We start from the raw sequence: 144,179 nt of genomic DNA on the forward strand, positions 1-144,179 counted from the left end.
GATGCCCATTTGATGTATGGATTAGCACGGGGCAATAGCGGTACGTTTGTATCGAGACAGATTTCCAGAACGAAGGTGTCCCGACAGGAAGACGTTCGAAGCACTTGATCGGCGTCTTAGGGAGCACGGAACATTGCAACCTATGACTCGCGACTGGGGAAGACCTAGAACGACGAAGACACCTGCAATGGACGAGGCAATTCTTCGTGCAGTTGACGATAACCCTAATGTCAGCGTCAGAGAAGCTGCTGCTGTACAAGGTAGCGTTGACCACGTCACTGTATGGAGAGTGCTACGGGAGAACCAGTTATTTCCGTACCATGTACAGCGTGTGCAGCACTATCAGCAGCTGATTGGCCTCCACGGGTACACTTCTGCGAATGGTTCATCCAACAATGTGTCAATCCTCATTTCAGTACAAATGTTCTCTTTATCGATGAGGCTTCATTCCAACGTGATCAAATTGTAAATTTACACAATCAACATGTGTGGGCTGACGAGAATCCGCACGCAATTGTGCAATCACGTCATCAACGCAGACTTTCTGTGAACGTTTGGGCAGGCATTGTTGGTGATGCCTTGATTGGGCCCCATGTTCTTACACCTACGCTCAATGGAGCACGTTATCATGATTTCATACGGGATACTCTACCTGTGCTGCTAGAACATGTGCCTGTATAAGTACGACATAACATGTGGTTCATGCACGATGGAGCTCCTGCGCATTTCAGTCGAAGTATTCGTACGCTTCTCAAAAACAGATTCGGTGACCGATGGATTGGTAGAGGCGGACCAATTCCATGGCCTCCACGCTCTCCTGACCTCAACCCTCTTGACTTTCATTTATGGAGGCATTTGAAAGCTCTTGTCTACGCAACCCCGGTACCAATTGTAGAGACTCTTCGTGCTCGTGTTGTGGACGGCTGTGATACAATACGCCATTCTCCAGGGCTGCATCAGCACATCAGGGATTCCATGCGACGGAGGGTGGATGCATGTATCCTCGCTAACGGAAGACATTTTGAACATTTCCTGTAACAAAGTGTTTGAAGTCAAGCTGGTACGTTCTGTTGCTGTGTGTTTCCATTCCATGATTAATGTGATTTGAAGAGAAGTAATAAAATGAAGCTCTAACATGGAAAGTAAGCGTTTCCGGACACATGTCCACATAACATATTTTCTTTCTTTGTGTGTGAGGAATGTTTCCTGAAAGTTTTTCCGTACCTTTTTGTAACACCCTGTATTCGTACAAACCCAGTCCCGTTTCCTGTTTCTTATGCAGTCAATGACATAATTACTATGCAGTATGATCTTTTTCAGTGGGTGAGTCACATAACGTTACCGCTGGATGTATTTCAAAAAGCCACATCAAATACTGACGAATCGATTCCACAGACCGAACGTGAGTAGAGGGGCTAGTGTAATTGGTTAATACAAACCATAAAAAAATGCATGGAAGTATGTTTTTTAACACAAACCTACGTTTTTTGAAATGGAGCCCCGTTAGTTTTGTTAGCACATCTGAACATATAAACAAATACGTAATCAGTTCCGTTTGTTGCATTGTAAAACGTTAATTACATCAGGAGATATTGTAACCTAAAGTTAACTCTCGAGTACCACTCCTCCGCTGTTCGATCGTGTGTATCGGAGAACACCGAATTACGTAGGGATAAAAAGGGAACGGTGATGCACCTTAGGTACAGAAGAGACTGGGACAGCACATTACGTCCACATGCTAACACCTTTTTATTGGTCTTTTTCACTGACGCACATGCACATTACCATGAGGGGTGAGGTACACGTACACACGTGTTTTCCGTTTTCAATTACGGAGTAGAATAGAGTGTGTCCCGACATGTCAGGCCAATAGATGTTCAATGTGGTGGCCATCATTTGCTGCACACAATTGCAATCTCTGGCGTAATGAATGTCGTACACGCCGCAGTACATTTGGTGTAATGTCGCCGCAGGCTGCCACAATACGTTGTTTCATATCCTCTGGGGTTGTAGGCACATCACGGTACACATTCTCCTTTAACGTACCCCCACAGAAAGAAGTCCAGAGGTGTAAGATCAGGAGAACGGGCTAGCCAATTGATGCGTCCTCCACGTCCTATGAAACGCCCGTCGAACGTGTACCTCACCCCGCACGTTAATGTACATGTGCGTCAGTGAAAAATACCAATAAAACGGTGTTAGCATGTGGACGTAATGTGCTGTTCCAGTCTCTTCTGTACCTAAGGTGCATCACCGTTCCCTTTGGATCCCTACGTAATTCGGTGCTCTCCGATACACACGATCGAACAGCGGAGGAGTGGTACTCAAGCGTCAACTTTAGGTTACAATATCTCCTGATGTAATAAACACTTTACAATGCAACAAACGGCACTGATTACGTATTTGTTTATATGTTCAGATGTGCTAACAAAACAAACGGGGTTCAATTTAAAAAAAACGTAGGTTTGTGTTAAAAAACATACTTCCGTGCATTTTTTTATGGTTTTTATTAACCAATTACACTAGCCCCTCTCCTCACGTTCGGTCTGTGGAATTTATTCGTCAGTATTTGATGTGGCTTACGAAATATATCCAGCGGTAATGTTAGGTGTGTGTGTGTGTGTGTGTGTGTGTGTGTGTGTGTCCATGCATGTTCCATATCTCCTCCTAAATCACTGCACCAAATTCAACCAAATTTGGTACACTTGGTACACATATCCCTTACTATCAGGAACAGTCACTACCTATCATGTTTCAGGAGACGTCATAAACAATGTGTTGCATGAAAAACTGCATTATGCATGACTTCTAAATTTATTAGATCTTTGCTACTAACTCTATTCGCAACATATCCCGTAGCCAGTACTTACATATACCACCGAATGTACGTACTCAAAGATGTTACTGTACGGCACGCATCTGAAGAAATATGACGTCGACAACACTGAGATACGTGAAAAAATGCCGCACCATGCACGAAGTTCTAATACATTTATTTCATACTACTAAGACACTCCTCCCCCCCCATGAACCATGGACCTTGCCGTTGGTGGGGAGGCTTGCGTGCCTCAGCGATACAGATAGCCGTACCGTAGGTGCAACCACAACGGAGGGGTATCTTTTGAGAGGCCAGACAAACGTGTGGTTCCTGAAGAGGGGCAGCAGCCTTTTCAGTAGTTACAAGGGCAACAGTCTGGATGATTGACTGATCTGGCCTTGTAACAATAACCAAAACGGCCTTGCTGTGCTGGTACTGCGAACGGCTGAAAGCAAGGGGAAACTACAGCCGTAATATTTCCCGAGGGCATGCAGCTTTACTGTATGATTACATGATGATGGCGTCCTCTTGGGTAAAATATTCCGGAGGTAAAATAGTTCCCCATTCGGAACTCCGGGCGGGGACTACTCAAGAGGATGTCGTTATCAGGAGAAAGAAAACTGGCGTTCTACGGATCGGAGCGTGGAATGTCAGATCCCTTAATCGGGCAGGTAGGTTAGAAAATTTAAAAAGGGAAATGGATAGGTTGAAGTTAGATATAGTGGGAATTAGTGAAGTTCGGTGGCAGGAGGAACAAGACTTCTGGTCAGGTGACTACAGGGTTATAAACACAAAATCAAATAGGGGTAATGCAGGAGTAGGTTTAATAATGAATAGGAAAATAGGAATGCGGGTAAGCTACTACAAACAGCATAGTGAACGCATTATTGTGGCCAAGATAGATACGAAGCCCACGCCTACTACAGTAGTACAAGTTTATATGCCAACTAGCTCTGCAGATGACGAAGAAATTGAAGAAATGTATGATGAAATAAAAGAAATTATTCAGATTGTGAAGGGAGACGAAAATTTAATAGTCATGGGTGACTGGAATTCAAGAGTAGGAAAAGGGAGAGAAGGAAACATAGTAGGTGAATATGGATTGGGGGACAGAAATGAAAGAGGAAGACTCCTGGTCGAATTTTGCACAGAGCACAACATAATCATAACTAACACTTGGTTTAAGAATCATGAAAGAAGGTTGTATACGTGGAAGAACCCTGGAGATACTAAAAGGTTTCAGATAGATTATATAATGGTAAGACAGAGATTTAGGAACCAGGTTTTAAATTGTAAGACATTTCCAGGGGCAGATGTGGACTCTGACCACAATCTATTGGTTATGACCTGTAGATTAAAACTGAAGAAACTGCAAAAAGGTGGGAATTTAAGGAGATGGGACCTGGATAAACTAAAAGAACCAGAGGTTGTACAGAGATTCAGGGAGAGCATAAGGGAGCAATTGACAGGAATGGGGGAAATAAATACAGTAGAAGAAGAATGGGTAGCTTTGAGGGATGAAGTAGTGAAGGCAGCAGAGGATCAAGTAGGTAAAAAGACGAGGGCTAGTAGAAATCCTTGGGTAACAGAAGTAATATTGAATTTAATTGATGAAAGGAGAAAATATAAAAATGCAGTAAGTGAAACAGGCAAAAAGGAATACAAACGTCTCAAAAATGAGATCGACAGGAAGTGCAAAATGGCTAAGCAGGGATGGCTAGAGGACAAATGTAAGGATGTAGAGGCCTATCTCACTAGGGGTAAGATAGATACCGCCTACAGGAAAATTAAAGAGACCTTTGGAGATAAGAGAACAACTTGCATGAATATCAAGAGCTCAGATGGAAACCCAGTTCTAAGCAAAGAAGGGAAAGCAGAAAGGTGGAAGGAGTATATAGAGGGTCTATACAAGGGCGATGTACTTGAGGACAATATTATGGAAATGGAAGAGGATGTAGATGAAGATGAAATGGGAGATATGATACTGCGTGAAGAGTTTGACAGAGCACTGAAAGACCTGAGTCGAAACAAGGCCCCCGGAGTAGACAATATTCCATTGGAACTACTGACGGCCGTGGGAGAGCCAGTCCTGACAAAACTCTACCATCTGGTGAGCAAGATGTATGAAACAGGCGAAATACCCTCAGACTTCAAGAAGAATATTATAATTCCAGTCCCAAAGAAAGCAGGTGTTGACAGATGTGAAAATTACCGAACTATCAGCTTAATAAGTCACAGCTGCAAAATACTAAACGAATTCTTTACAGACGAATGGAAAAACTAGTAGAAGCCAACCTCGGGGTAGATCAGTTTGGATTCCGTAGAAACACTGGAACACGTGAGGCAATACTGACCTTACGACATATCTTAGAAGAAAGATAAAGGAAAGGCAAACCTACGTTTCTAGCATTTGTAGACTTAGAGAAAGCTTTTGACAATGTTGACTGGAATACTCTCTTTCACATTCTAAAGGTGGCAGGGGTAAAATACAGGGAATGAAAGGCTATTTACAATTTTTACAGAAACCAGATGACAGTTATAAGAGTCGAGGGACATGAAAGGGAAGCAGTGGTTGGGAAGGGAGTAAGACAGGGTTGTAGCCTCTCCCTGATGTTGTTCAATCTGTATATTGAGCAAGCAGTAAAGGAAACAAAAGAAAAATTCGGAGTAGGTATTAAAATTCATGGAGAAGAAATAAAAACTTTGAGGTTCGCCGATGACATTGTAATTATGTCAGAGACAGTAAAGGACTTGCAAGAGCAGTTGAATGGAATGGACAGTGTCTTGAAAGGAGGATATAAGATGAACATCAACAAAAGCAAAACAAGGATAATGGAATGTAGTCTAATTAAGTCGGGTGATGCTGAGGGAATTAGATTAGGAAATGAGGCACTTAAAGTAGTAAAGGAGTTTTGCTATTTGGGGAGCAAAATAACTGATGATGGTCGAAGTAGAGAGGATATAAAATGTAGGCTGGCAATGGCCAGGAAAGCGTTTCTGAAGAAGAGAAATTTGTTAACATCCAGTATTGATTTAAGTGTCAGGAAGTCATTTCTGAAAGTATTCGTATGGAGTGTAGCCATGTATGGAAGTGAAACATGGACGATAAATAGTTTGGACAAGAAGAGAATAGAAGCTTTCGAAATGTGGTGCTACAGAAGAATGCTGAAGATTAGATGGGTAGATCACATAACTAATGAGGAAGTATCGAATAGGATTGGGGAGAAGAGAAGTTTGTGGCACAACTTGACCAGAAGAAGGGATCGGTTGGTAGGACATGTTCTGAGGCATCAAGGGATCACCAATTTAGTATTGGAGGGCAGCGTGGAGGGTAAAAATCGTAGAGGGAGACCAAGAGATGAATACACTAAGCAGATTCAGAAGGATGTAGGTTGCAGTAGGTACTGGGAGATGAAAAAGCTTGCACAGGATAGAGTAGCATGGAGAGCTGCATCAAACCAGTCTCAGGACTGAAGACCACAACAACAACAACAAGACACTCCTTCGGACCAGTCAACTTGAGGAAATCCCCGACACAGATTTCAACTGTGAAACGCAAACGGCTTTAGGCAACTACACTAGACGTCTATAGAACTATGAAGAGGCGCTGCCATAGAGACGTTCACAAAATCGCGTTGTAGACACGCGAGGCAGTTGTACTTACTCATTTGTACATTATGCATATTTCTTTGTACAACTGTTTCACAATTTCAAATGTGTTTTCGCGAATACATACCCGGGCGATACCGGTCTTGCAGGTAGTACCTCCATATATAAAAGGAAATGTCATGACTGGCTGATCGATACATCATCGCTCAAGCCCAAACTGCTAAGACAGAAACTCGAAATTTGGAGAGGATGTTGATCTTAAACTGTAGGTGTCGTTTAAGAAGGCATTTTTAAAACTTCCGCCCCTAAACGAGTGTAATAGTGGAACTACGAAAATTGCTATTTGGTTTCTCGGTCAGAAATAAAGAAATACGTTTCAGAATTTTTGGGAATTTTAACCCCTATGGCGGTGAAATAGAGGGTGAACATTCATTTTCGAAATTAAATCATTACTAATGAACTATTTAGGCTTTGTAAAGCTACATCTACGACTTCTCAGTTACAAACAAAACCCCCTGAGGGAGTGAAATTAAGGATGAAAATTTTTATGAAGATATTCTGTTATGAAAGCATTTTTAAAGCTAAATCCAAGAAAATTCGTATTTGGATTTTTAGTTGGACATAAATATATCCTTTATCAGTGTTTCTTTAGAAATTCGACTCATAAAGGGATGAAACGGACGAAAATTTTTATGAATCTATTTCGTTGTAGTGAAACATATTTAATGCTAAATCTGTGAAAACTAATATTTGACTTCTAAAGAAATGTGTGTTAGGGGATGAAAGTTATTATGAAACTATCACCACTACAATTCAAAAGGCAGGACTAACAAAGACTTACGACTCCAACAATTTGGATCGCTTTTTGGTTAGAAGTACGTTGCTTTTATGTGCAAACGTGAAAAATTCAGAAGACGGTGAAATTTGTGAACAACATAAAGATCCGATTGACAAAATATCTTCAAAGATCATACGTTGTACGGGAGCGAAACAGCGGCGCTAAGCTAATTTAGAAATGAAGCAACTGCAGCTTCTTTCCTTATGTGAAGGGTATCAGGTACTGAACTGGTAAACATCTTCATCCAGTTGATGGCCAGCCTATCTGCTACACTACGGGCAAGATCCACGACGTGTTAGGCTCCACTGCAGACAAAGACAGACGATCTTAAAGATGCGATAGTCTTCAAGGCGGACTGTAGGTGTGAAGTCTACTGGACAGCAGCAACTCGCATCGAGGAGCTATATATCTGCAGTCCGAGCACCACAGAGGCTATGTCAAGAAAGTATATTTTAGAGAAAATATACGTACTTTCCAAGCAGTGAGAGATACTAAAGCACTAGATATGAGGCCACTGAAATACTAAAATCGCAAGAAATGTTAATGCAAAGATTGGCTTGAGGCTTGCACCGTGGTAACCTCCAGCCAGTCTTAACAGTTTGACGCCCGCACGAACAGCATGAAACGCGAGCATTTCCGGTGACAAACTGCACGCACGAAGAACACCCTATTCGCCGATAACAAGCAATGATTCTTGCTCGGTGGGGCAACCGACAATTACAGACCACCACTCCTCCCACCACAGAAAAATAATGGAAAAAATTTCCAAACCTTCTAGTCGCGATATACTAATACTGTGAACTATTTTTTAGAATAGTAACGTAACATCATGTTCTATAGATGAGTCACAACGACGCTGGACACAGAAGTACAGCATTAGGTGCAGGAGACAGCCACTGCAACAGTGGCCGATAGATTGATCTTATTGAGTTATGGTTACTTTACAATATGACAAGGTTGCGGCTGAATCTCCTCACGAAATTTCAATCAGCAGCTTCCTCCTCCGAATGCGAAAATATTTTGTTGACGCCGACCTCCATAGGGAGAAACGATCATAATAATAATATAAGGGTATCAGAGCTCGCACGGAAGATATAGGTGTTAGTTTTTTCCACGCTCTGTTCGAGATGGGAATAACGGAGATTCATTCTGAAGGTGGTTCGGTCAACACTATGCCAGGCATAGAAGCTATCATACCCCGAAAACCATTACGTTTGGGAGCAGGAAACTACTAAGTTTAGCGACAAATTTAATATAAAAAAGGGCTATCGATAAATTTAATATAAAGAAGAGGACCACGTAGAAGGAATTCTGCTATGAAGGAAGAAAAATAATGCACGATAGATTAAGCAAGAACGGTGTACAAACAGAGCAGCACAGGTAAAGACGTGATTCCCCACTGATGGAAGTCTACTATTGTGAAATATGTGGATGAACATGAGGAAGAAATCTTTGAGAAATTACCTACAAAGCCCAGCAGTGTATTTAAGTTGTAAGGTGACGGTATAATTTTGACCATTAACACACTATTTTAAATGCAGAAAAGTAATCTACTAATCAATCTGAGGAGTTTGATACCACGCATGCCCTGCTTCAAGTAAAGTGATACAAATTTGCATAGTACGAAGAGTAATCGTTCATACGGGGCCGACATGTACTCGATACTAACAAGCATTCCCTACTTTGTGTGTATCGCAATCAATTTGAACTGAAGTGGACGCAGTGAGTTCCCGGTCGTCGAGAGAAGTAGAAAATGGAACGCATTTCAAGAGTGACAGTAAAAGCCGACGATTTGCAGCGGGGAGGCAGGCACTATTAGCTAACAATAAGCCATTATGCGAACTTCTCTGACATACCTACGTAGAATGGAACGAAATATGTTATCATAGCAAGGACTCGTGTGGACGTTCTTAGAGGACCAATACACGGAATTCACATTCACGATAAATGTTGAGTCGCAAAAAATAAAGTTAACGGCGGGGTAGAGACGATGGGACAGAACACGCATAGAAAGACCACACCTGTCGTCTGGAAGAGCTTCTCGGAAAGAAATGCTTTCAAAATCAGAACGGGAGGTATTTGAAAAGCATGAAAAACATTGTCGCTATGTTTCTGTTTTACAAAAAAGAAAAGAGGCCACAGTGGAAAGCACCGCTTTATTTAACAATTACTCTCATATCACATAACGTAAAATGTCGAGTGACTAGGGCCTCCCGTCGTGTAGACCGTTCGCCAGGTGCAAGTGTTTCAATTTGATGCCACTTCGGCGACTGGTGCGTCGATGGGGATGAATAATTATGATAAGGGCAGCACAACACTCAGCCCTTGAACTGAGAAAACCTCCGACCCAGCCGGGAATTTAACCTGGGCTCTTAAGACTGATATTCTATCGCGCTGACCACTCAGCTACCTGAAGGCGTAAGGAACACGAGGGTGCAGGTGGACAGCTAGTGTATGGGCGGAGTCTGAGAGTATAGTGAATGCTATAGGCCAGAAGGAAAATACTTTCCACCCCAATACGCTTCTCAAGCTTCATCGGGCCAAGAAACGAAGCAAGTCGTACCACAATCAGCGTTGGCCGCAACGACTTGTGGTAGGGGCTGAACACCAGGCGCAGTGGGGAGGGGTGAGGGGGACAAAAATATATACAGACCGGGGCAGTGTGTAGACAGAACATTTGCTGTTCTGTCGACCTAGAAGAGCTTTATACTGAACACTTGCGTTCACAGGGATCGAAAATCTCGTAACATCTTCGGAATATACATTATGGATTTCGACCCGAGTTAGTTTTTTCTGTGGAACAATTACACAGGGAAGAGGCGTACACGTCGCTAAACCAGAGCGAGTGGACATTGCCAATAGTTTAGCTAGGGAAAAACACAGTTTTTCGGCTCACGAAAACTGAGGGCAGTTTCCAACTGCTGATACAGTCAAGGCCAGATTAGTGTTGAGGTTTACAGGTCCGCACAGCGTCGAATCTCCGCCGTTACCACATGCTACTGCCTACCACAGTAGCCGCCTACAAAGCGCGGTAAATATCGCGTTTGCTCAGGCGCTCGTAAGGGACTCACTACCTTCGGCGTGCACTTCAGTTCCATTGAGGATTGCAGTTGTGTTTAAGGTATCAGTAAATATACGTAATTGTCCAGCTGAAATAGCATAGACAATAGGGCATACTGAAATGTTCTGAGCGTAATATTTTGAAGGGTAAACTGTTTTGTGATCACTGTATTGCAAGTTACGCTAGGGGTTCTTTTGTAATGTAGGAACGCTTTTGGAAGGTTGTTACGTGTTCATGTTTATCTTGATTAATTTCATTTGGTTAGTAAATTCACTGTCGGGATCTTCCTAGTAATAGAAGATTTTCCAGTGTCACCAACTACGCACTTGAATGTCTATGGTGATTCTGTAATAAAAGAAATTTAGTACAGGTAACTGTTGTTTGTATGTTCTAGAGTAGAGGCTACCGCTTCCTCACTGAAATATTTTAGGGCATGTATGACGGCTGTTATTCTGATGTCTAATCGTGACTTCATCCGGGATCTCCTTACTTTTATTTACTTATTTACGCGTCAAATTCCGTAGGACCAAATTGAGGAGCAAACCAACCTCCAAGGTCATGGAACGCGACAGTACATGAAATTACAACATTGAAGGTTCAAATGGCTCTGAGCACTATGCGACCCAACTTCTGAGGTCATCAGTCGCCTAGAACTTAGAACTAATTAAACCTAACTAACCTAAGGACATCACACACATCCATGCCCGAGGCAGGATTCGAACCTGCGACCGTAGCGGTCGCTCGGTTCCACAGCATTGAAGGGACTGGGTTCACAGGCACTTTAGTTCTGTCAGATATCTCCATGCATGACAAGTGGTAAGGACGTGTCATAACATCTGGGGGAGTATGTTAGAAATTGTATCACGGTCTGTGGTAAAGCTGAAAAATATGAGAATCAAAGTGTATGAAATGTGGTACTACAGACGAATTCTGACTCTCAAGAGGACTGGTGGTGTAAGAAATGTAGCACTTAACAGGTTCTACAAGGAACAGTGTGAATGGAAAAGACTACAAGAAAGGACAAGTATTATAATGCGCTACTAAAGGGTTGCATAAAGAGAAAACACTCTAGAGAACGACAGAGATTGGCATCCATATTACTTTTGCTGATGACGTTGTAATTCTGTCAGAGATAGCAAAGGACTTGGAAGGACAGCTGAACGGAATGGGCAGTGTCTTGAAAGGTGGATATAAGACGAACATCAACAAAAACAAAACGAGGATAATGGAATGTAGTCGAATTAAATCAAGTTATGCTGAGAGAATTAGTTTCGGAAATGACACACCTAATGAGAATTACTATCTGGGCAGAAAAATAGAAAATAATGGTCGAAGTAGAGAGGATGTTAAATGTAGGTTGGCAATGGAAAGAAGAGCGATTCTGAAGAAGAGAAATTTTTTAACATTGGGTGTAGATTTAAGTGTCAAGAAGTCTATTCTGAAACGATTTGTATGGAGTTTAGTCATGTACAGAAGTGAAACATGGACGATAAACAGATTAGACAAGAAGAGAATAGAAGTTTTTGAAATGTCGTGCTACAGAAGAATGCTGAAGATTAGATGGATATATCACGTTGCTAATGAATAGTTATTTAATAGAAATGGGGAGAAGAGGAATTTGTGGCACAACTTGACTGGAAGAAGGGATCGGTTGATAGTACACGTTCTGAGGCATCAAGGGATCACCAATTTAGTATTTAAGGGAAGCGTGGAGGGTAAAAATCGTAGAGGCAGACCAAGAGATGTAGCTTGCAGTAGTTACTCGGCGATGATGTCGCTTGCACAGGATAGAGTAGCATGGAGAGCTGCATCAAAACAGCCTTTTGACTGAAGACCACAACAGCAACAGCTCATTTGTGTAGTAAAGAGACGTTTGAAGCTATTTGATACATGGGAGTTCGACTCTTTGAAGCAACAAGGGCATCACGGTTATTGGTGTATGCAAAAAACAATCCAAGACATTGCGTGTAATTGATAGGCTAAGCTGAAGGGACCGGCACAGGAAAAAGTCGTAGTGCACCGCATCAAACTAGTCAAAAGATCAATGGAGCCCGAACACACACACACACACACACACCCACACACACAAACACACACACACACACACACACACACACACACACACACACACATGATGGGTCAAGGTTCCCACCACGAACATCACTTCTGGACCATACATCGTCCGAGTGATTCCACTACAATTCTGTAAGAGGAAGTTGAGCCAGTAATACTTTGCCTGTCAGCCAGTCTTCCGGCAATCACTTGCAGAAGATAAAACGGGCATTGTGTTTGCCACATCAGTCCTACTAGTCCGGGGAATGATAGCAAACTTGCTCCGCAGGCCTGCGAATAGCAAGTAACGTATTCTCTCCATCGTTACATGAAATAGGATTAGGAATCGTCGGGATACGTGTAAACGAAGAAATCGATCCTGGGAGAAACGCTTGGAGAAATCTAGACTGTCTTTATGTTCTTTTCGCATTACAGGTAAGTTATTTAAAGCTGCAGATCAGGACAATATGGGCACAGGATTCAATAAATTCCTTGAGAAACCAACATTTTCTGCACTTTCCTGAATGCTGGTAAGAATGTCACATCCAGTTGTGTGCCTGTGATGTCGTCACTTTCATATGGTACTAACGATTATGCAACAAACTCTTCACAAAAATTTTGCATGCTGCTCCTGGTAATCTTCTGCGATAACTCATATAGGATGCACGGTTGACATGTCTGATAACGGCACCAGGCGAAACTGTTCTACCTGAAATGCACAAACGTGTTCAGTTGCAATTAAAAAGTATTCATGTGTGAAATGACCAAAAGGCACAACGGCTCTGCTAAAAATGTTGCTGTTTTGCAGCTCATTGGAACGGCACACGCACTTAATTTTTCTTCCTCTTCGTCTATATCCTAAGAGGGCTTCAAGTTTTAAAACCTCTCCTTCATGGTCAGGTCCTTGAAAATTTCTGTTTTCGTATGTGGTGCAATATCTTTGTAAACTGAAATTAGTGTTCGGCGTCATACGGCACAAAAAAAAAATTTTTTTAACCCATCTTTTTGTCTAAAGTGATAAGATTTCTCGCACTGCGAATTGAACTGCGAATACATTGTCGGCGTTGAACGGTGTCGACTGGCCACTGCCCTTATTGGACCCTTCCATATTTCACAGTTACTTCTCCCATCTTGCGCGCGCATTTCCCTCGGTCCTCGTCACTCCGCAGCTGCCGTACCCGCGATCGAGAGCGTGACCAGACGCCAGTGCTCACACCCAAAATCCAACGGGTTGAAATCATGTAGGGACTTCCGGTAAACTAGATATTACTTTCAGTGCTATGTTAATGTGTTCTTTTATTTTTGATCTTCAAATTGTGTTTTTCTGTGTTGTCGTGTGAAATACTGTGACAATAATGGCGTGTGAAAAACGTAACACTAGGCTCCAAACTAAACTGAGAAATAATAGTGATGACGAGCGTAGCTTATCAGCGCCGCCGAGTAATGAATTTACTAATGTTCAAAGTAGTAATTTGGTAACTGTGCACAGGGAAATGGAGCGGGCGTCAAACAATGGCGTGGACAGTGAAACAATTAGTGAAGAGAGAAGTATTATCGATCGACCGGTCGGCAATAGCTCGCCTCAGGAAGCCGAAATGACACGACACGATCTCGCAAATACTGTAGATTCAGGTTTTGGATCCTCACCGTTTTCTCAAATAAGTCAAGACACATTTTCTGCTTGTCAAAATGTGAATGTTTCCGGTGTAAATTCACTGCCGAAAAGCACTGAGGAACATGTTTCAGACACCAATGCATTGTTATTACAATTAATACAACAAATGGGACAGACACAGCAAAAGCTTCAAAAGTTAGACACAGTGGAACAAAATCTTAAAAAGTTAGACACAATGGAACAACACCAGAGACAAACACAGCAACAGTTAGACACAGTGGAACAAAATCTCAAAAAGTTAGACACAATGGAACAAAATCTTCAAAAGTTAGACACTACACTTGAACAAACACGTGAAGATTTAACCACTGAGTTACATAACATTGAATCGAAATGTCAAAAAGTCTGTAATGACGTAAAAACACAAATTTGTGAGCATTTTCAACCTATTTTTTCGCGGCATGAAAATGCATTACAGAATCACGAAGCAGCCATAAAAGAACTGCAAGTCATTGTTCATGAAAATCATGAGACCTTGTGGGCTAAAATTGACTCAGTTGCATCTACCGATTCGGTTACGCAACTTGCAAAAACTCAGGAAAACTTAAAGGACACAGTAGATACTCTGAAACTTGGTTCAGAAAAACACACTGAGGAAATGTGTTCACTATCGGATAAAGTAGCCGAACTTTCAGATCAGTTCACTAACTTATCTACAAAGGTAGATGATGATCTGAATGACACAACACCTGTAGCCTTCACTGACACAGAAGAGTATGAACAAATTAGAAAATTCAAACAAAATCAAAATCAAATCAATACACAGTACAAAAGAGAAATCCGGGAAGTACAAGATCAGCTGACACAGGTAATACAAGAATTACGTATTTCAGAGGACACTCGCGCTCCAACACGGGAAGAGGGACTTAGAAACACGGAAAAGCTGCAAAATAATAACACAGGGCATTTCGGAAGTTATGAAAGAAATTGGCAATGTGCACCGAATTTTGAGATGGAACGGCCGTCACGACCTAACAATGACCGATATGCGACTCGCCGACATGACGATTTTGACTATAAGCTGTTCATTACTACACGTAAATTCAAAACGTTTAAGAATTCTGCCAACGACATTCATCCACAAGCATGGCTCCATCAATTCTCTCATTGTTTTCCTCTCAACTGGTCGTTGGAACACAGATTAGAATTTATGTGTGGCTACTTAGAGAATGAACCAGCTGTAAGAATGCGATCGGTAATTCACGATTGCCACAGTGAAGGAGAGTTTTACCATGCCTTCCTCTCAGCATATTGGTCTCAAGCCACACAAGACCGTGTAAAACATAGCATCATAATGATGAAACGTTTCGAACAATCTGAATTTTCCAGTCTTATGAAATATTTTGAAGACATGTTGCATAAGAATCAGTATCTTTGAAACCCATACAGCCCCTCAGAACTCATCCGCATTTGCTTAATCAAACTGCCTGAACATTTACGACATATTATTTTGGCAGGACGTTGCAAAGACGACATTGAAGCATTTCAGGGACTCTTACACGAATTAGAAATTGACACTGACAATCGCGGAACGCGAAACCAGGAACACAGCAATTACAGGTCACATCCGTCGCAATTCCGCGATGAAAGAAGTAATAACTTTACACGACAAGGCTATTCTCACAACACAAATCGTGACCAAAACAGACACCACCCGTATGACAACCGTTGGCAGAGTAGTAATAACTACAGGGAAAGATCACCTCTCCGTGGTAATGACTATCACAGAGACAATAAGAGAAACAGACAATATGGGAACCAAAACAATTATTACCAGGGGAGACAGAATAACTTCAGACGCAACAGTTCAGCGCGGAGTTACGATTCAGGGAGAAATTCTCCACCACGTGACCGACAAGGAAGAAACTACGGATTCTACCGAAATGACGACAGACGATATGATCATAACGACAGACGTCAATTGCATCAGAACTGGCGGGATTCAAACAGAGCAGGGCCCTCTCGGCAAGGCGAATTTGTAGAAGTTAGGTCTCCTAATCCCAATAACGACGCGCGCCAACAAAGAAACAGACAATGACTCACACCGCAGGCAGCCGCGTGCGCCGGCTGGCTCAGAGAAAAATAACATTGACGCTAACCTTGAGCAAGATTCCAGTATTCTTTACGGGCGAATACCGCATGACAATTGCATTCAAGTTGAAATTCTGCGTACTAGGAAGAGTAAAGGTTTACACCATATTTCACATGTAAAACCGTTTATTGAAAGATAATCTGCTTTTTAACTTTGTCTTTGCCATAAAACGTTTCACTTCACATTTTTAGTATGCTTTGTCAGACTTAAGAAACTGTTAACATGCAACAATGTTTGAAGTTAAATATCCAGTCTAGAACCTAGGGAACATTTTTAAAACAGAAATTACGAATGCATTGTTATAGTGAACAGACGACACAGTGTTGTATTTGTACATTCTTGCTTGTTAGTTGTACGATTAGAACATTTACCAGTACTGCTAATGAGATTTTAATGCGACATTTTGGTTTACTTGAAAATACATTCCGGATTTAAAGTACTTTCTGAGAGATACCAGATGACACAGAGGTTAGTTTATGTGACAGCTACACGATTTTTATCACGACGCTACTAATGAGTGACAATTTACAATGTTGCTTTTGCAGTGTATCTGTTTTATATCTGCACAGTTTTCTGAATTCTTCTAGGAAGAAAAACATGTTTTAGTAGTAACTTTTGTGGTATAGCAACAATGAGACAGCCTTTTTCGTGGCATAACAATACGTTACTGTACAGTACTTTCCTCATCACGGCAATAAGCGTAATAAGTATGATATCTATACGCAAAGCATTTCACTTTTGTTTATCATGAGGTAAGTACATTGGCTTCTGCAGAACTTAGCTTTCGGAGGACGATAACTACGACACTTCCACACAGATTATGTTGCAACAAGGCGCACATTTAGCGCTACAGTACACGTATTTCAGTGATTAATTTTGTACTTGAAACATTTATTTTTAAAGATTTTTGAATTACAAAGAAAGTTTTCCGTGATATATTTCATTTCATTGCTGTAATCTGTAACACCTGAGGGTATAATTACATAAATCCTCAGGGGGTACACGCTTACTTTGTGTACCATGTGTGTGGCAACCACAAGGAACCCTAGCTAATATGGTATTTGCTTATACAACTTTACACATCGGTACCATATTTCTCTAACACACAAATTACACAGCTATCTGATCATTTAACTGAGACAGACAAACGTTTTTATTACATCAGTGACAGATGTTTAAGTAATTACACAGTTGGATAACTTCACACTTACGAAATTGTATTTTGTCTGTACTGTGTGAACTCTTCATATTTTTTCGGAATCATTGTGATACTATGAGAGCTTTGAATGATGTATTTGGTATGAGATCATGATTTTTAAAGTACGTTTGAGGCAGATGACACTTTTGACATGAGCAGAGAATTTTTTTTAATTATTGGAGGAAGCTACGACGATTTTGAGATTTGACTGAGGTGTTATGATGTTATTTTTATGACGACGATGTGTATTATGCTGCTGAGGTATGTTTACGATTAATAGGCTGAGGCTACTATATGAGTTATTTGATTATGCTTCATATTTATAATGACGAAATATTGACGAGTGTCGATGGATACGTATATGTGTAATAAGGTAAGGAGTAATGAATAGTGGGTAGGGACTCTTGACTTGTGAAAAAGGATGTTGGAAACCAAGAATCGTACTTTAAGAGTTATGAAATGTGTGTGTATATTCGTGAATGTATTACAATGCAGACGAAAATTTTTTTGGACACTGTTATATCAATAGCATTTTGTTTCTACAGATTTGCAACGCTAATTCTTGACCTGTGAAATATTTCTATGTGAGACGGTAGCAGAAACTGCTGTCGTAAATATTTCCGTACGAAAGTTAAGTGACCACCTGCACGTAATGCGTCGCGGGCACCCAGCTGTGTCAGACGCCTGGAGAACAAGCCATTAGTGTGAGTGCCTCGTCAGAAGCACAGGTAGAAAAAAAAAAGGAAAGGGAAGGCCATTGTCCGCGCTACTGACATCTCCTTGTTGAAAGCATACTGTGGAGCTCGTAATTTATGATATTTTACTGAAATGCCTAATGAAACGATGAGAAACATTTCACAGCTATTGTCTTGCTAGTTAAGAAAAATGCCATATGGCTTGCTTTATGTATTTATTTACACATTTTGTTTAATATCAAGTTTCTAGCTGCACTGCAGCATTGGTTAAAATAAAATTTAATATATGTACTAATATAGTTATTTTATGCCTACAGATCCAGTCAATAAGAAATTTATGATCTACTTACAAGAAAACGAGGGCACATAAATAGACATTTCCCTTCACAGGAATTGCATAAATAATTTCTTTACGATTTGGTAACTTATCTGCTAGTGTAAGTTCTCGTGATGCATCACTCTAGTGTTAAGATGTGACATAGGTTTTAGACATGGCCATTTTAGTGTAATATTTTTTCTGCTTGAGCTATGTCATGTCTAGGTATAAGTTGCTGCTGTTTGCCAGGCGTAGTGCTACTGAATTTTAATTTGTGTTACTCTGCTAAGCCAGGTTTAATGCTGCTTGCTTTGCAAATTTGAATTTTTTTCGTCATTGATGTTTGTGTTAATTGTTTTGTGCTGCTGCATTGCCTCGTCCCTTAGTTTAGCATCTGAGCTCAGTAGATTTAAGTTAGCTTAAGAGGGGGTAGACTATAGAAGAGAATGAGTTGCGATGAATTGGAAGAAATGCATTGAGAATCTATACGAAAAACGTACAGAAAGCAGGTATAGGTAGGATTTTCTAGGAAATAAATGATGAGGTAAGATAATGGAAAATAAAAATGAGGTAAGAAATGTGTGAACATATAAATACAGAAAGCATGCTTAGATAGAATTTTTTTTGGTGGAAACAAAGGATGAAATAAGAGGAAAGATATATGAAGTTTTGGGTTGGACTGCAGTACCAAATGTTACACTGAAAACGAACCCTGTCCTTTCCTATTGGTGTTATCCCACTATGTGTTTGTGTACCCTTGAGTATTTGTTTTCTTCCTGTCTCTGTGTACTGTTTCATAGAATTTTTTTCTCTTCTAATACTAAGCTATATTCACTATGAGGAGGAATACTGTTATCCTCAAATATAAGTTGCATTAATAATATGTTATTTTCTTTGTAAAGTTGTTTACAATTCTGTTCTGTTTCAATGTTCATGTGTGAAATTAATGTTTCGAAAACTATTCTCATTATTTTATGTATGTACTTATGTCACTATTTTTGTAACACTGATGTATATGTTATTTCGATTCTTTTGTAAAGCCCATATTACTACAAATGTTATCTGTATTATTATGTTTTTAATGATGTATTTTGTACCTTTGTAATTGTATTCTTATGTTATAAAATTGTAATTGTCACCAGTTCATGATATTATTAACTTGTAAGTTACATTTCACTGCACACGTTTCTGTTGGTCATAGTATATGGACAATATGTGAGAAGTAGGGACTGTCAGTGTTTGCAAGTGTATTAATAATTCAGCAAGGGACTGGATAACAGCATTGCTGGTTCTAAGGACAGTTCCAGAAACTTTGTGAGTGCACAAGTGGTGGTTTATGGACTTGCTACATTATCCGCAAGACTCTTCAGTGGTGATTGTGCACCTGCACAGTCACAACAGATGGCTGCTGGCCATCTCTACAAGGACTACAGTGGGTCTACATCTCTGATGATCCATCAGTACCATTATTTCTACAAGGACTGCAGTGGGTCTGCGCCTCTGGTGGCCCACCAATATCGTAATCTCTACCAGGACTCCAGTGGGTCTGCTCTGTGATGACCTACCTACCAATATTCTTCAAAACGTCGACTGACTCTGCTGTGGGTTTACTCTGTTGTGGCCCATTACCTGTCTGCATGTCGAGTCAGCACTGTCTTTCCGTTGGAAGGACAACACTACTTCTTCAAGACTGCATGGAAATCCACTACGTCTGTGTGCATTGTCTTTTACTGCTCAGACTTTGAGAAAAACACTGAAATTTTACAGTGATGAACAATCTGGACTGTCTTTATGGACTGTGAGACAATTTTAGCTTTTGACCAAGATTGTATCAATAAGTGTGTGCATTTGATTTCTTTGTTATTGTAATTATGAAAAGAAAAATTTTTGTCAAATCTGTATTGGCCAGTGCCCAACACCATTTGTAAAAATTTTTTGTGGGGAGCATGGGGGCTATGTAAGTAGGCTGTTTATGTTTTCTCAGGCTGTTTATGTTTTCTCTATGTAAGTAGGCTGTTTATGTTTTCTCAGGCTGTTTATGTTTTCTCTACGTAAGTAGGCTGTTTATGTTTTCTTATTGGCAACGTTACGTAGCGCTCAATATGAAAATGAAATCACTGGCTGTGCTGTGTGCAGTCTGTGGCTAGTTTGCATTGTTGTCTGCCATTGTAGTGTTGGGCAGCGGCAGCTGGCTGTGAACAGCGCGTAGCGTTGCGCAGTTGGAGGTGAGCCGCCAGCAGTGGTGGATGTGGGGAGAGAGATGGCGGAGGTTTGCAATTTGTCATGAACTGATATATATATTATGACTTGTGATGATATCAAGGTAAATACATTGTTCGTTCTCTATTAATATCTTTCATTTGCTAACTATCCCTATCAGTAGTTAGTGCCTTCCATAGTTTGAATCTTTTATTTAGCTGGCAGTAGTGGCGCTTGCTGTATTGCAGTAGCTTGAGCAGCGAAGATTTTTGTGAGGTAAGTGATTTGTGAAAGGTATAGTTTAATGTTAGTCAGGGCCATTGTTTTGTAGGGAATTTTGAAAGTCAGATTGCGTTGCGCTAACAAAGTATTGTGTGTCAGGTTAAGCACAGTCCTGTATAAATTGTTCAAAGGGGACGTTTCAAATTGCTTTGTAAATATATTACTCATACACTGATTGCGTCCTTCTCTTATCCGTAATACTAGGTGGGGTAAATGATTCCAAATTTGTTTTTGTTTCATAGAAAGCAGAGGCTGCTTTGATTGCATGATGTTCTGCGGACTTAGGTGTATCTGTTATCGCTTGCGAATTGCATGTAAACTGCTCGATTTAGAAATATTGTAATTAAATTGCTCGTATTCTATATTATTTTTCTTTGCATCCGTTTTACGTACTTTCTCGCTCTTAATGGTGAACTCCGTATTAGTAGGTTGTGACAGTATTGCTATTCATTAAATTATACTATTGATTGAGAATGTAACTCTGCTTTGAACAGTGTTTCCTCTTGCCACTGAGTGCATTTATTTCACAGTGTCTTGCAGAGTATGGTTGTAAATGTAGATGAGTATGCTGTATTCTTCGTAATGACTAGAGAATATTTTGCAAATGCTAAAAAAAACACCACTAATTACGTAAATATTTTCACACGTAATTAACAGTTACTACAGCCGGCAGTTGTGGCCGAGTGGTCCTAGGCGCTTCAGTCCGGAACCGTGCGCCTGCTACGGACGCAGGTTCGAACCCTGCCTCGGGCATGAGTATGTGTGGGGTCCTTAGGTTAGGTAGGTTTAAGTAGCTCTAAGTCTAGGGGACTGATGACCTCAGATATTAAGTCCCATAGTGCTTAGAGCCATTTGAACAGTTACTACATACAATATATTTTAGCAGAAGTACAACCAAATTTCGGTGGCCACCAATAAATATGAGAGCACTGAAACAAAAAGAAAGTAAAATACGAGCAGTATACTTACAGTGCATTTAAATACAGTAGTTCACATACGGGTTCTTAAGTAGTAACAGATAGACATGACCCCAGAGAATAAAATGTAATGAAACGAGTTCCTATTTCACATACAAGAGAAACAAAAATGTAATCATCTACCGCCACCCAGTATTACAAATGAGAGCATAAAAATTAAGCAGAATGCGAGCTACATATTTACATCTTAGTTCAAAGAGTTTACGATGCACAAGATGGTTGTGGTCAGGAGCATAATAACCTCTTGACAACAGCGTGCAGTCGAAATTGCAATATTGAGTTTTATAAATAAATACATTTTACCGCCAGACTACCACGCCCACCAATGAAGTACAAATGAAAATTACCGTTGTCTAGTAACAGCACTTGTAAAAGCAATAATACGGATTTCCGTGCCATATTTCTCGCCTTCAAAGTTCACTGCCATGCCACTTGCAGCGCTGCTGTCGTTATATGTTTCTATGTCGTAACACGGACATTACACTTGTGGTATTCCGTGTTCTGTGTCAAAATAGGCTTGTTGTTAAGCCCTATACTAAACAGAACACAAAAGAAACAGACATCTATCAGACGACTTTAAAAAATCATACTGTGTCTCAGGGGGAATTCGACTTGCAGCATATATACTACACTTAAAACAAGTGCATGTGATCCACAGTTTACTCCCTTCTTGCCCCCGTCCGTGTACTGCGGTTCACGTCTGTCTCTCGGTCGAGTACAGGCCAAGTGATTGCCTGTTAGGCTGAGTACCCGCTCGCCACACTGGAGGCGTGTGCCCTACCTACCGGTGTTTTGCGGCGCTCGCCACCCCCCTCGGGAGGGCGGTGGTATCCATTAGGCCGGTGGAGGCCCGCACCCTAATGAGGAGGTGGGTGGGGGTGGCCAGGCCGGTGCCGTCCCTACCTGCCGGCGCGTCGCTGGCGCTTCATTACGCCGCAGGCGCAGATCCCACCGCAGACCGCAGAGGCAGCCACGCCGGGCGCTCCTCCTCATTTATGCACAAATGCGCCGGAAATTGGGAACAACGTCCTACCGGAGGCGCCCCTGGGCCGCAGCCGCCTGCACTGCACTCTAGTGTAGTCTAGACCCGTGGCCAAGCCGGGACATCTGAGTGCGCAAAACACCTGCTGCGCATTGTTGACACTCTGACCTTTGCTGCTGGCGTTTTTTGCATGTTGCTCGTGACGTCCGCGTTAGCCGACACTGAGCTGGCTGCGCTTTCGTGTTTTCTGCTGTTGTAAAAAGCTTTGGTAGGTAAAGGGTCTTTGATTCCGGACGGCATCTAATGATGGCTATTAGAGAGGGGACTACTATAATACCCTTAAGAAGGGACGGTCATGAAGAACACACACTATTTAAAAAAAAGCACCAGATCAACAATTTTGAAGTTGCGGCAGGTAATTTTTACCATCTTTTGCATGAATTAACACATTTACTGTTAAATACGTTGGATTATATATCTATATATAAACTTTTTTATGGAACTTAAAAATGTTATTAAAAAAAGAATGTGCTATTACAGAGATTTCTACAAAATGTTGTCTGTTTAATCTCTTTTCATATCGTAAACATCTGTCATGAGGTGCTTTGAACATATCGATTGGGAGGGTTTTAATAATTTTTTGAATTGTGATTCTTTCTGAATAATATAAAATTCATGCAAAATTCCAAGCAATGTACTCCATATCTCAGCCTACACTCGTAATTTCAAAATTTACTTAGAAGTCACATTTACTGGGTTTATAGAAATGAGTGTACAAAATTTCTTAGTTCTAGCCTTCATAGATTCTGAAAAAATGTAGATAAACTTTGAAAACATAATTTTCAGGAAATGCAATTGGAAGTTCTTACGTGAGCTGTTCAAAAGGATCCAGATATGTACTCAGTTTCTCCATTCCCATCCATGTTTCTCTTTTGGTTCCTTGTTTTCTTTCTTCTTTCCTTCACCAGGTCTTAAAAAATGTTCAAATGTGTGTGAAATCTTATGGGACTTAACTGCTAAGGTCATCAGTTTCTAAGCTTACACACTACTTAACCTAAATTATCCTAAGGACAAACACACACACCCATGCCCGAGGGAGGAATCGAACCTCCACCGGGACCAGCGTCACACCAAGCGACTGCAGCGCCTAAGACCGCTCGGCTAATCCCGCGCGGCACCAGGTCTTCAACTGACATTTCAGCTACGTTGAGGCACTATAAACCTATTTTTCTCAAGATGTCTTTAGTGAAATTTCCTGTCGTAAAGCCCATTCTCTCTAATACCACCACCCTTCCTACGCTCCCACAGTAAAATATAAGAACTGCATTATAAGTTTGCAATTATGACAACTGTAGCAGATTAAAATGTGATTTTAGGTCATTGCTTTTTCATAAACGAAGGATCTGGCTCCTTACTGTTTCTAAGGTATGAAACACAGTCAGACAGATCTGTAAAACCAAAGAGTATATATCGCAGCCTGTTGGACGTATCCCGTTCATGTATGCTTGAGAGTAATGTACGGAGTCGCTCACCGAGCTAGTACGAAGTGTTGTTTCAAAAAGTGGGCGTGGCACGAAGATCTCGTCACACATCTAATTATTTTTCAGGGGCTTAGTATACGATTACGTTATTGAAACTCTGGAAATTAATTTTTCAGCCGTACTACTAATAAATAAGCAATGAATTAAAAGTGACATTTTCGCTCAATTTCATAGACGTCCCTCCTTAACTCATTCCGGATATTATGTGCGGATTCCTAAAACTCATTTTTTAAAAAGTTACTATTAGGGGCCGTCAAATGAAAACTAGGCAGTAGGAAAGAGGTAAAGTCTTTATTATTTCAAAAGTAATCACCTTAACTGTTAATACATACACTCCTGGAAATGGAAAAAAGAACACATTGACACCGGTGTGTCAGACCCACCATACTTGCTCCGGACACTGCGAGAGGGCTGTACAAGCAATGATCACACGCACGGCACAGCGGACACACCAGGAACCGCGGTGTTGGCCGTCGAATGGCGCTAGCTGCGCAGCATTTGTGCACCGCCGCCGTCAGTGTCAGCCAGTTTGCCGTGGCATACGGAGCTCCATCGCAGTCTTTAACACTGGTAGCATGCCGCGACAGCGTGGACGTGAACCGTATGTGCAGTTGACGGACTTTGAGCGAGGGCGTATAGTGGGCATGCGGGAGGCCGGGTGGACGTACCGCCGAATTGCTCAACACGTGGGGCGTGAGGTCTCCACAGTACATCGATGTTGTCGCCAGTGGTCGGCGGAAGGTGCACGTGCCCGTCGACCTGGGACCAGACCGCAGCGACGCACGGATGCACGCCAAGACCGTAGGATCCTACGCAGTGCCGTAGGGGACCGCACCGCCACTTCCCAGCAAATTAGGGACACTGTTGCTCCTGGGGTATCGGCGAGGACCATTCGCAACCGTCTCCATGAAGCTGGGCTACGGTCCCGCACACCGTTAGGCCGTCTTCCGCTCACGCCCCAACATCGTGCAGCCCGCCTCCAGTGGTGTCGCGACAGGCGTGAATGGAGGGACGAATGGAGACGTGTCGTCTTCAGCGATGAGAGTCGCTTCTGCCTCGGTGCCAATGATGGTCGTATGCGTGTTTGGCGCCGTGCAGGTGAGCGCCACAATCAGGACTGCATACGACCGAGGCACACAGGGCCAACACCCGGCATCATGGTGTGGGGAGCGATCTCCTACACTGGCCGTACACCACTGGTGATCGTCGAGGGGACACTGAATAGTGCACGGTACATCCAAACCGTCATCGAACCCATCGTTCTACCATTCCTAGACCGGCAAGGGAACTTGCTGTTCCAACAGGACAATGCACGTCCGCATGTATCCCGTGCCACCCAACGTGCTCTAGAAGATGTAAGTCAACTACCCTGGCCAGCAAGATCTCCGGATCTGTCCCCCATTGAGCATGTTTGGGACTGGATGAAGCGTCGTCTCACGCGGTCTGCACGTCCAGCACGAACGCTGGTCCAACTGAGGCGCCAGGTGGAAATGGCATGGCAAGCCGTTCCACAGGACTACATCCAGCATCTCTACGATGGTCTCCATGGGAGAATAGCAGCCTGCATTGCTGCGAAAGGTGGATATACACTGTACTAGTGCCGACATTGTGCATGCTCTGTTGCCTGTGTCTATGTGCCTGTGGTTCTGTCAGTGTGATCATGTGATGTATCTGACCCCAGGAATATGTCAATAAAGTTTCCCCTTCCTGGGACAATGAATTCACGGTGTTCTTATTTCAATTTCCAGGAGTGTATATCTCTCTGTTAGACAACACGATCAGTGCCTCCCCGGAAAAAAGATTGCGGCAATCTATGGAACCACGGCTGTGTCCAGGTGTACAACACTTCGTCCGAAGCAAATCGAGGGCCACAAATGTTTTCCTACTGCTCTCCAAAAATGTGGAATTCTCATGGGGAGAGATCACGACTGTATGGATGCCTTGTAAGGGCTTCCCAGCGAAATTTCGGTAGCGTATACAGAAAAAGCAAGTCAACTCGTAGGCTGGTATTGTTCTGCTTGAATAAAGCAGCAGCTACTCTCCAGCATTCATCTATTGACAATAACGGATAGAGGGATTGGCGACATGTCGACCACATGTCCCACAATCGCAGATCGCTCCTCGTACTGCCTTGCAGGCAGCTGCTGTCCAGTCGGCAAAGGTGTAACGTTCTTTTAGAAAAACTGTACGATTGCGTTGAATGAATGTCTGATCTTTGGAATGAGTACTGAACTCAAAAATGGTCATATGTGTGTGAAATCTGATGGAACTTAACTGCGAAGGTTATCAGTCCCTAGGTTTACACACTACTTAACCTGAATCATCCCAAAGACAAACACACACACCAATGCCCGAGGGAGGACTCGAACCTCTGCCGGGATCAGCCGCACAGTCCATGACTGCAGCGCCTTAGACCGCTCAGCTAATCCCATGCGGCTGTATTGAACTCGAATTATCGTGTAATGTGTTGTAACGGTAAGTGGTGTGCTTACTCTGTTATTTTTAGCAAAACTTACACCAACTGATTGTGCAATGCAACTCCCTTTACCAATAAAGAAACACAGTCACTGCAAAATACATTCAGCCCTCTAGGCACTGAATCATGTGGCCCTGTTCAAAACTGATAACTTTGGTCCCTCCGCACATAAACAAATAAATTAATTTGCATTGCCTCTAAAGCAGCGAAGGTGGAACGCGATATATTTTGGTCTCTCTTAAAAAAAAAAAATATGCTAGCTACAGGCTCAGCAGTGGGTAATGCTGGCCATAATACTTGAAATGCACATGAAATTCTTTTGGCTGATAAATGAGAACATTTAAGAAAATCCAGCTTCTTTGGGAAACATGACCTGGACCGGGAGGCGGTACTGATTAAGGTGAATTACTAACACTTATTTCTTTTTAGCAAAATTGTATTGCAAGTTGAGTTTCTCTTTTCAGAAACATCTGACAGTGGTCTGGCGGTTCTAGGCGCGGAGTCCGGAAGCGCACGACTGCTACGGTCGCAGGTTCGAATCCTGCCTCGGGCATGGATGTGTGTGATGTCCTTAGGTTAGTTAGGTTTAATTACTTCTAAGTTCTAGGCGACTGATGACCACAGAATTTTAGTCGCATAGTGCTCAGAGCCATACATTACTTACATTTGATTGACAAACAATGATATTTAAACAGCAAGTATAATCTAACCTCACTATCCAAACATAAATGCAAATCACCAAATTAAATATAGCTCTTAGACTTTTTTTATCAAAACTGTCTACGTACATTCTGGGGTTACTCACCAATTATCGGCCAACTCATCTACATTAACGCGCTGGCAAAAACAGAAAACATAATTATTTAACATCTTTACCTTGCTTGCATGAAGCCTTTTGCTTTCATGTTCAACAATACTGACATACCTAAATTAATCTAACACTTGGTGGCTTCACACAGCACACCACAAAACTGGCTACTCCATCGTCTTTCCCTCACAGACAGCTACCTACAAGTGTGCGCTAAGCGCTCTCCTACTCCAACACTATCTCAGACCAGAAGCAGTATCTCTGATCTTACACAGTCAGTGATATAAAGCCTATCAAAGACATACATCGTTTATAAAATCACAATAGGGTGTCACATACAAAAGTGCCCCAGTATACTCGTTTCAAAGGACATGATCTTTGAGTGGTGTTTATGTTTTACAATAAGTGATAGAGGAAAGCCAGGTAGAAACGGACACGTAAACTTTTTAGAAATCTCAGTATTTTCTTAATACTATAGTGGAATATTCTTTACAGTAAACAATATTATGATACGTTACATAATAGAATTATAAATCCCGATGTCATTCGAATACATGTTCGTTAAATTATTTTATATTTTTCACGGTCTTTGGATTTAGGTCGTTTAAAGTATTCTACGATTGTTCAAAAGGTTAAAAGGGTCTGCCTCGGCATACTTAGCTACAGGAGTTATTTGCGTTTCCTTTTCACGTTCAAACCACGATCAGTCGACATGGGCAGCTTTAGAACGATTGAAATGTCCATGATGGATTTGTTACGTAGGTGACATCCAATGACTAGTCTATGTTCGAAGCCAATGAGCTCTGCTGAGCTACGGATTCTGCTGTTATTTCTCTCTACTGAGTACGCTATACTCCCCGCCACCACTTATATCGGCGGGTCCACATCTCATGACGTCTTGTGGTCAATGCCGCACTGGGGGACCCGTAACGTTCGTCAAATAATCTGCTGAGACCTTTTACTCGCTAAAAATTTGTTGACTCTGCTGTCCACAAACTTAGGTCTTTGCGTATTTTCAAAAATCAGAACAGAGGTCTTCACCCTATTCAATTTTTCCGTCATTGAACTGATGCTTCATTTTCTGTTGCTCAGTAAAAAGCAGTTACGGGTTTTGCGTCCTCGGCTGAAGGCCTGCCTGATATGTGTCAGGTTTATGGATTGGTTCCATGAGGTGCGGAAATACTCACGCGCCGAGTTATTAATGTTCACCACTTTACTTCCATAAGAACAGTTATAATAAAGCGCACTTTGGGCCGACCCCTCGTAATTGTGTCTGACATCATATTACAAATAAATATCGTTCGGGGAGCCGGTGACACAATTCGACCACTGCATTCGTGGCGGTGCTCTGCGGCCGACGTGAGCTGAAGCCACAGTTCGTCAGTACTCCAAGATAGCACCAGCTCACACTTGTACTGCCACGGGACGACTGTGACCCTATCATCACCAAATATCGCCCAACAGCTACCAAATGGGGCTCAATACGACCACCTGGGCGTCATGAATCTGTTTCGCCAGTTGTGGCATCAGAAGGCACTGCTACGTTTGTTTCAATTGAAGACACAGTAACGACTGGTACCGACGAGCGGACTTTTAAAATTGCAACTTGGTACTTGGCATAGCCTGCAGACTCAAGGCAATAAGAAGAACACAATACTGACAGGTTTGGATTAATATTACTGAAAAATTTAAAATACTCGAAACATTGAACTCATTATTAGTAGCCATATTTTCTTGGATATCTATTAAAATCATTACTGTTGGGAAAACTGAACAGGGAACAGTTTGCGTATGTTAATAAGTATGATTTGTCATACTGAACTGGTAACATTCTTTTTAATGACAGCTCTTCAGCTTTATGAAAAGTAGTTGGCAATACAGAAGGCATATCAAACAGATGCCATGATGAATCGCGGTGGTGGAACTCAAAATTCATCCACAGCCATTTATTATGAGTGCGAAAGGTTGGTTAGGCGTATCAGCGGTCGCACATCTAAATGTCACATCGAGAGAATTGAAAGAGTTGACTATACCTTCCGAGCATTAGGCGAGAAGTGGCTGAAACGGGGCAATCATGTCTCAATGGATTATTCATAAACAATTCTTTTTCATAGCTGTACACTCTACCATCTAAGATTATTGCCGATTCTGGGCAAACTAACTTATGGCTGCGTTTACGTAGGTGCAGATCACGCTTATACAGACGTAAAAAATATCGTCGATCCTTACTGATCAGTAAATTATCCTTTAGCTGATATATGACATGATGGCCTGGTTGTTGTCACACGACAGGTTAAGATATTTTCTCCAAAATCAAACCAGACACGTTTCCGTTAAATAAAGAGTCTGTGTGGCAAATGGATTAAGGAATAGTTAATGTCTTGTTCACAGCAAATGTGAACTCCATATGCATTTTGATGGTGATCCAGTTGTTATACGAAAACGTTCCCCGTTCCAAAACTGCGCAATTATCTTTCACTGAACGAATTAAATCAATCTGCTTCTTAACAGAATTAAATGTCGCTCAGATTTTATTCAATTACAAGTTCAGGCTACGAATCTCTGATCATGGTTCAAACAACACACCGGTAGTCTGTGGTACTATCACTACAGCATTAATCGGGCACATTATCTTAGCAAAAATTCGAATTACTGTAAACTTTGTTAATTAGTTCTAGACAGTAGAGTCAATAGATCATACACGTCTATTCAGCCTGCTATAAAATAAGTTACCAGGATCTCCTCCGGCCTGTGCGATGAGCCCGCGACCTTCCCCCTCCCAGTGTCGCAGCGAAAAAAGGCTATACGCAGTCTACATCTCGGTCGTCGACTTTGTGCCATGAACTTTATCCTTTAAGATAGCTACAACATACAAATTTGATGTAATGATTCTGATTATACAGAAGTGTGGGTTCATGCATTCATGAATTTAATAAAAAACGAATTGCATGAAAATTGCCTATTTAACGAAGATGGTAAATAGTGAAACCATTCATGATGGCACACCCAACATCATCAAAGGGACAAACAAGCACCACTTTTATGGGCCTGAACCTACATATAACCAGTATCGTATTCTGTTATTAAAATACATGTAATGTGGCATAGCAACAAAAGTATATTGAGGCTATTACTGCCATTAGTACGGGCGTTAACATACATTAGGATTAACCCATATAACAATATGTGTGGTAAGTACAAAAATCAGACATAAGTCATGATTCCTCTCATCGTTATGGTTCGTTAGGGTGTACATACAGAAAGGTATATGGTTAATACATACATGTTTTATAGGGGTCAGGCTTAGATTCTGAATTTGAATATCTTACAAAACATTTTTAAAGAGTTTTTAAAAGACTGACTTAAGCAGAAGGCTAGCATTGGCGAAGACGGTATTACTGCCCAAGAAAAGTCAACACAGGCCTTAATATGAGGAAGAAATGTGGGAATGTACATGTGTAGCACAGCAATTGTATGGTAGTGAGTCATGGATTGAAGGAAAACCGTAAACGAAGATGAACAAAGCATTTTAGATCTGGTGCTAGAGAAGAATGCTGAAAATTAGGTGGACCGATATCGTAATAAATGATGAGGCGTTCCACAGATATCGGGGAATAACCTTTGAGGGTAGAAACTGTAGGGCGAGACGCAGATTACAACATATCCGACAAATAATTGGGGATGTAGGGATGTAGGAGCAAGTTCTACTGCACGACGATATACAACAGCAGTAGTTTAATGCAGAATGTATTAAAAATGTGTGAATTATTTACTAATTCCATCATAGCTGTCATACTGTCACCATGAAACAGTTCACTGTGTGATTGTCATATATATATATGTTGCTATAGTTTGGTACTTATTTTCTGATAGCGGCTATCAAGACAAATCCAGTGACGTGTCCACGAAGGTCTAAAACGTGGCATGAACGTCCATTTACAGAAGGTGTTCGAAGTGATGACCATGGATTGAGTGGTATTCCATATCACTTCGCCACTTATCGAAACACATGCGGTGGCAATTCTCTCTCGTATAATATGCAAATAGTAAATATTCGCCGAATACGGCGTATCTATCTAACGTGCCATTGACAGGTAAACATCATTCGACGGTTTCACAATACAACAGTAATAGGAACGGTAAGACGAGTATCGTCGAATCAAGCAAATTTGAATGATGTATTCCTTCGAAGAACAAGTCGATATGCTTCTCATTTACGGAGAAAGGCAATGAAATTCAGTGAGAGCTAGAGACTTGTATACTGAAAGATATCCTCAACCTACTCACCCTACACGTCGTACATTTAAATATGTGTGTGATAAATTGAGAACAACTGGATCTTTAACGCATCGGAAACATATCCGGCAAAGGAAAGTTACTAACGGGTAACCGGAAATTGGTACTCTGGCCACTGTGGTTCGAGATCCTTGTGTTAGTTCGCATCAAATCGCAAGGGAATCTGGCATGAGCCAGAGTGGTGTTGTTCATGTTCTGCATCGCCGTATCATCCTTACCATATCAGTCTCCACCAAGAATTAACTGGTACGGATTTTATGCGTCGCATTGATTTCTGCCGAGAGCTCATCTTCAGATTCAGAGGGATGACACATTTATTAATTTGATTTTATTTAATGACGCGGCTACATTCACGAACCATGAAAATGTTAATTTGCATAACATGTATTATCGGGCAACTGAAAATCCCTGTTGGCTGCGGCAAGCTGTACACCAATAACTGTGGTCGGTGAATGTATGGTGTGGAGTCTGAACTATAGGCCCCTATTTCATCGAAGGAAATCTTAATGGTAGGAAGTGCTCCACATTCCTGCAAGAAACGTTAGGTCTGTTATTGGACGAAATACTTTTAGGAACAAGGAACAGAATGTGGCTTCAACACGGTGGGTGCCCTGCACATTTTTCACTGATGGCTTGAAATGAGTTGCAGAGACATTTCCCAAATCGTTGGATTGGACGCGGAAGAGATGTGTCGTGGCTGGCTCGTTCGCCAGACTTGGTGCCTCTGGATTTTTTCTTGTGGGGATTCGTAAAAGACGTTGTTTACAAAGATGTTCCAACTACACCTGAAGATATGCGAGAGAGAACTGCCAGAGCATGTGCTTTGATAAGTGCCGATGTGATAAGGAATACCACTCAATCCATGATAAGAAGATTGCAGCACTGCATTGATACCAATGGTCATCACTTCTAACACCTTCCGCAAATGGACGTTCATGCCACCTTTGTGACTTTCGTTGACCTTCTAAGACCTTACTGTTACACATCATTGGATTCGTCTCGATCACAAAATAAGTACCAAACTATAGCATTCCATTTTAAAAAAACCAAGTTGATCTTCCTATCTCTGAAGCGACCCCCCCAGCCACAAAAAACGAACGTCATATTTTGGCCACCGTTGTCCCATGAAGCTTCTGTACTACAAACTTTTCAGCTCCTGTCATACTTTCGGAGTTATTCTTGGTGGCAATAGTTAGTGACTCTCTCTGTATATTGGATTGTTTTAAGCCAGGCTGTATCGTGTGTTTCTGTGATGTCTTCAGGTCTTTTGAGGTGTCGGCACTTTATCTCTGCTTCTCTGCTGACTGTTGACTGCTGTCTTCCATATGTGGGACGATTCTCAATGCAGACGGCGGCGGAGCGCTGACCTCTAGCGTGAGGGGAGGTGTCTCAAACTTCCGGTAGTTGCTGGCAGCCAGCGCGTGTCGAATTCTATGCCTGCAGATATACAGGCGTGGGCAGCGGAGCGCTTCCCCGGGCTTCCCACTGTGGCAAGGTAGTGATCACTCAAGACGCGACAACGTTTGCTCAGCCAGCTGAAAACTCGCACGGTGCAATGGCCGTCACTTGGGGGGGGGGGGGGGGGGACTGTACACTGTGGCAAGGTAGTGTTCACTCAAGGCGCGACAACGTTTGCTCAGCCAGCTGAAAACTCGCACGGTGCGATGGCCGTCACTTGGGGGGGGGGGGACTGTACACTGTGGCAAGGTAGTGTTCACTCAAGGCGCGACAACGTTTGCTCAGCCAGCTGAAAACTCGCACGGTGCAGTGGCCGTGACTTGGGGGGGGGGGGGGGGACTGTACACTGTGGCAAGGTAGTCTTCACTCAAGGCGCGACAACGTTTGCTCAGCCAGCTGAAAACTCGCACGGTGCAGTGGCCGTCACTTGGGGGGGGGGGGGGACTGTACACTGTGGCAAGGTAGTGTTCACTCAAGGCGCGACAACGTTTGCTCAGCCAGCTGAAAACTCGCACGGTGCAGTGGCCGTCACTTGGGGGGGGGGGGGGACTGTACACTGTGGCAAGGTAGTGTTCACTCAAGGCGCGACAACGTTTGCTCAGCCAGCTGAAAACTCGCACGGTGCAATGGCCGTCACTTGGGGGGGGGGGGACTGTACACTGTGGCAAGGTAGTGTTCACTCAAGGCGCGACAACGTTTGCTCAGCCAGCTGAAAACTCGCACGGTGCAATGGCCGTCACTTGGGGGGGGGGGGACTGTACACTGTGGCAAGGTAGTGTTCACTCAAGGCGCGACAACGTTTGCTCAGCCAGCTGAAAACTCGCACGGTGCAGTGGCCGTCACTTGGGGGGGGGGGGGACTGTACACTGTGGCAAGGTAGTGTTCACTCAAGGCGCGACAACGTTTGCTCAGCCAGCTGAAAACTCGCACGGTGCAATGGCCGTCACTTGGGGGGGGGGGACTGTACACTGTGGCAAGGTAGTGTTCACTCAAGGCGCGACAACATTTGCTCAGCCAGCTGAAAACTCGCACGGTGCAGTGGCCGTCACTTGGGGGGGGGGGGGGACTGTACACTGTGGCAAGGTAGTGTTCACTCAAGGCGCGACAACGTTTGCTCAGCCAGCTGAAAACTCGCACGGTGCAGTGGCCGTCACTTGGGGGGGGGGGGGGACTGTACACTGTGGCAAGGTAGTGTTCACTCAAGGCGCGACAACGTTTGCTCAGCCAGCTGAAAACTCGCACGGTGCAGTGGCCGTCACTTGGGGGGGGGGACTGTGCACTGTGGCAAGGTAGTGTTCACTCAAGGCGCGACAACGTTTGCTCAGCCAGCTGAAAACTCGCACGGTGCAGTGGCCGTCACTTGGGGGGAGGGGGGACTGTACACTGTGGCAAGGTAGTGTTCACTCAAGGCGCGACAACGTTTGCTCACCCAACTGAAAACTCGCACGGTGCAGTGGCCGTCACTTGGGGGGGGGGGGGGGGGGGACTGTACACTGTGGCAAGCTAGTGTTCACTCAAGGCACGACAACGTTTGCTCAGCCAGCTGAAAACTCGCACGGTGCAATGGCCGTCACTTGGGGGGGGGGGGGGGGACTGTACACTGTGGCAAGGTAGTGTTCACTCAAGGCGCGACAACGTTTGCTCAGCCAGCTGAAAACTCGCACGGTGCAATGGCCGTCACTTGGGGGGGGGGGGGGGGACTGTACACTGTGGCAAGGTAGTGTTCACTCAAGGCGCGACAACGTTTGCTCAGCCAGCTGAAAACTCGCACGGTGCAATGGCCGTCACTTGGGGGGGGGGGGGGACTGTACACTGTGGCAATGTAGTGTTCACTCAAGCGCGACAACGTTTGCTCAGCCAACTGAAAACTCGCACGGTGCAGTGGCCATCACTTTGGGGGGGGGGGGGGGACTGTACACTGTGGCAAGGTAGTGTTCACTCAAGGCGCGACAATGTTTGCTCAGCCAGCTGAAAACTCGCACGGTGCAGTGGCCGTCACTTGGGGGGAGGGGGGGACTGTACACTGTGGCAAGGTAGTGTCCACTCAAGGCGTGACAACGTTTGCTCAGCCAACTGAAAACTCGCACGGTGCAGTGGCCGTCACTTGGGGGGGGGGGGGGGGACTGTACACTGTGGCAAGGTAGTGTTCACTCAAGGCGCGACAACGTTTGCTCAGCCAGCTGAAAACTCGCACGGTGCAATGGCCGTCTCTTGGGTGGGGGGGGGGGGGACTGTACACTGTGGCAAGGTAGTGTTCACTCAAGACGCGACAACGTTTGCTCAGCCAGCTGAAAACTCGCACGGTGCAGTGGCCGTCACTTGGGGGGGGGGGGGGACTGTACACTGTGGCAAGGTAGTGTTCACTCAAGGCGCGACAACGTTTGCTCAGCCAGCTGAAAACTCGTACGGTGCAATGGCCGTCACTTGGGGGGGGGGGGGGGGGGACTGTACACTGTGGCAAGGTAGTGTTCACTCAAGGCACGACAACGTTTGCTCAGCCAGCTGAAAACTCGCACGGTGCAATGGCCGTCACTTGGGGGGGACTGTACACTGTGGCAAGGTAGTGTTCACTCAAGGCGCGACAACGTTTGCTCAGCCAGCTGAAAACTCGCATGGTGCAGTGGCCGTCACTTGGGGGGGGGGGGGGACTGTACACTGTGGCAAGGTAGTGTTCACTCAAGGCGCGACAACGTTTGCTCAGCCAGCTGAAAACTCGCACGGTGCAATGGCCGTCACTTGGGGGGGACTGTACACTGTGGCAAGGTAGTGTTCACTCAAGGCGCGACAACGTTTGCTCAGCCAGCTGAAAACTCGCACGGTGCAGTGGCCGTCACTTGGGGGGGGGGGGGACTGTACACTGTGGCAAGGTAGTGTTCACTCAAGGCGCGACAACGTTTGCTCAGCCAGCTGATAACTCGCACGGTGCAATGGCCGCCACTTGGGGGGGGGGGGGGGGACTGTACACTGTGGCAAGGTAGTGTTCACTCAAGGCGCGACAACGTTTGCTCAGCCAGCTGAAAACTCGCACGGTGCAGTGGCCGTCACTTGGGGGGAGGGGGGGGGGACTGTACACTGTGGCAAGGTAGTGTTCACTCAAGGCGCGACAACGTTTGCTCAGCCAACTGAAAACTCGCACCGTGCAGTGGCCGTCACTTGGGGGGGGCTGTACACTGGGCTTGTTATCTGTAGAGAGGTCCATGAACACTGGGATGATTACATTTAGGACTCCTCCAAGCGTTTTTCAATCAACTGAATTTCCTGTAGAATTCCTATCCTGTGATGGGGACAGTGCTTCAAATTTTGATTTATCGACGTGTTGTGAGTGGATAATTTTTGTCGCCAATAGGGAGACTACTAGGAACAGTGTTATAGTGAAATCACTCACTAATATTGCAGGGACAAGATTTATATTTGTTGCAGTATGTTACTGAACTCGGAATATAGCGGTATTTGTTAAAATACCACGCTGTGCTAATTGTTTAATATTTAAAATCACGTGCTTACATATATCTTAGAATGGAAGCTTAGGTATTTGGGAAAAAATTGGTACTGTAATAGAAAATAACAAAGGGAGGTGGGAATGCAGAAAATGTAGTGACGTCATTTATGATAATGCATACTGTAAAGTCAGACGTCTTGAGTCAGCAATTATTTCGACATTTTGCAGAACATGATGTGACATCATAGAATTGCAGTAACTCGGATGTACATAGTAATGTCAACCAAAGTGTACACAGCGCAAAAGACGACGGTAACTGCTCTAGAGAGAGAGAGAGAGAGAGAGAGAGAGAGAGAGAAGTGGAGTGATGTGTTCCCCATCTTTCTTAACACACGCAGTTGGATTTTATCATTATAAGGGCTATAACTCTCTGTCAGAATTTCTAAAATCATTGGGAGAAGTGGGAACAAAACGACTATTCTCTTTGGTATGTAGAAAGTATGAGTCTGGCGAAATACCATCTGACTTTCGGAAGAAATGTCATCCACAAAATTCCGGAGACTGCAAAAACTGACAAGAGTATCCAAGTTGCGGACAAGAGTAGTGTACAGAAGAATGGAAAAGAAAAGTGAGGATGTGTTAGATGACGATGAGTTTGGCATTAGAAAAGGTAATGGCACCAGAGCGGCAAATCTGACGCTTCGGTTAATAATGGAAGCAAGACTAAGGGAAAACGAAGACACGTTCATAGGATTTGTCGACCTGTAAAAAGCGTCTGACAATGTAAAATGGTGCAAGATTTCGGAAATGTTGAGGAAAATCGAAGTAAGCTATAGGGAGAGATGGGTGATATACAATATCTACAAGAGCCAAGAGGGGATAATAAGAGCGGACGACTAACAACGAAGCGCTCGGTAAGACAGGGACGTAGTCTTTCGCCCCTACTGTTCAATCCGCACAACGAAGAAGCAATGTTGGAAGTAGAGGAAAGGTTCAGGAACGGAATTAAAATTCAGGGTGAAAGGATATCAATGGAACGATTCGCTGACTACGTTGCTGTCCTGAGTGAAACTGAAGAAGAATTACATGATATGCTGAATGGAATGAATAATCTAATGAGTATAGAATATGGATTGAGAGTGAATCGAAGAAAGACGCAAGTAATGAGAATTACCAGAAATGAGAACAGCGAGACCCTTAATATCAGGATTAATAGTCACGATTCGATGAAGTTCTGGAATTTTGCTACCTGGGCAGCAATATAACCAGTAATGGACGGAGCAAGGAGGACATCAAAAGCAGACTAGCCCTGGAAAAAAGTGCATTCCTGGTCAAGAAAAGTGTATTAGTACCAAACATATGCCTTAATTTGCTGCAGTACAGCATTGTATGGTTGCCTGGTTCTTCAGCCTTGGAGGACAGACATATTGACTGCCGCGCACGGGACCAGGTTAAGACTTCAGTATCAATATATGGTTATTTGGTCATGTAGTTGAGAACAGTGCGACAGTAAGTAAGGAAATATGGAGTTCATTATTTTGTTGAAGAATGGTTATTATTTGTGACTCTAAAGTAGAATGTAATCATCCAGTTTCTCGTGTTCTGCTAATAAAAAGCGAGTGGCAACCCGTATAAACAAACTAAGTGGAAATTTAATTATTTCTAACATATCAGTTCCTCGCTAAGATTTTATTACAGCCTCAAGATAACGGATTCACGACCCACGTGCTGTTTTCGGCACATGTGACAACAACTTTAGAAGACTGCGGGTTGGTGAACATTAATTAGAACTTACGCGTTCCACTCTGGGCGATAGAAGCAAATAGGCACCTCACGTGTCCTGCAGTCTCAGTACAAATGAGATCAGCGACACGTCATCTGTGGTAACAGACAGGGGGTATAAAGGAGAGAAATATTCGAGAGAACGGGTTTATAACACGCACATATATATCACCCTCTATCTCTGCCTCTCACACTCTTTTTCAACTTGCTGCAATAACAGGAAAACATACATTCACAAATATTATAAATTCAAGTTACATTCAGGCCAGATAGATTGGAGGTCCCCGTATCACAGTAATAGTTTTGGCATTGTGGCTGTTTCAAAGAACGCAGTATTATCTGTGAAATGGACTTGGGTTAGTCAATATGTCCATCTGCCAGATTATACTGCACACTAGAAAACAGCTTTACGGCCGAAACAGCACGATAGTAAATACTACGAAATCAAAAGGTACTTCAATCCAAGTAACGACAGCCAAGGTAGCAGTTTATTGTCATTAAGAAGATTTGATTTAACTGTGGAACCTGATGCAACTAAATAACTGCAAGAAAAGTACTTCGAATGACTTCATAATAATCAAATTTCATTGGTAAAATATAGACCAAATTTCGTGGATTCAGTTTTACACAGCGAAATTTCAAAACTGTACTGTTCCATTATTTAATTCATTTCAACAGAATATGTTTTAGTATATGCTTAGATATCGAACCCGTTACTTGATCGTCGATAAACAAGAACGTCAAGACAAAATTATTATTATTTTACCTATCTGTAGAAGTCTTCTTTCCATTTTCGAATGGCGATGTCCAAATTTACAAAGAGCATCGTCGATTTTATTTACTTATTTCATTAGTGAAATAAATATTCAAATTTAAGTACTTAATGACTAATAACTTCTTGGTATTACATTTTAGCTTAGTTAGCCCCTCATGCTTGTTTATACATAATAATTAACTGATATCGCCACCCCACTTAAGGGAATATAGAAACAATAGAACAATAATTTGTAAACAAGTTATTATGTTTTGTGATTAATTAGCGTTTCATAGATGTGTTTCCCAAGTTTAGTTGTTAAATAACTTATTTAAGTTCAATAATTTTTTTCTTTACTCTCCCACTAAAGTCTTTTTCACAGGCAGCAGTGTGAAGTGAAGGAAGAATTCTGGCAAAGAATTTTCAGAAGAGTTCGAGCTTCATTACTGAAGGCTGTGTGATTGATTTACTGTAGCTATTACGCAAATGCAGTGTTGAGAACACATATTATAAAACATTGATCACACAACTACCAACCTAGTTTATATCAGACAATTTCATTTGACGTTTCATTTCAAAATTACAGGCATGAAGGTGCAATAATCATACCATGTGTGCTTGAAATACTTTGTTGCAGTATGATGTTGGGTCCGATTAGTCTACATTTAATGTTCGTTGCAAGGAATGTTGTTCATACCCCAAAACCCACCAGCCGCCTAACAGCGTTTATTAAGCAGCAAAGGAAGACAGGCGCTGTGGCAGCTGTCTGGAGTGTATGGGACTGATTAGAAGCAAGGATGCACTGGGGCTAAACTTTACGGGAGAGAAACTTGAGTCAACGCCAGTATTTGAAGATTTTATTATGGCAGTGTCCTTAAGCACTATGCATTGGGATCATTGAGGTAAAACAGGTACTCTAATCATAGGAGTTTGGGTTCAGAATTTTTGTTCAGGTTTCGGTGAAGCGTCTCTATACAGAATGCGGCAAAGTCACTGGGGAATTGGTTAAATGAAAATAAAAGTAACAGCAAGACGTAGTAGAGTAGGAAGTTTTAACCTGTTGAGTTGTTATTACCAATTGGTGACATTTACGCGTGGTCAAGTTGGTTTACAATGCAATGATAAACAAAAAAAATCATCAAATTAGTGAATTGTTGAAAGCGTGATTTGTGAGATTTGTTTACAGCTGTAGTTTCTCGAATTGTCACGATGTTAACGAAAGAAGAAAGGATTTTCGCGTTAAAAACATGCTACAAAAGTGGCGCTACTCCACTTGTCAATGAATGGGGAAAACACTATTTAAATGAAACTTCGTCAAATGGCAGATATTGACGTGCTTCCACATTCACAAGATACCATGCCCATGGAGTTTTATGTGAATTGTATTTCACATGTAAATCATTTTCCATATTAGCTACACACATATTAAGAGTTTACTTCTATAGAGAAAATCAAATCGTCACGTATTTACGTTTGTAACCTATGTTTTCCTTGTTCCATCCCTCTAGTTGTCTTGTTGTAGGCCTGTTTGTCTTCTGCTGGTGTGTCTATATGTATTTGGATTTACTATAAATTTCCCTGAATGTAGGGACAGCTTAGCCAACTTTTGTGTATGGAAAATAGGAATTCTTCTGGGTCCGAGATAAAACACCGGCGAGCGATGATCCGTAGCGTTTGTTAAAGTGACAGAGGTATAAAGGCGTCGGCTTCCAGTCCACGGAAATGACTGTAGATGAGGGGCGAGCTGCCACACTTCGATTGGAATCGTCAAACAGGTAACATCTAGTTTAAGTCTTTAGTACTGTAATTTTATGAATGTGTAAGTTTTAGTTTAACTGTGTCCTTAATTCATTTCTTAGTAGGTATCAGCTATTATAGAACAACTCGAAATACCTTGCATGTGCAGGAACTGAGAATAATTTCACGATCTTTGGAATTTATAGCAGTGTTTCCTTTCTGCTCTGTAACTTTGCGATTGTGGGGCATCAGGCTAGGTGGACCTATGAGGGTGACTAGATTCCTGAATTCATCATGTAACTGATTATGAGCAGTGCGTATTGTTTTATAATTCAGTAGTAGTAAGACTAAGGCCACTGTGTTTTGTGCAAATTTGAGTGAGTTTCTTTGTGCGTGATTGGTAGCCATTACGACGTGCTTTGTTCCTGAGATTGTGCTGTACTATTCTGATGTAGCAGTTGAGTCAGTGTCATTGCTTAAGTAAATTCTAGAGCTTTATTGTTTGATTTCATGTTCCTTCTTGTCGCGAATTTTTGTTATATATTATCGATTTTACTATATAGTGGGCATCCACGGAGCCTCCGCCCTTTACAGCATGTAGTTCCTATTCAATGCAATCTCGCACAATTTTTCTAAAAAAATTTCGAATAATTTTCTATTGAAGTATTCCACCTTCGAGGCTAGTCTCTCTCTAACTCAGTTCGGACCTTGATTCCCGTATTGAATTATTGAAGGAATTCTTTCTCTGTGATGAATGGTTACTCTGAATGTGTGTGTGTAATCCATCTTTTCCACGGTACTTCCTATTTAAAATGGTCATGTTATTCATGTTTGCATTGCCGACCGTTTTACCTATAGTATAACACACCATGGTGGGTTAAGATTTTTCTGATAAATATATGTTTGTTCATTTGCATCCCTTTTAAAGATTTAATCCTGAAATGGATAGCAAAATGCATTCCTGATGTTCAATAACTCGCCCGCTGTTTATCGAATCCCCTGACGAGGCTGTTACAGGCCAGCTTAGCTAACAAATGTATGATTTTTAGTATATTTAAGAGCATTTTGCATGCTGACTCTCCTACAGAATTAATCAAGAAGTATCAAAATTTCATTGATGTTTTCTGAAATGAGGTTCATCCACTGTTTTTCTTTTCCACGCAGATGTTCTGGGAAATTAAGTGGCACGTCAGTTCAGGTGGCGATCCGTGATATCTTCTGTAGCAAAGCCCCAATTTAAATTCACATAACAAGATACCGGTTGTAATTCCACTTACTCGGACGAGAAATAAAAATCAAAAATTAGCTCCCAGTACCCCAAAGATTTCCCCCCAAGTCCCAAATTCCCAGAAAAGTGAATAAGCGAACGAAGTTCCATTTATCACTTTATTAGGACAATAACAAGTAATTAAATCAGGAATCTAAGATTGGACAATTTAGCAATGTTCGAAAGAAAGATTAAATTTCAGTAAAATTGAAATCAAAATCATAATAAATCGCAAAATTAGCATAAATTAACATTCACAAAGTAGAAGCAACGATCCCAAAGAATACTCCGTGTGAGTACTCTTTGGGAATCGTGAGTAATGACTATCTATAATTCAATGCATTGTCACTATGTTACGAGAATTAGCCGAAGCAGGTCATATATTTGAATGCTCGTACACGTAGGCGCGCTTAGATTGCTTTTGAGATTGAATAATACCGATCTGTTATGACGCAGTAATACGATCTTCTGCCTTCAAATATCACGGCATTAGAATTCGAACGGAGGACTTTTACATACTAGAATACAGTGAACTTTTAACTAGATAATTGAACTAAACATTACTTAGACAGTGTTTTAGGCAACAAGCACTGATAGACAATTTTCATTCATATAATAGCCAGTGGTTTATGGAACTTCAGTGATAGGTCCGAAGCATATAATTTAAATCCCCCCAACACCTGGGAAAGTTTTCTTCTCAAGGCTCGGTTAGGAAGTGACTGATACTGTGCAATAAAACACCCTCTCGTGCCAAGTCGCGCATTTGTGATTTAAAATTCTATCAAATTATTGATATGAAACTCCCGAGTAATAATTACGCACAGCGATAATATTTGACTGTAGCGCTCGGCGCTTGTGTAGAATCATTGACTCAAGTAACAAGCCCACTGTTACTATTTCTTAGATACTTGAAATTACGACCAGCTTGTAGGGAATTTGTTGTGGATGTGACTGTATTGGTTTTATCATTAATATTTCATCATTAATCAGTTAAAAATTGATTACGAACGATTAATTACGATTGTTGGTGAAGTAAATATCTCACGCACGTTGACATTTCGGTTCAGCACTCTTATTTTGTGTAACGTCGTCTTCGTAACTTGATAACGATCTCAACACTCTAACGACTGTCGCTGAGTTTTAGCCGAGGCCAAGTAGAAATCACACTAAATCATCAAGAAGAAGAGCCGTTATACAGACTACGTAACAGAACATTTCTCCTTAGTCATGCTAACTATATAAGTAAACAGGTACGATGCAACTGAAATTGCGAAATGACGCATATATTGCAAAGATTTAGGTAATATCAGTGTTAACTGTAATGGTGTCCTCTGTTTATGATGAGATTACTGTTGGAAAGTCACTTGTACATATAAGCAGTGCTTAACAGTTAGCCGTCATCGCAAGCATTTACCTCGCTAATGTCCAACTGGCGGACCCTGAAATCCCACAAATGTAGTGGGTGGTGATATCTGCTACGAATAACGAATATAACAGTGTCTGTGTTATAACGCGGAAGCCAAATCTGCAGACCATGCAATATCACTGCAGGCTGAAGCCGCTGTGCGGGTGACCTAAGTAGCTACGCATACCCAGCTTAATGGTAGGCGTCTAGAGGGCGCGCGTGCCCGCGTAGAAACCGTAGGCGCGGAAGCCACCGGTCATTACAATAGCTGCCTCTCATGGGGCGAGCGTAGCTTTCTGCATTATTCATGGCGGGTTGCCCTCTGTTCCTCCGATATCCGAAGGGGCGGGATTTGTGGTGCCGAGGCAGCCGAAGCTAACCGGCCCGTTAGGGTTGGGCTTTGTCGCAGCCTGGAGATGGAGCTGGGAGACGCCGTCGCTGCCGTGGCGCCGATCCGTCACGCACTCTGCTGGGTCAATCGATGGTGGAGACCAGACGACAGGGTTGGGAGGGGGATGGGGGAGGAGGGGGTGAGCGGGGTGTTACTGTCGTTTGGCTGTAGCGGCGTCTTCTGAAGCGCTTCGCCCCACAGGAGGGCCAAACGAGCCTCTGGGGATTCGACTCCTGAGCTAGCCATTGCAGCCAGCGTCCCCAGATTGATCTCTCTAGGTCTGTCACCCCGTCCGCCTGTGATACCACTCCTTCAAGGGGGAATGCAAGCGAAATTACGCTGCTGTAATTGGATAACTTTGTCTCAGCTCCTTTTAGACACCCGGAAATGGAATTTGGCACCTGGAAAAACCTTGCAGAAGAAAATCTTCTCATATTTTTTCCATGTTTCTTTTTCTTTCCAGGTAACTACATAACATAATTTTTTGAAAATATTTGTTACCATCATGTATCATTTTCGAGAATGCCACTTACAACGTAATTCCAACATTTGATGCGTCTGAAATCAAAGGAAATCCAGCAGTTTATTTTAAGAAATTTTGTTTCTTGTGTAATTTGTTCAATATTATGCGCATTTTCGCTTGTATGTTCCCGAAGCACAGCTCCTGAACCAAACATTATTGACTGAACTACGAGTATTGCTCATTCTACAAATAATTCTTTACCGCAAACGTTACTGTCTCTCTTGGATCACATTTGTTCCATAGTGAAACCAACATCTCTGGCAGCTCATGGGAACATTGAAACTTCGTATTCATGTAAAAAAAATTAAATTAAATTATATTAAATTTTGACGTATCCATTGCATTTAACTTTTGTCCGTGAACGTCACTTGAACTCTCCACTTATAACACTATACCTCAACAGAACAAATAGGCCTGTCACAGAAAAAGCCACGTATTACACTATCATATGGGGAATTGTGCATCTAGTATACAAGTCACAAATGTGCCTGCTTTCCACAACTGTAGAGTGATATTTCACATTTTATAGGCCTTGACCGTGATGTATGACAAGTGGATATGGATATCAAGCAACGTTCCTTTTCCTAAGAGTTTTCTAGCTGTTATAAAGTATCTCAGTAAAAATGGAGTACTACTGAAGTAAGACATTTCTGTACCAGATGCATTAATGTCTAATGGATTTGCCTATTTAGGCAAAGAAATGGATGAGATGCAGAAAAGCAGAAGAAGTAAATTTGGCCTCCTTTCCTGCTGTTCCCTAACATAATTTCACAAATAAATATAGCTTTTAGAATGTGGTTCTGAGATAGATATAGAAATGCTTTAGCTATCACACCCATATACATATATGGTTTTGGTCTAGAAAGGCCACGAATTTTTAATCGTCATTATGTGCTAAATATAAATTGGCAATGGGGGGAATTCTGTGTTTGTATTTTGTAAAACCAACGAAATAAATACGTAAATATTCGAATAGCATAATATACAAATTTAAATTTATTAATACACTTTGTTTATACCTTTCTCTTAACAAATGATCTGTCAAAAGCCAAAATTACAGTGTGGTCATTCTGCATTGTCATTAAATATCTTTATGCAACCCTACTACATTGTTACTGAGAGACAAATTCAATTTTCGTTTCATACCTCTTTGTACTTCACTGAATTTTGTTTATAATCGAAAGTATTTTATATTTACCTTAGTCAAAACTTAAACTTGCAAAACCTCAATATTTATGCATGACAAGTTCATATTTTTAGCAAAACTTATTCACTAACTTTCACTTTAGTTATTGCCACAAAGAGAGTAAGAATATTAAAATCGTTAAATTTGTTGGAAGACATCTACTTTAGTACTTAGACAAATTTTCACCTCAGCGCTTCTACTACGTAAATCGTACGATACTTTTATCTGTACTTAAGTTATTCCACAACAATTATTTTCATACATTTATTCAAAGATGAAAATTAGTGCTGGTAGACGATGAATAAAGCACTTGAAATGTGTTTATAACAGGTTTATTCGGAACAATCAAACAGCAGGAAAGTATGTGAATGATTAGGAATAAAATACCAGCGTGAGAAAAATTTGGTGTTTAACACATCAATTATTCAAAAAAGTTGATTTTGGATTAATACTTCATACTTCTGCCATTCTAATTACGCAGTTGGCGCCCTGTTGGCTGTAGTCGTTGGTTGTGGCTATTAGTAATGGCGGCTAAACAACCCATGGTACGGCATACAAGTTTCTTGATGTATGGACTAATTAATTCTTCTTGGCGTCGTTTTAACGTCCATAACACAGCCCAACAACTTATACCAAAGCCGTAATAGTTCTGCAGTCGTCATCCGAGACTGTTGTGCAACAATTTCTAGGCAAGACATCGCCTGCTCCCTCCGAGTGTTGCCTCTTTCACTGCTGCCCACAGACTGTGGCACCGGAATCTCCATGTCCAAGTTATTTCATATATCGAACCATATGCTTGTCAACAGGGCGGATAAATATGGCCTTCAAATCTGTAGCTTCCAAACCACGAATTAAACCACTGTAGTCTTTACATTCTCCATTTCCGAATTATATTCATCAATTCTATCATTCCATCATTGTCTCACAGCATATATTTCACAGTCTTTGTTGACTACTTCAATGTCAGGCGTTTCACCTTTGTCCACATAAATGACTGTTATTACATCGTGGAGAGTCTGGTAGCCCTGTTTCATTCATGTTCCACCGCAATGTACACATAACCCTCTAGAAACAGTTCCTTCGTAATATTTCACTGCGTTTATGGCTGGCTGCTGCAACCATACTATCCTTACAGATAACACTGCGGATCTTCTGTAGTATGTTTTTAAATGCAAAAAATCTTTGTGTGGTGGTCACATGTACATAACACCATAGATATATTAGCACTCTCCACTCCAACAATTTTCATTCCAAGCAAAAACGTGGCATTCACGCTGTCACTTGGCAGATTATGAGATGCAAAATGGTTTGTTAAATTTTTTTTTTTTTTTTTTTTTTTTTTTGATCATCAGTCCTTTGACTGGTTTGATGCGGCCCGGCACGAGTTTCTCAACTGTGCTAACCTCTTCATCTCAGACTACCACTTGCAACCTACGCCCTCAATTATTTGCTGAATGTATTCAATACCCTGTCTTACTCTACGGTTTTTACGCTTTGTAGCTCCCTCTAGTACATGGAAGTAATTCCTTCATGTCTTAAAAGATGTCCTATCACCCTCTTGGTTCCTTACTTTATCAGTCCACCTAAATTTCAACATTCGCCTGTAACACCAAATCTCAGATGCTTCGACTCTCTTCTGTTTCAGTTTCCCAGTAGTCCATGTTTCATTACCGTACAAAGCTGTACTGCAGACGTACATTCCCAGAAATTGAGGATCTGTTAGATGATATTTTGGCATTTGGAAAGTTAAGGCACCAAAAGGACACTTCTGATAATTCGCCATATAATGTATTTGACTATAAAAGAATGGAAAGCACCTCCAAAGGATTTGACGACAGCATAAAATGGTTCAGGATGGTTGAAATTACAAAAGCAGTTATAATCTACAGGAAATACGATTAATATCTAGTACACATGTTTACTAAGGCTGCACAACAGGATTGAAAAACTATGAAGTAGAGGCTGTCAGGTCAAAAAAGGGCGTAAGGCAGTGATGTAGGCTTCTTCCCTTAACGTCCAACCAGTACAATGAAGAATCAATGACCGAATTAAAAAATGATTCATCAATTGGATCAAAGTACAGGAAAATTATAAGATTCGCTGTGGACACTGTTATTGCCCACCTAAAAAAAAAAATACAGGACCTGTTTAATGAATTAAGCGGTCTACTGAACAAGTAATACGAACGGTGAGTAAACCAAAGAAATACTAAAGTAACATGGAGTAGCAGAATTGGGATTTGCTATGAAATTTGGAACCACGTAATTGACAAAGTGTAGGGATTCAGCTATCTTTGAAGCAAAACAAGCCATTGAGAACGATGCACAGAGGATATAAGAAACATTCTATAAGAGGCAAAGAGAGAATCTTTCAAGAAAAATGGCTACTAATATTAATCACAGACCTTAATTTGAGGAAGAAATTACTTAAAAATGTGCCTCTCGAAGCACTGAATTGTATGGAAGTGAATGATGGACAGTGGAAAAACTAGATAAGATAAGTTGTCACAGACGGATGCTGCAAATTTATTGGATTCATGAGGTGGGAAATGAGGAAGCGAGGAAATCTGTCTGTAGAAAACGCTGACTTGAGTGAGATCATGGTCGGAATTGTTTAAGTCGCCAGGTGGTATCTTCCATGGCACAGTACTTGAAAGCGACTGCCGAGGATAAAAACAGTAGTGGAAGACAGGAGACAGGAATATATACAACATTCGGTGAAATAAGGGCGCATATTTCCCACTTCTTTAACAATATATATCACCTCGATTCTTGCAATGGAATGATCCTGCTGCTCTTAATTTGCTGTATCAAAATCACACTGAATCTTGAGGGAGGAAGGGAGCAATGAATTTTGTTTTAGTTTTCCTTAAATTCACCAATCTCTCTCCATGTAGCCGTAATAGTTTCCTTACCCCCCTTGACCGCTTAGTCTGAAAGCATGGGTGAGTGGTCTGAATGCTCTATAGAGGCGAAGCAGCAGTACGAAACTTAAGAATTTCACTTTTGGCGTATTTTCGTTGTCACTACGATGTCTCCTTGAGCAGGCTATCGAATCACAGACTTTTCTGCAGCATTCGGGTCGTCTGCTAAAACAGCAGTTATCTTCCTCTGCTTTTCTCCCCGTCCTCGCTGACTAGTGGAGTGTGCGCCACCAACCTCTCCTAAAAGTTACGGTCTCCATTCTGAACAAGGTACAGAGGTTCATTTTGTGGCGTGGAATTGTGTTCCAGCCCTTTATCGGTAAGCTTGTGTGATGCTGATGGACACAAAATTAGACTAAGTCGCGAGGCGTTGGAATCAGGAAATGCGTGATTTTTGCGCAGTACCACCCTTGGACAGTATACGACATTCTTCAATATACTGAATGAGCGTCACTATTTTTAGCCTACCTATAAAAATACTTTAAATCTTTGTAAGCATATGACTCCTCTATGCATCCTTAATTTCGATAACAATGCAACTATGCTGCAGCATGAGACATACAAAGTCTTTGAAACTCATTTGAGTTGAAACTTTCTCTTTTCCTGAGCTATAATCAGTGTGTAAAATTTGTGGTTACTGTTTTGTTTCATATGGATCCCAATCAGGTGTTTAAATTCTTATTCCTTATAGCATAGTGTCATCATCAGTTATAATATGAAACACAGACGATGTGTTATTCATCCTGTGAAAGTTAAGACAAGGTTTTAAATTTTAATATTGATGTCTTAATTTCTGCGTAGTAAATTTTTTTAAGCAAACTGTGTAATGTATTATCGGCCCAGCACCTTACCACTCCCTGCCCGCTCTTATCACTTCAAATATACTGAAGAATGCTCCAGACCTTAAAAACAGGCTAGGAGAGGATGAGAATGAACCAGTAATGAAAAGAAAAAACGTTCAAATGTGTGTGAATTCTTAAGGGACGAAACTGCTTAGGTCATCGGTCCCTAGACTTGCAAACTACTTTAACTTGTGCTAAGAACAACACAGACACCCATGCCCGAGGGAGGACTCGAACCTCCGACAGGAGGGACCGTGTAATCCGTGACATGGCACCTCTAACGGCGCGGTCACTCCGCGCCGCTGCTAACGAAAAAAGAAATCAGTACACATATACCTATGCAAAATTTGTGTCATGTTTCGTATTCGTGGGCCAGTGGCCTTGCCGCGGTTGTTAACACCGGTTACGGTCAAATGGTACAAATGGCTCTGAGCACTATGCGACTCAACTTCTGAGGTCATTAGTCGCCTAGAACTTAGAACTAATTAAACCTAACTAACCTAAGGACATCACACACATCCATGCCCGAGGCAGGATTCGAACCTGCGACCGTAGCGGTCGCTCGGCTCCAGACTGTAGCGCCCAGAACCGCACGGCCACTCCGGCCGGCTACGGTCAAATCACCGAAGTTATACGCTCACTGGCTTGGCTGGCACTTGGATCGGTCACCGTCCCGGTCTGGCGAGTGTTGTTGGCAACAGGGGTGCACTCGGCCTCGTGAGGCCAATTGATGATGATGATGATGATGATTGGTTTGTGGGGCGCTCAACTGCGCGGTTATCACCGCCCGTGCAAATTCCCAACTTTTTGTCAGTCCAGTCTCTCCACGTGCATGAATGATGATAACATGATAATGACAACACAAACACCCAGTCATCTCTAGGCGAGGCCAATTGAGCAGCTACTTGAATGAGAAGTAGCGACACCAGTGTTGAAAACTGACAACGACCGGGAGTGTGGTGTGCTGACCACATACCATTCCATATCCGCATCTGGTGTTGCCTATGGGCTGAGGATGACACGGCGGCGCAGTTGGGCCTGCCAAGCCTCTTCGGACAGTGTTTGTGTGTTTTTCTCTTATTCGTATTATAGACATGTGTGTAAATTTTAAATTTATGTTCGTATGCATTAACGAGTACTGTGACTCAAATAACAGGTGTTACATTTATCCAAGAAAACTATAAATGAGCATAAAAAAGTTTGTTAAAGGGTATGTTTAGGAAATGTGTTGAAGGTAGCCGTAATTATGACTGGTATTTAATAAGAATGTGGAAGATTCTTAATAGTCTGTGGAGATATAACTCTTAACAATTGAAGTTAGTGATCCGCATATGAATGTATTAAATTCATAAACGGCAAATACTAGTGTTAGCTATAAATACCATTTAGTGATTACTCTTAGTCAGGACAGTGAATTTTAAATCCTTGAGATAAAACTTAGACGTATTACGTGTGATACGCTTGTGTTTGCTAAGGAGCTGTCGCATCCAGTTCCCGAGGGCCTACTGCGCACTACGGAAAAGGTGAACTATTGTGATATTTAAAAACATACAAAAAACAACTGCGGCAGGCACTTACCTTTAAACAACCAGAACGGCAGAGGGCCGGAATAGCGGACCCCGATGTACGGGAAGATAAAAATATGTTCGGCGAGGTGTTCACAAGAAACAAATGGTAACGCCATGAAGGGAATAACACAGCAGCACAGCGCGTGCAAGTGACATTTTCGAGCTAAACAATGGAGCATTCCAGACTGTGTGTATCGCGGCATTATCAGCGGTGCTCGAGCATCAGTCTTCTGACTGATCTTATGCGGTCCGCTACCAATTCCTCTCGTGTGACAACCTTCCCATCTCAGAGTAGCACTTGCAACTTACATTCATAGAATGTTGAAAATATTCGTTTGCTGTTTAATGTTGAAATCTTGTGTGCTGCATATCATCTTTGTCATTGTCTTGAGAATAAGTGTGTTCTGTTATCGATATGTTATATTTTTTCCATGTTTGCCATCCTCATAAAATCATTTTACAAACAAAAATTTAAGTATTAGGGCCCCAGGTTCATGACTATATTTCTCTAATCTCACCCATATTAAAATTCAGTCAGCTGATTAACTTTTTGGAAATGAAACACTGTTGTTATTCACAACGAAAAGAGAATTATTGGCAATTTATATTTCAATTATATTTACAATAAATATTAACCACGAAAGGGATAAAAGCCCTTGCCAGTTGACCACAATTCGATATAGCCTCTTATCAGAAACAAGCGACTTAAAATCTACGTATTGCTTCTGTACTGGGACAACGACATTGCATGACGAAGCCAGGTTAGTGGAACTGCTAGAAATTTAGTGTTTTGTTCTGATGTGGCGAGATACAACTTGGTCCATCACACGCGTTGTTGTTTCAGTATAGATAGAGACAGTAACGCTCTGTCTATGGCACCGCAGGGAATGGACAGAGAACTGGTTCTTTAGCTACGCGCTATTTACTAGTCGCACACTTAATCTCTGTGGGGAAAGGTTGAGCTGTCTTATTTCGCCGCAGGATTATTTTTAAGCAGGTTATCCTTCAGTTTGTTTTCCTTTCTTTCGTTTTTGGGAGTGATTACTCTGACTAGTTTGATGCGGCCCGCCGCGAGTTCCTCTCCTGTGCCAACATATTCGTATCAATTATGACATCAGTTTGGCCACTGGCGCCTTTTACACTAGCCCAGTTGAGAGTCTGTATGCCGAAGCTGCTGAGCTACCACTGTCCTACCGCCGTGAGCAGGTAGGCATGCCGTTTGTCTGCCAAGCGTGGCCACCCATCCTACGCCTCCTTCTTCGATGACTCCTTTGTTCGCCGATATGGGGCGCGTCCTTTCCTCTGTTGCCTCCTGGCGTCCGCTATCGGCATTTGCTTCGGCGGCTTAACTTCACACTACCTGCAATTCTCCCCGAAGAGTGTGAACCCTTTACCTCCTTGGCTTCGTACGGTGGCCCGTGTTCAGCTCGGCCTTCTTCCGCAACACCAGCCTTCAGTTTCACGACCTCCGCACGGAACTTCTTGATGGTACCTTTGTGTACACTGATGGCTCTCGGTCTGACCGTGGTGTCGGGAGTGCCTTCGCCATTGGCGCCCACGTTTTTCGGTATCGTCTTCCGGCACACTGCTCGGTATTTACAGCCGAGCTCTTCGCCCTGTATCAGAGCACGGAGAACATCTGTCGACACAGACTTTCCAATTGTGTCCTAAGTCTATGTGCGCTGTACACCACCCATCCCTTAGTGCAACGAGTCAAGGGAAACTGTCATTTCCTCACTCTTGGTGGAGCCATTGTGATGTTTATGTGTGTTTCTGGTCATGTCGGTCTGCCAGGAAACGAGGCTGCTGACACTGCTGCCAAGGCTGCAGTGCTCGTACCTCAGCCCACTAGTCCTTATATTTCCTCCAATGATCTCTAGTTTGCCGTCTGTCAGGAGGGGGAGTCACTTCATCGCCATTGGTCCTCCCTTCGTGGAAATAAGCATCAGAGTAATAAGCCTCTCCCAGCAGCTTGGACGACCTCCTCTCGGCCCTCTCCCCGGGGGAGAGGGGGTCATTTTAACTAGGTTGCGTTTAGGGAACTGCCTTCTTAGCCGTCGCCATGTGTTAAGTTGCGCTCTCTCACCACTTTGTGCACATAGCGTCCATTTCCTGACGGAATGCCAGTTTTTTAACAATTCACGTTCCCGCTTGGGTTTGCAGTGTGAGTTATCGGCCGTTTTAGCGAACGACGAGCGAGCTGTCGACCGCCTTTTACTTTTTATCCGTCGTAGCAATAGGGCGAAGGCCATTTAATTTTTAGTTCTGTATCCCCGTTTCTCTATGGCGTATTTTATAATGTTTTCTCCACGTCCCTGTTTTTAACTGTCTTCTCTTACGTCAGTTGTGACTGACGTGTAGTCGTTTTTAAATCCTCTGTGTCTTCGTGTTCTATAGTTTTGACTTTGTCGCGTATGACACCAGCTGTTTTTGAGCCCTAAAATAAAATATCATTTGCAGCCTACCTCTTCAGTTATTTGGTGGGTGTACTTCAACCTATCCCTTCCTCTACACTTTCTACTCTCTTCAGTTCCCACTAGTACCATGGAAGTTATTCCTTGATGTCTTAACAAATATATTATTATCACGTCCTTTCTTCTTCTCAGTGATTTCCATAATTTCCTTTCCTAGCCGATTCTGTGAAGAACCTCCTCATTCCTTACCTTATAGGTCCATCTAGTTTTCAGAATTCTTCTGCAACATCACATCTCACACTCTTCGATTCTCTTCTGTTCCGGTTTCCCCACAATTCATGTTTCACTGCTATAAAATGCTGTATTCCAAATGTATATTCTCAGAAATTTCTTCCTCAAATTAAGGCATATATTTGACACTAGTGGTTTTCTCTTGTTCAGGAATCCCCTTTTTTCCAGCGCTAGTCTGCTTTTTATGTCCTCCTTACTGCATCCGTCATGGGTCATTTTTCTACGCACTTAGCAGTTTCACTTAATTCATCTACTTCGTGGTCCCAAATTCTGATGATAATTTCCTCGCTATTCCCATTTATGCTACTTCCCATTACTTTCGCCTTTCCTCTATTTACTGTCAATCTGTATTCTTTACTCATTAGACCGTTCATTCCATTCGAGAGATCCTGTTATTTTTCTTCTCCTTCACTGAGGATAGCAATGTCATCAACGAATCTGAATTCTGACATCCTTTCGCTATGAATTTCAGTCCCACTCCTGCAACTTTCTTTTATTTCTGTCATTGCTTCTTTGATGTATAGAGTGAATAGTAGGGCGAAAGACTACTTCTTGTCTTATCCCGACAACCTTCTACTTGGTCTTCCTCTCTCATTCTTCCCTCTTGTACATTACATCATCCATCTGTCTCTAGAGCTCATCCATATTTTTCTCAGAATATCGAAGATCTAGCGCCATGTTACATTCCCGCGCGCTTTTTCTAGGTCGACAAATCATATGAACTCATCGTGGTTTTTCTTCAGTCTTGCTTCCATCATCAAACATAACGTCAGAGCTGCCGGTCTTGTGCCTGTATCTTTCCTACAGCCAAACTGTTCGCCATCTAACAAATCCTCAGTTGTATTTTCCATTCCTCTGTACGTTATGCTTGTCAGCAACTTGGTTGCATGAACTGTTAAGCTGATTGTGCAGTAATACTCACACTTGTCGGCTCTTGCAATCTTTGGAATTATATGGATGATGTATCTCCAAACGTCTGTTGCTGTATACCACTCTCATACATTCTACACACCAACGTGAATAGTCGTTTTGTTGCCACTTCCACCAGTAATTTTAGAAATTCTGATAGAATGTTACCTATTCCTTCTGCCTTATTCAATCTTAAGTCTTACAAAGCTCTTTTAAATTCTGATTCTAGTACAGGATCCAACATCTCTGCTCTACCGACTTCGTCGGCCGGTGTGGCCGAGCGTTTCTAGTCGCTTCAGTCTGGAACCGCGCGACCGCTACGGTCGCAGGTTCGAATCCTGCCTCGGGCGTGGATGTGTGTGATAGCATTAGGTTAGTTCGGCTTGAGTAGTTCTAAGTTCTAGGGGACTGATGATCTCAGATGTTAAGTCCCATAGTGCTCAGGGCCATTTGAACCATTTTTTTCTACCGAATTATGTTTCTTCTCCTATCACCTCATCAGACGTTTTCGCCTTCACAGAGGCCTTAAATGTACTCTTTTCATTCACCCGGTCTCTCCTCTGCATCTCACAGTGAAATTATCATTCCACTCTTAATGCTACCGTCCTTGATATTATGGGTTGTTTTGACTTTTCTATATGCGTAGTGAGTGTTTTCGATAATCATTTCATTTTCGATTTCTTCACATTCTTCATGCAACTGTCTCGCCTCAACTTCCCTGCACTTCCTGTTTATTTCTTTCCTAAGTGGCCTGTAGTTCTGTATTCCTGAATTTCCCTGAACATTTTAATATTTCTTTCTTTCGTTGATCAACTGGAGTCTTTCTTCTGATACCCTTGATTTCCTCGCAGTTACCTACCTTGTACCTATTCTATTCTTTCCAACTTCTGTGATTGTTCTTTTTAGAGATAACCATTCCTCTTCATGCCACTTCATTCATTAGTGTTTCCGTATGCCATTCCTTTGCGTAATGACTCGTGCTGACTAGCTTCTTAAACTTCAGCCTCCTCTTTTTTATTACTAAATTGTGATCTGAGTTATATGTGCTCTTGAGTACGCCTTACAATCCAGTATCTGATATTGGAATTTGTGCCTAACCACTGTTCCATCTAACTGGAATCCTATCGCATCTCCTGCGCTTTTCCAAATGTACCTTCTTCTTAAGCAAATTATTCATTGTTACTAGCTGATATTTATTGCAGAACTTAATTAGTCTTTCTCTTCTCTCATTCCTACTACCAAGCCCATGTTCTAGTGCAACCCTTTCTTCTACTCCTTCCACTACGACCGCATTCCAATCCCCCATGACTCTTATATTTTCGTCTCCCTTTACTTGATTAATTACACGCTCAGTATTCTCATATACTGTCTTCATCTTATGCTTGCGATGTTGTAATGTATAAATGAACTACAGTTGTCGATGTTGGTTTGCTGTCAATCATGATAAGAACAACTCTGCCCTATCTTCCACTTCGTAATCAATCCTGCTCCCGTTATACCATTTTCTGCTGCTGTTAATATAACTCTATACTCGTCTGACCAGAAATCCTTTTCTGCTTCCCATTTCCCTTCTCTGACCCGCATTATTCCTAGACTTCGCTTTAGCATTTCTTTTTCAGATTTTCTAGCCTCTCTACCACATTCAAAATCCTGACAGTCCACGCCCCAAATCGTAGAACGTTATCCTATCTTTGGTTAATCAGTCTTTCTCTCATGGTCACCTCCCCCTTGGCAACCAACTCCAGGAGCTCCGAATGGGGGACTAGTCCATAATCTTTTACCAAAGTAGAGATCGTCACGGAACTCTATAAATTACAGGCCACAAGTCCTGTGGATACACACTATGAATCCTCTATTGAGTGGTTTCCATTGCTTTCTGCATCCTCATGTAGACGTTGCTGACGTATGGACCTTATAAATGGCCTAAATCGATGAACAAATGACTGAAGTAGTTAAGGTGTGCAAATACGATTCCCATTTTTCGTGTCAGATGGCGTGGGCGTCTGTTATGATATGGAAGTGTGTTTATTCTAAGTTTCTGACGTAATATGGTGTGCAAGCGTTAAATATGGTAGTAATTAACTATCTTACGGAGGAATAAATCGTATGGAACATTAGGAATCTAATTTTCGTAAAGATTTTATGTAATAACACGGGACTGAGAGTAAGAAAATATTTTTCCTACATAATATTTCATGAGAGAGAGTGAATGTGCTAGATTGTGTATTAATGACAGTGACAGTTGCCACTTACATGAAACAGTTTAACTTTGAATTCACGGAGAATATTCATAGATCTGTACAACTGCTGCATGTTCTCAACTCTAATGAGACGGACCCATGGTGAAATAACTGCCTGGAAGATGTCAACATCACTTCCAACACTCAGTTCATTAAAAATAAAAACGAAAGAACATTTAATTTTTTTAATTTTTCTGTCTTGATCTGTGCCATTATGCTCGGGGTTTTCCCGAGAGATCTTTCCCTTTGAGGTAGCCGTGGCGAATGCAACGCTGAAGATGGTGATGTACGTCTCCCATAAATAACTCACCATACACATGAGTATAGTAATTGTTCGACCGAGCAAGTTGTGTTTTAAGTTACGCTATGTAAATTTTTTTTAATGTGAAGCAGGAGAATTGCGATTGTATTCAAATACGTTAGTAATAGAGTTTTTTCCTTTAAGTTATGATAATTGTAAAGTTTCGTCAATCGAATTCAGTTTTCCTTGGTATTTAAAGCTTAAAATAATAGACAAATCAAATGTACATATACTAAGGAAGGGAGTCAAGTGGAAATCAACTACGGCAGTAATAAAATGAATAAACGATTTAACAATGCCGTATCTGGGGGTCGTGTAATATCTCACATCGCTGTGGCTGGCTCATTTCCATTTGTAGCCGTGGAATAGAGCGAACTCAAACAAAACCGCGCTCGTGACTTCGTACCATTATAGAGAAGTAAGTGGAGAGTTTTGAAATATAATGATCTAGAGTACACTACTAAAACATCCTGCTTAATCAATTTGCCTACATGTTTATGTAACTCAGCCAGCAGCAGCAGCAGCAGCAGAACCAACAAAGACGAAATAATTAAATTAATATTAGAGATAAAATATTCGATTGAAATTTAAAAGTCGTACAGTCGAGAAAATCTTTAGCATTTAATGGTCTATTTGTTATGTTAATACTCTACTACATACCATCAATTAGTAAATGAAATCAAATTAGTCAAGAGTGCTATCAAGGACCAGTTACACGTTAAATACATTTAGAAATAGAAAATGTTGGGAACTATCGCAAATCACCATTTTCAAGATAGTTAAAGTTGTTAAGACATTAAAGAGCCTCAGTTAATTTGCAACTATCACATGTTTTGTGGTCAAAGACCTTCCGATTCAAGGTACAAGATGGTGCATGACTGACGAAGTATGCTTAATTCTCCGAGTGTTACATAAATAGTTCTAAAATATATAGCATTTCACTCACCATAAAATTCTGTACCTGAAGAGATTCTAAATAGCTTTAATATACTATACAGAACTTAAATTTTGGCACGAAGTTTGTTATTCAACGGAAATCAGCAAGTATAAATATAAAACCCCTTGGGTACATTTAACTTTTGGTTTTAGAGAACTTAGTTTTGGTTTTAGAGAAAACATCAGTCGAACACCATGTTGATTGCTTACATAAGCAGATTCTTTTCTTAGCTCACCATCCCTCTCTAATGACCTCAACGTCGAGATTCCCCTTTTCCTGTTTTGCGACAGGTATCACTAGACATGCCTTCCGTATTATAAAATGTTTTGAACTATGGAGAATCGTGCCCTCGATACACGAAACCATACTCAGGTCTCCGATAACAAGTTTCGCTGTCAGCAGCGTTCGTGTCGAAATTAAGCAGTCCAGAAAGCCTGTCCCAGTTGCAGAATATCCATACAACCCCATTTCCATTATTCCGGCGTGTTCCACGTAAGAAATTAAGCCGGACAATTCAGTGCTATAACTCTCGTGCTTGTCGTAACCGCAGGCGGACGAAGTTCTCCTGCCAACTGTGCAGCGCAGCACATTACGGACTGCTTCATTAAATTACTGGTTCTATGAACATCAAGCGCGGTAATCCAATGTTCTATAACCGGCATACTGCTGAATCCTCTAACGGTGAAACTGCTAAACTATACGTACGTTTTTTCACTTACAGAAACTATTCAGTTTCAGAAATCAGAATAGCGGTAACAGCACGCACTACATGAACTGTTCGTTCCTTGCAGTTTATGTGTAAGAATCGATAACAGTCGTGGTGGCGAAAGAAGTCTCTGACAATTATTGCCAATGAATCATACTTGAGGTAGGACAGGATAATGGAAAATACTGCACATTTTGACGAAGCCAACTGTATTAATAATTATGTACTTCCGATTGCATCAGAAACAGCGTCTATGCAGGAGAGTTCTTGATGACTCTCAGCTGTTTCTTTCCTTGGTGGATACTTTTATATGGAGTAGTAGCGTATCGCTAAATATTGATGATGGCAGTTAGAGAATGCCAACATCCATTAGCCAAGAATCTGTCACGTCCTTCCCGTTAAAGCAAGCTGGAATAAGAGATTGTTTCCATATAACACAGCTCGTCTTGCTCCGAGGCCTTAGGGGTGTTTGACTTTTTCCTAATAAGCCTCCTACAGCTTCTTGTAGAAACCGGGGTGAATGCTGGTATTAATAGGTGTTAGATCTCATGTTACGGCACATGAAGTCTCTAATGGCATCCCTCTGGGATCTTCAGTCTTCTTGGCACAATATTTCTATTACTCAACTACACTACTGGCCATTAAAATTGCTACACGAAGGAACTGGACAAATATATTATACTAGATCTGACATGTGATTACATTTTCACGCAATTTGGGTGCATAGTGCCTGAGAAATCAGTACCCAGAACAACCACCTCAGGCCACAAAAACGGCCTTCATACGCCTGGGCATTGAGTCGAACAGAGCTTGAATGGCGTGTACATGTACAGCGGCCCATGCAGCTTCAACACGATATCACAGTTCATCAAAAGTAGTGACTGGCGTTTTGTGACGAGCCAGTTCCTCGGCCACCATTGACCAGACGTTTTCAGTTGGTGAGAGATCTGCAGAATGTGCTGGCCAGTGCAGCAGTCGAACATTTTCTGTATCCAGAAAGGCCCGTACAGGACCTGCAACATGCGGTCGTGCATTATCCTGCTGATTAGTAGGGTTTCGCAGGGATCGAATGAAGGGTGGAGCCACGGTACGTAACACATCTGAAATGAAACATCCACTGTTCAAAGTGCCTTCAATGCGAACAAGAGGTGACCGAGACGTGTAACCAATGGCATCCCATACCATCACGCCGTGTGATACGCCAGTATGGCGATGACGAATACACGCTTCCAATGTGCGTTCACCGCGACGTCGCCAAACACGGATGCGACCATGACGATGCTGTAAACAGAACCTGGATTCATCCGAAAAAATGACGTTTTGCCATTGGTGCACCCAGGTTCGTCGTTGAGTACACTATCGCACGCGCTCCTGGTTGAAAATGGTTCAAATGGCTCTGAGCACTATGGGACTTAACATCTGTGGTCATTAGTCCCCTAGAACTTAGAACTACTTAAACCTAACTAACCTAAGGACATCACACACATCCATGCCCGAGGTAGGATTCGAACCTGCGACCGTAGCGGTCACGCGGGTCCAGACTGAAGCGCCTAGAACCGCACGCGCTCCTGTCAGTGATGCAGCGTCAAGGGTAACCGCAGCCATGGTCTCCGAGCTGATAGTCCATGCTGCTGCAAACGTCGTTGAACTGTTCGTGCAGATGGTTGCTGTCTTGCAAACGTCTCCATCTGTTGATTCAGGGATCGAGACGTGGCTGCACGACCTGTTACAGCCATGCGGATAAGATGCCTGTCATCTCGACTGCCAGTGATACGAGGCCGTTGGGATCCAGCACGGCGTTCCGTATTACCCTCCTCAACCCACCGATTCCATATTCTGCTAACAGTCATTCGATCTCGACCAATGCGAGTAGCAATGTCGTGATACAGTAAACTGCAATCACGATAGGCTACAATCCGACCTTTATCAAAGTCGGAAACATGAAGGTACGCATTTCTCCTCCTTACATGAGACATCACAACAACGTTTCACCAGGCGACGCCGGTCAACTGCTGTTTGTGTATGAGAAATCTGTTGGAAGCTTTCCTCATGTCAGCACGTTGTAGGTGTCACATCCGGCGCGAACCTTGTGTGAATGCTCTGAAAAGCTAATCATTTGCATATCACAACATCTTCTTCCTGACGGTAAATTTCGCGTCTGTAGCAAGTCATTTTCGTGGTGTAGCAATTTTAATAGCCAGTAGTGTAGTAGTCATCATCATTTGCTCACTTATGTGTTGAATCACCCATTTTGAAATCTTCTTGGGAGGTATTCTTCGCTCCCGTACTTCTGTGAAAGCTCAGTCGTATGGATTGTTTCTCAAGACATTCGTGATGGTCCTTTCTGTTGTTAAAATAGGGAATAAGATTAGCCTCCCAATGTTTGTGGCGTTACAAATCTCTACCCTTGTGGCCAGGTTGCTCGTATGTATGTTCTGTGACTTTCTAGGTTTCTCGTAGAAGCAACCGGTTGGTCGCCTGCAGCTTTAAAAGAAGGAATGGTATTCTGGCTGCTTAGCGACTTTCCACCGTCAGGAAATAATTGGAGATGCAAAGGCAGTTTCAGCATAAGTCGCGATACCGCTGACTATTGCCACATACTCGAGAACGTGCTGATGCAGCTCATACAGTGCAGCTAGAAGGTCTGTAGCGACGTCAGGTGTAGCAACGTGTAGAGCCAGCGCCTCATGTCCATTTCTCTGGTGCTGTTCTTCGACATATATCAAGTCAGGCACCAGCCACCTGTGTCATCAAAGCTTTCGCTCCTGTACTGCGCCATTAGCATTACATGGAGCGAACGTCAGCCGGCCGGTGTGGCCGAGAGGTTCTAGGCGCTTCAGTCTGCAACCGGGCAACCGCTACGGTCGCAGGTTCGAATTCTGCCTTGGGCATGGATGTGTGTGATGTCCTTAGGTTAGTTAGGTTTAAGTAGTTCTAAGTTCTAGGGGACTGATGACCTCAGATGTTAAGTCCCATAGTGCTCAGAACAATTTGGAGCGGAGGTTTCCTTGTGTAGGGGACTTTTGCCCCAACGAGACGTACGTGGTCCACGCGGTCGCGGAAAGGAAACAGCTGTGAAACTCATAAATGTTTTATTTTTAACAGTTAGTTTCGACTTACACCTTCCAGATACATCTCTAAATACCAGCCGCTGCGACTAAGACATTTGCCGTACCGTAGTACCAACTTTCCAATACCCTCGTCCTGAAAGACAGCCGCCTGCGATTTCCGCCACTTCTCTGCTACAGCTCGTTGTCAGTGCCCAAAATGCTGTTTTCCGAGCCAGCAGTTCATGTTATCAGTGATGCAACCCAGGACGAGCCAATCACTGACTGTACTGTGGATGATCAAACACTTCTCATCGAAAACGGTGCAGGTGCGTCTTCATTGCCCCTGCAGAGTGCGGCCGAGAATTGTCATGAAAAAGGAAACCCTTGACAGTGTGTTATGTGGGCTGCATGACATCAGGCGACATCTCTGACTAGGCTCTCAAATTTAGTGGTAGACGCTATTTTCTTGGCGTGTTTATATTCTCACTGTGCTCTTAGAACTGATAAGAACGAGTTATGCAATCGGCAGGCATACTACAGATAATGTACAGCACGTATGTGGAAGCCTTAATCAGATTTTCCTGTGGTTTCCATTTATCGATAATCGGACTCTACATTCCAAATATCCCTCGTATTATCTGCCTCCAGCCTTAGCCTTTCTTCAGGCCCATAGTTATTGTTTCACATAGAGCAAGTTCCAAAGTGCTCTTTGATTGTCCAAGGTATTTTTCAGCACGATACATACCATAAAACGAAATCGCCAAGTACTTAAATACCGATCGTGAGAGTCTAAACTGTATAATTGCGTTCTTTCTTGATTCAAGTGAATTTTCTTCACCCCTCTGAATGATTTTAGGGCAGGATACCAGAAGGACTGTTGGTATTTTTAAAAATATCTGGTGTCCAATGTATCGATATTTAAATAAATATAGTGATCGGCTCTCAATATATCGGTATATCAGTGGACCTCAATCAAGGTATCAGGAAGGCCAAGGAGTATCGTACACTGGTTACAGACCACGTACACCGCTTCGTGAGGATGAAGTCTCCGGACAGTAGCGGCATTTTGTAAAAAGATAATTCGCCATATCACAAGGCCAGCAGTGCGATGGAATGGTTCGAGGAAGACAGTGGCGAATTCCAATTTATGTGCTGGCATTCCAACTCACCTGATCCGAACCCCATCGAACACATCTGGGATGTGACACAACGTAGCGTGAGAGCTCATCGCCCCCATTTCCCGGAATTTACGAGAATTAGATGACTTGTAAGTGCAGATGTGATGCCAACTCCCGCCAGCGACCTAGTAAGGCCTCATTGCTTCCATGCCACGACGCGTTGCCGCTGTTATCCGTGCCAAAGATGGATATGCTGGTGGTTATGTAGGTGGTCATAACGCTCTGGCTGATCAACATAAATCATTGTAATTTCCTGTGACCGGTGGAATGGCCACCAGAGAGCCTTAGTGTTGTTCAGGTCTATCGTTGTTACCAAGACTTGTACGATATATAAGGGGGCGTGGACAGTGCCCTTTGTTGAGTGATCACAGTTAAGGACATATAAAAACCCCGTGCTTTTGTGAGACAGCGTTATCAGCACTTGACAGAGCTTGAAAGGATCCTCATTGTGGGTCTGTCTTTGTCCGGCTGATCGAACCTTGCAATATCTAGATGGGTAGGGCATTCCGATATGAGAGTGGCCTCATGTTGGAGTGCATCGGAACGTGAGGACAGGCGTATTCATCGTCAAGGTTACCGACGACTGTATGACCACCACAAGGGAGCATCGCCGTATTGTGCAAGCACGTCCTGACAACGTAATATCTGCATCTACCATTCGAGAACTAGTAATAGACTTCCAGAAATATTCTGTGTCTTCTTGCACTGTTATCTGAAGACTAGTATCTGCTGGAATAGGGAACTGCCTTCCCACGACTAGGTTGGCATTACCACCAGAACGCAAGCGGCTGCATTTGGACTGGTGCCGTGACGGGGAAGCGTGGATTGCTCAAGAATGGCGGCGCACTGTGTTCAGCGACGAATCGTGGTTCTGCACTAATCTTGAAGAGCATCTTCCTTGAGTGTGGTGGCGTCCTGGGGAGAAGTCCTATTCTCGCAATATTTTGGAGAAGAATAAGCTGTTACTTGTGGCGTCAGGACGTGGGGAGCCACCAGATGTGTCTTCAAATCACGGCTGGTTGCAATTGTAGGAATTCTGACGGCAGAGATGGTATGTTACAGGCATACTGTATCTAAACTGTTACCTCTCAGGCTATACAATATCATGGTGGGCTATTTCAACAGTACAATGCTCGTCTGCACACGAAATGTGTTCATTTGAACAGTCGGCGTGATGCTGAGGTAATCCCACGGCAAGCAAGATCCCCTGATCTGTCGTCTCCTATTGGACATGAGAGAGACAAGCATATACGTCAACTCCGTCCCCATGGCAGTATTCAGGATATTGATTACCAGTTATAGCAGTTTTGGGCCGTCTAACCTCAGGGTTGGACACAATGGCTTTGTGAAGCTAACTCAGCTGAATCTGTTCACACATGTTGCTACGACATATACATCCAGGTCAGAGGTGTCGCTACGACATAATAAGGAGACTGTTACTGTCAACTACTTAAACTTAACTCGAGTTTTTAACCACCGAAGTAACGCCACATACTTTCCCACACCGTAATGTTTCATTTCATTTTCCTTCTCCCCATACAGGTGCTTCCCTTTATTCGCCGTGCAGTGTACTGTCCCATGAAATAAGTACCGCTGCCTCTGATCACGAATTACGCAATGAGCCACTTAACGCAATGTCGAAATGCACTGGAAAGCAGCCTACTCTTATCCACTAGAAGAACCAGGGCTGTGCTGATCCATAGATGTTACTATACAAGTGTTGGCTAAAGAAAATCCTTGCCAGCTGCAGTCTACTTGGAGCTGCTGTTTCGCGTACCTACTTCAACCAAGCATACAGCGCGACTTTGTATACGTGTGTATGATATCGCTTCAGTGCTATCGCAGCTCTGTAGAAGACTATTGCTTCCATTACAGCCATTTGAGCTTCGGAGTTGAAAACTGGTCTGTGCTGTGTCTCCAGTTTCTCGTACGTCCATACCTCACTCTGCAACACTTTTGATGCGAATCGTCCAGTGTTCTAACACCCTCTGATAATATAACCACGTTGTGTCAAATAGTCTTCAGGCCATGGTTAATGACACGCTTGCTCATCATAACGCGCTATACCTACTTTGAATAGTGAACATCGTATTAGTGGTCTGTGAAAGACTATATAGATAAAGAAATGAACCTTAATTAGAATATCATAATTACACATCGCCACGAGTGTAATACAGTGACATTTTATTATTATTAATATTCCGTTCCGAAGAAAACATTAATAGTTGTAGCGACAAAAATGATTGATGGAAGATTACTAAAACAAAAGTGAGAGAGTCTGAAAGCCTGCCCTTTTTAAGTTCATTTTTCACCTGGAAATTGAAGTGAAATTATGACAGCAGTTTGTGCACTAACACGTTACCCAACCGGACAGTGTTAGTTAAGATTTCGCTGCTCCAAGTAATTTCATAGACAACACCGAAGACAGAGGGGTTAAGCAGAGTTAATCAAGACGAAACTGAAATTTGGATCTTCACTGTAGATCTCGATGCAGTTAGAGACTACATAAAGAAGTTGTACCTTATAGATGCAATTCGTGCTAGATAAATATTTTTACCCTCTTTGTCTGACACTACCTAATAAACTGGATGAACCCTGAACTTACGTGACAGCAGAAATTATGTCGATGACTTCGTCTCCGTCGGCGATGTCTTAAAGTTCAACACTGCCTTGTCAGATTAATGTTACCGCGTCCTATGTTCGACGTCAACTTATATAACCAGTCACAGACGGTAAGTGTCAGCACTAGCACTGGATGCTGTATACAGAGTGTCGGGGGGACGTGGAAGCAGTGCCGTCGTTGTAATGCGTTAACGGAGCAATTTATCTGACGTCCAAAAGGGCAAGTCCATTGTTTTTCGGACGAAGGAAGTATATATTTACGAAACGACTAAGTTTCTAAACTGTTCGCCGGCCGCGGTGGTCTCGCGGTTCTAGGCGTGCAGTCCGGAACCGCGCGACTGCTACGGTCGCTGGTTCGAATCCTGCCTCGGGCATGGATGTGTGTGATGTCCTTAGGTTAGTTAGGTTTAAGTAGTTCTAAGATCTAGGGGACTGATGACCACAGCTGTTAAGTCCCATAGTGCTCAGAGCCATTTGAACCATTTTTCTAAACTGTTCACTTGCCTCCGTGGTTCAGTTATACTGTGCATGGAGAAATGCCGCTATCCAAAACCGGTATCGAGACAGCTATAATGAACCACGGACTATAGATGACTGAACGACAACTCAGAAACGTGTACGGGCGAACAGACGTGCAGATGTTGATCAGCTGACCTCTGCGGTGTACCAAAGAGCTACTAACAGAGACTCCTCGACGACAGTTCAGCGAACACTTCTGCTTATGGGCGTCCTCAGGAGTCGCCTGTTTCATGCACCCATGCTGAGTGCTATTCATTCGCGATGAAGACTGCAGTTTGCACGCCGGTACTGCATCTGGACGTCCGCTGATATGCGACAGTTGTCCTTTTCAGATGAAGCACGCTTTGTGTTTCGTCGGACACTTGGCTGTTGGCGTGTGTGGCGTGAAATGTCTGAAGGCAAACTCGCTGCAACAATCGTCGAAGAGTCCAGGCTAGAGGAGGATGGGTTATGGTCGGAAGAACGTTTGTGTCAATTCTGGAAGACACCATGGATCAACATCAGAATGCATCTATCCTTAATGGGACCAAGTCCACATGCAGTTTGATTTCCTGAAGCACGATGACTTCTACCAAGAGGATAATGCATCGTGTCACACATCTCGCAGTGTGCGTGCGTTTTTCGAAGAGCACCATCATGAGTTTCCCATACCCAGATTTCCCGAATTTAAATCCAGTCGAGAACCTATGAGGCAACCTCGACTAAGCTGTTCGCGCCACGGATCCTCAACCGAGGAATCTAGTGCAGCTGGCCAAGGCGCTAGAGTCGGCATCGCTATACGTCCCTGTCGGTACCTTCCACAGCCTCGCTCTCTTTCCGCACGTCTCGCAGCGGTATTCGCTGCAAAATGTGGTTATTCAGGCTTCTGACAGGTGGTCACATCAATTTGACGGGACAATGTAGATGAAAATAGTAACATTACATAAATGTGAGCATAGCCTAATTCATGCTGTTTCACCCCGGCCTTAAATACAGTTAAAACGATTTGCGTACGTTGCGATAACGTGGTTCTTGAGTAAACATATTTGGGGCATGGAACACGTGAAAAGATTCCATCGAACAAAAACCAGGGAGGAGGATAATTCGCAAAAGACAGTCTGTACTGAAATGCAATATAGTGATCGAAGTTCCTACACAGAATATGATGGTTCATGGGAAAACACAGTTCAATTGGATCATAAGCTTTACATCCTCATCAGACGCGATACACGAAAGAAAACTACGAGGTAGTATTATTAACGCCTGAAGCATTACGAGTGGAGGAGCACTGAGATAAGCGACTTGATACCTTGGACGATTAAATTAAAAATGGATAATGACTCGACACGCGCTCTTCCAAATGCGAAAAAATTTTCAACGTTAACAGGTCTAAAATGACTGCAGAATGTATCGTGAAAAGATATCTAACTCTTCATAATCGACAAGATCTCGTAATTAACTGTAGAACGTAGTCAGTTGAATGCGCCGGTCGCACCGTCAGAAGACAAAGCGCCTATACTACGATCAAAATGTCACGTCTAACTGTCTCCGAGGCAGGAAAGTAAGTGCCTGTGCGCTATGGGGACAAGCTTTCCAGACCGAAACATGCCGTCCATTATTCTGGTTGGTTGGAGCCTTGAAAAGCGCACTCATACCATCAACGTATGCCTTGCACCCAGAAGTACACCGCGTTAGCAGTCAGAACGATGGCTGCAGATCTTCTAAGCGAACAAGAGACTATCGTAGCGCGCATGAATACGCTACACGAAAGGCGCTCACTTCAGAGCAGAAGTGTTTCAGCTCGATAACAATACAGGAGGAATTGCCTGTAGCTGTGTCAGTCGCGCCGCGGCTCAACCGATGGTTCCCTCAAATGGCGTTCAGCAGGCCCGTAAAACTTCGTACTTCAGTTTCTCGAAACCGCTTGAGACGTGCATCCCACCAGAGCAGCACTCGTTACATCTAGGTTTGAACTGCAACCACGCGTAAGATAAACGTAATGGGTGACCTGTCGGAAATATTTTTCCCTTGTAAGTGAAAGACGTCGACAGAGATAATACAAGTATCCCTACGATAGGCAGGACAGATAAAATAGAGTGCAGTGCTACCAACGTCGTTGTTCAATGCCATCGCTTTAATTCAGGTAAATAAACAATTGAAAATGAAACTTATGATATACTAAACTGAAGCCTAAGCCGCTAAAGACTAGTCTTACGGCAGAATCAGACAGCACTGCCTTTCCCAACAGCTGCTAAATATGTGACCAATAAATAGCGCGTCGTTAAATAACTCGTACCCCATTATCTTCTCTGTGTTGCACAGACAGCACGTTGGAACTCTCTACTGGAACGGCAAGACGTGTAAGGGGCAGGTTGTGGCTCGCCACATCAGAGCAAAACACTAAAGTTGTAGTAGTTCCACTAACTAGGCACCTTCGTAATATGTCGTTGTCCCAGTACGAAAGTATGACATAGACCTTGAGTAGCTTGATTTTGGTGAGAGGCTGTACGGAATTTTAGTGAATGGGTTCAGACTACTATCAATTTCGTGGTTAAAATTTATTATAAATTCGTTTGCAAAATAAAAGGACAATAACCCCCTTATTAGAGAAAGCTTTTGACAATGTTGATTGGAATACCCTCTTTCAAATTCTGAAGGTGGCAGGGGTAAAATACAGGGAGCGAAAAGCTATTTACAATTTGTACAGAAAGCAGGTGGCAGTCATACGAGTCTAGGGGTATGAAAGGGAAGCAGTGCTTGGGAACGGAGTGAGACAGGGTTGTAGACTATCCTCGATGTTATTCAATCTGTATATCGAGCAAGCAATAAAGGAAACAAAAGAAAAGTTCGGATTAGGCATTAAAATCCATGGAGAAGAAATAAAAACATTTAGGTTCGCCGATGAGATTGTAATTCTGTCAGAGACAGTAAAGGACTAGGAAGAGCAGTTGAACGGAATGGCCAGTGTCTTGAAAGGAGGGTATAAGATCAACATCAACAAAAGCAAAACGAGGATGATGGAATGTAGTCAAATTAAATCGGGTGATGCTGAAGGAATTAGATTAAGAAATGAGACACTTAAAATAGTAAATGAGTTTTGCTAAATAACTGATGATGGTCGAAGTAGAGAGGATATAAAATATGGACTGGCAATGGCAAGGAAAGCGTTTCTGAAGAAGAAAAATTTGTTAACATCGGGTACAGATTTAAATGTCAGGAAGTCGTTTGTGAAAGTATTTGTATGGAGTGTAGCCATGCATGGAAGTGAAACGTAGACGATAAATAGTTTAGACAAGAAGAGAACAGAAGCTTTCGAAATGTGGTGCTACAGAAGAATGCTGAAGACTAGATGTGTAGATCACATAACTAATGAGGAGGTATTGAATGGAATTGGGGAGAAGAGGAGCCAGTGGCACAACTTGACGAGAAGAAGGGATCGGATGGTAGGGCATGTCCTGACACATTGAGGGATCACCAATTTAGTACTGGAGGGCAGCGTGGAGGGTAAAAATCGTAGAGGGAGACCAAGAGATGAATACACTAAGCAGATTCAGAAGGATGTAGGCTGCAATAGGTATTGGGAGATGAAGAAGCTTGCACAGGATAGAGTAGCATGGAGAGCTGCATCAAACCAGTCTCAGGACTGAAGACCGCTACAACAACAATAATATACTTTCACAACCAAATAAATTTTCAGTTGACCGATTTTGAAAATCGAAATGGTGGGGCCCATGAGAGCAAATCTGTTATTTGGTGCTTGAGTGTGTATTCAACCTGTCTGTAGTGATTTCTCCAAATTCGCGCTGTATGGTGTCACTTGCCTGATATTACACATAGACTTCCAAAAGCTTGCATGTTACGTAGCGTCCCAACAACAATCAAAAGGTTAACTCATTTACTAAATAAAGTGGGTAGTTTGTAGAAGTGTCAGCTATTAATTATAATCAATCACGCAAATCCAAATCAAATTCACGCAGTACGTCATCAACCACCCTCTACAGTCAGTCTACATCTACATCTACATTTATACTCCACAAGCCACCCAATGGTGTGTGGCGGAGTGCACTTTACGTGCCACTGTCATTACCTCCCTTTTCTGTTGCAGTTGCGTATAGTTCGCGGGAAGAACGACTGTCTGATCTCTCTAATTTTACATTCGTGATCGGGAGGTATAAGTAGGGGCAAGCAATATATTCGATACCTCATCCAGAAACGCACCCTCTCGAAACCTGGCGAGCAAGCTACACCGCGATGCAGAGCGCCTCTCTTGCAGAGTCTGCCACTTGAGTTTGCTAAACATTTCCGTAACGCTATCACGGTTACCAAATAACCCTGTGACGAAACGCGCCGCTCTTCTTTGGATCTTCTCTATCTCCTCCGTCAACCCGATCTGGCACGGATCCTACACCGATGAGCAATACTCGAGTATAGATCGAACGAGTGTTTTGTAAGCCACCTCCTTTGTTGATGGACTACATTTTCTAAGGACTCTCCCAATGAATCTCAACCTGGTACCCGCCTTACCAACAATTATGTGATCATTCCACTTCAAATCGTTCCGCATCCATACTCCCAGATATTTTACAAAAGTAACTGCTACCAGTGTTTGTTCCGCTATCATATAATCATACAATAAAGGATCCTTCTTTCTATGTATTCGCAATACATTACGTTTATCTATGTTAAGGGTCAGTTGCCACTCCCTGCACCAAGTGCCTATCCACTGCAGATCTTCCTGCATTTCGCTACAGTTTTCTAATACTGCAACTTCTCTGTATACTACAGCATCATCCGCGAAAAGCCGCATGCAACTTCCGACACTATCTACTAGGTCATTTAGATGTATTGTGAAAAGCAATGGTCCCATAACACTCCCCTGTGGCACGCCAGAGGTTACCTTAACGTCTGTAGACGTCTCTCCATTGATAACAACATGCTGTGTTCTGTTTGCTAAAAGCTCTTCAATCCAGCCACACAGCTGGTCTGATATTCCGTAGGCTCTTACTTTATCAGGCGACAATGCGGAACTGTATTGAACGCCTTCCGGAAGTCAAGGAAAATAGCATCGATCTGGGAGTCTGTATCTAATATTTTCTGGGTCTCATGAACAAATAAAGCGGGTTGGGTCTCACACGATCGCTGTTTCCGGAATCCATGTTGATTCCTAGAGAGTAGAATCAGGGTTTCCAAAAACGACGTGATACGCGAGCAAAAAACATGTTCTAAAATTCTACAACAGATCGACGTCAGAGATATAGGTCTATAGTTTTGCGCATCTGCTCGACGACCCTTCCTGAAGACTGGGACTACCTGTGCTCTTTTTCAATCATTTGGAACCTTCCGTTCGTCTAGAGACTTGCGGTACACGGCTGTTAGAAGAGGGGCAAGTTCTTTCGCGTACTCTGTGTAGAATCGAACTGGTATCCCGTCAGGTCCAGTGGACTTTGTTGAGTGATTCCAGTTGCTTTTCTATTCCTTGGACACTTATTTCGATGTCAGTCATTTTTTCGTTTGTGCGAGGATTTAGAGAAGGAACTGCAGTGCGGTCTTCCTCTGTGAGACAGCTTTGGAAAATGGTGTTTAGTATTTCAGCTTTACGCGTGTCATCCTCTGTTTCAATGTCATCATCATCATCCCGGAGTGTCTGGATATGCTGTTTCGAGCTACTTACTGATTGAACGTAAGGCCAGAACTTCCTAGGATTTTCTGTCAAGTCGGTACATAGAATTTTACTTTCGAATTCACTGAACGCTTCACGCATAGCCCTCCTTACGCTAACTTTGACATCGTTTAGCTTCTGTTTGTCTGAGAGGTTTTGGCTGCGTTTAAACTTGGAGTGAAGCTCTCTTTGATTTCGCAGCAGTTTCCTAACTCCATCGTTGAACCACGGTGGGTCCTTCCCGTCCCTCACAGTATTACTCGGCACGTACCTGTCTAAAACGCATTTTACGATTGCCTTGAACTTTTTCCATAAACACTCAACATTGTCAGTGTCGGAACAGAAATTTTCGTTTTGATCTGTTGGATAGTCTGAAATGTGCCTTCTACTACCCTCGCTAAACAGATAAACCTTCCTCACTTTTATAATATTCCTATTAACTTCCATATTCAGGGATGCTGCAACGGCCTTATGATCACTGATTCCCTGTTCTGCACTTCTAGAGTCGAAAAGTTCGGGTCTGTTTGTTATCAGTAGGTCCAAGATGTTATCTCCACGAGTCGGTTCTCAGTTTAACTGCTCGAGGTAATTTTCGGATAGTGCTCTCAGTATAATGTCACTCGATGCTCTGTCCCTACCATCCGTCCTAAACATCTGAGTGTCCCAGTCTATATCTGGTATATTGAAATCTGCACCTAAGACTATAACATGCTGAGAAAATTTATGTGAAATGTATTCCAAATTTTCTCTCAGTTGTTCTGCCACTAATGCTGCTGAGTCGGGAGGTCGGTAAAAGGAGCCGACTATTAACCTAGCTCGGTTGTTGAGTGTAACCTCCACCCACAATAATTCACAGGAACTGTCCACTTCTACTTCACTACAGGATAAACTACTAGTAACAGCGACAAACACACCACCACCGGTTGTATGCAATCTATCCTTTCTGTACCTTTGTAAAAATTTCGGCAGAATTTATTTTTGGCTTCGGCCAGCTTTTTGTACCTATAACGATTTCAGCTTCGGTGCTTTCTTTCAGCGCTTGAAGTTCCGGTACTTTACCAATGCAGCTTCGACAGTTTTCAATTACAATACCGATTGCTGCTTGGTCCCCGCATGTCTTGACGTTGCCCCGCACCCTTTGAGGCGGTTGCCCTTTCTGTACTTGCCCGAGGCCATCTAACCTAAAAAACCGCCCAGTCCACCCCACACAACCCCTGCTACCCGTGTACCCGCTTGCTGAGTGTAGTGGACTCCTGACCAATCCAGCGAAACCCGAAACCCCACCACCCTATGGCGCAAGTCGAGGAATCTGCAGCCCACATGGTCGCAGAACCGTCTCAGCCTCTGGTTCAGACCCTCCACTCGGTTCTGTAGCAAAGGTCCGCAGTCAGTCCTGTCGACGATGCTGCAGATGGTGAGCTTTGCTTTCATCCCGCTAGCGAGGCTGGCAGTCTTCACCAAATCGGATAGCCGCCGGAAACCAGAGAGGATTTGCTCCGATCCATAGCGACACACATCATTGGTGCTGACATGAGCGACCACCTGCAGATGGGTGCACCCTGTACCCTTCATGGCATCCGGAAGGACCCTTTCCACATCTGGAATGACTCCCCCCGGTATGCACACGGAGTGCACATTGGTTTTCTTCCCCTCTCTTGCTGCCATATCCCTAAGGGGCCCCATTACGCGCCTGACGTTGGAGCTCCCAACTACCAGTAAGCCCACCCTCTGCGACCGCCCGGATCTTGCAAACTGAGGGGCAACCTCTGGAACAGGACAAGCAGCCATGTCCGGCCGAAGATCAGTATCAGCCTGGGACAGAGCCTAAAACCGGTTCGTCAGACAAACTGGAGAGGCCTTCCGTTCAGCACTCCAGAATGTCTTTCGCCCCCTGCCACACCTCGAGACGACCTCCCACTCTACCACAGGTGAGGGATCAGCCTCAATGTGGGTAGTATCCCAGGCAGCCACAGTCGTAATCCGATCGGGGGATGCGTGGGACGAGCTGGCCGTCCCCGACAAACCCCCATGCGGACCCCCACAGTGATGCCTATTGCCAACAGCCTCAAGCTGTGTGACCGAAGTCAACACTGCCTGAAGCTGGGAGCGAAGGGATGCCAACTCAGCCTGCATCCGAACACAGCAGTTGCAGTCCCTATCCGTGCTAAAATCTGTTGTGCAAAGAACGTCTGAACTAATCTACAGAGACCACAAACAATTCGACACAAAATTTAAACGGTTACTAAAATACAAGATTGCCTAGTAAATGCAGTAATGCTGCTACTTGCGCACTGCTGACACGCTGCTCGGCGGCCGAAGGAGACTACGCGATTTTACACTATTCGGGTACTAAAACACCATGCTACACTTTCAAATACTATAATACCCCCGAAATTTATGAATAAAACAATGCAAGTACCAAAAACACGCAAAGAAATTAAGAATTAAACTATGTAACAAATAAGTGAGCTAAGACTTGCTGCTGTAGCTGCTTATCCAACGTGTTTTTGGTACTTGCATTGTTTAATTCATAAAGTCCAGTCCATCACCATCTTAATTATTACTAATTTATCACAACACAAATTGGATGTTCCTGAACTAATACTACAGTCTGATTTGCTCGAAGATGACCGACCTTAACTACATACTTCCAAACCCCACATTGTCAGACTTAGCACTATATCGTTGTGTAGTGTGTCACTGGTTTTTACGCAACCGCCGATGTGATGTATCTCGGACACATTTTATTCATGGTACATTATGTTTCAAATTATATGTGCAACTACGTATCATACGAGGATACAGAAATCTTTCTACTAACAAGGGAACCTCCCCATCGCATCCCCCTCAGATTTAGTTATAGGCTGGCACAGTGGATAGGCCTTGGAAAACTGAACACAGATCAATCGAGAAAACAGGAATAAATTGTGTGGAACTATGAAAAAATAAGCAAAATATACAAACTGAGTAGTCCATGCGCAAGATAGGTAACATCATTGAGAGTGTGAGCTCAGGAGCGCCGTGGTCCCGTGGTTAGCGTGAGCAGCTGGGGAACGAGAGATCCTTGGTTCAAGTCTTCCCTCGTGTGAAAAGTTTACGTTCTCTATTTTCGCAAAGTTATGATCTGTCCGTTCGTTCATTGATGTCTCTGTTCACAGTAATAAGTTTAGTGTCTGTGTTTTGCGACCGCACCGCAAAACCGCGCGATTATTAGACGAAAGGACGTGCCTCTCCAATGGGAACCGAAAACATTTGAACGCAAGGTCATAGGTCGACCGATTCCTCCACAGGAATACATGCCTGATATATTCTACACGACACTGGTGACGGCATGTGCGTCACATGACAGAAGTATGTTGTGGACCCAGCTAACTTGTACACTTGGCGAAGGGGTGAAAAGATTCTTCTACCTCGCCCGATTTAAGTTTTCTTGTGGATGTGAATATCACCCAAAAAAAGTGATGAAAACATGAGTTTGTCACATAAACTGCAACAAATGAATGCAACAGGCTCACAGTCGCACAGTTTCCCCTGTGCTGTGTCAAAACATATGTTTTTAACGTTTTCAAATTTTTCCGTGTGTAGACCGTCAAATCCTGCATTGTCCAAGCAAATCTGAACATGTCCTGGAATTTTGGAGAGCGAAGTTTATTATGTGTGAGTGCCTGAACTTTGATAATTGTCTGAAAATAAAAAAAATTAAACTTTTCACTCGAGGGAAGACTTGAATCAATGATCTCTCGTTCCCCAACTGCTCCCGCTAACCAAGGGACCCCGGCGCTCCTGAGCGCGCACTTTCCTTGATGTTGCCTATCTTGCGCAAGGACTACTCAGTTTGTATATTTTGCTTATTTTTTTCACAGTTCCACACAACTTCTTCCTGTTTTCTCGATTGATCTGTGTTCAGTTCTCCAAGGCCTATCCACTGCGCCAACTTATAACTAAATCTGAGGGGGGTGCGATGGGGAGGTTCCCTTGTAAGGTAAAATACAGTCACACACGCAAAGCGCATGTAAAGGTTTCTCACTGGGAGAATGTGTGACGGCTTTGAAGTCGGGCTGTGCTGTGGAATATTTGGTCACTGGCCGCAACGCGCCAAGAGTCATTATTCCACATAGCAGAGATCACATATTGTCACTAATTTTTTTTTTACTCAGTGAAAAGGTAAATAATTGTCAAACAGTGCATAAGTAGATGGCATGATATGAGAATATCAGGTCCACGTTTAGCAAAGGGCTTTGTAATCCCGCTGCTGACTGAGATTATTCTACATCTGCATGACGACTCTGCAAATAACAATTAAGTGCGCGGCAGAGGGTTCATAGGAACACCTTCAAACCATTTCTCTACGGTTCCGCTCTTAAACAGCGCGCTGGAAAAACGTACACTTAAAACTTTCTGTCCGAGCTCTGATATCTAGTATTTTATCTTGATCATTGTTCTCGTTATGTAGGTGGGATCCAACAGAATATTTTCACATTCGGAGGGTAAAGTTGGTTAGAAAAATTTTGCGAGAGGATTCTGCCGCAACAAAAAACACCTTTCTTTTAATTACTGCCACCCTAGTTCATGCACCATGTCCGTTGCACTCTCTCCTCTATTTCGCGATAATACGAAAGGAGCTGCCCTTCGCTGAACTTTTCGATGTCCTCCGTCAGTCCCATGTGATGCGGATTCCGCACCGCGTGGCAATACTCCAGAAGAGGGCGGACAAGCGTGGTCAAGGCACTCTCTTTATTCTGTGGCATTACCAATAAATCGCAGTCTTTGGTTTGCTTACCCACAACATTATCTGTGCAATCGTTCCAATAGAAGTTATTCGTAATTGTAATCCCCAAGTATTTAGTTGAATTTACAGGCTTCAGATTTGTGTGATTTATCGTATAACCGGAATTTTTCGGATTTATTCCAGTACCAATGTGTATAGCTTCACACTTTTCATTACTTAGAGTAAATTGCCACCTTTTGCACCATACTGATATTTTGTCTAACTCATTTTGCAGTTCGTTCTGATTAACTTATGACTTTAGAAGACGGTAAATGACAGCATCATCGTCAAAGAGTCACAGAGGGTTGCTCAGATTGTCTCATATGTCTTTTACTCAGATAAGGGACAGCAGGCGGCCTATAACACTTCACTGGGAAACGCCAGATATTACTTCTCTCTTACTCGATGACTTTCCTTCATTTACATAGAATTTTAACATACCTGACAGGAATTCACGAAGCCAGCCACAAAAGTGAGAAAAAAACCCATTGACACGAAATTTGTCTAGAAGACGCTTGTGAGGAACGGTATCGAAAGCATTCTGGAAATCTAAAAAATATGGAACCAATTTTCCAACTGCTGCCGATAGCGCTCATTACTTCGTGAGAATAGAGAGCTAGTTGTATTTCACAAGATTGATTTTCCCTGAATCTGTGCTGACTATTAATCAATAAATCGTTTTCTTCGAGATAATTCATTATGTTCGAACACAGAATATGTTCCCAAACCCTATTCCAAATAGACGTTAGTGATATGGGTCTGTAATTCAGCGGATTACTCCCATTTGGGTATTGGTGTGCCTTGTGCAACCTTCCAGTCTCTAGGTACAGGTCTTTCGATGAACGAGCAGCTGTATACCATTTTTGAATGTGGAGGTATTGTATCAGCATACTCTGAAAGGAACCTGACTGGTATGCAGTCTGGACCGGCCTGTATTAAGTGATTTAACGTGCTTCACTATACCGAAATTATCTACTTCTAAGTTAGTCATGTTGGCAGTTTTTCTACATTTGAAGTCTGGAATATTTACTTCCTCCTCTTTGGCGAACGAGTTTCGGAAAACGATGTTGAGTAACTGTGCTTTAGTGGTACTGTCATCAGTGACATAACCATTGTTATTACGCAGTGAAGGTGTTGATTGCGTCTTGCCGCTGGTGTACTTTACGTACCACCAGAATCTCTTTCAGCTTTCTGCGAGATTTAGAGACAGAGTTTCGTTGTGGAAGTTCGCGCTAAATATCTAGTTTCTGTAAAATTTCGCCAACGTTGTGGATTTTGAGTCCTTTTAAATCTTGCATGCTTTTTTCGAGCCACTGCAATGATGTTATAAACCCTTTAGTCAGAATACTCTTACAGAAGCAACGAACAAAGCATGCCAAATAGGTTTGGTTAATGCAGAGGAAAAGATAGAGTAAGAATATTGACGAATGACTACGATGTTATGGCACAGAATATACTAAACACATGCTCTGTAAACAAAGATATTTGACAGGCTTTGTGAAATTATAGAAAGGTAGTCGTTCAGGCACCACAAATCCATACATAGCAGAAAAATGGATGTACGTACATAAGCACGTATAAATGTTCTACATGTCTTCCTAAACCACTGGACGGGTACATGTGAACCAAACTTGGACGTCGTATCATCTAAGGTCTGGAAATTGTTGCTGTGGGTAAGGGTGACAACACTGTAGAGCGCACTTCACGCGAATACTCATACTTTAGTCACCCAGTATTGGAAACTGAGAGCACCTAGCGACTTGTTAGATGCTTTCCACATAATATCAAACCTTTACGAAAGTTTTTCACTCTTAAAACCCCCACAAAATGAAGAAAGCAAAAAAAAATTATCACTTACTATATATATTCGCTGTTCATGCAGTTAAAGTACCGCAAAAAGTACGACGTTTTAATTTACTAATTCTTTACTACTTACTGTAATCACGACACATTTTTCAGGCATTAGTCCGATATACCACTGAACGTACAGACAAAATTATATCATTTTACGACAAAAAGTTCAAGAAATATGACGACACATGCACTGAAATGCGCGAAAAGAAACTGTCGGGCGAAATATGCGAGAGGTACACGTAAAATATACACTCCTGGAAATTGAAATAAGAACACCGGGAATTCATTCTCCCAGGAAGGGGAAACTTTATTGACACATTCCTGGGGTCAGATACATCACATGATCACACTGACAACCACAGGCACATAGACACAGGCAACAGAGCATGCACAATGTCGGCACTAGTACAGTGTATATCCACCTTTCGCAGCAATGCAGGCTGCTATTCTCCCATGGAGACGATCGTAGAGATGCTGGATGTAGTCCTGTGGAACGGCTTGCCATGCCATTTCCACCGGGCGCCTCTGTTGGACCAGCGTTCGTGCTGGACGTGCAGACCGCGTGAGACGACGCTTCATCCAGTCCCAAACATGCTCAATGGGGGACAGATCCGGAGATCTTGCTGGCCAGGGTAGTTGACTTACACCTTCTAGAGCACGTTGGGTGGCACGGGATACATGCGGACGTGCATTGTCCTGTTGGAACAGCAAGTTCCCTTGCCGGTCTAGGAATGGTAGAACGATGGGTTCGATGACGGTTTGGATGTACCGTGCACTATTCAGTGTCCCCTCGACGATCACCAGTGGTGTACGGCCAGTGTAGGAGATCGCTCCCCACACCATGATGCCGGGTGTTGGCCCTGTGTGCCTCGGTCGTATGCAGTCCTGATTGTGGCGCTCACCTGCACGGCGCCAAACACGCATACGACCATCATTGGCACCAAGGCAGAAGCGACTCTCATCGCTGAAGACGACACGTCTCCATTCGTCCCTCCATTCACGCCTGTCGCGACACCACTGGAGGCGGGCTGCACGATGTTGGGGCGTGAGCGGAAGACGGCCTAACGGTGTGCGGGACCGTAGCCCAGCTTCATGGAGACGGTTGCGAATGGTCCTCGCCGATACCCCAGGACCAACAGTGTCCCTAATTTGCTGGGAAGTGGCGGTGCGGTCCCCTACGGCACTGCGTAGGATCCTACGGTCTTGGCGTGCATCCGTGCGTCGCTGCGGTCCGGTCCCAGGTCGACGGGCACGTGCACCTTCCGCCGACCACTGGCGACAACATCGATGTACTGTGGAGACCTCACGCCCCACGTGTTGAGCAATTCGGCGGTACGTCCACCCGGCCTCCCGCATGCCCACTATACGCCCTCGCTCAAAGTCCGTCAACTGCACATACGGTTCACGTCCACGCTGTAGCGGCATGCTACCAGTGTTAAAGACTGCGATGGAGCTCCGTATGCCACGGCAAACTGGCTGGCACTGACGGCGGCGGTGCACAAATGCTGCGCAGCTAGCGCCATTCGACGGCCAACACCGCGGTTCCTGGTGTGTCCGCTGTGCCGTGCGTGTGATCATTGCTTGTACAGCCCTCTCGCAGTGTCTGGAGCAAGTATGGTGGGTCTGACACACCGGTGTCAATGTGTTCTTTTTTCCATTTCCGGGAGTGTATATACTAATACGTGCGGAATGTGTTAAATATACGTGGAATGAATTGACATTTGCGTACGATGGCGAAACCTCGGTTTAGAAGCGCACTCTAATACTCTGGAACGATTTCAACCAAATTTGGTAACAAATTAGTTACTATCTGGAAAGAAATACTGTGGGGGTAAGAACCACCAGCATTCTATTGAGTTGATCGTGATTAACACGAAAACACTTAACAATAGCTCACAGTGCTGCAGTGCTGCATTATTAATAGGAAGGTTTCTAGTCAGACTGCAAAAATGTAGCCGGCCGCTGTGGCCGAGCGGTTCTAGGCACTTCACTCCGGAACTGCGCTGCTGCTACTGTCGCAGGTTCAAATCCTGCCTCGGGCGTGGATGTGTGTGATGTCCTTAGGTTTGTTTAACACAGTAACTCATGATGTCAAGTATACAGCAACACTACTTGAATCTACTCCAGGGATGGCTTCCTTATCGTTAAATATCGAGTTCATTCATGCACAGAAAATGCATTTCATCGGCACCAGAAGCTCGTGACTTGATCATTGGCTAATTCATTCACTATATTGGTGAGGTCGTAATTTCCTACCAATCGAATATTATATGCGAAATAACAACTATTAGGCAAATCACTCCGGTGGATCATGATATGTCTTGAAAGGGATTCCAGACTGTAAAGCGTTTCATTATTGGTAGAATGACGGCATGAAAGGTCTAGCCACTGCCGTCAACTTTTGTATTTCGGAATAGAGTTGCAAATAGAGAAATCACGCAAGGAAAGCCGAGTACAATCACTACAGTGACTTATACACTGAAGAGCCTAAGGAATTTATTCACCTGCGTAATATCATGTAGGGTCACCAAGACCACGCAGAATTGCCGCAACACGACGTGGAATGGTCTTGACTAATGTCTGAAGTAGTGTTGGAGGGAATTGACACCTTGAACCCTGCAGGGCTGTCCATAAATCTGCACGAGTACGAGGGGTGGAGATCTCTTCTGAACAGCACGTTGCAAGGCATCCCAGATATGTTCAATAATGTTCATGTCTGGGGAATTTAGCAGCTAACGCAAGCTTTAAAACTCAGAAGAGTGCTCTGGAGCCACTCTGTATCAATCCTAGACGTGTGGGGTGTCGTGTTGTCTTGCTGGAATTGCCCTAGTCCGTCGGAATTCAAAATGTACTTGAATGGATGCAGGTGATAAGACATGATGCTTACGTACGTGTCACCTGTCAGATCCATATCTGGAGGTATCAGGGGTACCATATCATTGAAACTGCACAAGTGCCACAGCATTACAGAGCCTCTACCAGCTTGAACAGTTCCCTGCTGACATCCAGAGTTCATGGATTCATGAGGTTGCCTCCATACCCATACACGTCCACCCACTCAATACAATTTGAAATGAGACTCATCAGACATATTTCTGGTCATCAACAGTCCAATGTCAGTAGTGTAACAAAGCCGTTTGTGGCGCATTTTGTTACTGTTGGTTGCCTGCATCAGGGGCAGGTGTGCACTCAGAGGCAAATCTATTCTTCTCCTTTGAGTGACAGGTATTTAACCTATCTGACAGGTACTTAATCTATTGTTCTGCTGAAAGGATCCTTCCTTTTGATTGACAGGCACTTAACCAATTGTTCCTCCACCCCTTCCACTTCACTCCCCCTCAGGAAAACTCACCACTGGCTGCTACAGGTACACTTTCAGGTCTGCGTTATTGGAATAGACCCTCTCACTCTTACCAATTTGATTGACTACTTAATTAAATTGGTCAATTAATTAACTGCTCCCCCTCTTGTAAATCCTCTCCTCTTCCACCTTCCCTCCCAGAAAGTGGCGGGAAAAAGACTCAGTTGCTCAGTCATTTGGAGGGAATTCGATTGTAGTGTAAGGAATATTGTTTAAACAATTTAGAGAATGTATAGAATATTATTTATAGCAGTGTATGGAATATAGTTTATTTATTTAGTTAAAGAATTTGTTGGAATTCGATTCTAGTGTATGGAATATTGTTTAAACAATTTAGACTATGTGTGGCATATTGTTTATTTAAACAATTTAGGGAATTCAAGGCAATGTATGGAATATACAGAAACTGGTGGAGAGGAAGGATCTCATAACAGGAAATTCGAGGATGTTGTGTTGATTTATAAAAAATTCAGTTTCTGGGGGTTGGATTTCTCTTGCTCATCATTCTCTGTTGTATGGAAACATGTAGGTCTTGTAAGAAGTAATTACATGGGGCAAACATGTTGCATAACCTAATATTTAGCATTGTACTCTGGGAGTCTTAACCTAATATGGCCAAATATTTGTCAGCAGTCTACCAATTGTTCTGTTAAGTGGTTTTCCATGACAACCCAATTTCCTTGAACTATTGTATTGCTTTTGAATGCAATTTCTGGCGGACTCTTGTCGCCCACCCCCTTAAACTACAGTACTGCGTTTTGCATAAACATTATGCAAATTAACCTAGTGTTCAGCACTTAACCTGCTGTTCTGCTCCCCCACTCACACGCACCATCCCCTAGACTACTGTACCACAAACACCACATTGATATAAAAATTCATGCAAACTAATTAAATATATATTCTTCACATATATGGGGTAACTTTTTTTTAATTTGCATCATCCTATTCGTCGATAAAATCGCTGGAATACAGTTTAAACATAAGATCGCTACTAAAAAGCACATCCCGCCACCTAACAGCAATGCCGTAGACTCCTCCGACTCAGCACATGTCCCTAGGAGTTGGGGTGCACCGTCAGGCCCCTGCAAAGTGACAATGTGGCCTTCAGCTGCTAAGCCATGCACAGGTGTCTGTTTCGGTCCTGCAAGCTTGAGGCAGTGGCATGCCTTTCATGCTTAACACCTGAGAAATTCCTGTCGAAATACGTGTTCACCTATGCACCGTTGATGGCGTCATGATGCAGAGCTGTGGGTCCAGTGCTATAGAAATCTGTTCCAATGGTTCCCAGAATAGCTCAGGGTGCGTTGTTCCTAGCAAGACGGGTCAGCCATGTGCATGTGTTTACCTGCCCAGTGAGGCTGACGCATTGCCACTAGATGTGTGCATAGTGTGGCTAGAATTGTCCTATAGCTACAGGTCTGGAGATGTCCTAATACCACAATGTTGGATGAGGGACAGCATCATGCCAGAGATGGATTGTCTGCTTCAATTTGCCTTTGAACACATGAACAAAGAATACGTCACCTTGCACTCAGAATTTTCTACATATAAACCCCACAAAGTTTGCCTACAGATCTTCAAATGCATTCACAGGAATAGTGTGAACTAGTAACATATTTAACAGTGCAACTACAATTAAATACTGCGATTGCTGCTGCAGTCCGACACTGTTAGATGTACAGGTAATGTCTCCTCTGGGCAGCTGTGGTTCTGGAACAAATCTCAGTATCTATAGCGCACTTAGTTTTCCACATAAAAACCTCTCTCATATCATTGCAGATATCAATGCGCTGAATCTATACATCCCTCATGATTTGACACACACTCATTTTCTCTGGTTATGCCACAACAAAAGCTACAATTACAATACACTGCAATATATACACATTTTACACAAACAGTGCAGTTATCTTTTATATCTGTACAACGCCCAAAAAAAGTCGTAACGTGGCTGCTACATCAAAGAAAGGGGGCACTCGTAAACCACATGGTCGGGAGTACCCTCCAGTGTGCCACAGTCTCACGCAGGCGTAGCCCTCCTCCCAAACCGAGATAGATACGTCGGATGTGGCCCATGACCGATGAGGAAGTGGAAAAGTCCCCGAGTTGGCTCAAAGTACTTCATTCCTAATCTTTCTTTCACGTCTGGCAGAAGTTGAAATGTTCTGCGACAAGTATTATCAGTCTCCCACGATTCCTGACACAGCTCCTCACCTCTTCTCCTAATCGCACCCTTGTCCGCAACCCGAACACCCAGAATGTCCTCTGTGTTTTCAATGTTCCCTTCCTTGACCCACAACCATGCTTACTGCTCTCTAATCTTGATGTCCAGAGGGAAGAGTCCCATTAACACTAGCAGGGCCCCATTTGGAGATGTCCTGTAGGCTCCCACTGACCTTAATATCATATTCCTCTGCACTCTACTCACTGTCATGGCTGGCACCACCCTCGTGAGCCTCTGCACCCAGACTCCAGAGTCTTAACCCACTACTGACGTTAATATGCTGTTGTCACATAGTTTTATCAAATGGGGGAGATGATGAAACCATTTGTGACCAATGGAGATAAAGTTAATAAGTACTTGCAGGGCTCTTTGGGTTACAGTTTCGATGTGCTTTCCAAAGTTCCACTTTTCGTCACTGATGACTCCCAAGTAGTGTGCCCCGCATCGCCGATGAAGTGGCGAGCCCTCAATTCTCACTGTGGGGTTCCTTATGAGTTGCTCTTTTAACAATAGATATGTGGACTTATTTGGTGGAATTGTCGTTTTTATATTCCTGCACCGAAGTTGTAATTTTTCCATTGCCCTTTCTATTTTTGGTTCTATATCTTTGCAGCTTCGACTGCCAACCAACAGGAGGAGGTCATCTACATCTCTTCGCTCTTCTGTATACAGTAGTGGCTCCATACAGATGTCACAGAACAGGAGGCCTAACACGAGACCCTGGTGGTATCCCTTTGATATTGTTTTCCCAATTTTCCCTCTAGGGAATGATAGTCAGACCTCCCGATCCTCGCAATAGCTCCTCAGGCAACTGTATAGTGGCCCTGGACACTCTTTCTCCCGTAGACAGAAGAAGAGCGAAGGCCACCACAGGATGTCAAAGGCGCCACTGACGTCCACCATGATGGCTACAACTTACTTGTACAGAGCGGAGTCTTAGACCCCAGCCGCCAGGGCGATCGCAACAGATGCTGACCGCCCAACCCTAAAGCCGAACTGCCTGCCACTCATCCCACACAGCACTCGATGGTCATTCAGTCTGTCAGCCAACAGCTTCTCTAGTAATTTTCCAAACAAGTCCAACAAACAGATTGGTCTGTATGGTTTAGTTTTAACCAGGTCCTTATCAGGTTCTTTCTTGATGTCTACAACGTTTGCAACTTTACAGATCTTCGAGAATTTCTCCTGTCTAAAGCATTCATTGAATAACTGGGTGAGTGGTTTTACGAGGGGCTAAAAATTGCACCACCTCCGCCACAAAGCCGTCTGGCCTGGGGGCTTTTCCTTTCCATAGCCATTTAATGTGAGCAGCTCATCCTCTTCAGAAAAGGAGTAAACTGCCCTATTATTAATATATCTGTCAAGATCATCATTTCTTAATTGGCACTTTCTTTCAGTATCCCCATCCGCACTGTCGTCAGGCAGTAGGGACTGGAGGAGGACCTCAGCAGTGTCTTGCCAGGTTTTCGTCATCCTATCCCCATGTCTGACTGTTATATCACCATTGGAGGGCGGATCTTTTCTCTAACTTGTAGGGTACTCCCCATGGGTCTATAGCTAATTGATTTAGTATATACCTCTCTCAGCTCCGTACCCTTACCGCACAAAGTTCGTTTTGGAAACTTTCCTTTGCCTCCCAGTACCACTGCAGCCATCTTTGCCTTTCCCACCAGACCACACTGCGCTGGTAGTGCTGCCTCAGCCTTCTGACAGGCTGGCGCATACCTCTAATTCAGCTGACCATGGTGGCACTGAGACCGCCATGGTCTTCTTCCTAGTTGGTACGACTGCCTTCACCGCTCTGGTTATCACACTCACCAGCTCTTCGGCATAATTGTTCACGTCTGGTAATGTAGGAATGTCGCACTCCCTCGTTAAGCGCTCCCAGTCTGCTTTGTTATAGTTAAACTGAACCTCCCACCCCATGGTCCAGTGGCACTCTGTCGCTTAAAATGAAGGTGATAAGATTATGATCACTTATGGTGGCGGTATCTTCGACCTTCAAATTTTTTATGATGTTGACGGCGTTTGGTGTAGTTAACGTTACGTCAATATTTGTGACTTGTCCCCCTCCCGCTATATACTTGGGAGGGTTACCAGGCTTGTTGACCACCACAAGTTGCAAGGTCATGATCGGTTCTTCTACTTTTCCTCCATTTGTTTCTCTTGTGTCACTGTACCATAGGGGATGGGGGCTTGGCATTTATATCTGCAGTTACAATTTCTTTTCGTTCCCACAACGCCGTGATTGTTCTTTGAGCTGGCCTAAGTTAGCTCTATATTGTCTCCATACGTACGTATTTACGAGAGTTCTTACTCCTGCTGGAGATTGCATTTCCATGACGTTGCAGTGACTGTTAGAGTACTGCGAGAGAGTCGTTACCTGCAATGATTTGTTTGTGATTACTATTGCTGCTTCGGTGTCATCCCTCCTGCTGACAATTTGCCATGCTGCAGCTGTGAAGGTTATTCTCCCTTCTTGAGAGTGTGGCTCCTGCAGGCAGAGCACGTCAAGTCTCTTTTCCTCCACAACCTTACGTAACTCCTGCATCACCAGTCTGCTGTTGTGGGTGTTTAGTGGGCCAATGGCTATTTTAGGCATTGTGGGAAATATGTGTGTATTCGATCATCTGGCCAGTTCTTCCTGCAATCGACATCGACTTTTTCGCCTCATCTTTCAAAAACTTTCTTAAGGAGATCCCGTAGGGCTACAAAGTCGGTGGTGAGATTCATCGACTTGAGTAGTATCCTGTCTACAGCCTCCATCACCGAGGAGGCGACCTTTTCACCATATTTATACCCCACCTGGACCACATGTCGCAGAGCAGTGGTCAGGGTAGCCGGCTGCTCCAACCTTGCCAATTAATTGCATGGCGTGTTCTCTATTTGGATACACCCTAACAGGGTCAGCAGGCGGCATTCTGACCAGAGTGGTGTCCTGTGTAGATGGAAGCACAGGATGACCTTGCCGCTCCAGGTCTTTTGTTGGCCTATTTCCCTGACAATCATCGTGGGAAGCTCCGGTTGTATACCGACGTCAATCATTTCAATTTCATGGGTGCTCGAGAGCGACCTCAAAAGTTCTCTAAATTTACTTGCCCTCATAGCGTCCCTCCTCCTTTCGCTCGGGGATTTTCCCTTTGGCATCCTCTTCCCATTACCGTTTTCAACTACTACCTATTCTTGAAATAAGCCTTCGCTCAAGCATCCTGTACGTATGGCAATTCCGAGCAGTGGCTCCGCATGGTCTTTTGCCTCTTTTCTTACATGGGATACATGTCCCTGCTGCCTTGCAATCCTTGAGGGTGTGACCTTCCTCACCGCATTTGGTGCATGTGGTCAAGGTCACCACAGTTGTGTCAACGAGATCTAACGAGATAAACCCTAATATTGACCGCTGGGAATCCTATATAAAGTTTGCCTATTGCCATGACTTTCTTCCACATTGCTCCAATGACCTCAGCAACGTGATAGACGACATTACGCTCCCGAGGCCCCGTTTTGAATCTCAAGTTAAAACATTTTTGAACACATCATCTTTCATCTCTTCAAAATTTTTTCTTTTTATTGTCTCGTACAGCTCTTCGTCTTTCATTACAGTTTGTACATCGTACAGCATAACTAAGGGATTTCTTTCCTTAGGTGGCTCACATTTAATTCCTTGCTTAGCTTCTGATTATTTAGAAGTTTTTCTTTGTCTTCCTCAGTGGCTAAGTCTACAATTACAACATTTTTGTCAGGTTTCACTTTATTAATCTTTATTTTATCTTTAACAGCTTTGACAATAGTTGTAAAAAGTTCTTGGACAGATTTGCTGTCTTGGACGGGCAGGGGCCTAAGAAAGGCCGCCGTGTCTGGCCGCTTGGTTACTTTTGCTATTTTATCTTCAGTGGTCTGCTACCTGGATGGCGCTTGCGCGACCACTCCCGCCCAGGTCTCAGTCGGTTGTGTTCTCAGTCTCTCATTTTCTTTCTCTAACTTTTCAACGCGTCCTTTGAGTTTGACATTGGCAATAGCCCATGCAGCCAACTCGTTGTTAATAGTTAACAATGCCGCTTGACTGCTTTTCCATTTTTGATATTCCGCTCCAAGAGCAGCGTAATCCTAGCACGCCCCTGTCACATTTTCATCAGCCGCCTGTCCCAACTCGTCCTGTGAAGGGGAATCATACACCATAGATGCCCGTGAAGGTGCACTCACATCACTCGTTTCTATTTGAGGAATGATTAATTAATGCGTGTTAAAAGGTGGGAGCCCATCTCTTACCCCAAACCGGCTGGGGAGGTTCAGCTCGCCCATCGATCTCGCCACCCAGCGCTCCTCGGCAAGTACACTCCACAATCCAGAGAAGCGGATGAACTCCTTGTCCTTCGCCCGAGCTTCCACCTCCCGGCCAGGGACCCACTCCTACTCAGATGGTGGGCCGGTCACCCAGTCGTCCAGGGGTCTGGACCCAGTTAACCTGGCCCAGGCGATGTCACCACCTCCTGGGTTTGGCAGAACGCGCCCCAGTTACCCACGGCCGCGGCGAAGCGTTCTTGCCGACTGTCGCCGAGATCCCACGCCGAGAAACGAGGTCGCCGGCATGCAGAGCACCTGGTGTTCTATGCTCTCCGCAAAGTGGGAGAAGAGCAGCAACCACCCAGCGCAGAGGGTTCGCACACAGAGTGAGCAACACCCTCCGCACCCTCCCGCTCAACCCCCTCCCCCCCCCTACCCTCCCCCCGCCCGAGGGACAGCTCTTCGGTCCATGGACAAAAGCTCTCGCTTTTGACGCAAGGCAACATCGGGCGGGCCCGAGAAATGCCGAGCTTGACGTCTGGCACCACGGGGAGGTGGAAAGAGCCATTTGGGAAGGAAAGGCTATGTATGACGTATCATTTCCCGATGTCAGACCTGTCGCGGGCTCGGCGCCGACCAGAAGCGATACGCCCTAGTGCGAGACTTCGTACCTCACGGCACGCCGGTGACGGGCTGGCACGCACCAAGGGCATTGCCAAGCGACCGAGGAAATGCGAGCTTGCACCCGCGTTCAATTCATTCGACCTCACGCCAGACAATGCGCTAACAACGAATTATGTAGCTTATATTTCATTTCTGTAACTTTTTTGAAAACTGACATAAATTTATTTCTGGAATTAATTCCGTCCTTGCATCTTGTTTTCTTCTACTGTCGCTACAGACTGGGAAACATTTAAAAACTGTGTATATGTCACCATAACTGTCAGGCATTCTTTGAATAAATATTAAATATTAAAATGAAATTCCAGCAGTCTTCGATATTGTGTGAAACAAACGAATAGTAAGGTCCCGGCGGAGGTTCGAGTCCTCCCTCGGGCGTGGGTGTGTGTGTGTTTGTCCTTAGGATAATTTAGGTTAAGTAGTGTGTAAGTTTAGGGTCTGATGACCTTAACAGTTAAGTCCCATAAGATTTCACACACATTTGTTTGAAATGAATAGTAATTTAGTAATTTACAGTCCAATGGCAAAATTTTTTTTAAAAAGGTTGTGTATGCAGCGGGAATGCCATGAGTTCGCTGCTATGCTTGCGAACTCGCATACTCGCTCTTATTTCAGAGTGAGTCGAGCCCACTTGCGACCCACAACAGACTTAAGTGACAAGTGTGCGCAGGCGGAGACTCGCGAATCGGATCTAAGTTCATACGGAGGCGGCGAGTTTGGAGATGACGTCACAGGACTCACTGACGAGATTAAAGCGAGTATGTAGAGCTCATTGCTGCTCTCTAACCTCATTATGATACATTACAAAATAATAAAAAACTGTGGTCTCCGTCAGATTTCAGCTTAACGTCTGTTAATGTGCATGCATTCAGAATGTTAGGCACTGGCTGATTTCTTTGACACATAATCCTGGGCCAGATATTAATTCCCTATCACACTGTCAGCTTCGGCTGAGTGACGAGAGAATTAACTAAATTGGGAAGAGGAGGTTCACACTAATTGTGTGTAAACGTAAGGAGGCCATCTTGTGCCTCAGCTGGACATAATACAGTGGATACCCTAGTAACACTTGCATTCAGCACAAGTCAGTTAGAAATATAGGCGACAGTGAGTGACTCGTATTACCTGTTCATACACTACAAGCTGGAGGCCTACGATAGGACAGAAGCAGTCCTCCTTTGACGCGCCGCAAGCTACGGCACTTCCACAAATTACTGGAGTCGCTTCTCCCAGCCGGCAGCTGACGCCTACGCCGCTCGTTAATGTAATCACACGACGGCGAAACGTCGACCCAGGGCGCTCGGGCTATTTTTCAAAGGATGAGCGCAATTAGAACAAGTGGTTACCGTCTAGGCGAAGAGTGCTAGATACTTAGCGTGGACGATCGATCAATGGCGTTAATCAGAGAATTTTAAACTTTGTTAAGGACACCAGCAAATGCAATAAGCGCGACAAGAGAGTGGGTACATTAAACCTGACGTGCATCCGCTGTCTCGTAAAAACCGATGCTGGCATTAACGAAATGAGGCCAGCGGCCATCGCGTGCCATCATCTCCCGGCGGACGCTAAAATTAAACCTCAATTGTCGGACGTGCCTTCGTGTTCTGCAGCGATCTACGCAGGCTCAAAACGCTGTAGAAGCTTCCAAACTCAAGTAAACTCTCTATTAAGAAGTCCAGATCCTAAAATATGATGTTAAACTAGATTTAGAACGCGATGCCACGTAATTTTTTTAACACTGGAGAATTATTAGTAAATATTGTAAAAAACCAAGTTCGCATCTTCTGCTTTGATACCCTGTTGCTCTCAGATGCGTGTAATGTTACGTCATTAATAATCATTTTATGTCCGTAAAAGAAGTACTAAATAAAATGAACGTTTGTGCCAAATGCATTTAGCCTTTATTATTTTAAAAGCATCATCAGTGGGTCGAAATATACACAAGCGTGGGCAAAATATGGAAACACCAAAAATACAACACATTGTTGTTGTTGTTAGGTCCTGAGACTGGTTTGATGCAGCTCTCCATGCTACTCTATCCTGTGCAAGCTTCTTCATCTCGCAGTACCTATTGCAGCCTACATCCTTCTGAATCTGCTTAGTGTATTCATCTCATAGTCTCCCTGTACGATTTTTACCCTCCACTTCGCCCTCCAATACTAAATTGGTGATCCCTCGATGTCTCAGAACATGTCCTACCAACCGGTCCCTTCTTCTAGTCAAGTTGTGCCACAAGCTCCTCTTCTCCACAATTCCATTCAATACCTCCTCATTAGTTATGTGATCTACCCATCTAATCTTCAGCATTCTTCTGTAGCACCACATTTCGAAAGCTTCTATTCTCTTCTTGTCTAAACTATCTATCGTCCACGTTTCACTTCCATACATGGCTACACTCCATACAAATACTCTCAGAAACGACTTCCTGACATTTAAATCTATATTCGAAGTTAAAAAATTTTTCTTCTTCAGAAACGCTTTCCTTGCCAATGCCAGTCTACATTTTATATCTTCTCTACTTCGACCATCATCAGTTATTTTGCTCCCCAAATAGCAAAACTCTCATTCCCTAATCTAATTCCCTCAGCATAACCCGACTTAATTCGACCACATTCCATTATCCTCGTTTTGCTTTTGTTGATGTTCATCTTATACCCTCCTTTCAAGACACTGTCCATTCCGTTCAACTGCTGTTCCAAGTCCTTTACTGTCTCTGACGGAATTACAATGTCATCGGCGAACCTCAAAGTTTTTATTTCTTCTCCATGGATTTTAATGCCTACTCCGAACTTTTCTTTTGTTTCCTTTACTGCTTGCTCAATATACAGACAGAATAGCATCGGGGAGAGGCTAAAACCCCGTCTCACTCCCTTCCCAACCACTGCTTCCCTTTCATGTCCTTCGACTCTTATAACTGCTATCTGGTTTCTGTACAAATTGTAAATAGCCTTTCGCTCCCTGTATTTTACCCCTGCCAAATTCAGAATTTGAAAGAGAGGATTGCAGTCAACATTGTCAAAAGTTTTCTCTAATTCTACAAATGCTAGATACCTAGGTTTGCCTTTCCTTAATCTTTCTTCTAAGATGAGTCGTACGGTGAGTATTGCCTCACGTGTTCCAACATTTCTACGGAATCCAAACTGTTCTTCCCCAAGGTCGGCGTCTACCAGTTTTGTAAAGAATTCGCATTAGTATTTTGCAGCTGTGACTTATTCAACTGATAGTTCGGTAATTTTCACATCTGTCAACATCTGCTTTCTTTGGGATTGGAGTTATTATAATCTTGCCTAATACGATGCAGGAAATCATCTTGGATTCAAAACAGTGCCCTGTCGTCCCGGGACGGATAAAAGCAGGACCTGTATGGGTTTCCAGGGAATCTTATATCACTCTTCCATAAAAACAGCAGCAGGTTCAGTTAACGGAGGTGGATAGCGATCATTCATCAATCTCTGCAAAGTAGACCACAAAGTCTCAATAGCATTGAGAAATTGTGACTGTGGTGGCCGAGGGAAATGCGACAGTTCATCCTTATACTGACAAAATCAGTCTTGGACGACAGGAGCTGTGTGAACAGGGAACCTGTCGCTTGTGAAAACAGCACCACCATTGGAGAACAAATGTGTTACTATGGAATGGATATGATCAGTTAAAACCTGGCAGTAATCCGACCTTACACGGTAACCACGAGACCGGTGGAATATCACGGCTGCCACAGTCACCGATTTCCCGCCATTTTCCACTGCTGGGATCTAAATTAGGCCAGAAGTTGAAAACAGTGTGAAACAAGACTCATTTGATGAAACGACATCCTTCCATAGTTTCATAGCGTAAGGTTTATGGTTTCGGCACCACATTTTTCTGTTACGGGCCTTTCCATCAATGATGTGTGTTTCTGGGATCCCAGTTGGCCCTCAAATTCTCTGGGTCTGAACCTCCCTTCACGTTGTTTTGGTGTTAACCGAATTCGTGACGGCGACAGTCAGATCTGCAGTAAGTTTTCGGCTGTCGTCCTCTTATTTTTCGTCACAAGACTCTTCAACGACCGTCCATCACGATCACTCAACAAACAATTGGTCCCCGTTGTGGCTTATCGGATGATGTTTCTCTGGTTTCCTGTATGTGGTATAAATCATGACACTGTGCTCACTCTTGATGGAACCTCTGTGATGTTTATGTGGGTCCTTGGTTACGTCGGTCTGACAGGAAACGAGGCTGCTGACGATACCGGCGAGGCTGCAGTCCTCGTACCTCAGCCCGCTGGTTCTAACATTTCTTCGATGATCCCTGTGTTGCAGTCTTCCAGCAGGTGGTGTCCCTTTGGCATCACCACTGATCCTCCCTCCACGGGAACAAGTTCCGGGTTATTAAGCCTCTCCCAGCGACTTGGGCGACTTCATCATGGCCCATTTTACGTGATGAGATCATTTTAGGCTACGTTGCTCATTGAACACTGTGTTTTTAGCCATCGCCATTTGTTAAGTAGTGTTCCCCCATCACTTTGTACTCACTGCGCTCAACCTTATCTCGCTCCGCCATTTCCTGACGGAATGCCTTTTGTAACCATTTACGTTCTCGTTAGTGTTTTCCGTCTGAGTTATCGGCCGTTTTAGCGAACGACGCCCGCGCTGTCGACCGCGTTTTCCTTTTTATCCTTCGTAGCAATATGGAAAAGGCCATTTAAGTTTTAGTTCAGGACTTCAGTTTCTCTAAAACGCATTTTATAGACCTTCCTCTACGTATCTGTTTTCTCTTGTTTTTTTTTTTTTGTTTTTTTTTCGTGTTCTACTGTTCTGACATGGGCGCGTATGACCCTAGTGGCTTTTACGCTATTAAACAAAACATACCAAACACGGTGCCACTGTTCCTTGTCGAAACTGACCATTGTGCACATTCCAGCCAAATGCCTTCAAACAAGATTTCCTGACGCTTACACTAATATTAGAAGTTGCCAAAGACATCTTTTTAAGAAATGCATTTTTGGTATTGCCAGTCTACATCTCACTTCGTTCCTGCTTCAGCAGTTATTTTGCAACCAACATACAAAAACTCCTCTTCGACGTCTAGTGGCTCGTTTCCTAATACAATTCTCCCAATATTGCCTAATTTAATTCGATCACATTCGATGGCCCTCATTTTACTTGCGTTAATTTTAAGCCTATGACCCTGTAACCAACTTTGATTCATTAAGGCACCGTCGCTCACATAGATCGTACGTTAATTTAAGAAGGATAGTAACACAGCAACCAGTCGCAATCCCCCGTTTTTTTATTTTTTATTTTTTTTATTCTTGCTATTTGGGGAGCAAAATAACTGATGATGGTCGGAGTAGAGAAGATATAAAATGTAGACTGGCAATGGCAAGGAAAGCGTTTCTGAAGAAGAAAAATTTAACATTCAGTATAGATTTCAATGTCTGGAAGTCGTTTCTGAGAGCATTTGTAAGGAGTGTAGCCATGCGTGGAAGTGAAACGTGGACGATAAATAGCTTAGACAAGAAGAGAACAGAAGCTTTCGAAATGTGGTGCTACAGAAGAATGCTGAAGATTAGATGGGTAGATCACATAACTAATGAGGAGGTATTGAATGGAATTGGGGAGAAGAGGAGCTTGTGGCACAACTTGACTAGAAGAAGGGACCGGTTGGTAGGACATGTTCTGAGACATCGAGGGATCACCAATTTAGTATTGGAGGGCGACGTGGAGGGTAAAAATCGTACAGGGAGACCAAGAGATGAATACACTAAGCAGATTCAGAAGGATGTAGGCTGCAATAGGTACTGCGAGATGAAGAAGCTTGCACAGGATAGAGCAGCATGGAGAGCTGCATCAAACCAGTCTCAGGACTGAAGACCACAACAATTCTTGCATGCCAACCAGCATTTTCTATTTCTTCTTTCTGAGCATAACTCGTTTTCCAAATTTCTGTATGCTTTTCTTCTTAGCCGACTCAGTGTACAGATTGAATAACATCGGGGTTAGGCTACAGCCCTTTTTTACTCTCTTCTCAACAACTAATTCTGTTTAATATTGTTCGACTCTCACAAATGCAGGTTGGTTTCTGCCTAATTGTAGATAACCTCTTGTTCCATGCATTTTAACCCTGTTATCTTCTACATTTCAAGGTGCACGCCAGTCAACATTGTCAAAAGCTTTCTCTGAGACTACAAACGCCAGAAACATAGGTTTGTTTTTCCTTAACGTATCTTCTAAGATTAGTAGCAGAGTCAGTATTGCCTCGCGTGTTCCAGCATCTCTCCTCAAATGAAACTGATCCAGTCTGAGGTTAATTTCTACCAGTGTCCCATTCTTCTGTAAATACTTCATGTCAATATAATTGACATGAAGATCGATTGTGGTGTGTGTTGAGTGCATCTAGCAAGTGACTAGCAGGTGAAAGACGGGTGGAGGACAGGTTTTCTGGTTCTCTACACTTGAGAATCACTTTAGTTGAATTTGCAAATTTAAGGATGATTTGGAATCTGTTATGTCACCGACATTGATATTCGCGAGTGGATATATCAGTTTTCTCTATTTTTTCAAGTTTTCACTTAAAGGTCTTCTCAAACGGGATAACTTTCTATTTACTCAATGGCTCACAATTATTTCTTAGTCAGAGGAAAATTGTGTGATCTGTGTGGTGGAAGCTATGCATGGAATGCACTGACACGGACCGCGACTTGGTGGTCTGAATACACTAAAGACGCCATTGTGTGTTAGCTGGATTTACGAGCATCGAAAATACCAAAAGGTTTCGTGGAAGTGGTGAAATCGATAAACCGAAAAGACTCTAGAGATTTTTTCAATTGTAATTTCATCCTTTATCCATCGACAAATACGAAATACGTAATACGTAATTTCAGTGCAAAAACGACACGCACACCTATAATTGGTAGTCAGAAATGTTATGCTGCTGCTTGAAGGTAAAAGTACCGCAGCTTATGTTCCAACATACGTTTGTGGGAAGTAATCAAACTACTGTTCACGTAAAAAGAAAAAAAATTATGTGCGTCTATGGTAACGTAAGGATAGATTGAACATGGTTAATTGTGATTTCAACGCAGTGAGGAGTATATCCGAACGAAAGTGGTGATAGATTCATTTCGTAAACAGCTGCACAACATAGCAATGCAAGTGTTCAACTGGACCTGCTATAGTGTATAAACCGGATTGGGCGGTAAGGCTGTAACAATACGTCCCCTCATCGGCACCCCTAAGCGTACCCTCGCATTTTTCTTGTTGTTCTATTTATAGTGATGTTGAATACAGTACACCAACCTCCATCGGTGATGTCTTTCCAAGTATTATGTCCATGGGTGTGGTATGCATTATCACATAGTTCCAGATGCCTGTTCTTCGTAACACTTGTTTGAGAGAATCTTGGCAGGATGCAATACCTTCCAGAAGACTTTGTCAGGTAATTTCCTCGGACTGAGGAGAACCGACACATATAGCTGGTGTGAGAGTAGGCATACCATCTACCAAACAATGACACACACTTCCTACTGAGACATAAAGAGACATTTCGAACTGTGAACAACCTAACCAACGAGGTACCACGGAAAGTTCTAAGAGAATATCTGAGGGAAATCGGGAATAGCAGCAAATAACTAAATGTGTCCCAATGTCCTGATGCAGTACCGCCTGTGCGTGGATAGGACGACTCACAATACAGTTGGAATCCGCCATGTGCAGGAATAGGAGGATAGGATGCAACAAACCGAACTGAGACGTGCACCGGACTTCTTGTAGGATAGGATCTTAGTTAGTAGGACTTAGAAATAGGAAACACAAATAGGAACCTGCAGCGATTTAAGTCATGCTTGGCGTGCTTAGTGTCAGAGGCACGCTCATCGGGGTTAGCTCGGTGGGCAAGGCCGCGCAGTAGGTTTATACGTATAACTGACACACCTGTGACGCTGCAGGCAGTAGAGGTTTAGCCATACGTAGGCATTAGAACTATGTAGGGTACTAATAAATTGAAATTGCCCAAAGTAAAACTGTAATGTAGCTCACTTGCAATTACTGTAATTAGCTGCTAACAATAATGATATCGTAACAGTTTAGGACCCACTGATCATGTAAGGTGGTGGGTTGCATGTGTATATTATAAAGATGAAGAATAAAGAATTTCTTTAAAAAAACGCAAGTTGCTGTTATCAAAAGAATACAAAAATTGCACACTTTTTGGTCGCAGCGATATGTCAGTGACGTTGCTTTGCTTTCGTTTCACACAGCACGTATGTTTTGTCATGGTGGAGGTGAAATAAACAGGAATACAGCCATTTTGTTTGCATTGGATGAAATTTGTATGTTTTTTGTCTGAACCGTGGATTATAGAATGAAACTTATTCCAGACATCACTCCTCCACCAACAGAGCACATCTGCAGCTATGTACTTTGCATTAATCAATTCTCGTCTTACACCCTCCACAATCTCACAAAGCACAACGTCGTTGAAGGTCATCCGATTCCAACAATCGGTCGAAGCACCTTGTCAGCGCTACTTTATAGCTACAAGGTCATTTGCTGTTTTCCGTACTACGATAGCCGATATGAAGCCATCATACAACTGTTATTCAAGCAATATTTAAGATATTAAGCCCAATTTTCCATCGATTGATTCTTCCTACATGTTTCGGGACAATATTATCACATTTTCAAGTGCTTAAATTTTTTTATGACATTAGGCCTCGTCGCAACACGAAAAAAGAAGCTGTGCACAAATACATTGTGAACTCAAACCGTAACACATTAAACATAACAAGACGGTGCACTCATCGTTCCCGAGGAACAGTTGGGAAGAGGCCTAATGGCATAAAAAATTTTTAAGCTTTCTGCATGACTCAATAAGACAGATAAAGAGGCGACGAGTATGAAGTGATCACAGCGCCAGAGATCTCAGAATCGTTATAATCGCGGAATTATAGCGGGAAGGGAGCCCGGTTGCACGGATGAAACAGCGGTGCCTTGAAAATGTTCAAATGTGCGTGAATACCTAAGGGACCAAACTGCTGAGATCATCGGTCGCTAGACTTACACCCTACTTAAACTAACTTGACCTGAGTTATGCTAAGAACAACACACACACACCCATACCGAGGGAGGACTCGAACCTCCGGCAGGAGCGGCCTCGCAGTCCGTAACATGGCTACTCAAACCGCACGGCCACTCCGCGTGGCTGCGATGCCTTGATTTAGAAAGTACCGTATGCAACCTGCAACACTAGACTCGTACTAACTCGTTTCTGAACTCTGAGACTGCGTACTTTGCGATGTTTTTTGTCTCCACTAATATTCACACAAAAGTACAGAAGCACTAGGCATGCAGTATCTTTCAAACTCTTTTCTGCTTTTCTATTCCACTCGCTGATGTCAATAAATACTAAAACAGATGTACAATCATTTTCGAAGCCCATTTAATTCGTATTTTTTGTCTTCAATGGTAACTATGAAAAGGTACTGCTATTGTATTCCAGTAATTGAGACACTCAGCTGAAATATGTCAGACTGCGTTCATAATTTAAATTGAACCTTTTGCCGTTATTATTCATCCGCAATATTGAAGTAATAATTTTCCTCATTCAGAGAGAGATTTCAGTGAGAACAGAACAACATAGTGTGTGATGCATTTCAGTTTCTGTCTGTCAGGTAGTTAGTAATTGAGTCACAGCATATTCGCTTTCTAATGGAGTGAATTCAAACCTATAGAGATTATATTCCATTTTTTGATTACGATAGAACAAGCAAGTATACTACTATTTATTACGCAAATTATAATTTCTTCATTGGCCTCGGTAGACTGCACATGTAGGACCAGTCACTGACTTTACTATGTAAACTCAAAAACAAATACAGTTTCACATCCATACATACGGGATATTTATAAACAGCTGATATCATTTCAAAAAATCATAATATGGAAACTATAATACATGGAGCATCATGTTGTAAGCCAGTCAGCAGTTCTCAAAGGTTTTTCTGTTACGCCAGAATGTCAGTGTGTCCTCCACTCATTGCTAGTAGAACATCAAAGTTATCCCCATGTACAGATCACCACTGCAGCATCAACAGTTCTGAATGCTTCATTGATTCGAACACAGAAGGTAGGAACGTCACTGAACGGTCGTGTGTACAGGCGATCATTGACGTAATCCCACAGAAATAAATCAAATGATGCGACACTGGGAGAGCTCGGAGCCCACGTGGCAGGACCACCACGACACATCCACCTCCCAGGATATGCATAATTCAGCGCATCCCGCATGTTCAAACTCAAATGTTTGTCTGCACCGTCGTGCTGGGAGATGATGAATGGCTGCTGCTGCTCGATCTGTGGTAGCAGGAACTACTGGAGCATGTCCAGATAAACATTTCCCATTGCGGTTTTCCTGCAAAGATAAATGGGTATATCTCCTTTCGTGGTTCTTGCCACAACAGACATTAAGCTTCGGACTATCATGTACGTGTTCAGATGTGTTGTGTATGTTTTTCAGAGGCCCAGTAGGCTGTCTATTGGTGATTCACATGTCCAGAAATGCGGAACGTTGCTCAACCAGAAAACAGGCCCTTTTGCAGGTATTTTTGTCAGCATATTTGGGGGGCAGCGTGTGACAGACCAATGCTTACTGCGCAGGGCGATCGTTTGTCTCCAAAACTCGAACAGTTTGTACTTTGTACACACTTCCTAGACAGCTGATCTTTCTTCCTGCTATTAGTCTGATGCGAAGCTAGTTGACTAGTGGGGCTGCATTTAAACGCAGATTGCACTCTGTTAACACTTCCTTGAGACACGTGGCGACGTCCACTTCGAGGACACTCTGTAATGATGCTTGACTCTCTCAAGTCTTAGAACCACCTCATCATGCTTGTTTTGGTCGGTTGGGTCCTCCATTAACCGCGTCGATAACCCCGCAAGATTTTAATTCTGCATACCCAAATTACTCATGGCGCATTCTCCTGCTCTGTCGCCATTTTGATGTTATCGACGTCAGATCGCAGAAAAGGACAAATGAAAAAACTTTGAAAGCTGCCAAACGTTTTAGAACAAACTCCGACCCTCTGTCGCCAATATTTTTCAAATTACGACTTTTTGAATTAACAGGACTCACTTACATCCCGTACTAGGCTTCATATTTTGTGTCTGTAAGAAATCGTCGCAGAATTAATTTAAAAGCAGCTCCCAACACCCCATCTTTTGTTGTGAACGAGTTGTCCTAGAGGTGTGTTTTGGTTGTAAGGCAAATGGCGGACCTGGAAATCCACACCGACACGTACCCAATTTAGATCCACCACAGCCCCTATAATTGCTCGCGTGGTATTTGCCTGAAATGTCTCTGCGTCTTGAATGAGTCATTACTCGAACAAGTATCAGGGTTCGCTTCTGTACATTACATTTATTGTTAATATTTACAGGGTGCATTAAGAAATACAATCAGTTGGTTTTCGACTCAAACCATGTATTATGAACTAGCTGTTACCCGCGGCTACGCTCTAATATCGGCTGGTTTGTTGCGTTGAGTGATGGTAAGTTTTCTAGTGAACATATATTATTAGTAGGGACACGAGAAAAACATGAAGTCTAACGGTATTATTTATAAATTACGCTATTAGCTGAACTTAAATTCAGATATTAGGTTAGCGCCCATACTTTCCAAATCGCACACCTCCAATCTGTTTCTTACGTTCTACCTATATCTCTAGACGATACTTCCGTAACCGAGTGAGAGTTCGATTTGCTCCTCCTACCACTTGCGGTCACAAAACATTAGTCAAAATTTAAGTATTTTCTACAAACACTGTATCTCAACACGACAATACTTTATTCCGTTCAGTAACACATACACAACAAATACACACTTCACACACCCACAGCTCCTTAATTTTGTCTATGATAACGTCCGCAATGAAGGCTGATGTCCCTGATATAAATTAATATGATTACAATTCCCGATTCTGACCAAGAGTTGCGGGAGGTTTGACTTGGCTTTAAGTCGTATACCGTAACTGACGAGCCCCTTCCATCCATTCCCAACTGGAATTCCTCATCGTGGAAGTATCAGCTCGTCTGATACTTGAATGAACTGGACTGCTACTCTGTGATGGACAGGATCTTGAACGGCAAGCTCCACTCCTTGTAGAGGAGGGTGAGAAGATAATCAAAAATTCACTGTACCCAACAACCAGAGGATGATGCATATTACAGAAAATCAACGCCATGATTTCCTACAAATTCTCTGCTCGTAGCTCTCAATATCAAAAACATTCTTGAAACAGTAGAGGAAGAATGTGCCATGATCAGTCTTAACAGGTTAGTTCACGACGGACTCACAAAATCTGTTGTACGGCATCATCCTACAATGTTCAGCTTTCCAAAATTCAGGTACTCTTCATCTTCTTACATCATTCGAGAAACCATATCAAACTCACTTCACCAGTTGCCTCTCGATAAAGAAGAAGTCAACGGGCTCGTCCGTAGACCAAAGCTATCTAAAAGCACTTGGAATGACTTAGCAGCATGATATACAAAAATAACTGATTAAGCTATCGTGTTTCAGACAATGTCTACAGTATGAGACGAAAATTTTACATAGACACAATTTCAAGTATCACAATAATAAAAAGAAAGAACAAAAGCTAGATCATCAGGCAACTAATTCCAGCTGATGTTTTATCAGCCGGGGGGATTTTCCATCTGCCGTAAGGCAAATGCCTGCAACAAAGCCTATCGAAATTAAGTAAACACCCAAATCCTCCCAAATAAACTGTGCTACCAGAGAACAACAGCTGCTGGCTGAGAAGGGCTATGCCCTCCTGCAGCCAGCCATCTCCCTCAGAGATGAAAAGAAAGAAAACAGATTATACGCGTGCACCCATCGATGATTAACTTCATACCTGGCCGGCCGAGGTGGCAGAGTCTGGAACCGCGCTACCGCTCCGGTCGCAGGTTCGAATCCTGCCTCGGGCGTGGATGTGTGTGATGTCCTTAGGTTAGTTAGGTTTAAGTAGTTCTAAGTTCTAGAGGACTGATGACCTTAGAAGTTAAGTCCCATAGTGCTTGAACTTCATACCCATTGGAACGCAACGAAGTTTTAATAACATTTGGTTACTAGAATTTTGATACACTTGAAGGCATCGTAATATAGCTCTCATCTAAGATTACATTATGAAGACACTTGCCACTTAATGCACCTCTCTCATACACATTGACTGTATATTATTATTATTGTATGCATCAGTTAGAACCATCAAATTGTTTGACGTTATTAACCAAAATGTACAGTCGTGGAACCACTTACACTATTTTCACATTCAGCGGCCCAGACTATACACGAATTCTGGAAGACTGAATCCAGTGGATGGCCTCGTCGGATGCTTCACATCTGTTTGTTTACCGTACTTCAATTACTTTTCGTAGTTGCTCACCACAGTAATAGGTGCGAGTGGACGACCAGATACTTTGTTGTTGTCATAACCATCTGTCTTTTGCCAAGTCACTTATGTCAGTACATTTCCCTATTTTTAGACATTATCGTCGCTTCCGTGATGCCCCATTCTTCTCTGCTTCGCTGATCTGTTTCTATTACCGCCCCACACTCTCAGAGTTCACCAGGCGGCATTCGGTGTCACGGTGGGCAATGGTTCTTCAGTAAAGTCTGTCGCAGGAAAATATAATTTTTTACGCGATATCATGGCTTATATCACTCACTCTATAGCACTTAGTATCATGTCACACTTTCCACTGTTCTCACTGACTGACTACCGTCGAACATGAATACCAGCTTGAATTTTTCGATGCTGCATTGGCGGTTTGTTTTTTCTGTTTATGCCGCCTTAGCTGTATAACATGTTGATAACATGTGTACGTGTCTTTTGAGGAACTGTGTGATTATCATTAATATGCAGGTAGAGCTAATTTCCAGTTCTCCTCTATGTAACTTGCGTTCTACTTTTACATCCTTTGTTCTATCCACCCGATTCTACCTGATACATCAAGTACGCTATCATGCAAATACTGGTGGAGATCTGAACTTGTGCACCAATTTTCAACATACACTGCGAGTCCACATCGGAAATATCAATCTATATTTTTTATAAATTGCATGATTTTTTTATAAATTATATTTTGTGATTCTGCCACAGTAAAATAAAAATCTAACAAAAAATCTGTTTCACAAATATCCTGAAAACGATTTTAGAGGGAATGCCGTGCTTCAAACCTAGGCACTCTCTGAACAGCGGAAGGCTCTACTTAGTAAACACGTTTAGAAACGGACTGAAAGCAAATTTGAACTTGTTTTGACATACCTATGAAGAGGTGTTACGTCGAACATTTACACTACTATAAGACGAGTGCGGAAATGCGAAGAACGATTTTCTCGGCCTCTGACAATATGCTAAGGGGCGAGGATCGGCCATAGCCAGGACGAAATAAAACTTTCTGCTCTCGGCTTCCGCATTGGCCAATGAGCTCCTGAAATGTTATCCCGCTAAGAGGAGCAAACGGCAGAAAGGAAGCTTTCCCTAATATCAACGCATATGCCCCCTGGAAATCTTCAAGTGCATTTTCCTTGGTGTTTCAGCAGGCTTGAGTCAGTCCAAAAAAATACTGCTCATTCCTTCATTCATGCGACGCCCAGCATCGACAGAGAGCATTGGTTTGTTTCCCATTACAAACAAAATACCTTTAGAGAAGAAGTTTACGTTCACATTCGATAGAGTGGTGCCAAATTCGTCTAACGCGATTATCGTCTTATCGATAAGTACACTACTGGCCATTAAAATTGCTACACTACGAAGATGACGTGCTACAGACGCGAAATTTAACCGACAGGAAGAAGATGCTGTTACATGTAAATGATTACCTTTTCAGAGAATTTACACAAGGTTGGCGCCGGTGGCGACACCTACAACGTGCTGTCATGAGGAAAGTTTTCAACCGATTTCTCAAACACAAACAGCAGCTGACCAGCGTTGCCTGGTGAAACGTTGTTGTGATGCCTCGTGTAAGGAGGAGAAATGCGTACCATCACGTTTCCGACTTTGATAAAGGTCGGATTGTAGCCTATCACGATTGTGGTTGATCGTATCGCGACACTTCTGCTCGCATTGGTCGAGATCCAATGACTGTTAGCAGAATATGGAATCGGTGGGTTCAGGAGGGTAATACGGAAGGCTGTGCTGGATCTCAACGGCCTGGTATCACTAGCAGTCGGGATGACAGGCGTATTATCCGCATGGCTGTGACGGATCGTGCAGCCACGTCTCGATCTCCGAGTCAACAGATGGGGAATGTTTGCAAGACAACAACCATCTGCACGAACAGTTCGACGACGTTTGCAGCAGCATGGACTATGCAGCTCGGAGACCATGACTGCGGTTACCCTTGACGCTGCATCACAGAGAGGAGCGCATGCGATGGCGTACTCAACGACGAAAGTGGGTGCACGAATGGCAAAACGTCATTTTTTCGGATGAATCCAGGTTCTGTTTACAGCATCAGATGGTCGCATCCACGTCACCGCGGTGAACGCGCATTGGAAGCGTGTGTTCGTCATCGCCATACTGGCGTATCACTGGCGTGATGCTATGGGGTGCCATTGGTTACACGTCTCGGTCACCTCTTGTTCGCATTGACGGAACTTTGAACAGTGGACGTTACATTTCAGATGTGTTACGACCCGTGGCTCTACCCTTCATTCAATCCCTACGAAACCCTACATTTCCGCAGGATAATGTACGACCGCATGTTGCAGGTCCTGTATGGACCTTTCTGGATACAGAAAATGTTCGACTGCTGCCCTGGCCAGCACATTCTCCAGATCTCTCACCAATTTAAAACGTCTGGTCAGTGGTGGCCGAGGAACTGGCCCTTCACAATACGCCAGTCACTACTCTTGATGAACTGTGGTATCGTTTTGAAGCTGCATGGGCAGCTGTACCTGTACACGCCATCCAAGCTCTGTTTGACTCAACTCCCAGGCGTATCAAGGCCGTTATTACGGCCAGAGGTGGTTGCGTGAAAATGTAATCACATGTCAATTCTAGTATAATATATTTGTGCAATGAATACCCGATTATCATCTGCATTTCTTCTTGGTGTAGCAATTTTAATGTCCAGTAGTGTATTAACAAGGACGGAGAAGTAAGAATAGCATGTACCCCAACAGAGACCGTACCTCCTAGCTTGTGCTGACTACTACCGTCAAGCAACAGTGCTGCTCGGTCGCTGCTGCAGCACTGGTTAATCTTAATGCTTTATTGTCCCTCTTAATATATAGTGGACGAAGTAGTATCATACTATACTGACAGATCTCTACGGAATGGGTTCCTAAAATTACACTTTGAGACTGCTTTAGTTTGTAACAGGAAACAAACCATCGCTTTCCTTCCAGAATGAGCGTCGCATGGAAGACGTTATTAGTAGTATTTGTTAGGGGTGAGTCCAGCTACACATTGCAAAAACGAATCGAAATTGCCAATACGAGTACTGTAAGGTCCGATTGGACGCGAAATGGAAACCACAGTGAAAATCCGATGAAGCTTTAGACACATGTGTTGGGCAGCATGTGTAATATGCCCATCGATCGCGTCAAATAGCTCTTTTCAATTCGGAGCACTCAGTGATCACGTAAAGATACATAGAAACTAATGTCCCCCGCCAAGTGAGAGGGCCTGGTGAGAGATTTCGCCAGATATCATCCAACCCACATAACGTAACTATCATGCGTTTCTTCCTTCGTCACAATTTTAGGCCGCACCATGCAGGGGCACTGAAAATGCTCCTGCAGCGTTTTCGATGGGAAGTGTTTGATCACCCTCAATACAGCCCGTAACTGGCTTCCCCTGAGTTTCAAGTCTGTTCAGATGAACCGCTGGCTATGAAGCCAACATTTTGGCACAGAAACGAGTTGTATAGCAGTATAGAAAATAGGCGGAAAGCACAGGCGCCTGCCTTCTGCATTACGGTATTGAAAAGTTAGTACAGAGCTACGACTAAGTCGGAGCATTGACTATTTAGATAAGTAGCAGCAAACTGTAGCTAACTGTTGTAAATAAAATATTTTTTATTTTCACGGTGGTTTGCATGTTCGACCGATCGGACCTTACATTCCGAATAGCCCTCGTATCTGTCTGACAAACTTTGCCTAACGACTGTTAGGAGGGATACCCTGTATATATGTGATATTTGGTACTCGTGATTCGTCTGCGAAAAGCACTTGGTTAGCACGGAGCGTGCAAATTCAACGATGAGACTGCTGTGTCATCAGCGGATCTTTTGACTGCTTTCTTTTCACTGAAAATTTTAATCCCTCTGCTGAAACTTCCGTTTACTTCCGTCATAGCTTCTTAGATGTATAGATTGAACAGTAGGGGCGAAAGGCTGCATCCCTCTGTTACAAGTTTTCAATTCGAATATTTTTCTAGGTCAATAGATCCTATAAACATGTCTTGAATTTTTTTAAACCCAAACTTCTATTATCAAACGCAACGTTAGGACTGCCTCTCTGATATTTTCACCTTATAGACATCATTATTTGCGGTTATAATCTAAGAGCGCCTCGATTTCCTTTCTTATTCTTCTGAACATTACTCTTGTTAGCAACTGTTATGCATAAGGTGTTACGTTGATTATACGATGGTTCTCACACTTTTTTATCCTAGCTGTCTCCGATACTATTTAGTTAACGTTTTCCGAATGTTTTTTGAATCGCTTCTAGTCTCGTTGATTGTACACACCAATTTCAATAACCCTTGGGTTTCTACTTCCACTAACAATTTTTGAAACTGCAAAGGGTTATTATCTATTTCTCCTGTGTTGTATGATCGCAATATTTCCAGTGTTCTGTTACACTCTAAGACTGGATGTGATTTGTATTACCATAATGGTCAGTGCCAAAAATCAGTTCAAGAGTATCGAAGCAATCTTATTTTGGCATACAGTAAAGAATAATTCATGAGTTGATCGCAATTTGTGTTATCAGAGGGAGGCCTGCGTGCCTCAACGATACAGATAGCCGTACCGTAGGTGCAACCACAATGGAGGGTTATCAGTTCAGAGGCAACAAAATACTCCCCCATTCGGATCTCCGGGCGGGGACTACTCAGGAGGACGTCGTTATCAGGAGAAAGGAAACTGGCGCTCTACGGACAGGAGCGAGGAATGTCAGATCCCTTAATCTGGCAGGTAGGTTAGAAAATTTAAAAAACGAAATGGATGGGCTAATGTTATATATTGTGGAATTAGTGAAGTTCGGTGGCAGAAGGAAGGAGACTTCTGGTCAGATGAATAAAGGTTTATAAATACAAAATCGAATACCGGTAATGCAGTAGTGTGGTTAATAATGAATAAAACATAGGAATGCGGGTAACCTACTGCAAACAACATAGTGAACGCATTATTGTGGTCGAGGAAGATACGAAGCTCACGCCACACTAGTACAAATTTATATGCCAACTAGCTCCGCAGATGATGAAGAAATTGATGAAATGTATGATGAGATAAAAGAAATTTTTCAGATAGTGAAGAGAGACGAAAATTTAATAGTCATTGGTGACTGGAATTCGATAGTAGGAAAAGGAAGAGAAGGTAACGTAGTAGGTGAATATGGAATGGTGTAAGGAATGAAACAGGAAGCCACCTGGCAGAATTTTGCACAGAGCATGGCTTAATCATAGCTAACACTTGGTTAAAAAATCATGAAAGAAGGTTGTAAACTGCAAAAAGGTGGGAATTTAAGGAGATGGGACCTGGATAAACTGACAGAACCAGAGGTTGTATAGAGTTTCAGGCAGAGCATTAGGGAACGATTGATAAGAATGGGGGAAAGAAATACAGTAGAAGAAGCATGAGTAGTTTTGAGAGGTGAAATAGTGAAGGCCTCAGAGGATCAAGTATGTAAATAGACGAGGGCTGGTAGAAATCCTTGGGTAACAGAAGATATATTTAATTTAACTGATGAAAGGAGAAAATATAAAAATGCAGTAAACGACGCAGGCAGAAAGGGATACAAACGTCTAAAAAATATCGATTGGAAGTGCAAAATGGCTAAGCAGGGATGGCTAGAGGACAAATGTAAGGATGTAGAGGCATATATTACTAGGTGTAAGAGAGATACTGCCTACAGGAAAATTAAAGAGACCTTTAGAGAAAAGAAAACCACTTGTTTGATTATCAAGATCGCAGATGGAAAACCAATTCTAAGCAATGAAGAGAAAGCAGAAAAGTGGAAGAAATATATAGAGGGTCTATGCTAGGGCGATGTACTTGAGGATAATATTATGGAAATCGAAGAGGATGTAGGTGAAGATGAAATGGGAGATATGATACTGCGTAAAGAGTTTGACAGAGCACTGAAAGACCTAAGTCGATACAAGGCCCCGAGAGTAGACAACATTCCATTAGAACTACAGATATCCTTGGGAGAGCCAGCCCTGACAAAACTCTACCATCTGGTGAGCAAGATGTATGAGACAGGCGAAATAACCTGAGACTTCAAGAATATAATACTTCCAATCCCAAGGAAAGCAGGTGTTGACAGATGTGAAAATTACCGAACCATCAGTTTAATAAGTCACTGCAGCAAAATACTAACACGAGTTCTTTACAGGCGAATGGAAAAACTTGTAGAAACCAAACTCGGGGAAGATCAGTTTGGATTCCATAGAAATATTGGAACACGTGAGGCAATACTGACCCTACGACTTGTCTTAGAAGACAGATTAAGGAAAGGTAAACCTACGTTTCTAGCCTTTGTAGACTTAGAGAAAGCTTTTGACAATGTCACTGGAATACTCTCTTTCAAATTCTTAAGGTGTCAGGGGTAAAATACAGGGAGCGAAAGGCTATTTATAAATTGTATAGAAACCAGATGGCAGTTATAAGAGTCGAGGGGATGAAAGCGAAACAGTGGTTGGAAATGGAGTGAACAGCCGGCCGCGGTGGTCTAGCGGTTCTAGGCGCTCAGTCCGGAGCCGCGCGACTGCTACGGTCGCAGGTTCGAATCCTGCCTCGGGCATGGATGTGTGTGATGTCCTTAGGTTAGTTAGGTTTAAGTAGTTCTAAGTTCTAGGGGACTGATGACCATAGATGTTAAGTCCCATAGTGCTCAGAGCCATTTTTTGGAGTGTTTAGGGTTGTACTCTATCCCCGATGTTATCCAACTTCTATATTGAGCAAGCAGTGAACCAAACAAAAGAAAAATTCGGAGTAGGAATTAAAATACATGGAGAAGAAACTTTGAAGTTTGCCGATGACATCGTAATTCTATCAGTGACAGCAAAGGACCTGGAAGATCAGTTGAACGGCATGGACAGCGTCTTGAAAGAAGGATATAAGATGAACATCAACAAAAGCAAAACAAGGATAATGGAATGTAGTTGAATTAAATCGGGTGATGCTGAGGGAATTAGATTAGGAAATGAGACACTTAAAGTAGTAAATGAATTTTGCTATTTAGGGAGCAAAATAACTGATGATGGTAGAAGCATATAGGATATAAAATGTAGACTAGCAATGGCAAGGAAAGCGTTTCTGAAGAAGAGAAATTTGCTAACATCAAGTATAGATATAAGTCAGGAAGTCGTTTCTGAAATTATTTGTATGGAGTGTAGCCATGTATGGAAGTGAAACGTGGACGATAAATTGTTTATACAACAAGAGAATAGAAGCTTTCGAAATGTGGTGCTGCAGAAGAATGCTGAATATTAGATGGGTTGATCACATAACTAATGAGGAGATATTGAATAGAATTGGGGAGAAGAGAAATTTGGGCGCAACTTGATTATAAGAAGGGATCGGTTGGTAGGACATGTTCTGAGGCATCAGGGGATCACCAATTTAGTACTAGAGGGCAGCGTGGAGGGTAAAAATCGTAGAGGGAGACCAAGAGATGAATACACTAAGCAGATTCAGAAGGATGTAGGTTGCAGTAGGTACTGAGATATGAAGAAGCTTGCACAGGATGGAGTAGCATGGAGAGCTGCATCAAACCAATGTATGGACTTAAGACCACAACAAACAATAAACAACAATGCCAAGATTAGTTCCAGAGAACATAAGTATTGTAACATTCGCAAGAATAAATGAATAAGTGCACTGAAATTGCTTGAGTACGAAATCAGAAAATCTGACAGCTGGTAATTCAATACTACCACTCGCCACGACATCACGGTATGAAACTGTTTCTGTAGCGAATTGTGAAATGAAATCTCAGTTATTCTTGTATATAAATTTGGTTAACTGACTTACAGACAGCTGGTGAACTGTGTTTTAATTAGATTCCTAGGAAACATGACGGGGCGAGTAGTGGGTGTTGTGGGTATGTGTGACTGCGCCGAGCAGTTAACATAATTTCCCCTGAGTAGGGGAGGCAGCGTGCACAGCTGTTCTGTTCTCTTCCGCACCTCTCCCGCAGCGGAAACGGCTACAAGGCTGCGGAACATCGCTTTGTGTCGTGGAGCTAATCCTGAGCGACGAGGAGAAGAAGCAAGATGACGAACCTAAAACTAACGTCCGGTAGAAAAGCGTTGTCACTAAACAGCAGCACTAGTTTATCTGGAAAGACATGAAGGCACTGCCGCTGATCACACTGACGACGTTTAGCCGATTTTCCTAGGGAGCTTTGGTAATAACCGTATCAACAGACCATAAAACTAATTTAATTTTAATAGATGTAACTCCATCCTATGTCTGGAGTGTGGGACCTCGGGTGGTCGATTTCTGGTAATACATTACAAACAGCTTTATTTTGGTTTTATTTATAAGGCAACCAGTTTCGACATTACATTATGTCATCTTCAGGCCTGCGTATATCGAATAACCCTCGTGTTGAAACTTCCTGGCAGATTAAAACTGTGTGCCCGACCGAGACTCGAACTCGGGACCTTTGCCTTTGGCGGGCAAGTGCTCTACCATCTGAGCTACCGAAGCACGACTCACGCCCGGTACTCACAGCTTTACTTCTGCTCAGATGGTAGAGCACTTGCCCGCGAAAGGCAAAGGTCCCGAGTTCGAGTCTCGGTCGGGCACACAGTTTTAATCTGCCAGGAAGTTTCATATCAGCGCACACTCCGCTGCAGAATGAAAATCTCATTCTGGAAACATCCCCCAGGCTGTGGCTAAGCCATGTCTCCGCTATATCCTTTCTTTCAGGAGTGCTAGTTCTGCAAGGTTCGCAGGAGAGCTTCTGTAAAGTTTAGAAGGTAGGAGACGAGATACTGGCAGAAGTAAAGCTGTGAGTACCAGGTGTGAGTCGTGCTTCAGTAGCTCAGATGGTAGAGCACTTGCCCGCGAAAGGGAAAGGTCCCGAGCTCGAGTCTCGGTCGGGCACACAGTTTTAATCTGCCAGGAAGTGTCATATCAGCGCACACTTCGCTGCAGAGTGAAAATCTCATTCTGGAACCCTCGTGTTACAAATCGATGCAGCACTGTCAACTGGTCTAGAAGATTCATTTCCACAGGCATGTGCACTCCTTGAACAGCTGTCAGCTATCAGAGTTGCTGAGACCAGTTGACAGTGCTACATTGGTTTATAAGACGAGGTTTACTCGATCTACGCAAGCCTGAAGATGACACAATGTAATGTCAAAAATGGTTGCGTAATAAATGAAACCAAAATAACAGCTGTTGGTATTGTATTATTGTAATTTAATTTCCGTCACAGCCCTAGTTTTCATTTGTAGTAAATGTACATCTATAGTTTGCATGGCACTTAAAGTCGTGTGGTGGATCACTGTCATGTTGCTCCTTTCCTGTTAAGCTAGCGAATTGTACACACCAACTACAAAAGTTTTCAGACAGAATTTTCCGTCTACAGTGGAATATGCGCTAATCTAGTCTTCTTGGTCGATTAGAACTGTGTGTGTCGATCTGGGACTCGAATCCTGAACCTTTCGCTTTTAGGAGCAAGTGCTAGAGCAACAGTATTTTTTTCTTTTTATTTATTTATATATATTTTTTATTTTTGCTCCCATCACCTTTTACAGCCCAGGCATAGCCCTCACCATAATGCTCCCCCGTCGCCGAGCTTCAGTGCTATATCCAAATGAAATTCGCCTGTACAGATAAACAAAATCATATCAGTCTTCATAAAGGAAACGCTATTCTACTCGTACTTCGTTCTTAAGTAGTTTGTTTTCTTGAAGCTGTTGACATGTCTTCAGATACACAAATAAATTATGGCAAACGTTTAGTTTTTCTACAATGTGTACAATGTGTTTACACATTGTTCGTATCTCTAAACTGTAAGACTCTGTTCAGCACAGATTTTGTACACTGCGCCGATCTTTATAAATACTATTTCTAACACATTACGAATGTGCTTCTTGTGGTATTTTTTTTTTAATTGTTTAAAATACTCGGTCGTAATGTACCATTTTTAGTCCTCAATTTTGTCTGATATTCTTTTGTCGATGACGAAGTTGACTAATTGTTCCTGCAGCCACATTAAGGTGTAATGTTTTTGTTTCGGAAATTACATCTTATCTGGAGTAACTGTCCATTCATGCTGATGAATCTACCTTCATCTTTACTAAGAAATGGCACTTGCTCCTTTATTCGGATCCATATGCCATTATACCCCGAGGAAGTAAATCTATAGACTGTCGTGTCATCAAATCCACATCTGAGGTAAAAGTGTGAGCCAGCAAGGCCTATAGTATTTAGCCTCTCTTTAGTTGCTTTAATGTCAGTAACAGCCTAATACCCTGTCGACCGTATGTCCGTATATAAAATTGCGTTACTAATGTTCTTCCATATAGTATCCCAATCTTTGGTATGACATTTTGCCTCTATTCTATTCCTGACTGTACGTCTCCGCTGTATACCAATAGTTGATGACCAGGTGCTGCGTATGGATTTTGTATATATACGCTGTTTGTAAGTGATTTCACTGAAAGACAATATCAAAATGGATAAAAAATACTGTGCCCTTCATTTTGTTCGCTGAAAAGTACGAAAGAATGTCTTGGGATAGACTACCAATTTTACGAAACTTTACTTTGTAAGGTCCGTTGGTCCCTTTCAGTCATTCGTTGCGGTACTTTACCCAATTGAACTCTCATTGCATGCTAAAATTTTAAGAAACAGATAGCGTGAATCGAACGTATAAGGTTTTCGTAATTGGGACAAGACTTTCAATTCCGAAAATAGCTTCATAGCTAATTTGTATTAAATGCTCTTATTTGTAGCAGTGTTTAAAAACTACCTAGAGTCAAATTGTTAACGTCTAGGAACCACTGGTTGTTGGATGTTACATACACAGCGGCCACTCAACCGTCCATTTCTGTACTCGGGCGTCCCGTAGCTCGTCTGCGAATAAGTGGTCAAAAAAATTTACTGTTCGCGACACGCACAGTGTCCATGACTGCTAGTGCTTTTGTTCACTCAGCTGAGTATCAGCGTCTATTCAGCACTTTAAAGACACGTTATTTATCGCACATCAAATATTTTAAATTACTTTTGACCATAAATTTGCTTTATAGTTAAGGCAATCAAAAACCATTACTCGTTTCATTCCAAAGCGTGACGAAGATAAGGATTTATAATTTTTGCACACATATAAATGACATTTCACTTCACTGTGTATCTGAGTTTCTAACAACTTGGTTTTATCTAAGACACAGCGGTATTTAGTACGACAGCTAAAAGCTGGTATTACCTTACCGAATGAAAATCCCTTTGTAAAACATTGTTATTCTATAAAGAGTTCACTCGCCAGCCCTCCAGCAGCAATTAAACGTTTGAGGAATAATGTTATTACTGAACTGAATTATCTTCCGTCAAATTGGCTTATACTTTGAGACAAGGCTAATGCAAATTTTGAAAGTAGTATGTAGCACAACGGTCACCATCTATGAAATTTATGAATTACGTAGTTACTGACGTGTATGAGACAAAAAACTTTGCAGTCATTTTTCAGAAAAGTTAATCATCAGGAAGTTTTCAAAGTGAACACAATTTTTAATTAAAACGATATTAGCTCCTCAGCCAAATGGAGTGATGTTTAAATTTAGCTACAACTGAAAATTAAGTGCCTATATTTAAAAGTAGTACATTGTTTAGTGACTCTGTTCAGCTCTAGGCATAATTAGATTTATGGAAACCCTCTTGCCTTAACAGTTGAAGATGTAGTTCCATCGCAGATTTTTGGTGGTTGGTCATCGGTAAAGCTATCCAGATCTCGAAGCAGATTGAGCAACATGTGATGTATCATGTTGCCTGCAGGAGACATTATTCTTACAGTTGCCATAGATCAAAATTCCATCTTAGATTATTACCAAAAAATATTGCACTCAGCGCCCCACTACTTTAAGACACGACTTTTTCACCATAAATACAACAAAAATGGTTCGAACGGCTCTGAGCACTATGGGACTTAACATCTGAGGTCATCAGTCCCCTAGAACTTAGAACTACTTAAACCTAACTAACCTATGGACATCACACTCATCCGTGCCCGAGGCAGGATTCGAACCGCTCGGCCATACCGGCCGGCCATAAATTCGACAGCACACAATAACTCATTTAAAAAAATGGTTCAAAAAGCTCTGAGCAGTATGGGACTTAACATCTGTGGTCATCAGTCCCCTTGAACTTAGAACTACTTAAACCTAACTAACCTAAGGACATCACACACATCCATGCCCGAGGCAGGATTCGAACCTGCGACCGTAGCAGTCACTCGGATCCAGACTGAAGCGCCTAGAACCGCACTGCCACACCGGCCGGCAAACTCATTCCAGTCAACACGGTATTGGCGCTATTAAAATTTCACCTCTCCAGACATGACACAGTTTCACGTTTGCGCTCATCGCTAACCCTTCATTGGCTCCCCATATTTCTACGTTTGCTTTCCACGGGGTACTTCAAAGCCACCCAAACCAACAGGTGTAAAACGCCTAGGGGATTCCCGCCTTGCTTACATTCCGTTTCCAATTGTTAATGAGTAATTATTGATCCTAAAAATATTAAAGTGCTATTTACTACACTGAACTTTAATGATAATCAAATAATTGTTGTTAACAAAAATTGTTATTTATGGTGGTGTCAGTCAGATAACTTAAAACCGTTCGTTTGGTCGAGAATTCTAAACCGACTTTTATTCGTTTCAGATAAAATTCAAAATTTTTATAAATTTTGGACGCAACTTATGCTGTTACATTAAATGTGCTTCACATTTTGTTCAATAATTCTAGCAGGATAACTCAAGGAAATGTACAGATATGTAACATAACCCTATTTGTACCAACTTTCATTTATCGAACAGACTATACGAAGTAAGACAAATAAACGTCAGACCATAAGAAGTTATCCACATGGGACGGAAATTGATAGATATGATGTACATGTGTAGGCAAACAGATGATTACAGTTTCAGAAAACCTGGTCATCTGGGCTCGGGACTCATCACTGAAGACAATTCTACTCCAGTCAATGAGATTCTGGGCTTAAGACGTTTCTGGAGGCACCCAGGACAAGGGTGGGTACCAACCTGACTGTCACTGTTATACGGCCTTACAACCAGGAATGACGATTTGGGGTAATGGCAGGACATATTTGTTTGTCGTCTGCGGCACCCTAACAATACAGTGGCACCTTGATGATATTCTACGTCTCGTGGCAAGCCATCTGGACTCAACTTTCAGCAACATTATGCCCGCCTGCACATGACGAGACTTTATACTGTTTGTCTTCGTGTTTGGCAAGACCTACTTTGGGGAACAAGGTGGGCGGATCTCTTCCAAACTGAAACAGTTTCAAGCATAATGAATAGGAATCTCCAATCATCTCTTGATTCTGACGATCTAATGCGCCAATTGGACAGCATCTGGCACAGTATCCCTCAGAAGGAGTTTACAATTTTATCAATCAATGCCAAGCCGAATAGCTGCTTGCCTAATGGCAAGACGTGGACCAATGTGTCACTTACTTGCTCTATTGATGAAGCTCTTTCTCATGGATAAATCAACCACTTTTTCTAAAATGGGAGCCATCTGGTCGTTTGTACAAGTACATCACATCTACCGATTTCCGCCACATTCGGATAATTGCTTCGAGCTGCATTTTTTTGTGCAGCATAATATCAAAAGGATAACATACGCATATTAGGATATTGGAAGTATCTACATACTTACAACGTTTATTAAATGATCCATTTTCTATAGAATGTTTGTGTATTTGATTTAACACAAACTGCAATGTTTTGAAAATCATGTCATTTCTCATTCACAGAGTCCATTGTCTTTTACATTTTGCAACATTATCATACCTTAACTGTAAACATTTTTATACTCTCGAAATCACAGAAATAAATTAAATCACTCGAAAATTTTCAATAATGCAATGCTCCCTAGAGCTCCCCTTGCTGACAAAATGCTTTGTGCCTGTTCTTACTTCTGGTGACTCATCCGATCCTCACTCACTGTTTTGAGAATCTTTCACATTATTGCTTGTTGAATCAATTGTCGGAAACTTTCTGTTTTTATTAATTTTTTTCTCTACAAGGCATTCTTGAAAGCAGAGTCCTTCCCTTTCGGTATGCCATTAAACGGTCTTGTTCTTTTGGTTTCATCTTATGATATACATATTTTCCTGAAACTTGAGAAACACATATTGGGAAGGGTCCATTGCACATAGATCAGTAAATATGAACTATTAAAATATATGAAATTTGGAAATTATCACTGTCTCTCTTTAAATCGTAAACTGAGATACGACGGTAATCCCAAAAGTAAGGGGTCCTAGTTTTTTATAAGTATATAGACCTTTTATTTCCACAGTGGTTTACATCAGTTTACGGCTTGAACATTTAGCTATTTTTCCACATAATCACTATTTCTGTCGATGCATTTTCGTAGACGCTGTGGCAGTTTTTGTATGCCCACGTCCTACCAGCTCGCCGCCATGCTGTTCAGAAAGCTATGAATCTCTTCCTTCACCTCGTCGTCGAAACTGAATCGCTTTCCGGCCAAATGTTATTTTAAGCTAGGGAACAGGGGATAGTCACTGGGCGCCAAGTCACTACTATTGGGTGGGTGGGTGATCATGTTCCACTGAAATTGTTGTAGGAGTGCAACGGTTTGCCGAGCGATGTGCGGGAGAGCGTTATCATGGAGAATGTGTACGCCCTTGCTCAACATTCCTCTTCTCCTGTTATGAATTGCCTGTTTGAGTTTTTTCAGAATCTCACAGTACCTGTCAGCGTTAATTGTGGTCCCAGCGATTCAGCTCCGACGACGAGGTGAAACAAGAGGTTCATAACTTTCTGAACAGCATGGCGGCGAGCTGGTATGACATGGGCATAGAAAAATTGCCACATCGTCTACAAAAATGCATCGACAGAAATGGTGATTATGTCGAAATATAGCTAAATGTTCAATCTGTAAACTGATGTAAACCATTGTGGAAATAAACAAGTCTATGTACTTACATAAAAATAGGAGACCTTACTTTAGGGATTACCCCCGTACATTTGTTTTCAAGCTTCTCTGAGTCTCTTCAGATTTCTAGGATGTCATTTCGGAACCTATGTTCATATTTTCTTAAATACACCTACACACAGGTAATTCCAACACTATGCACTGAGGTAATTTCATACTATTTTATATCGTCTGTTATAAATAAATTTAAACTTTATTCTATTAATTTCACATGATTTATGAAGAGACTTTCTGGGATCCAAACCACTAATTCTGAGTTTTGGTAACTTGTAATTCTCATCGTGTAAACGACTCATAGCTTCAGTCGGCCTCAGCGTCTTGCCTCTAAGTATTTGTTTCTTCTCATCTATCAGTTATATTATATGGAGGAATTTCAGATAAAACTTTTAACAGAGACTTTGATCTTCCATTTATAAATATCTCTTCCAGAGTAAAACCCTTACGTCCAGGTTTTAATGCGTTCATAACTTTCTTGAATAATTATGGCACCTATTTTCCACAAGATCTGTGATCCCCTTGGTACTAATTACAGCACAATCTTCCTAAGTTCTGTGTGTTTCTTTGAGCTGTATCACTTGAGGGATGGGAGGCGCTTGTGTTGACGACCTTTACTTGGTCCTCAGCCACAGACCCTCTATTCGTATAATTTGTCACTTTGGCTCTTTGTCAACTGACAAACGAAGTAATTCTTTGAGCTACAGTTATTACTGAATTGTTAAAAGTTATGCACTCCGGAATCATTTAAAGCACATTTTTGGCGCCACAATAGCCACCTGCAAAATTAAAATAGTCTGTAATTTCATCAATAAAGTGTGAAGGCCAACAAACCCTCTATATTAAAGGATAATTTGCTCTCTATAAGCACAAGTGTTAGTTGCTCTAATTTTAATGGCAGCAATATTCTCAGATTTGACCTTTACTGAATTCAGATCATCTATGTCCTGGTATTGTCTAAAATATCCACGATTACGCCTCTTTGTGTTGCAGGTTTAAAGTAATTAAGCTGGAAAGTTCAGTTATTTTTGTCAACTTTATTCAGAACTTCAGCATTTTCTGGTAAACTCGACAGTACATCAGGTACATAATTTTGTCTATCTTCAATGCACCTAATATCAACGTCAAACTGTTTAAGAAACAACGCCCATCTGGTAAATCTATTGTGCAAACACTAAACAGTCTTTTAAGAAATGCAAAATCCTGTGTTCAGTATACTTCATGATCTTAGGGCCTCATAAATACTTTCTGAACTTTCTGAATCCGTAGACAATAGTTAAAGCCTCTTTCCCAAATTTACTAATGGTATCACTGGTTTATATATTTTATATACAGTCTCTCTGCCTTTTTCTTAATTCGTGAATTGTTGAAACGCCAATCCATAATCTGAAATTTTTGTAACCATGTGAAATGGTTTACCTAAACTTCAATATTCTTAGGCAGACTTTTCTTAGTATATCTTTCAAATTTTGATCGTTAATCGCTTGGTCATTTACATTTGTGCGATAAAACGAACATATACCTACAAAGACCTTTAGTTACTTTCGAAATTTTTTTCTGAAACAATTTAATACAACTTTCACCTTCTCCAGACATTTTTCAGTATCTTCTATGATAACAATGTACTCTCAGAATTTTAGTTCTGTCTTCACGAATTAAGTCACTAATCTTAACGCCATTCCGCATTAATCAGAGATTTAAACTTTAAATACCCTATCTAGCAGTATTAAATGTGTTTTCCATGTTTTCTTTACAGTCAGCAAATCTTCAATACATACAAAAAATTGAGAGTTTGTTTTATTACCTGATATTTGATCCTACACTCTACTGAACACAGAAGTGGAAGTATTCAACCCAAAGATCACTACTTTATAGCCACAGCATTTATCTGTGAACAGAAACGCGAAGTACTTCCATAAATCGGGCGCCAAGGTCACCTGTTAAATCCAAGCAAATCATGTGTTGTTCGTTGCAAAATTTTTGGAATAACTCGTCTAGATCTTCTTAATGATCTTCAGTATTTTATTTACTGCTTCAACATTAATCACTATTCATACATTACCATCTCTCTTACTTGCAATCACAAATGGGTTAATATGTAGATTGAGTGAGGAGTCAACGAATGTATTAACAATCATTCAATGAATATCTCTCTGAGCTTCAGCCTTTTTGGATAATGTAGTTACATAAGGCGGCTGAAAACCAGCTTATGGTCAGTTACATCCAGATGTTCATATCTCAGTATCTACCCTTGTATGCCCAAAAATACCTTTTCATTTCCGAATAATACTTGAGGTAACCCCTCTCTTTGTTCTGCTGATATATCATCCGTTTCCTAGTCTATTACCCTATGCTATACTGCAAAATTCTAAATGATACCGTTGACAGTCTTCTATTATAGTGGCTCTTTCAAAAAGAATTTGTCACACATTACCTTCTGTTTGACATTTCATTTTTCGATCACAGTCTACAGTATCACTTTGTTTAACCCACCAATCTATAGCTAAGAGTATTTCAGCATTCAGTTCTGGTACTACTAGGAACACGTAGCTGAATAATTGTGCTTGCATTTTAAAATGAGTCAGTATTTGATATATGACTGATTTGCTCACCTTCCCAGTGGACCTTATTACTTTTAATCCTGTAAATGACACAAAATTACACATCCAGTTTTTCATTGATCATCTCAAAGAAAACTTTGAAAGTAGTGCTGGTCTGTATTCATATATCTAATACATACAAATTATGTCCATAACTTTGAAGAGTATTCGCATGCTCTTGTCTATTCTCTTCACTCTCCTACAACAAATACTTTTCTATAGCTAAGTCTTGCCAAGAAATTCCTCCTACTTTTACATCTCATTGTTTATTCAGCAACATTTTCCTCTTCTTAAGCTTTGTGCTTTTAAATATCTTCTTTCTTTATTTCACATTCATATCATCTTTTCGTCTGCCTCATCTCCTTCATCCACTTCGAGCTGCATTACTTCTAGATGCTCTGTTGTTTCCCTCAATTTGCTAATGGTGTCTGCAGACATCACCGTTTCCCTATCACTACTGTCTGGCTCACAGACTATACCTAATGTCGCCTTGGAGAGGAAATATAAAATCATAATCGCCGCTGTTAGCAGCTTTCACGGTGGCGCTCAGGGTTTACTATATGGTGCAAAAAATTTCGTTGTTAGTCTGTATATTTCTTTACCATGCTCATAACCCTCTGACAAAAATGGTTCGGAATCATATATGTCTTCCTCATCTTCAACATGTGTTGACATCGAATCTTCAAAATTTTCTAAGTCTTCGCAAACGTACTTTTTGGCTCACATGATCTTAAATTATCAGGCATTCCTTCGATTTCACAATCCCTCTCTTCCAAATCGCTTTGATAATCACGTGTTTCTACCTCTACTGAATACTTGTCCCAGATGGAATAGCTTTATCTTACTTACTTTTTGCTTCGAAAGCTGCCCTCTTTTTAGCACTTTTAAACTTGAGTCGCTGTTCATACTCTGAGGACGGAACAATCTCTTCAAAATTTACTTGCGAATGCATCAGCGTGCAACACCTCCTTTCTACCATCCGTCCATCTACTACTGGTAGAGTCCCTTTTAGTTGACTATCTCTCGCATTTCTCCTCATTTTCTCACCTCTCGACCTGTCATGCAATTGACTGAGTACACTAAACCGTGTAACATCATTCAACTCATTTGCCTGCCTGCATTTGTTGTCACCATTTGAAACAATAGCTCCCCTCCCTCCACTTTGAACTTCCAATCTGTCTTCTTCGTGATCTCGTACTTCTCTTCCTCTTCCTGTCCTCAATTCTGCTTGATCACTAGTAGTTTGATTTACATCATGTGCTATCGAGACCCATTTATACCACATGCCTGTGTCCCGATGGTTATCATTTTGTAGTTTCGATATCGAAACCTTTTTTTCACTCTGTCCATTCTTTCCATTCTAGAGATTATCGTATCGCCTAAAGTACTTTACTTCTGCCCGTTCTTGGAACAGTTAAGATTTTCTGCACATTTTAAGCTCTGCACGTACATAGAAATTATTTTTCCGCATCCTCTAACGCCCTACACTTCCTACAACTCCCATGACTGCGGTTGGCAAAGCTGCTTCTGCCACGGCCTCTCGTGGTGATTTTGGGTTCTTGATTTTCCTGAATTTCCGTAGCTCACATGTTTCATGCCAATGATCTTCAATCTTTGCTCTTCCAAAGAGTTTATCGGAAGCTTTATATTTTCTTTTGACATTTCGAGATACCTGGCAGTTTTTTCAGTAACTCCCGCACTCTATCTCAGAACGTTTATCTTCGAGGTACTGTCTGACAGTAATCTATCACGGAGCCACTTCCATTATCTGACATTCATGCGATTACGAATTTGCGCACTGGACTCGCATTCGGAAGGACGACGGTTCAAACCCGCGTCCGGCCATCCTGATTTAGGTTTTCCGTGATTTCCCTAAATCAATTCAGGCAAATGCCGGGATGGTTCCTCTGAAAGGGCACGGCCGACTTCCTTCCCCATCCTTCCCTAACCCGATGAGACCGATGACCACGCTGTCTGGTCTCCTTCCCCAAACCAACCAACCAACGAATTTGCGCTCCAAATTATGTTGTATTTGGATCCAACAAAACACTTCCAATTTGAATCCAGACGATTTCACCTCTGTCGTTTCTAAATTCAAGCTCAACTTTTTTTGTTACTATCTTTAAAATTAACGGCTTTGTTAATTTTTTTTTTTCCTGTTCGGTCGTGTCGTTCAGCAATACTCAATCGCAGTTCTTTATTCTGTCCGACGGATGCTCTTACCTGTGCTGCTCATACTTGTCCTGCTCACTCAACAGATCGGACTTTTGCATAAAATTCATCTTATGAGTAACTGTTGAAGTAATGATGCCACATCGTGAAGTAATGCTGTGGCAGTTCTCCCTAGCGTTTATTGCTTTACCCACAGAACTACACCGTTCTGAACAGCCCCGACACGAACTTTCTCTGCTATTATCCCTACATTTGTTTCGTCAGGAATTCTGATTTACAGTACAGGAATAATTTTCTTTATCTTAAGATCTAACATTAGTTCTACACTATTTTCGATTCTCTGTTTATGGGAATCGAACCTACAGTAGAGTCACATCTTTCATTACAGGACCAATAGATTAACTGAATTCAGTAATTCTTTGACTTCCTATGTTCAAATTAGAGAAATTAGTTCATATCTTGCCTGAAATGTTTTTATCCACATCATATACCATTTTTACAGTCGTACTTTTATCAGTCTTCATGTAACAAGTGACTTTACAAATTGGCTACTTCAAATTTTGTATTACTCTCCATCTTACTACTTAGAGATTGCATCTGAGTAGCGAGATTCGTGTGTAGCACAAGAATCGCATTATTCAAAGTGATTATGTTACGCTCCATAATTTCTAACACTTTTATTAATTCGGAGATGGAAAGTCGCAAATCACTTCCACGTTAGATCCTTTTGTGCATTTTCATGTTCACATGCGACTGTTTCATCCATTGTTTGGACTTGAAACGAAGAGGAAAACGCGTGTAAGTGGACCCACCGGCTTCCCATGTGAACGATTCGTGTAATTCTTAAGAAAAGGATCGCACGGAATCGAATCTATATTTTTGTTATATAATTGCGACTACACTTTTAATTCGCAAACAACAGGTAAGATCTAATTTTGTATTAACCACTTTTATTTGCGGCAGAGTTTAAATACCATGCAGAATCAAACTTTTAATCTTTGAAAACAGCAGAGCGGTTGCTAGCGGTTACGTACAAACTAGCGACTCGACCGTCCTTTTTTGTACCCCTTTTTGCCTATGGCTCGCATTTTGTTGTTAAGGCAATGAAAAACTATTACAGACCACTTTGCAAAGCGCTCAAACATTAGGGGTTCGATTTATAATTTTTGTAGACGTATAGGTAACACGTCAGTGCACTGTCTACTTGAGTTATATTTCTTAAAAGTTTGTGTCATCTTCAACACAGCAGTATATTGTTCGAAAACAGCACGTAAATTGGTATTACCTCGCCGTATGACAAGACCTTTGTAAAATTTTATTCTATGAAGAGTTCAGTCGTCAGCTCTCCAGCAACAATTTAGCGTTTGAGGAACGACGTTACTATTACTGAACTCAAGTTAATAACCTTTTGTTCAATTGACTTATACTTTGAGACAAGATGGATTCAAAATTTGAAAGTAATACGGAACACAATATCCACATATTTAAAATTTCTTTAGTTATGCAATTATTCAAATTAATAAATTAAACAACTGTGAAGTTAATCATCAGCACGTTTTCAAAGCGACCACAATATTTAATTGAAACAATAATAGCACTTAAAGCCATGGCGCCGTTATATTTAAATTTAACTAGAATTTGCAACAAACATTCTTTGTTGTAAAACTTTGATTCCGACGCCATATTTTAAATTGTAAACTTTACACATAAATATTTATAAAATATTTCTTCAGGAAAAGAAGTTAGGTAAGTGACACAAGCAAAATAAATTCAGGAACATTTTGATGGCGTGAATATACTCAGAAGTGGCACATTATTAAGTGACTGTAATATTCTGAACGGCTCTAAACACAATTGGATTTACGAAAGCGTTCTTGCTTTAATTGTTGAAGATTTATAGTACCGTCACATATTTCTGGTTGCTGATAACTGGTAAAACCTTTCACGTTGTTAGGCTGATGGAATAGAATGAAGTGAATAATTTTGCCTTCGGAAACCTTAGTTCTTCATGTTTTAATGGCCCAAAATTCCATCTTAGATTGTCGCTGGGAAATCTTGCACCTTGTGGCCCATGATTTTGAGAGATGAGTTTGCACCATAAACGCAACAGCGACGCCAAAAATCATTTTAGTCGAAACGTTATTCGCAGCATTAAAATTTCACCCCTCCAGACATGACATAGTTCCACGTCTGCAGACACTGTCAGCCGTCTTCGACTCCCCAAGTTTCGATGATTATTCACCACACAGCACTCCAAGGTCATGCAAAGAAACGGATGCAAGGCCCGTGGTGTATCTCCGGCTGCAATCATTATGGTCCAAACTGTTCATAAATAATTATTGACTCTAAGAATGTCACAGTCATATTTTCTTTACTAAAGCCTCAGGACAATTGTGCAATAATTATTAACAAATCGGTATTTACGCACCTTCATTTCGATGGTACCAGAGATTTGAAAGTTGTTTGTTAGGTCGATATTTCTATCTATTTTTGGTCAAAGATAAATTTTAAAATGTGATTATAGGATTATTCCCAGCGTACTGAATATTGTATGAGGTTTCGGGATTGCGGCTGGATAATGACTTTTTGGCAACCGTCCGGCCGAAATATTGTGCTAAAAAGTCAACCTTACCCGGCTGCAACCCCGAAACCTCAAAGTAAATTTTAAAATTTTTATAAATATTAGCCTCAGCTTAAGCTGTAACGTTACAGACCGATATGCATGGTTCTTCTTCGGATTTTGTCTTTTTCCTCTGCCTGTCCCACTATGTACGACTTCCAGACGGATGAATAGTATTTTAGAACTGGGTAACGAGGTTTTTATAAGCTACCTCCCTTGTGGATGGACTAAATTTTCTGATAAGTCTTCGAATGAATCTCATTCTAGTATCTGCCTTTCCTGTGGTTAGTTTGTTGTATTCATACCACACTGATTACAATTCAGTGATGAAGCGTAAAGAAGTAGGATACTGGAGTTTTGCGCAGGAAATGATGGGACTGGGAAGTGACTGAAGGTTATGTGAGTACAAATCCTTAACAACATTTAAATACATCTATTAATCAATTTCAATAGCTCCTAGCGCATATACAATAGGTTACAAACAAGGCATCCAGCGCTCAATTTCCCAAACTGAAAAATTTAATTTCAAACACAACTGAGACCCCGTACAAGGATAGAGATTAATTTGACGAAAACACGAGGAAGTGTGGCCCAACTTGATGCGTCATTTATCATTCCCAAACAAATTTTTTCTTTTATTGATAACAGTTCTGTTATGAGCCAACTAACAGTTACCAAGATTCTTGCCAAAGTCATTGAAATAGTTAAGGTTTTTAAATTAAAGTCATAATGCATAATGACATTCGCATTGTACACAACACAAACGGAACTCGAGGAACATGTCAATTGTCCAATACAATGATGGTCTGGTTACAGATAGTTAACTGATCAAATAACCCTGCGGCGGCACTATCCCCGTGACTGGCATCACAACTGTGGGCTAATGCCACAACAGGACTTGAATATAAGTTCAAAAAATGTTAAATACAATACATTAAAAATGCATACATCCCCACTGCACATTAAGCTTTCCTTTTACTAAAAATACTAGGGAGTGTAAGACAAATTGCACTTTGGTGTCATAAGACAATGTCATCCTGCTCCCACATAGACAAGATACGGCCAATCTGACCAAAACGGAAGCAAACAGTGATATTTCACTGAATGGCCACAAGGCTGTTACACATACATCAAGTTAAGCACATAATATAACGGGCTCCTAAAACGCTGTTAAAATGACAATAACAATTTTTTTACACAGCAATAGTTAAACGGGCAATTTAAGATTATTTTCAAGGAAACCAAGTATTAAGGCTTCAATATTGGAGCAGCCCGCTCATAACATCGGAAGTTAACCTTCTTAGGAATAACTATAAACAGTATATAAAGTCATTTAAAGGAACAATCACATAATTATTCAAGCAATATTAAATAAGTCAAGGTAGTATACCTTTACTGGGGCTTCTTAGAGAGTAATAGACACTGTTATTAGGATATGCACCAAATGGCAGATGGCCGGTTAAAATATTCACTTATAAACTGGAGGGCTCCTCAAAAGGGGCTAAGAAAGCGTGGAAATACAAATGCGCACAACACACGACCAACACGTGCGTACCTTTAGGCTTAGCGCACATAACTTTAGTTACAGGCCAAATTCAATAGCTCGCCCCAGGATGGGACATAAGGTCTACAACCTAAAAGAAATTAGAATCAGTAGTATCAAATACTCAATGATAACAAACAATGATTTCAACTACCAGATTAATTTAACGAAATACTAGCTCGGCGCTTACAGACGCATCCAGATCGACACACACTGCCCCAAACGGGATCAGTGACAGGCATAATGGAACTAGGTTCCTGTCCATCTCACACCGGGGCAGAAATAACAATTTTTAAGTACACTACACGCTGACCAGTCTTCGAACATAAGTTCGAATAAATGCCAAGGAGACCAACAGCTTTAGGGCTTCAGGTAGGCATCGGATAATACAGCCCTACTGCTCGTTGTTCGATACACCTGAGCGTATTTAGCACACCGCAATTGACTGTTACACTTCGGAACCAGCTGGCACACGACGAGAGCCGCTCCTTCCCGCTAAACTCGCCGGTAGCAAGGGTCAACGCAGCAGGAAAACGGGGCCTCCATAGCCCAAAGGTCAACGGTTTCAAATCGCTGCAACTACCAGGACGTCGAATGTTCAGCACGCTAGTCCAGCTCCATGTACCACACACCACTTAATACCACACCGCCTCTGAGGGAACACATAACCAAGTAAAGATCATATGACGAGGCCAGAATTGACGGAACGCGGGCACAAGTGGCGCCATCAATTCAGCGCCCGCGTCCTCAAAGAAGAAGCCACGGCTCAACAATAAAGAACACAATATGATAACCACCAATTTGAGAATAATAGAGAGCAAGAAATATTACACCAAAACTAATAACACAACAGTAGAAAAAAACAAGAAAACACTTAGTAATCTATTCTAGAATACACCCAATCACAAGCTGAAACCCTAACTGAGCGAAAATCAGTAGTCGAATACACCAGCCCAAGTTACCCTCTGTTGGGCGCAACAAATGAGAACAATCAAACGGTGACTGCCAGAAACAGGGCGAGATTAAAATTTCGCTGAACGCAACAACTACAAAAGAAACTTTTCCATCTTTAACCCACTAGGCCCTACAGTGGTCTCGACGTACTTTATAATTGTGGTTTCTTGGTACCTAAGTTTGGCAAACCTAGTGCACCCATCTGCGTGAGAAGACGGTACACTGATCACAACTATCACAAGTTCGTTTAACCACTGTAGCCGAAAGCATAACACAGGTGGGAATATTAGAGTCTTGTTTTTCTGTGTTCCCTGCATCCAAAAATCCTAGCTCCATTGCGCTGTGTCTGGGCATATACGTATCCCACCAACACACCGGGACAGCGCCACGGGTAGCTGATATACGAGATTTTAGGGACAATGACAACGAGAGTTCAAACAGCTCTAGGTCTGAATGACTACAACCACAACATGTTGTCTTAGGCAACTCTGGCCACTACACTGTGTCTTGGGGCAGCCGCCTCGCTGGCAGATGACAGCCTCCTCACCCAGATCTACTTGTTTCCGCCCTGTCATATGGCCGGAAATAGCCCGCGACAGATTTTTCCACCGTAACTGCACCGAAGACGCTGCACAACCAGTGTTAGTCAGTTATAGTCCTCTCATCAGCCTGGGAATTGTGCCAACAGAACCCAGGTCTATTCGCCAGCCATCCACGTCTACGCTATACTGTCTCTTGGCCTCACGAAACTCTTGACAGTCGTTCTTTTATATTTAACGACTTGTTACTCTCTCTTGCTCTGAGACAGACATCTCACTTGTATTCGTTCTGGACATAGACTTTCGTTGTTTAGAGTCAGTGACGTTGTCTGCTAGTGCAAAAAGTTACAATCCTTGGTAAAGCAACTAAAGTGCTCGAACAGAGACAGTTATCTTAACCAACATACCTTGTCACTTTTCTTCACTCTAACTCAAATTTCTACAGAGTTGAGACGTGTGATTTTATGTTCTTCTTAATAAACGTTTCGTTTCTTATCTACCTGTGAGTGAGTTCTTGTGAACGGAGCCCTGAACAGGTCACTTCACTTCCATTGCTCCAGACCGTAATGATGCCCAGTGTTGACAACGAGCCTCGCAATGCCCCACTGTGAGTCCCTGCTGCCCGAGTTCTTTGCCCCCGGACTTCAGGCTTCGCTATGTTCAGCTGGCTGCTCTTCTTGGAGGTCGACCATCTACCAAATCCTTCGTTACCATTTGAATCTATCGTGACTGTCTCTCATTTCAATGCGTTTACCTGAATATATCGGTTTTTCTTTTAGCCGTCTGTTACTGGTCTATAGTCTCCCTCTGTTCTCCACATTAACCAATTAATTTCAATCAGCAGTCGAAATCCCTGAAGTACGAGAAGGAGAATCCGACGGCATCACGAGTCGAAGAGCAGCAGATCTTCATGTGAGAGATGTTTCTAATCTTACGGTAGTAAAGACGGTGATAGGCAGAACTCAATTATTTCCTTCATTTCAGTCCCTCCATAGCTAAGCTACATGCAAGCTAAATTACAGTTGAAGAGTGCCGTAGAAAGTGGTTTCCTGGGTACCCCTCGGCCTTCTTAGACACTGTAGGAAATGTAACCAATTATATAAATAATATGACCACAATTTTGTAAATTATGTACGTATTTCACTTGTATTTCAGATATGATGTGCAATTATCATACGACTAATAATTAATATGCTGTGTAGCGAAATTCTAGTATTTTGATAGAAGTTTAAAATTTCTTAGCCTTAATAAAATCAATGTGCAGATTTCCCATGGAGCATAGAAAACTACGATAAACGTTACAGCGACCACAACGTGAACAGCTATCGAACCTGAGAAATTGGCACTTCGCTAAAACGACAAACAATCGTAACTTCAATCTCTAAAAGTAGTACCAAAAGTATGAACCCAGTCTAGTGTAAAGGCTGATGATGTTCAAATGTTAAAATGTGTGTGAAATCTTATGGGACATAACTGCTAAGGTCATCAGTCCCAAAGCTTACACACTACTTAACCTAAATTATCCTAAGGACAAACACACACACCCATGCCCGAGGGAGGACTCGAACCTCCGCCGGGACCAGCCGCACAGTAAAGGCTGGTGATCTACCTTCTTATGTGCCCAAGCAACACTGAAGTCTTGAACAGGAAACAAGCATTCTTTGTTTGTGAGTGATTTTGTAATTTAAAGATCATTCAAGTGCTATTATTTCTATCAAAAGTCTGGGTGCATAGTCAGACGTACGATAAACAGAGCCACCGACTGACAGGTAAAGTGATCATGTAAACTGTGATAGGTTACAAAACATGATTTTCATTGCCAGTAGTTACAGTACTGGTGCAAGCCCCCACTGTATAAGTGGGCCTTGGAGAAGCAGACGGTGCAGAGTGTGTTGCTTTCTGCGAGTTTCCCTAGAGAGGAGTCCGTCTTCGGCCAAAGTTCCTACAGTACAATCGGAGAGGGATGATAGGCGACAGCTCTTAGCGCTGTTGGAATCTGTCAGTTCTAAAGCGGAAAACAAGTCGTCTAAGAGTTGAGGCGCCGCCGGAAAATCGTGTTACGCTACTCGTTGAGAGAGACGCATTGAAGCAGCCGTGCCAAGACCTATACAATTGTCAGGGGGCTTCTTTGCGTGATCTTACTACAGCGGTCGTTTCGTTATTAGATGGAGACTCGAGAGCAGCACGCACTAGACCTTGAATAATTTTCCACGGTTTTGGATAATTCGGATTTAGTTAGTTTTCGTCACAGTTTGGACTTTGTTCATGCTGCCCTTGGACTTAGCTTATTTTCAGGGACGGAATAATTTTTCTCTTAATAACTATCGAACTCTCTTATTTACCCATTGTCCGAGCGTATCGGCTCCCAACAGCATACATGTAGGCTTAGATGATTTCATAGATAGTCGTTTATCCGTTCATTGCTTTCACTGTAAAACTTTCCTCATCCAGCTGTAGTTGATTCTGTCTAGCTGTACTCCATTTTATGTTCTCAGTGACATCTGAGGACAATTTTTTTTCTTTTTTTTTTTTTGTCATCAGTCTACTGACTGGTTTGATGCGGCCCGCCACGAATTCCTTTCCTGTGCTAACCGCTTCATCTCAGAGTAGCACTTTCAACCTAGTCCTCAATTATTTGCTTGACATATTCCAATCTCTGTCTTCCTCTACAGTTTTTGCCCTCTACAGCTCCCTCTAGTACCATGGAAGTCATTCCCTCATGTCTCAGCAGGTGTCCTATCATCCTGTCCCTTCTCCTTCTCAGTGTTTTCCACATATTCCTTTCCTCTCCGATTCTGCGTAGAACCTCCTCATTCCTTACCTTATCAGTCCACCTAATTTTCAACATTCGTCTATAGCACCACATCTAAATGCTTCGATTCTCTTCTGTTCCGGTTTTCCCACAGTCCATATTTCACTACCATACAATGCTGTACTCCAGACGTACATCCTCAGAAATTTCTTCCTCAAATTAAGGCCGGTATTTGATATTAATAGACTTCTCTTGGCCAGAAATGCCTTTTTTGCCACAGTGAGTCTGCTTTTGATGTCCTCCTTGCTCCGTCCGTCATTGGTTATTTTACTGCCTAGGTAGCAGAATTCCTTAACTTCATTGACTTCGTGACCATCAATCCTGATGTTAAGTTTCTCGCTGTTCGCATTTCTACTACTCCTCATTACCTTCGTCTTTCTCCGATTTACTCTCAAACCATACTGTGTACTCATTAGACTGTTCATTCCGTTCAGCAGATCAATTAATTCTTCTTCACTTTCACTCAGGATAGCAATGCCATCAGCGAATCGTATCATTGATATCCTTTCACCTTGTATTTTAATTCCACTCCTGAAACTTCCATTTATTTCCATCATTGCTTCCTCGATGTACAGATTGAAGAGTAGGGGCGAAAGGCTACAGCTTTGTCTTACACCCTTCTTAATATGAGCACTACGTTCTTGATCGTCCACTCTTATTATTCCCTCTTGGTTGTTGTACATATTGTATATGACCCGTCTCTCCCTATAGCTTACCCCTACTTTTTTCAGAATCTCGAACAGCTTGCACCATTTTATATTGTCGAACGCTTTTCCCAGGTCGACAAATCCTATGAAAGTGTCTTGATTTTTCTTTAGCCTTGCTTCCATTATTAGCCGTAACGTCAGAATTGCCTCTCTCGTCCCTTTACTTTTCCTAAAGCCAAACTGATCGTCACCTAGCGCATTCTCAATTTTCTTTTCCATTCTTCTGTATATTATTCTTGTAAGCAGCTTCGGTGCATGAGCTGTTAAGCTGATTGTGCGATAATTCTCGCACTTGTCAGCTCTTGCCGTCTTCGGAATTGTGTGGATGATGGTTTTCCGAAAGTCGGATGGTATATCGCCAGATTCATATATTCTACACACCAACGTGAATAGTCGTTTTGTTGCCACTTCCCCCAATGATTTTAGAAATTCTGATGTAATGTTATCTATCCCTTCTGCCTTATTTGAGAGTAAGTCCTCCAAAGCTCTTTTAAATTCCGATTCTAATACTGGATCCCCTATCTCTTCTAAATCGACTCCTGTTTCTTCTTCTACCACATCAGACAAATCTTCACCCTCATAGAGGCTTTCAATGTATTCTTTCCACCTATCTGCTCTCTCCTCTGCATTTAACAGTGGAATTCCTGTTGCACTATTAATGTTACCACCGTTGCTTTTCACGTCACCAAAGGTTGTTTTGAGTTTCCTGTATGCTGAGTCTGTTCTTCCGACAATCATATCTTTTTCGATGTCTTCACATTTTTCCTGCAGCCATTTCGTCTTAGCTTCCCTGCACTTCCTATTTATTTCATTCCTCAGCGACTTGAATTTCTGTATTCCTGATTTTCCCGGAACATGTTTGTACTTCCTCCTTTCGTCAATCAACTGAAGTACTTCTTCTGTTACCCATGGTTTCTTCGCAGCTACTTTCTTTGTACCTATGTTTTCCTTCCCAACTTCTGTGATGGCCCTTTTTAGAGATGTCCATTCCTCTTCAACTGTACTGACTACAGCGCTATTCCTTATTGCTGTATCTATAGCGTTAGAGAACTTCAAACGAATCTCGTCATTCCTTAGTACTTCCGTATCCCACTTCTTTGCGTATTGATTCTTCCTGACTAATGTCTTGAACTTCAGCCTACTCTTCGTCACTACTATATTGTGATCTGAGTCTATATCTGCTCCTGGGTACGCCTTACAATCCAGTATCTGATTTCGTAATCTCTGTCTGACCATGATGTAATCTAATTGAAATCTTCCCGTATCTCCCGGCCTTTTCCAAGTATACCTCCTCCTCTTGTGATTCTTGAACAGGGTATTCGCTATTACTATCTGAAACTTGTTACAAACTCAATTAGTCTTTCTCCTCTTTCATTCCTCGTCCCAAGCCCATATTCTCCTGTAACCTTTTCTTCTACTCCTTCCCCTACAACTGCATTCCAGTCGCCCATGACTATTAGATTTTCGTCCCCCTTTACATACTGCATTACCCTTTCAATATCCTCATACACTTTCTCTATCTGTTCATCTTCAGCTTGCGACGTCGGCATGTATACCTGAACTATCGTTGTCGGTGTTGGTCTGCTGTCGATTCTGATTAGAACAACTCGGTCACTGAACTGTTCACAGTAACACACCCTCCACCCTACCTTCCTATTCATAACGAATCCTACACCTGTTATACCATTTTCTGCTGCTGTTGATATTACCCGATACTCATCTGACCAGAAATCCTTGTCTTCCTTCCACTTCACTTCACTGACCCCTACTATATCTAGATTGAGCCTTTGCATTTCCCTTTCCACATTTTCTAGTTTCCCTACCACGTTCAAGCTTCTGACGTTCCACGCCCCGACTCGTAGAACGTTATCCTTTCGTTGATTATTCAATCTTTTTCTCATGGTAACCTCCCTCTTGGCAGGCCCCTCCCGGAGATCCGAATGGGGGACTATTTCGGAATCTTTTGCCAATGGAGAGATCATTATGACACTTCTTCAATTACAGGCCAATTTATGAGATGAAAAAATTAAATGCTAGCATCCACTGTCTGAACATCCTAGACAAGCACATACAGAGCGATCAGCGCAAGTCTCCGTCACGGTTACAGGCCTGTAGGTTTCCCTCGTATCACTTACATCTCATCTCACACCAGCCTTAGGCGTGTCTTACGCCAATAATAATTTTTTTCAGACACTGAGTCATAAATGTGACAAGTTGCCCAAGGCGTATCAGAGGTGGGTGGTTCAACTTTCTATTTTCTCATACGAGTAACCCTCTATTATGGCAGATTCGTTTTCTATGCCAAAAAGTACCTAGTGTTCATCCGGTTGATGGTGTTGCAATGGCCGCGAGAATTACGGAGGTCCGACAGAAGAATACAGCGAAATCAGTCACCCTGATGGTGATATTCTGGGGAACTCATCGAAATCGAGCACCTAAATAATCACAGTAGGGTACAGAAAACTACGTTCCGTTAATTATTATAGCCTATTTTGCAGACTTTTAAATGCCTAAACGTAAAAGTTTTATTCCAAAATAAAATTTACAAAACTAAACAAACTTCTTGGCAGAATTAAACTGTGTGTGGGACCGAGACTCGAACTCAGGTCCTTTGCAAGTGCTCTACCGTCTTTTTTTTTCTCTCATTTTGTTTGCTTTTGTTCGTTGCATCTGCTCGGGGCGGACGTCGTAAGACATCCGTTGAAGTTCGTTGTTGATCGATTATCTCATTTTTTTTAATTACAGAGGGCAGCTAAATCTCCGACCGAACACGCTGAGCTACCGCGCCGGCAGCATCTGCGCTACCCACGCACGATTCACAGCTCGTTCTCACAGCTGCATGTCAGCGTACACACCGCTGCAGAGTGAAAATCTCACTCTGGAAACATCGCCCAAGCTGTGGCTAAGCCATGTCTCCGCAATATCCTTTCTTTCAGGAGTGCTAGTTCTGCAAGGTTCACAGGAGATTTTCTGTAAAGTGTGGAAGGTAGGAGACGAAGTACTGGCAGAAGTAAAGCTGTGAGGACAGTCCGTGAGTCGTTCTTGGGTAGCTCAGGCGATAGAGCTCTAGCTCGCGATAGGCGAAGGTCCCGAGTTCGAGTCTCGGTCGGGTACACAGTTTTAATCTCCCAGGAAGTTTCATATCAGCGTACACTCCACTGCAGAGTGAAAATCTCATCCTGGAAACTAAACAAAGTTTTTAAGAGTAATATCATCTGTTTCAAATAAAAAAGTTTACGTTTTTACAGGAAATGTATCGAATCAAATGTTCCCAATAAACCGAAAAAATTGAATTTTGTCTATCTGTCACAAATGTAAAAAATATTTTTCCTAAACCGTAGGTGTTTTTGCCATAGAATCGGGATCCGCAGTAAAAATGGGGGTTTCCGTTTGAAATTGAAACGTTGACCCCCATGGGGAAGTGGGCGGTTTAAGGAGTGGAATTTTATGGTACGTACAATACTTGAAATCATTAAGACTTCATGAAGACTGTTTTATTTAGGTACTATGCGTATTTTTCGAGATATTAAGTTGTTCCATGTTAAAACAAACACTCTGATATTTTCATAACGTATATTTCAAAAATGGGGACAGATAGGACGTTGCGGTTTGCGGCCTAATGTTTATACAGACTCACTCAGCATAGTCTTAACATCGTTAAAAGTGTACGCTATCTGTAGCACGCAGGATATCTAAGAGATATTCCAGTCAGTCCCATCTCTAGACTATAGTGTCCTCATTAACGTGTGTAATCGCTGCTCCGGTACGAGCATAAGGGTCTGGTAAACAGCAGCCTTCGCAAAGTCCCAAAGAAAAATTCTAGTGAGGTTACCTCTGGGGACTTCGGTCACAAGGAAGTGGATTCTCCTCTGCCAATCCAGTGACTTAGAGATGTGTCGTCGAAGGTCTTCCTAACGATCGAGGCCCAGATAGAAGGGGCACCATTCTGCTGTAGTGGAAATACAAGCTGTTCCAACATGTCCAGATAAACTGTCGTAGTTATTGACGCTCCTACAAAGAATGACAGTCGCACCACACGGTTGTGAAGCACACCACACAATGCGTTTACCTTTGGACTGTAGAGCACAATTTCCGTGCTAAAGTAGGGGTTCCCAGAGCCACAGATTCACATTGTGTCGATTTACCTTCCAGGACACATGAAAGCAACCTTCGTCGGTGAACACTTCCTTTTTCATATAGCATGCGTCATCATTGAAGTGACTCAGAATCTCATTTGCGAATGATTTGAGCTTTGACCTGTGAGAAGCTTGAAGCGCATGCAGCAGGTACACCGTATAGGCATCATGCTTCAGTCTCTTATATAGAACCCTTTGGCAGTAGCTTTAGTCGAGATGCCTGACGAATTGATTTCGTTGTTCTCCGGATAACCACCTGCTGCATCCGTTTCACATCCGCGTTCTCACGTACAGACGCCACAACTAGTCCTCTTCATGTCACTTACATACACCCTGAAACTCATGTACCATCGGCTGATCGTCGGACGTGACACTGGTGTGATTCCATAACGTGTCCGGAAGATCCGCTGCATCTTTGTATCATATTTGGTCTCTGTCCATAGTTCTACACACTGTGCGGGTTATATTTTTCCACAACTAACCTGCAAGCTCCAAACAAAATAAACTTAAACGTTATGCAGCAAGCAGCACCTTTCCACCTGTCACCATATTTGAAATACACACTGTAAGAAAAAAAAGAACGACGCATCATGAAAAAATTATCTAATGATTCAAAAGAGACGGAAACCGGTAGATGTGATGCACACGTACAGACAAACTAATGGACACAATATCAAGAAAACTGGATGATTTACTCAAGGGAAAGCGCAGCAAGTCAATAGCGCGTTAGTCTACTTCTAGCCCTTATGCAAGAAGTTATTCAACTTCCTACTGATTTATAGAGTTTTTGGATGTCCTTCTGAGGGATACCGTGCCAGTTCTGTCCAATTGGCTTGTTAGATCGTCAAAATCCAGAACTGGTTGTAGGGCGCTGCCCATAATGCTGCAGACGTGCTCAGCTGGGGACACGTCAGGGGACACTGCTGGTCAAGATATGGTTTGGCAAGTACTGAGGCAAGCAGTAGAAACTCTCGCATTGCGCAGGCGAACATTATCTTGCTGAAATTTTAGCCGAAGGCGTCTTGTCCTGAAGGACAACAAAACGGGAAGTAAAATACCGTCGACGTACCGTTGTTCTGTACAGGTGCCCAGCGGATGACAACCAAAGGGATTCTGCTGTTAAAAGAAATGGCACCCCACACCCGGGGTTGGAGGGAAGGGGGGGGTCATTCCGGTAAAAACGCTTGGTATTGGCTGAAGGTCCCTCACATCACGAGTAGGCTGTGCAGCGTTTGCTGTACAATCACGCTGCTACGCTGTAGCAAACGCGCTGCATCACAAACGCGATGGCGTGCTACTCGTTAATTTTACTCTCAATTCGGTTCAGTACAAGCTTGGACAAATGAAATAAATTGGCACAACACAAGTATTACATATTAGGACTAAATAAATGATAATTAAGATGAAAAATAACTCACTTGTTTGATGAAGATGCAGATGTTAATGTAGCCTGCTCGAGATATCTATTGCTGTTTGCCAGATGAAAATGCAGTGCATTGTTGCATCCTCTTTGTGGCACATTTCTCCATGGCTTCCAATATTGCTGCTTGATTCAGATACCTAATCCTTAAAAATATTCTTGTTCTTACACAAAGAGCAATAACTGTGTTATGAATCTCAACAAACTTTTTTTTCAGTATAGAGCAACTTTATGATTTTATGAGCACTTTAAGACATTTTATCCGTTTGCACCCTCCATCTCTATGAAAAGCAAAAAATTCTTCCTCAAACTTCAACACTTAGTTTTCCCAAGCTGGAGTTGAAGAATAGAGACGATATCGAGATATAACTGATATCCAGTCAGTATTAGGTTCTCCTACTTCACTTCTTCTTTCTGAAAAACTCTAACTATTTGTTAACGTATTTGACACTTAAATGAAATATAGCCTGCACTGTATTTCACCTCATCTAGAAGAACATCCGAGACTACAGAGTCATTGCACACTGATAACACATCTGTTAATAAATTTTCTTTCAAATTCACATCTTCTACGAACTCTTCATACTGGCGATTCATCGACAACACTTACAGAGCTTATTACTAATGAAACGTAGAATGTGAGTCGATGTCACATTGAGATGACAATTCGTTTAATTCGTCAGTTTCCAGGGAAAGAAATATCACTTGCATTAGCCGTCAATATAAGGAGACGCACCCTGTTCCTTACTTCAAATGGAATAGGGTTATTAAAAAAATATACCTGGTCCTCGTACCATTGAAAGAAAACTTCCAAGAAATTTAATCTGGAAACTCAGAGTAGCTAACTTTCGTACTTTTTAGGCTTTTGAAAAGACCAGAGGGAGATTTATGTACGTAATGAACCCTTTTTGGAAAGGCAACAATCTGTTTTGTCACCAACTCGCATTCCTGTACAGAGTCCCTTTAGTGTATTCTACTGAATTGTGAGTTTCATTTCATATCCACTACTCACAGGTGAACATTCATCTTTTGAAACTCTTAGATTTATTGCCATCGAAGACGTCATTAACGAGTTCAGTAAAATCACTTTCAATGATTTTATGAAGAACGTATTTCAAGCCTGAGCTGTTCGTCGTTAAAACAGACGTGCTGCCATTCTTACATTCTCCTGTGCTCGTCCAGTTACGTTGATGTGCCCTTCAGTAACGTGGTGTATTATCCTTAGGGATAGTTTTTGATGTTTGCGTAGTTCCTGTGTAGCTGCCTCAGTTATTTTGGACTCATCAGGTGGCGTGATTAGTCTGTCAGTGGAACATCGAAGAAAAAAAAACCATTCAGTCCTGGTTTCGTGGGCTGGATTTATATCTATACGGACATCTACAGGAGAAAACCTTGAAAAAAAATCTCACATTCCAAATCCTCAATGTGTCTGTACTCGAGTCGAGCGGCAGCGAGGTCAGCGTCTGTCCATCTAGTAGGTGCGGCTGTATTATATGCTCCAGGAACTGACAATCCTTGGTTCTAAACACCCAGTGGAAACACTGGACCAAAACTTACAAGCTATCATGATTCGTGATAGTAATGACAAAATTACCCCAGGTGGTAACCAATCCGCTCGTCGACAGACGACAACTGGGTTTTCGGATTCTGGGGAACCCGGGCCATCACGATCAGAGTTCTCAAGCAAATTTCGTCCCAAGGTTCCCATGTACATTGGTACCTTTAACATTCAGACCCTAATTCAACCTGGAAAATTACACAACTTAGTAACAGAGCTAGACCAACAAAAAATTAAGATCTTAGTGTTACAAGAAACTAGATTCACGGATGAAAATACTATAGACTATGGGAACTATCGCATCTTCAAGAGCAAGACTGACAAACGAATTGCCAATGGTACGCCACTCCTGGGCATGACATTTGCGGTGCACAGAAATATATTAGGCTCAATTAGAGAGGTCTCTTCCATAAATAATCGCCTCATGACCATACGTATCCAGTGCGCCAACAAGAAATACACACTGATAAATGTTCATGCACCAACAAACATAGACAACAAAAAACGCCAACTACAAACTGAAAAATTCTGGACTAAACTTGAAGATGTCATGGCCAAAACCCCGGGATGATATCAAAATCTTAATGGGAGATTTCAATGCACAAATTGGCAGAGAGAAAGAACACCAAAAAACTGTAGGAAAATATCCAGCACACAGATTCACCAACAGAAACGGACTGAGATTTATTGAATTATGCCAACAAAATAATCTAAAAATAATGTCTACATCTTTGAGAAAAAAACCTAGAAAACAAAAGACCTGGAGGTCCCCCATACAAGAGATCGGCGAATATCAGATTGACCACATTGCCATCTCCTATTTCGTACAGAAAGAGATCCATGATGTCCACGTCCGCAGAGGGGCGAACATTGACTCAGACCACGCGCGCGGAGGCTTTCAGACAGTCGTTCTTCCCGCGAACCATACGCGACTGGAACAGGAAAGGGAGGTAATGACAGTGGCACGTAAAGTGCCCTCCGCCACACACCGTTGGGTGGCTTGCGGAGTATAAATGTAGATGTAGATTAAAGTGAAATTCACCCCAAAAAAATTCTATCCGAAGAAAACACACATGACGAAATTTGACACACGAACAATCAAAGAAACCAATCTGAAGGAGGAGTGGGAAAAGGAACCAGCTGACTCTTGGAAAAAATTTCGAACAAAAATTACAAAGAAGGCAAAAGAACTGATCCCATTGAAAAAGAACACAAAACACCCCTGGTGGGACTCTGGATGTGAAAAAGCGCTGGAAGAAAGAAAGAAAGCCTTTCTGAAGTATAACAGTAAAAAATCCCCAGAAAATCTAGATCACTTCCACAACACCAGAAGACAAGTGGCAAAAACAATCAGACAAGTCAAGAGGAAGTACCTCAAGGAACAGTGTGAATCTATTGAAGAAAATTTCCGTAACTATAATGTACGAGACTTTTATAAGACCTTTGCTGGGAGAATCAATGGATACGGCTCACGAAATCTATGTTTCAGAAAACCAGATGGAAAACTAGCGCTCACAAATCGGGAAAATTGTGAGGAGCTGGCAAGATACTTTTCCGGACTCCTCAATTGCCCTGAACCTTCTTCAAGATTCCCTCAAGAAACTGCTATCTACACAAATCCAGAATCCCCACCATCTACACTAGAGGAGATCCAAAGACATATTCATAGACTGAAAAACAACAAGGCATCCGGAGAAGATACTATCACTGCAGAGCTACTTAAAAATCTTGGACCAAATTCCCTCAAAGAACTCACTCAAATCATCAATGACATTTGGCAGACAGAAAAACTACCAGAAGATTGGAAATGCGCCCTAATTCATCCACTGCATAAAAAGGGAGACATGGCAGATATAAACAACTATCGAGGAATCTCCCTTCTCCAAGTCACTTATAAAATCCTCTCAGCTTGTCTTCTTCAACGAACACAAGAACAACTCGAACACAGTATTGGTGAATACCAAGCTGGCTTTCGCCCTCACCGATCCTGTGCAGAACAAATTTTCAATTTGAAGACAACACTAAAATACAAAGCAGTCAGAAACAGTCCGATCATTTGTTCCTTTGTTGATTTCGCAAAGGCTTATGATTCAATCGATAGGCAATCTCTCTTTATTATCCTTCAGGAGCTAGGACTCGATCCGAAAACCCTAAACCTTATCAAAGAAACGCTCACAAACATAACTTCTAAGATAAAATTCCTGGGTGAACTATCAGAGCCCTTCCTGATCAAAACCGGCGTCAGACAAGGTGACGGCTTGTCTCCACTCCTCTTCAACCTTGTCTTAGACAAAGTCATCCGAGAATGGGAAAAAGAACTGAAGAATCAAAATTACTGGAAGCCTATACAACTAGGAAGATCTGAAGATGGTATTAAAATTTCATGCTTGGCATTTGCACATGACGTGACCATTCTAGCAGAAAACGAGACCACAGCAATTAAACAGATAGACATTCTCAAAGAATGCGCCGAAAAAGTTGGGCTACAAATTTCCTTCCAAAAAACCAAATTCATCTGCTCAAAATTTGAAACTCAAAAACTGACTACAAAATATGGACAAATTGAGAGAGTTCCATTCTTTAAATACTTATGCGAGGTCCTAGAACCCACAGGGGGAGAGAAAACTGCACAAAAAGTTCGACTGCAAAAACTGAAAAGAGCATACTGGAAAACCCACAACATCTACAATAAAAAGTGTCTCTCCATTCCCTCAAAAATACGACACTACAATACAGTAATTAAGCCCGAAGCACTATATGCCAGCGAAACACTCACACTCCATAGAAAAGGCGACCTGGAAGGCATCCTGAAAGAGGAACGCAAAATTATCAGAAAGATTCTTGGCCCAAAAAGAACGGAAGATGGATACAGGTTATAGTCTCGGAAAACTACAGAAAAATTATCTAACTTCGCCGCAGACATTCGGAAAAGAAGACTAAAATTTTACGGTCATATCCACAGACTCCCAACACCCAGACTCTCCCACAAAATTTTAATATACATTGAAAAATTGAAAACCATACCCTGGATACAAGAAACCAAAACAGATCTAGCAAATGCACAAATAAATTCTTCAGAAGTTATAAACAGAAATGTATACAGGCAAAAAATCAATAGTTGGAAAGTACAACCCGAGAATGAAGTTTGCAAGAGACAGGGGACAAAATGGACAGAGGAAAGAAAGAGAATTCATGGGGAAAGAATGAGAGAAGTTTGGAGAATAAAAAAATTGAATCGGAAAAGCTTTGCGTGATCCGTATGAGTCCAATCGCACATAATAATAATAATAATATACGGACACCCAGTTCCTTCCAAACTCTTATATTTTTACCATCCATTTCACATGTCACGTCTGTAACATTCCTTCAACTCCATTAATGATGTTCTGAAGCAAACTATTAGTCACAATTGTGTCGAAGCATCACTGCCTACATAATCCACGAACTACGCAGACTTGAACAACTGAATTTTACTGTGTCCTTCGACGAATTGTAGCATTCGCGACCATCAACATTCATTTCGTCAAATGTCAGAGATACTAGTGTCTCTTCTGTAGTAAAAGTGATTTAGCCGTCAATAAAAGCAGGATCTCTTCGAGAATACCCGGTCTACATTTAAATTCCTTTGTCGATTTATGAAGTGTTGCTCTGGACGGCAAAGGCAAATAAGCACATGCTTTTAGTGATAGAGCTGTTATACCCAACGCATGGGCAATGTCCACTGACAACACATCATTGCTTAGTTTTTTGTATAGTTATTTCTTTCAAGTTAGATGAACTTCCTGTCAGCTTATCAAAAAATAAAATTTAAAAAAAAAGAAACACGGTGAAGAGCATTTGTTTTACTTCCTAAGGCTACATCACATATGCGTTTAGTGCTGCTTCTTTCTGTAGAGTATGTTTTTTTTTTAAAAGTTCAACCTCGGCCTTCAGCTTCTTAATTCATATATCCTTATTCACCATTTAACTGAGCTCGTGAACAGAATGTGTAGCTGTGATTTGGTCGATTTTCCTTCTTTCTTTTTTTCTCCTTGACGCAGTCTATAAAGTCGATAAAACTCCTTTTTGCAATCTTCTTGCTTCAGAGCCTTTTATATGACCCAGGTGCCTAAGGATTGAATTCACTTTTATTATTCCAGGAATTATTTACTAAGTAGTATACAACTATGTTAACTCTTCATTATTAATAAAAAGATACGCTAAGGACTGCAGTGAGTAGTGGCTTTTTCTTCAGGATAGCCCTAGAGGTTCGTTTCTCAAATAGTGAGGTAGGTATCCCAATGCTCTCTGGGGCGTCTTCAGACAAGTCTTCGCTGGTCATCAGACCTCAGTTAGAAGCACTGAAGACGTTTCTACTCCAGTCGAAGAGATTCTAGGCCGAAGACTTGTCTGGAGACGCCTCGCCCAGCAGTGGGGTACCAAGCTGACCGTCGCCCGCTGTACGGCCCACTACCAGGACCCCTACTCTTACAGCACAATGGTTCTTCGACAATATTTTACGCCCAGTTTTGTTGCCCTTCACGGCAAGGATTACATTTCAGCAAGATAATGTCAGACCACGTACAACTAGAGTTTCTACTGATTGTCTTCAAACTCTGTCTTGGCAAGCAAGGTCGCTGGATCTCTCCTCAACGGAGAATGTTCGGATCATTATGGGCATTGCCCTCCAGACACCTGCGGATTTTGACGATCTAATGTGGACATCCAGCAGCTGTACCAAGCAGTGCCAAGCTAAATAACTGCTTGCTTAACGGCCAGAGTTGGACCAGCGCCTAACTGACTTGCTAAATTAGTGAAACTCTTTCTCTTGAGTAATCTTCCACTTTTTTCTGAAAGTGTGTAAGATTTTGAGGACAGAACAACAACTGTGTAAGCTGTAAATATTTTTTGTTTAATGTTGCAATCTTGTCACAGAAATACACGCATTTATACAGTTTACAATGCGAAAATGTTATGACAGTTGTCAAACGAATGCATCAGGTCCTCACAAAGTGAAATAATCCTAAACACAGCAATGGTAAATTTTAACTAGAACTTTCTTTACAAAATTGATTTTATGACTACGTCATGATGTTGGCCAGTACTACGATAAATCATCCAATTCTGATTCAAAGTTTGGTACCATTTAGGATGACAATCAAATCTACATAGGATGGTTAGTTTTGTGACAAGCTGTGCAAAAGATTACCCAAGGTCGCTCGAGTTTACAATGGACGGAAGCTGGTGAACCAACAAGTTTATGCCTCTGCTCATGATATTTACCTTAGCTGCAATGAGCCGTCGTCTGCATGACTGCTCTTGTCCTCTGAAATTCCTGTTAAAACTAATTAAGTCTTTGCTGATTTTTTCCAGCAGAGACTCTCTCTATGTTTCTGATTATGCAAGAGAACATGTACTCACCGTAGTCTTGGAATACAGTAATATACACATGCATGGCTGGATCAGCGTGCGTATTGAAATGAGTCCTTGCAAGAAAAATTAACTAACTGACTGGTTCGTTTCTCCACAGGTGGAGCTCA

The sequence above is a fragment of the Schistocerca piceifrons genome, chromosome 2 (assembly GCF_021461385.2).
Source record: "Schistocerca piceifrons isolate TAMUIC-IGC-003096 chromosome 2, iqSchPice1.1, whole genome shotgun sequence".
Classification (NCBI taxonomy): domain Eukaryota; kingdom Metazoa; phylum Arthropoda; class Insecta; order Orthoptera; family Acrididae; genus Schistocerca; species Schistocerca piceifrons.